Below are 144,179 nucleotides of genomic sequence, written 5' to 3'. Positions count from 1 at the left end.
TGATTTGTCTCTCTCTCTTTTATTTTTCCTTCATTCATTTGAGTTATTTCTTAAATTCCACATATGAGTGAAATTATACAGTATTTGTCTTTGACTGCCTTTTTCGCTTAGCATCATATTCTCTAGCTCTATCCATGTTGTTGCAAATGAGAAGATTTCATCCTTTTTATGGCTGAGTAATATTCCATTGTATATATGTATATATATATATATATATATATATGTATGTATATACATATATATGTATATATGTATATACATATGTATGTATATATGTATATGTATATATATGTATATATATGTATGTGTATATGTATATATATACATGTATATACATGTATATATATACATATATATGTATATACATATATATACATATATATGTGTATATATATATATATGTATATATATGTATATATATACCACATCTTCTTTATCCAACAAGAAACTTTTTATACATTATTGGAAAAAAATTAGTATGGTTCTGAGATTAGAATGGGTTTTATTCACTCCTCATTCATTCCTTTATTTCATAAATATGTATTGAATAAGCTCTAAGTGTCCACCCATGAGCCAGGCCCTGGGGATGCAGCAGTAAAAAGACATTGCTTTCCCCTCATGGGGCTTACATTCTGGTAGAGGATATGGATAATAAACAAATAATAACAAAGCATGGTAGGTACTATTAAGGCTTTGTGTAGCAGTTCTACCTTACCCATTCTGTGATCTTGAGCAAGTTATTAACCTCTCTAAATTACATTTATAAAACAGAGAAAAAGTGTACCTTGCTCACAAATTGTTTTGAGAATTAATTATGAGTTAACTGTATAGAACACAGCAACACTTAACAGAGATTAACTAGTAATATTAATATGAATATCCCAGTGATTTCACACAATTCCAGGTTTTTATATTTTTTATATTAAAAACTGCTACGACTACTGAGGGTTGATGGGGGGTGGGAGGGAGGGGAGAGTGAGTCACAGGCATTGAGGATGGCACCTGTCGGGATGAGCACTGGGTGTTGTACGGAAACCAATTTGACAATAAATTTCATATTAAAAAAAAAAAAACTGCTACAACTAAACTTCCTTTCGGCTCATTCTCTCCTCAACATAAGTCCTTTTTTAATGTAAGTAAAGACTTCCTCTCTCAATTATCTTTTGTCTATATTGTCGGAATTAAGCGCCTTTCATTCCATTTTTGAAAATCTTTTCTTCTACTCCAACAGCTTTCGTGTCTATCTTTGCCAAGTACTTTCCATTTCTCTTTTCTTTTGCTTGTATCCAAAAAAAGAAAAAAAAATCAATGTCCAGGTCTAATGAATGTCCAAACCCAGTTGTCTGTGGAAATTTGAAGACCAAGAGGGTTTGAAAACTGTAGGTCAGTATGTCCTCATCTAGTCTGGAACAATAATGCAAATGTGATACTCTCTAAGAATGAGCTCATAGAAGAGTGGGGCAATGTATTCATTTATAGAAAGGAAATTGCACTCAGGATACCTGCTTTCTAGATCAGTGAATAGATGGCTATCAAGCTAAAGTAAACCTCTTAAAAGTTAATTTTTATGTGTAAGTCAAGCTGTGCAGAATGACCCTGAGATGGAATTAGGTTTATGGGATGGGAACCAAGAAGTGCATTTACAGCTGCTCAGACACAGAAGAAAAACTGCTTCTAGGATCATAACAGGTGAAAAGAATTTCAATCATCCCCACCAGGAGTCAGCAGGGTGCAACAGGAAAACACCTGAACTCTGAACATGGCACCAGGATTTACTAGCTGTGAGGCCTTGGGCAAGTTGGCAAACCATGTTTGTTCATCACCAGTAAGATGGAAAAGATAGTAATATCTACCTTCTGAACTACTGTGAGAATTAGAGAAGGTAAGGATTATGTATAGCATCCTGGATTTAAACATTTATGAGAGCCAGACATGGGTTTTATCATTGACGGAAAAAGAAAGAAGTGTGACTGATTTGGCAGAAACCAGCACAGATAGCTACAGGGGTAAAAATGCAGAGCCTTACTGAAAGATGATTTAAAAAATAAAAGAGAGAGATAGAGAGGGTTTATAACATGGAGATGACATGAATGAAAAGCCCTTACAAATAAGACATGATATAGTTCCTGACAAAGGGAAAATAAAAAGGAATTAAAAGATATTTTAATGAAAGCAGATGCCCCAATGTAAATATTTTAAATATAGATATTAGCTCAACAAATGTTCTTTCCTTTCCTCGTCTCTAGCAAGGTACCTGGAGCAGCAAGAATTTTAAATTTTAAAACCCAAAGAAGTTATGTCCTTAAAAAAATATTTACTTGGTATATGTAAAGTTTTTCAAAAACATTCCAACAATGAGTGAAGCACAGATTTGGAACTGGAGGATATGGATTCAAGTTCAGACTCTGCTATTCACTAGTTGTGTAACCTAAGAGAAGATACACTCTTTCTGAGAATTGGATATGTGATAGTATACTAATATCTATCTTCTACTCCATAAGGCAGTTGTAAGATATGAAATAAAAGTATAGAACGTATGTTAGAAGTGTTTTGTAAACTATAATGTGCTATATCAACAGATACTGGGTACCTGATTGGCTTATATAAATATAAGTTTATAGGGGCGCCTGGGTGGTTCAGTCAGTTGAGCGTCCAACTTTGGCTCAAGTCATGATCTCGCACTTGACAAGTTCGAGCCCTGCATTGGGCTCTGTGCTGACAGCTCAGAGCCTGCTTCTGATTCTGCTTCTGATTCTGTGTCTTCCTCTCTCTCTACCTCTCCCCCACTCATGCTCTATCTTTTTCTGTCTCAAAAATAAAGATAAACATTAAAAAAAATTTTAATATAAATTTATATTTAATAGGAGACTTTTGCTGTGATTGTTGGTGACAAGTTTCAATTAGTAAGAGTGACTTCTTACGCTCACACAAAGAAATGATCCCAAGACCTTGAAACTAATGAGTAAATTACTCCACTCTAGGACTTATTCTGAACTAACAGTTGTTTTCATAAATCATAAGAATGGGGGGCTTTTCAGTGGAAGAAACAACAGAGGAAAAAATCAAGATATTTCACTATATAAGCACTTGAAATTTCTACATATGAAATATAAAATTAAAAGGAAGAAATATTTACAACAAATATGACAAAGGGCTAATATCCTTAATAAATAAAGCACTAATAAAAATAAATGATCAAAACAAGAAGACCTCAAAGAACAATAGGACAAGGACCTTTTATAAATAAGTGAATAAATTCATTTTTTTAATGTTTATTCATTTCTGAGAGAGAAAGAGAGAGCAGGGAAGGGGCAAGGAGAGAGAAAGACACAGAATCCAAAGCAGGCTTCAGGCTCTGAGCCAGAGCACAGAGCCTGATGTGGGGCTCGAACCCATAAACCGTGGGATCATGACCTGAGCTGAAGTCGAATTCTTAACCGACCGAGCCACCCAGGTGCCCCAAATTACTTTTTTTTAAATCAACCTATTTAATCATCAAAGAAATGAAAATTAAAGCCACAATGTGGTATCACGTTTGAACATAACAAAGACTCAAATAATGGTGTGTTGGTATAGGTGAAATGGGAACTTTCACAGGTACCTTGGAAACATAAATTAGTAGAATCTTTTTGGGGAAACAGTGAATAATACATATCAAGAAGTTTAAAAATAGTCAAAGCCTTGGTCCAAAAAGTTCTATTTCTTAATGCAGAGCTAGGTCGTAAAGACTCCCAGAATTTCTTGGTAATTAAAGTATGTAGTAACAAACAATAATTGTTGTAGCCAGCACTCATTTAGTGCTAATTGTTTTCAGTGACTTACTTGTATTTTCCTGTTTATACAGAAGTCCTATTATCTTTTTTTTAAGTTTATTTATTTATTTTGAGAGAGATTGCACACACAAGCAGGGGAGGTGCAGAGAGTGAGGGGGAAAGAGAGAGAGAGAATCCTAAGCAGGCTCCCCACTGCCAGCGTGGAGCCCATGTAGGGCTCAAATTCAGGAACCATAGATCATGATCTGAGCCAAAACAGAGACGTTTAACCAACTGAACCACCCAGGCACCCCCAGAAGCCCTATTATCTTCTTTATCTCAAATGGGTTGAGGCAGAGAAAGATTAAGTAATTTCAAAGGCTACACATTTGGTAAGAGAGGAACTAGGATTTAGTTCACACTTGGGCAATAAATTTCACTCTTTTTTTTAAATGATAAACCACAATGCAAGCATTTGTGACAATAAATGCCAAAGAAATATCATATGTGCCATCTATTTTGTTGGCAAAGACTTTTGTGACTTTCAACAGGAGAATTTCCCTTTCATGGAGAAAACAGTGAATTTCTTTCACAATGAAAGCAGTTTACTTCTCTAAATGGTAATCAGGGAAAATTGTTGGGGAAATAACAGGTAGAGATGGAAATCAATAATGTATGTAAAATTCTTAGAATGGGAACTTGACTTTATTCTGAGGACTCTTAATTACCCAATAGATAATACAACTAGAAATAATTAAATTTTCATGGTCATTATATACTGTATTCTCCTAAGCACCATTTCCTGTCCCCACCCCCAACCAATCCTTTTTACACATTAAATCGAATGGTTAGGTATTCGACCCACAGCCCCAACCTAAACCTTGGAAGTCCCTGTCCTACTCCCCATATGGTACCCCAGCCACTGGTCTTCTCCTTATATATTCATAAGCTGCAGAAGGGAGACCAATCATATGAAATCAGTGTGAACTAAGGGATTTATGAATTGATTAATCATACATCTAAAATCCAAAGTTTACTTGGAATTTAATTTTTTATTCATTGAAAACTTTTCATTAACCTTTATCTTCTTTGAAAATGGAAGCCTTATCTATAAATCAGTGTACTGTTTGAAATCCTTAAAGGAGTACCCAACTTTGGTCAATTCTTTCAAAAAGTGCCATGAAAATACCGGAAAATGCCAAGCAGCAAAGTTGAAATAAAAACCTAACTCTACTCACCCAATTGTTCCTATGTTACCTATTAGAAAGTGTCTTACATGATGTTCAGCACTCACATTTTATGACATTGTTAATAATGAAAATCTTGTGCAAAAAGCATTATAAAAGTATAAAGTGATTTATTTATAAATAAGGTGCTCATTGGATTTATAAAGAAATATTAAAATGGGATCACAAAATTTGATATTTTAACAAATATCTGTGATAAAAATGGGAAAATCCCATTTAAATTCTAGGTTAACTATGAATTAAGCAATTTTTTTTATTTTTCTTGCTTAAAACCTTTCCTTTCTTGGTATATTTTCATATATATTAGCAATATGAAAATGACTTCCTTTTAAAAAAAATACATTAATAAGCAGTGCTGACATTTCTCTGGATTTCACTTAAACTGCCAGAGATTTTTGGCATTTTGCCAAAAGTCTAATTGCAGTGTATGTGGATGCCAAGGAATGACCTTTTTTGCTTCAAAAGAAGTATGTATCTGTGATCACTAAAGTGACATACAAAAATACACTACAGCCTAGATAGAGGGCCTGAGGAATATTTCCAATGTGTCACAATATAGCTAACAGATTTTTCAACATCACAAGCTTACCATACTCCCCTCTACTCTCCTAATTAAATAAGGTACATATGTAAAATGCCTGCACACAATAGCCTCTCAGACATTAGTGCTCTTCTCTCTACATATATCTGGAGGCAGAGAGAAGGACAGGGTGGAAATTGAAAGAGCACTGGATAATCTTGAGTCTCAATATTTGGTAAACACATTCACATCCAGACTTGACTGACATTTGTTTGTGTCATGCTGTTTTTCTTTCCTGCCTATCAGTTTTCCAAGAACTAAATTTTATAACTATTTATTAAAATAAACAACACAAATAATATATACACACATACACTTACATATTTTGGCATAATACATACATATGTGTATGTCTGTACATAGGGATAGATCTTAATCATGGAATAAATATTCCATCAAAGAGACTTTTATGTTCCACAGAGGCAGTTCTCAAATGACTTTCATGGTATCATGTTAAAAACCAGAACACGGTCCATTTTTACAGTAGATTTACTGAATCACAGTTACTAATCAGATTAGCACCGCTTTTATGTCTAACAAATTTTAAAAGTTGGGGGATCATTAGAGAAGCTACATATTATGAGCCTGTAGCCTGCATTGTGCTTTACTTGTTAACCTTTAAAAAAATGGTCTTCAAAAAGTCTCTTCAAGGAATTATTTTTCTTTTTTAAACTATACTTAGAATAGGATACAAATGCATCACCAAAAAATTATTCATTTTTAATGTTAGAACATAAGCATTTTTATTTTAAAAGTTGTTAATCCTTTTTTATATTAATATATTAAACAGCTAATCTCCATTTCTATATACACACTATTTGAGACTAGGACAGCAATGTTACCTGCCGAGTTTCTCAAATTAGCTGTGACAGAAAAAAGATCTTCCAAATATGGACAATGGAAAGCCTGCAAAATCAACCAGACTGACTTATTATAACTCTTAAAGGAAGTAACATAAATCAATATAAAAGATTTTACGTGGATAGAATAAGGCAAGTTTCCATGCCTCTAAATTTCTCATAATTTAAATATAAGAAATATTTAAGTCATTTTGTTTGACTTAAATTAGGCTAAACTGATGTGTTTTATCCAAAAAAAGGCAAAATTTATGTTATCTACTTATGTCATTAAAAGTTGGGAGATCATTAGAGAAGCTACATATTATGAGCATTCACTTGATTGACATTCACTTGACAATGAAAAAACATAGTAGACAAACCAAAAGAAGTCAGTGTTTGATTTGCCAATAACAAAACAAAAGCAAATAGACCTTTTACAAAGGCCTTCCAACATATCATAAAACTAATTAGTTCAAATTTCATTTCCTAATTTCTACAGTCCACACTTTAAAGGATATACCAAGGTCTAGTCAAAACTTGGGAAACCAGAGCAGAAATTTAACATTTTAGAGTTTATTGTACAAATGCCTTGACCCAACACAGTTAATACAGTTTTTCCTTAGAAAACAAAGACCCAAAATAAGCTGTAATTACAGCCTCACTTTTATCAACATACATTTAACTAGTACTCTGAGGTTTCTAATTTTTCCTAATGAATTATTCTAACTACATACCCTACTTTAAAATCTAACTACATACCTTAATTTAAAATCAGTTGCAAAATAAATTATAAATATATAATACATAAATATATAATTTATAAATATATATGTATATGTGATATCATCAAAAGAATAAACTGGACCTTTCTAAAGGAAGTATAATTTGCTTTTAAATCGCTTTGCAACAAATTCCTTTTTCCAGCATAATCTTTGCAGGACTGGAGGAAAGAGGAAGGAAGTTGGATAGTTAATAGAGCGTGTCCATAGATCCCACAAATGAATGATCAATTTTCAAAGGATTCTTAAGTTTCCAGGTGTCTGGTAGATTTCCCCATGGCTTATCTATTAAAATTCTAGATGACAGCAATGACATTCACAGACATGGCTGTGCAATTTGTTTGGGAAACATAGAAGTGACTGAATCCTCATCAAAAAAGCTCTTCAGGGTGGTCCCATGAAAGAATTAAAGGAACTCTGAAGAGACAACTAACAGCCAGTCTTCAAGGAAATGTCCTTTTTCCTAGAATATGAAGATAATAAGATGAGATATCTTGCCTGGATTCTATGAAAGAACTTTATGAGTTTACAATATTCTCTTAAATCTAGAAAAACTTTGAGGGAAGGCATAGAAGAAGGAAATAAATTTCCTAGGCAATGGGATTTAGAAAAGAATTCAGGCTAACAAATTTTCAAGATATCTGAGCAAGATGTTCAATGAAGTAGGATGAGCAAATCAACCAAGTCCAACTGAGAACCCCAGCAGCAAGAAGAAAGTGTGAGATATGATCAGTATGGGAGCAGAGCAAGGTGGGAGGGGGAGGAAGGAACAGCTACAAGCTACAATTTATCATTCACCAAATAACTCAAACAGAGCAAAGAAAACTTCTAGAAAATCTTCAGTCAAAAATCAGGCTAACAAGTCCACACAAAGGAGAAACCAGAAAATCATGATGAATATGGAACTTCATTCAGCTCAAAATAAAATACTCTTGCCACTGAAACTATCCTGGATGTTTTAACTTTATCTTGAGGGTTGAGAAACCACAGAAATTTGCAGGACCTCTGTTATCTTATGATTATTAACATTTCTATTAGTACTAGAGAGTATTTGATCCCCTAAAGAGCTATTGTACTCTTGAGAGAGTTACTTCTCTCAAGAAGTGCTTCCATTTAAATTGAGCCCACCAAAATCTAAGACCATATACCACAACATAAGAAGACCATAAAATAGTTTTCATCATATAATCATAGCTATTCACTAGATTTTTTTTGCCCTTCCTAACATTCTAGGGTATAAATGTCTGCCCATGAATCCTATACAGAATTTGAAAGAGAGAATATATATAATTACTTAGTCTTCAATTTCCTTTAGGTCTTCAGTATGTAGTTGGCAAGAGGATATGATCCTCTTAACAGAAGATTTTCAAATCAACACATAAACCTATTTTGGGGATCTATCTGAACTAAAGCAGTAAAAAGAATTTTGCTAAAAGTGGTTGTTACGGGCTGAATTGCATTACTCCAAAATTTATATATCGAAGTCCTAACCCCGATTACTTCAGACTGTATTTGGAGATAGGGCCTTTAAAGAAGTAGTTAAGGTAAAATGTGGTCATGAGTAGGTGCTAATCCAATATGACTGGTGTCTTTATCAGAAAGAGAGATCAGGACAAAGACAACACACACAGAGTCCGAAGGAGGATCATGTGAGGACATAGACAGAAGGCATCACCTGCAAAGCAAGAAGACAGGCCTCAAAAGGAATCAAATATGCTGACACCTTGATGGTGGACTTCTAGCTTCCAGAAATACGAAACAACAAATTCTGTTGTTTAAACCACCGAGTCTGTGGCATTTTGTTAAGGCAGTCCTAATAAAGTACTACAGTGTTAATGCAAAAAGCCTTAAAATATGATTATTAGACTTGGAAATAGCTAAGTTAGAAGGATGAGTCCTAAATTAAGAACAGAGCTATAAAACCTAATGAAGAGAAAAGCAAGCATAGGCTTCAGTTCCTCTAAGTTCTAGATGGAAGACAATAATCTTGTGTTAGTATTATACTAAACAATGTATAAGTGTTGTGTACTTACTTCATGTCAGACACCACACTAACATTGAAAACAGGTAAAATAGAGTATAGAATCAACCAAATGTTCACATATTCCTTTTCTAAAAGACACAATGTCTGAAAATGGTCAATGGTGTTTTCATAACCAAAAATGGTCTGTTTTGTATCTCCTTAGGCACTATCTCAGAATCATAGTGTATATCAGCTCATTTTTTCCAGTATTCTCTGCACAACATTATATTTAAGCTAATACACCTCTAAAGATATTGTGATCTAATTTTTTTCATTAAAAAATTCTCAAAAGACTACAAATTATTTTGATAATTCATTCCAGTGATTCACAATTCCATGGCGAGAAATTTTTGCTATAGAAATGAGATTTCAAGTTCTTTGAGAATGGAGGTAAAACAGTGAAATGGACAAAGTTTATCTTCAGCATTCCTAGTGCCCTTCCTTCAGCATCCCCCTTGACACCTTTATATAATCCCTGTCCACTTCATGAAGGACTCAAGGGCTCTTGTCCCCCCTTTGCCTCCCCAATCCCCATCCCCATTCCATCCCCATCTAAAACTTCTCTCAGGGGATAATCTCATAAACCCACCTGCCTAATTGAGATATGAAAATATTGAAAAAATACTAAATAAAAACAGTTTTCCCCAAGTACAAGAATCTTTTTCCAAAGACAATTTTCTCTAACTAGAAATTCTAGTCTCCCGCATGCTTTTTAGCTACCATGCGCATTTGAGTTCCAGAGTCCCTAAGTTATAAGTCATTCCTGTGAGAGTGAAGTAAATCAAGAAGGAACTAGTGATCGGGATTGGAAAAGATAGAATGGAAGGGCCAGCAGCAATAAGAGTTGTCTCATTGTCCCCTTCCAGAGATAAAGGAAGCTAAGGAAAAGTAATTGTACTTGGAATTGTACTTCTACTTCTGTAAGGAGGGAAGTTGAGTTATTTTGCTGGTGGTATGTTTTTATGAACATTGCAGTGATCAGAGCCAAGGATATAGAATCTTGAGTTGAGGACATCATTTAGGAAATATCTATTTAGTTCTGTCAAATATGTAAAATAAGGCTACCCAAAGTTTGGTAAATGTAAATCCATAAACTATGCTGCATTTCTGGGACCACAGTGGAAACTGGAGATTGGAGTCAATATTCTGGACTATTAAAGTTCAAACAGCATTCAAACAGAGCATCAGACACAAAATAAATAGCCCTTTAGTATTTGTGCTATCTCCCATAAGGCCAACTGGACATATTTTTACATCTCACTGAAACTCAAGTATATAGAGATCCTGAAAATGTTCGAAGAAGCAAGCAGATGATTGATGGAAATTAGTTGTAAAGTGTCCATTATTATTAATCTCAAGTGGTTAAATGATACTGACTCTTCTCTATTTCATGTATTATGCTTGTTGTTTTATTTTCTTGACTTTAAGATTATTTATAATAACTTTTATAGGATCCAAAATCTTCAATCTTTCTAACTGTCTTATATCCTTTAACTATGAATTGTCCTACCAAAGAATCAGGAACTTGGCCCTCTCGGTGTGTGTGTGTGTGTGTGTGTGTGTGTGTGTGTGTGTGTTTGTGTGTGTGCTGGGGATGGGGTGAGGAGTCTGCTCTTTTGCATTTTCAGAGTACATAAAGTCTTAAATCTGGAGTGTGGAGCAGGGACGGAAGGAAACAAGTCTAGTTGTTGCTAAAGCTAACCTTGCTGCTCTGAACCAAGTTTCACTGAGTAGTGACAGTGTCCATTTCACTATCCTGGGCAGTTATTAAGTTAAAGTGATTATCTAACTTATATTCCTGCTGCCATAATTGGAACCAATTCCCTTTTTCTTTTCTTAATGTAAATTATCATATTATTTATCATTATATTTATCATTATTAAAGTATTACAAAAATATCATCAATAAATTATATTTCTAAGCTTTATGGAAAATGTAAGTAATATAATAATTTGGGGGAATTAGATTCAAATATTTAAAAAAGAGTCCTTTATCTTCTACTTGTATTACTGATGGCCACAAATATTTCTGTTCTTTCCAAACTATCTGAAATAATTTTGATAAGATCTTTTTCTATGACAATTATGATAAATGGACAAGATCTATAATTAAACCACTAAAACTGTACTGATGAAATTTAGATGAAGAAAATAAGATTGTTTTTCAACAAATTGTTGAAAATTGTTTCAAAAATTGTTGCTTGGGGAAAATATTAAAAATATTATGCAAAACAAAAAGCTAAACTGATTTTTAATTAGGTTGATAAATATGTCAAGGATATTTCTGTTTTCCTTTAAGTGAAGTGATGGGTTAAGTCTATTAAAGTAATGCATCTATAATCCCCTTTAATAACTACATGCTAATGATGCTCTTCCAAGTATATGCTTTGTATCTGAAGTCTGTACTTCCATAGGGGCTTTGCTAGAAGAGACATGACAAGGAAAAGGATTTTATACAAGCCTTCTTTTTGAAAGCTGGCAGGTCACTTAAAAGACTCTAGGGTTTCCTCCAAATTGCATCATAGAGTCTGACACCTGTTCTGTCTGAAAAAAAAAAAAAAGTATGGCCCTAGAGGAATAACTAACTAATGGTTGAAGAATGTTAACATTTTCTTTAAAGAAAAAGAGAGGGGGAAAAGCTTTGGCAAGGACATAGTACTTTACATTTGCAAATAGCTTTACAGCATACAAAAATCAAATGAAATAATGGATGTGAGGACACTGAGTTAGGTAGAACAGCTGTTATTTCTATTTTACATAAGGAAATTAAGGCTCAGAGATGTTAAGTGACTTTTCTAACGTCCTCAAACTGTTAAGTAACAGAATCATAATTTGAACCCTTCTTTAAATTCCATGAGCAACACTCTTTTCTCCACCACTCAGACAACTGAATACTAGAATACCAGTGGACAGCTTCCTGGAAATACCATCCAGGTTCAGAATGGCAACTCTTTATATGTTATTAACATACTAAAGATTTCTAAGAGGTATGATTCTTTTTCTCAATTTTCCTAAGATATCAATAAACCTTTTATTTTAAGGAAGCAGCAGAGAAACAGGAATGTTATCTCAACTTTTGATCTCAAGGTGGAAAACTCTAAGACATCTACAGTCATCTTATCAATAAGTCAGACAGAGAGAAGTTGGAGGTGTAATAAACAAAGCAGAAAATCAGTTCCATGCAGTGCTAAACAACTAGCTCAAGGGGTGGAAGAACAGATCCAGGCTGCTGTTCATTGGGCAGCCAGCTCTCTTTCTTCTCAGCTTCCTGGTGTAAGTCTTTGCCTGTAAGCAGTGTTATGAAATAGTGTGATTTTAATCAGCTTTGACTGTACCTTGCTCTAAAGGTTTACTCAGTGCAGTCCTTAGAGGCACATTACCATTCGGCCCCATTCCAGGGAAGTCTGTTCTTCATCAGCTTCAGAAAGACAGCAGTGCTTTTGTCTCACCATTCCAGAGCTACAAGAAGGACCTAAGACACAGATGGCCAGCCATAGACTCGGCCTTGCCAAACTGCAACCCCACTGTAAATAGGCCAGTGTGTAACCCAATTTGGTAGCAATGACTTAGGAGAGGTATGTCAAAATGGCACTGTCTCTAAGACCATTCAATCCCTAGTTACATTTCCCAATAGCAAGCTAGTACAAACCAAAGTCCCAGACTATCAAATGTATTCTGCATAACACAGCATGAATGCTACCTAATGCTACCAATATGTTTGGCTCTTTGCCTTCAGATTTCATAGATTTCTTCAGAATCTCTGAGAACCTTCAGATATATTAATTCATTCATTTAACAAAGTACTAGACACTGGTTATATGGTGATAAACAGTCACAGTTTAAGAGTTGGTTACATTACAATAAATAAAAATGATAAATCACTACACTCATAATGGTTTTTTTTTTTTTAATTTTTTTTTCAACGTTTTTTATTTATTTTTGGGACAGAGAGAGACAGAGCATGAACGGGGGAGGGGCAGAGAGAGAGGGAGACACAGAATCAGAAACAGGCTCCAGGCTCCGAGCCATCAGCCCAGAGCCTGACGCGGGGCTCGAACTCACGGACCGCGAGATCGTGACCTGGTTGAAGTCGGACACTTAACCGACTGCGCCACCCAGGCGCCCCACACTCATAATGGTTTTAATCCAGGTGAGAGATCGCTAATAAATGATTAAATTAGTAGATAAACAGAATGTAATTATAAGGTAAGAAAGATGCCACAAAAGAAAAATAAACAAAGCACTGTAATAGGAAATAACAGTGCCTGGATGGGGAATGATTTTTAGATAGGGTGACCAGAGAAGGATTTTCTGAGGATTAGCTGAATTTTGAAAGGTGAAAAAGAGCTAATCATGTAAAAAAATCACTTTGGAAAGCACTCCAAGTATTGCAGGATCATTGAGCACAACGGTCGAGAAATAATTCTTGAGATGTTTTATGGTGTAACTTGGTTTTTTTTAAGTAGCACAGGGACAGGACCAGTGGGCAGAAAGAGCTGCACTTTTGTTATATAAGCTGGTGCTTATGAGCTTAGTGCTCAAAGGGGAGGGGACATGCAGGGAATGTTAGATCATAATTTTTTTTTTCAAATTTCTACTTGTAAAACTACTTCCAAGATATTTCTCTGATGCTTATCATTCAGTTCAATATTAACTATCAGTGAGATGTACAGGCAGTCAAGAGACCCTTTAAGAATGTGGCAACCAGCATGTATTTGATCCTTTTTGAAACTATGCAGGCTATAGGTCAGCCTTCTGGGCTAAAGATGAACATGTTCTTTGCTACCATGCCTCATCATTTCCCCCTGACTAATATTCAGTCCTTAAATCTTTAAGGTTGTGAAAGGGTGAAGGGCTCATCCTCTTAAACTTTTTCAAACTGGCAGGCACCATAGAGATGTCCCTACTTATGGACCAAAATTGGTCACTCTCTGTCCTTACAAGTAACTATTATGGAAGGCCATTGATGAGAGTGCGGACTGGACATCAGAATGAATTTGTTTCAAGTAGTTAGGACCATCTGTCAGCTGGGTGAAGGAGTCAAGAAGTGACTGTGTTTATCTCAACAAAAGGACAGAATAAAGCAAAAGAGACAACATATTAGGATTAATATTATAATTTTAAAAAAAGAGGTGTGATAAGAAGACTCTTTAGGGTAGAGCACAGTCCACCTCCTGACCAAAAATTTAACCAATCATTAAGTGACAATGTAGGGTCTAAAGGCACCAATTTGGTTATTTATTTCAGCGAGTAATCCTATTATATTTTTATCATAATCTGGAACGTAGACACAAATTACAATTTAATAATGGCACATGTTCCTCCTTGTGCTGCTAAGATATCTAATGCTATTCTACTTTGTATAATTGTTATACTCATTTGAGTTACCTTAGTGTTCAATAATGTAATACTATTTTGAGTCACTGAAGGTCTTTTGTTATTTTATTTTTTTAATGTATATTTATTTTTCAGAGAGAGAGATAGAGAGTGAGTGGGGGAGGGGCAGAGAGAGAGAGGGAGACACAGAATCTGAAGCAGGCTCCAGGCTCTAAGCTGTCAGCAAAGAACTCCACACGGTGCTAAAACTCTCAGGCCACGAGATCATGGCCTAAGCCAAAGTCAGATGCTCAACCAACTGAGCCACCCAGGCACCCTAAGTCATTTAAGGTCTTAATTGTGTAGTTATCAAGGGCTTCCATATGCCTTATGACATCTTCTAAACCTACTGATGTAAGAAAAATAGATGTCAGACTATCATACCAACAGAACAAAGATCTTGTCTGTTGTTGTTTTATATATGGAAGATCAGCTGGACTTGCGATAGGCCTAGCGCTACAGCCATGCATCCGGGCATAACCCATAGTACATTTTCTGATCTAGCTTGGTGGAAGCCATGACCACAAATTTTGCCCACATAACCACTGTGTTCCATTAGGTTCTAGCCATCTAATGTCTGGTTGCCTTGTCCAATCAGTAGTAAACCAATCAGTTGCCTGTAAAATAATGGTGTGGTCACAGGCTTCTGGAGAGAGCTATCTCATTTGATGAGTACTATTGGGCCTTGAAGAAGGGTATGATTTTTCTGTTTCCATCATGAAAGGGCCTTTTGGCTTAGTTGTCCTATTGAGTAAGCCACATATCCACTCCATATTTGATATAACCCTTCCTGGGGGTATTGATGGGAAGGACTACATAGTCAGGGAATTTGTTGTCATAAGCTTACCTGTGGGTTGGCATATTCAGTTAAAATTTTGATAGTTTGAGGATAAAAGCTCAGAGAGTCCCATGTAGCATTTACCATAGGGCAGCAAGAAACATTTACCATAGGCCAGCCCCTCCCCAGCTTGTGCTCCTTCATTCAAAATAAATAAAATAAACTTTAAAAATATATATCAAAATGTATAAAACCATTAAGAAGACTTGTTTGCCTGATGTCTAGCCCTAACAATATCCTAAATACAAGAACCTATTAGCAAGTGGAAGATATATGTCCGAGCAGATGAGGGCATCCCCAAGTGTATTTTCCAATCCAAATATAAGGAACATGGGACCATCCATTATCTCCACAAATTCATAGTTAACCCAGTGGAAGAGGGTACACTCTAACTTTTAAGGAACAATTTTGTTATCCCAGCCATATCGAATTGATCAAGGTGACAGCTAAGTTATACAATTGTTGTGGAGTCCATCCCATTATCCAGCTGTTTAAATAATCATATGTCCATGGCGTCTCTTTTATTATCTGCTAAGGGTAACAAGGAGGAAGATTGTCTATATATGAGCTATTATGGGAATTTCTCTGAAATTTATCTCTAGTTGTCTAGTTTAGGCAAACAAACATTTTTTTGGTTTTTTTTTTAATTTTTTTTAATGTTTATTTATTTTTGAGACAGAGAGAGACAGAGCATGAATGGGGGAGGGTCAGAGAGAGGGAGACACAGAATCTGAAACAGGCTCCAGGCTCTGAGCTGTCAGCACAGAGCCCGACGCGGGGCTCGAACTCATGGACCGCGAGATCATGACCTGAGCTGAAGTCGGCCGCTTAACCAACTGAGCCACCCAGGCACCCCTGGTTTATTTATTTTTGAGAGAGACAGAGACAAGAGCATGACCAGGGGAGTAGAAGAGACAGAGGGAGACACAGAATCCAAAGTAGGCTCCAGGCTCTGAGCTCTCAGCACAGAGCCCAAAGCAGGGCTTGAACTCACAAACTGTGTTATCATGACCTGGGCCAAACTTAAACACTCAAATGACTGAGGCACCCCTAGGCAAACAAACATTTAAAGACAATTAATCAAAACTAGAATCTGGAGCTGCTGGGAAGATGGCAGCATAGGAGGACGCTGGGCTCACCGCACGTCCTGTTGATCACTAAGATTCCACCTACACCTGCCTAAAGGACCCAGAAAACCGCCAGAAGACTAGCAGAACGGAGTCTCCGGAGCCAAGCGCAGACGAGAGGCCCATGGAAGAGGGTAGGAAGGGTGGCGAGGCGGTCAGCGCTACACGGACTGGCGGGAGGGAGCCGGGGCGGAGGGGCGGCTCGCCGGCCAAGCAGAGCCCCCGAGTCTGGCTGGCAAAAGCGGAGGGGCCGGACTGAGTGTGTTCGGACAGCAAGCGGGACTTAACACCTGAAAGGTTATAACTTAACAGCTCTGCTCGGAAAACAGGAGGGCTGGAGGACAACGGGAGGGAGAGTTGTTGAGCCCCGGACGACAGACCTCAGTTTGGCGGGGAACAAAGGCGCTCACCAGCGCCTTCTCCCTCGCCAGTGCCATCTCCCTTGCCCATCCCCTAGCCAAAATCCCAAAGGGAACCAGTTCCTGCCAGGGAACTTGCTTGCACCTCGCAAACACCCAACACTGTGCTTCTGTGGATCCATCCCTCTGGTGGCGGGTCTGATTCCCTCCCGGTGCCACAGGACCCCTCCCGAAGCGGATCTCCCAAGGGAAAAGTGAGCTGAGCCTGCCCCTCCCGCCCCTGTGCACCTTGCCGATCCACCCCAGCTAATACACCAGATCCCCAGCACCACAAGCCTGGCAGTGTGCAAGTAGTCCAGATGGGCCACGCCACCCCACAGTGAATCCCGCCCCTAGGAGAGGGGAAGAGAAGGCACACACCAGTCTGACTGCGGCCCCGCCCACCAATGCAAGTTATTCAAGACAGCACAGGGGAAGTGCCCCGAAGTCCAGAACCACTCAAGGGACTATCCAAAATGACGAAACGGAAGAATTCCCCTCAGAAAAATGTCCAGGAAATAACAACAGCTAACGAACTGATCAAAAACGATTTAAACAATAAAACAGAAAGTGAATTTAGAATAATAGTCATAAAATTAATCGCTGGGCTTGAAAACAGTATAAAGGACAGCAGAGAATCTATTGCTACAGAGATTAAGGGACTGAGGAACAGCCAGGAGGAGCTAAAAAATGCTATCGATGAACTGCAAAATAAAATGGAGACAACCACGGCTCGGATTGAAGGGGCAGAGGAGAGAATAGGTAACTAGAAGATAAAGTTATGGAAAAAGAAGAAGGTGAGAAAAAGAGAGATTAAAAAAATCCAGGAGTATGAGGGGAAAATTAGAGAACTAAGTGATGCACTAAAGAAAAATAATCTATGCATAATTGGTATCCGAGAAGAGGAAGAGAGAAGGAAAGGTGCTGAAGGTGTACTTGAACAAATCATAGCTGAGAACTTCCCTGAACTGGGGAAGGAAAAACTCATTGAAATCCAAGAGGCACAGAGAACTCCCTTCAGTCGTAACTTGAATCGATCTTCTGCATGACATATAGTGAAACTGGCAAAATACAAGGATAAAGAGAAAATTCTGAAAGCAGCCACGGATAAACGTGCTCTAACATATAAAGGGAGACCTATAAGACTCGTGACCGATCTCTCTACTGAAACTTGGCAGGCCAGAAAGGAATGGCAGGAGATCTTCAATGTGATGAACAGAAAAAAATGCAGCCGCGAATCCTTTATCCAGCAAGCCTGTCATTTAGAATAGAAGGAGAGATAAAGGTCTTCCCAAACAAACAAAAACTGAAGGAATTCGTCACCACTAAACCAGCCCTACAAGAGATCCTAAGGGGGATCCTGTGAGACAAAGTACCAGAGACATCACTACAAGCATGAAACCTACAGATGTCACAATGAATCTAAACTCATATCTTTCTATAATAACACTGAACGTAAATGGACTAAATGCGCCAACCAAAAGACATAGGGTATCAGAATGGATAAAAAAAGAAAAAAGACCCATCTATTTGTTGTCTACAAGAGACACATTTTAGACCTGAGGACACCTTCAGATTGAGAGAGAGGGGATGAACTTTTTATCATGCTACCAGAAGTCAAAAGAAAGCTGGAGTAGCCATACTTATATCAGACAAACTAGACTTTAAAGGCTGTAACAAGAGATGAAGAAGGGCATTATATAATAATCACAGGGTCTATCCATCAGGAAGAGCTAACAATTATAAATGTCTATGCGCCTAATACGGGAGCCCCCAAATATATAAAACAATTACTCACAAACATAAGCAACCTTATTGATAAGAATGTGGTAATTGCAGGGGACTTTAACACTCCACTTACAGAAATGGACAGATCATCTAGACGCATGGTTAATAAAGAAACAAGGGCCCTGAATGATACATTGGATCAGGTGGACTTGACAGATATATTTAGAACTCTGCATCCCAAAGCAACAGAATATACTTTCTTCTCGAGTGCACATGGAACATTCTCCAAGATAGATCACATACTGGGTCACAAAACAGCCCTTCATAAGTATACAAGAATTGAGACCATACGATGCGTACTTTTGGACCACAATGCAATGAAGCTTGAAATCAACCACAGGAAAAAGTCTGGAAAACTTCCAAAAGCATGGAGGTTAAAGAACACCCTACTAAAGAATGAATGGGTCAACCAGGCAATTAGAGAAGAAATTAAAAAATATATGGAAACAAACGAAAATGAAAAGACAACAATCCAAACGCTTTGGGATGCAGTGAAGGCAGTCCTGAGAGGAAAATACATTGCAATCCAGGCCTATCTCAAGAAACAAGAAATATCCCAAATACAAAATCTAACAGCACACCTAAAGGAAATAGAAGCAGAACAGCAAAGGCAGCCTAAACCCAGCAGAAGAAGAGAAATAATAAAGATAAGAGCAGAAATAATATAGAATCTAAAAAAACTGTAGAGCCAATCAATGAAACCAAGAGTTGGTTGTTTGAAAAAATAAACAAAATTGACAAACCTCTAGCCAGGCTTCTCAAAAAGAAAAGGAAGATGACCCAAATAGATAAAATCATGAATGAAAATGGAATTATTACAACCAATCCCTCAGAAATACAAGCAATTATCAGGGAATACTATGAAAAATTATATGCCAATAAACTGGACAACCTGGAAGAAATGGGCAAATTCCTAAACACCCACACCCTTCCAAAACTCAATCAGAAGGAAATAGAAAGTTTGAACAGACCCATAACCAGCGAAGAAATTGAATCAGTTATCAAAAATCTCCCAACAATTAAGAGTCCAGGACCAGATGGCTTCTCTGGGGAATTCTACCAGACATTTAAAGCAGAGATAATACCTATCCTTCTCAAGCTATTCCAAAAAATAGAAAGGGAAGGAAAACTTCCAGACTCATTCTATGAAGCCAGTATTACTTTGATTCCTAAACCAGACAGAGACCCAGTAAAAAAAGAGAACTACAGGCCAATATCCCTGATGAATATGGATGCAAAAATTCTCAATAAGATACTAGCAAATCGAATTCAACAGCATATAAAAAGAATTATTCACCATGATCAAGTGGGATTCATTCCTGGGATGCAGGGCTGGTTCAACATTCGCAAATCAATCAACGTGATACATCACATTAATAAAAGAAAAGATAAGAACCATATGATCCTGTCAATCGATGCAGAAAAGGCATTTGACAAAATTCAGCAACCTTTCTTAATAAAACCCTCGAGAAAGTAAAAATTCGGGATAGAAGGAACATACTTAAACATCATAAAAGCCATTTATGAAAAGCCCACAGCTAACATCATCCTCAATGGGGAAAAACTGAGAGCTTTTTCCCTGAGATCAGGAACACAAAGGGATGTCCACTCTCACTGCTGTTGTTTAACACAGTGTTGGAAGTTCTAGCATCAGCAATCAGACAACAAAAGGGAATCAAAGGCATCAAAATTGGCAAAGATGAAGGCAAGCTTTCACTTTTTGCAGATGACATGATAGTATACATGGAAAATCCGATAGACTCCACCAAAAGTCTGCTAGAACTGATACATGAATTCAGCAAAGTTGCAGGATACAAAATCAATGTACAGAAATCAGTTGCATTCTTATACACTAACAATGAAGCAACAGAAAGACAAATAAAGACACTGATCCCATTCACAATTGCACCAAGAAGCATAAAATACCTAGGAATAAAAATAAACAAAGATGTACAAGATCTGTATGCTGAAAACTATAGAAAGCTTATGAAGGAAATTGAAGAAGATATAAAGAAATGGAAAAACATTCCGTGCTCATGGGTTGGAAGAATAAATATTGTTAAAATATCAATACTACCCAAAGCTATCTACACATTCAATGCAATCCCAACCAAAATTGCACCAGCATTCTTCTTGAAACTAGAACAAGCCATCCTAAAATTCATATGGAACCACAAAGGCCCCGAATAGCCAAAGTAATTTTGAAGACCAAAGCAGGAGGCATCACAATCCCAGACTTTAGCCTCTACTACAAAGCTGTAACCATCAAGACAGCATGGTATGGGCACAAAAACAGACACATAGACCAATGGAATAGAATAGAAACCCCAGACTAGACCCACAAACATATGGCCAACTAATCTTTGACAAAGCAGGAAAGAACATCCAATGGAAAAAAGACAGTCTCTTTAACAAATGGTGCTGGGAGAACTGGACAGCAACATGCAGAAGGTTGAAACTAGACCACTTTCTCACACCATTCACAAAAATAAACTCAAAATGGATAAAGGACCTGAATGTGAGACAGGAAACCATCAAAACCCTAGAGGAGAAAGCAAGAAAAGACCTCTCTGACCTCAGCTGCAGCAATTTCTTACTTGACACATCCCCAAAGGCAAGGGAATTAAAAGCAACAATGAACTATTGGGACCTCATGAAGATAAAAAGCTTCTGCACAGCAAAGGAAACAACCAACAAAACTAAAAGGCAACCGATGGAATGGGAAAAGATATTTGCAAATGACATATCAGACAAAGGGCTAGTATCCAAAATCTATAAAGAGCTCACCAAACTCCACACCCAGAAAACAAATAATCCAGTGAAGAAATGGGCAGAAAACATGAATAGACACTTCTCTAAAGAAGACATCCGGATGGCCAACAGGCACATGAAAAGATGCTCAACATCGCTCCTCATCAGGGAAATACAAATCAAAACCACACTCAGGTATCACCTCACGCCAGTCAGAGTGGCCAAAATGAACAAATCAGGAGACTATAGACGCTGGAAAGGATGTGGAGAAACGGGAACCCTCTTGCACTGTTGGTGGGAATGCAAACTGGTGCAGCCACTCTGGAAAACAGTGTGGAGGTTCCTCAAAAAATTAAAAATAGACCTACCCTATGACCCAGCAGTAGCACTGCTAGGAATTTACCCAAGGGATACAGGAGTACTGATGCATAGGGGCACTTGTACCCCAATGTTTATAGCAGCACTCTCAACAATAGCCAAATTGTGTAAAAAGCCTAAATGTCCATCAACTGATGAATGGATAAAGAAATTGTGGTTTATATACACAATGGAGTACTACATGGCAATGAGAAAGAATGAAATATGGCCCTTTGTAGCAACGTGGATGGAACTGGAGAGTGTGATGCTAAGTGAAATAAGCCATACAGAGAAAGACAGATACCATATGTTTTCACTCTTATGCGAATCCTGAGAAACTTAACAGAAACCCATGGGGGAAGGGAAGGAAAAAAAAAAAAGAAAGAAAAGAGGTTAGAGTGGGAGAGAGAGCCAAAGCATAAGAGACTCTTAAAAACTGAGAACAAACTGAGGGCTTGGGGGGGTGGGAGGGAGGGGAGGGTAGGTGATGGGCATTGAAGAGGGCATCTTTTGGGATGAGCACTGGGTGTTGTATGGAAACTAATTTGACAATAAATTTCATACAGTAAAAAATAAAAAACATTTTAAAAAATGTCAAAACTACCCAAAGCAATCTACATATTCAATGCAATCCCTATCAAAATAACACCAGCATTCTTCACATTCTTCACAGAGGTAGAACAAACAATCCTGAAATTTGTATGGAACCAAAAAGACCTTAAATAGCCAAAGCAATCCCGAAAAAGAAAATCAAAGCTGGAGGCATCATAATTCCAGACTCCAAGCTGTGTTACAAAGCTGTAATCATCAAGATAGTATGGCACTGGCACAAAAACAGACACTCAGATCAATGGAACAGAAAAGAGAATCCAGAAATGGACCCACAAACATTGCCAACTAATATTTGACAAAGCAGGAAAGAATATCCAATGGAATGGAATAAAGACAGTCTCTTCAGCAAATGGTGTTGGGAAAACCGGACAGTGACATGCCAAAGAATAAACCTAGACCACTTTCTTACACCATACACACAAAAAAACTCAAAATGGATGAAAGACCTCAACGTAAGACAGGAAGCCATCAAAATCCTACAGGAGAAAGCAGGAAACCCTCTTTGACCTTGGCCACAGCAACATCTTACTCAACATGTCTCCAAAGGCAAGAGAAGCAAAAGCAAAAATGAACTATTGGGACCTCATCAAGATAAAAAAGCTTCTGTAAGGCAAAGGAAACAATCAGCAAAACTAAAAAGCAACTGACAGAATGGGAGAAGATATTTTCAAATGACTAATCAGATAAAGAGCTAGTATCCAAAATCTATAAAGAACTTATCAAACTCAACATCAAAAAAATAATAATCCAGTGAAGAAATGGGCAAAAGACATGAATAGACACTTCTCCAAGGAAGACATCTAGATGGCTAACAGACACATGAAAAAATGCTCAACATCACTCATCATCAGAGAAATACAAATCAAAACCACAATGAGATACCACCTCACACCTGTCAGAATGGCTAACATTAACAACTCAGGCAATGACAGATGCTGGCAAGGATGCAGAGAAAGAGGAATCTTTTTGCATTACTGGTGGAAATGCAAATTGGTGTACCCACTCTGGAAAATAGTATGAAGTTCCTCAAAAAATTAAAATAGAACTACCCTATGATCCAGCAATTGCGCTACTAGGTATTTATCCAAAAGATATAGATGTGCTGTTTCAAAGGGGCACACACACCCCCATGTTTATAGCAGCACTTTCGACAATAGTCAAAGTATTGAAAAAGCCCAAATGTCCATTGATGGATGAATGGATATAGAAGATGTGGTATATATACACAAGAGAGTATTACTTGGCAATCTAAAGGAATGAAATCTTGCCATTTGCAACAATGTGGATGGAACTAGAGGGTGTTATGCTAAGCAAAATTAGTCAGAGAAAGACAAATATGACTTCACTCATATGTGGAATTTAAGATACAAAACAAATGAACAGAAGGGAAGGGAAACAAAAATAATATAAAAACAGGGAGGGGGACAAACATAAGAGACTCTTAAATATAGAGAACAAATTGAGGGTTGCTGGAGAGATTATGGGTGGAGGGATGGGCTAAATGCGCAAGAGGAATTAAGGAGGACACTCATTAGCATGAGCACTTGGTGTTATATGTAGGGATTAATCACTGGATTCTACTCCAAAAATTATATGCTAACTAACTTGGATACAAATTAAAAAAATAAAAAGTAAAAAAATTTTTTAAAAAGGAAAAAAATTCTGTTTTATGAATCTACTTGAAGATGAAACACATTTTGCAAGAACATCAGAACAGTAACTATAAATGACAAACTCAGAAATGGACATAGTTAACAGTCTGATATGAGGATCCATTATAATGAAATTGACAAAGAAATCCAGTTATTTCTGTGACACACATTTCAATAATTCAAATAATCACCTTTTACCAGGATATACTAAAACTTCAGGAATTTCATATATTTCCTAGAATAATTAGAACATTTATCCATACAATACAACATAAGGCCTATCATTATTGGCTTGACAGTGCTTTCCAAGTAATTTAACATAGCAAACAAACAAGCCTAACTAGTCAAAAAGACTTTATTTACCATTTAAATATTGGGAAGTTTGTTAAAAATCTCAGAAAGTTTTAAAGCATGTGCCTAAATAGGATTACAGATCATTATAAATTTAATATTTATATTTAACAAATGTGGCAATAAGGGGTTCTACAGGAAGCTATATAGTTGTTAGCAAAACTTCACTCCTTTAACACTGAGAAGATTTAACTTTCTTAAGTAATCAAAGACCTGATAAAGACAAAACAGGAGCTTTGGCTTTCTGGGCAGATAAAGAAAAAAAAACTTTGTTTATATTTTCTTATCGAAAGCAGACCAACAATCCAAGAAAACTTTGTCTTTTTAAGAAAGAGAAAAGCAGAATTTCAGTCTTATACAAGTATATATTTAAAATTCATTCATTTCAAGCTCAGTCCTGACCACACATAAAACTCTTTTCCAAAGATTTCCCCTCACAAACCTTCTACAATTTTCTTTTTCTTTCTGATTTTGTCCGAAGCCTTTTCTCTCTAAACAACCAGTCTCAGGAAAAAATTATCGTCTTTTACTCACAATAAAATATATTGCTATTCTTTATATGTTTCTCATATATCTCCTATTTTCCTACATACAGATTCTTTCCTTATTTTCATCAGTCTTAATTACATCGAGCAGAATTTTAACTCTTAGAAACCTTAGTTCCAGAAAAATTAAATAGTAACTAATTGTGAAGTATTACACAAGAATTCTTTAGATCTGAAATACATTAATACATTCCACAATTTCTTTAAAAAAAACAAAAACAAAAAACAAAACATGTTTTTCCATAGTACAATCTTTCAATAAAGCATACTTACCAACAGACCCAAGTATCTTCAGTTTCTCCATGATAAGAAGTCAGAGTAGATAAACCTACATTCAGGAATCAGTGTTTTAGTATTTTATCTTATTTGGAAAAGACTTATATATCAAATGAATTCAATCCATTTAATTTGACCAAACTTCAAAGTTTCAGGTTACCAAAAATTTCAAAAGTTATTTAAAAGTTTTACTAATAAAGATACCTGGGTGATTCAGTCAGTTAAGCATCTGACTCTTGATTTCAGTTAAGGTCATAATCTCACAGTTCGTGGGATAGAGCCCCGCACTGTCAGCACTGAGCCTGCTTGGGATTTTCTCTCCCTCTCTCTCTGCTCCTCCCCCACTTGTTCTCTCTCTCTCTCTCTCTCTCTTTCTCCCTCCCTCCCTCCCTCCCTCCTCCCTCTCTCTGTCTTTCAAAATAAATAAAATAAACTTTAAAGTTTTACCAATAAACATTTTTATTTATTCAACTTATTTGTTCTCGACAATTACCCATGAAAACTCTTATGAGACAAAATTAACCAATCATTTAAGTCATCTTTTTGCTGACAAATTGCAACAGAGATACCATAAGCGTATTTGATCTTTAGTAAACATTGGTAGAATAAAAGTTATATTTAATGCTGATACGTCTGAAGGTATGTCTACCTTAATTAAACTAAAAAACTTAAATTACTTTAAATACTGAATATGTTGCAGCTGGGTCCACTAAAATTCAATTTATTCTCCACTGTCAATTTTTACTTGGAGCACCTGTGGGGGAAATGAAGTGGGCAGTTTAAGTCCAAGGGAACCTTTGGGCCCCTTCGTGTTAAGGAGGTGGTCCAACAGCTTGGGGTGCCCTTTGCTCTTTGATAGAGTAGGAGAAACAGGAACCAATGGTGCCAGAGGCATGGAGGATAGTATAGGAGGTGGTTATGCAAGCCGAACCCATGGTGATGCAGAAACAGGAGGAGCGGCAGGTGGGAGCAGAAGAGTTGAGGTGCCACCACAAGGCTGAACACAGATAAAAGCCCAGAGGGCAGAGAAAGAAAACTCCCAGTCCTAAAGCTGGTCAGCTCAGACAGATGAACAGACACACAGTTTCCTTCCACCAACAAAAAGTGAAAATAGGTAGTCTATATTGGGCCAGAGAAGACAGGGACCTCCCCAAACAAAAGGAATTTCAGCAACTTCTTTGGAATATTCCTTCAAGTCCCTGTCCCAAGATAGACTAACCAGACTATTGGCTCCAATTATCATAGCCATTAACTCGGGTAATGAACGAAGAAGAAAACCCCACATACAACAAGTGCCCGGCAACATTCATCCAGTCCTCTCAAAATATATTCCAGATTTGACACACAAGAGAAGCCAACATTGAAGAGACGAGTGACTCAGGAAAAACATAGACAGGCATGTATAGGATCTTGGCAGCAACCAGCTTACAGGAGAGCTGCATACCCTGAGGGTTGGGTTTCTATCTTTTATAGCCCAATAGCTTGGGGTGCTTTTTCTCTAAATACAAACTGACGCCAGTGTGCTAAAAGAGAGCTCAAGAGGGAATATTTTGAGATCAAGGAAGCTGATCCCAAGGCTGATTCCTACAAAACGAGGAGAGTACATTAACTAACTAGGAGTCCATTACCAAAAATTCCCTTCAGCTTCTGAATGGCATCCCATCAGGAATACTGCTGAAGGTTCCTGAGGTTCAGAATGGCAGGAGGCATCCCTCTTTCTTGAACACTCTGACACCTTTGTACTACCTCCCTTTGCTTCCCCATTGCATTCCAGATTACAATAGGTGTTGGTGGATGAACTGAAATGCCAAAGAAATTGGGGCTGCCTCTTTCCATTTTGGAGTAATTGGTACATTTGGTAACCAATAATAATACCGTTTGTAAGCCTGTAGATCTAGTATTAATGAATGGGGTAGAGAGTCTGGCCTTTGTTAAGAAGGGGCAGCTATTTTATATCATATTAAGCCACATGTCTAAGCTAGAAGTACTTTCAATCTGAGAGCAGGACCAAGAACACCAAATCACCCGTGGGTAAGAACAAATGAAAAACAATGAAAAAAATGAAAGTATGGAACTCCTATCTAATTCAGGCACCTTTCTTGTGAGTTTTGTCCATGATCCAGTCCCAAAGGAGTACACCAAATTGGATGAGTGCCCCAACTTGGTAATAGCTCCAACCAGTCCCTTTCAGGAAGTTCACAGTCAGATGTATCTTGGATTTTTGCTCACCAAGAGATCACACAGGGTTATTTAGAAGGAAGGCTTACATAGGAGTCTTCAGATCCATAACTGTCCTAATAACATGCATGGTCATCCCATGCCCTAGGAGAATACAAGTATTAAAAGAACAGGTAAAAAGAAGGATTTCCTGATTTCTGAGCTCAACACCATTATGGCCAAGGTACTGGTGTCCAGCTGGGTGGCAGGAGTTTGTCCCTCCCCATAGTGTAGTCACAGGCAAGAGATTCCGGAGCACTCAGGAGAGACACATTTTGAAGGGTCATACTATTCAGGATATCCTCAAAAAAGAAAAAGAAGAGGTAAGAAACAAAGACTGGCAGTAAAGAAGACTTACCAAGTCTCATTGACACTCTTGAATTCACTCCATTGTCCCGGTCCAGGCCACCAAAAATGTTGCAAGATTGTTGAGCACAATGGTCAAGGAAGAATTCTTGGTATGTTTTATAATGCAACTTAGTAAGTTTATTTAAGTAGCATGGAGACCCATAGGCAGAAAGAGCTGCACTTTTGCTGTATGAAACTGGTGATTATACGCTTAGTGCTCAAAGGAGAGGAGAGATGCATGGAGTATTAGATCATAAACATTTTCTTAGAATTTATACTCCTAAAACTACTTTCACAAGATTTCTCTGGTGTTTATCATTCAGCCTGATATTAACTATCAGTGAGATGTACAGACAGTTATGAGACCCTTTAAAACTGTAGCAACTAACATGTTTTTTATCTTTATTGAAATGATGCAGGCTATAAGTCAGCCTTCTAGGCTAAAGGTGAACATTTTTCTGCTTCTAGCCCACACCACAAGCAGATGACCTGAGTTTTTACAACACCTAAAGACCTGAAAGGAGACCATAGTGGATAGAGTATAAGCAAAGAGAAGAACATTGAGATTAGAAAGGCTAAGTATCATAGGATAGAACATGTAAGATCTGTAGTCCATGACACAAAGTTTTGATTTTATTTATAAATACAATGTAAAACCAGTTAAGTGCTTTAAGCTAAGAACTAACATAAACCTACTTACATTTCTAAAAGCATTGACTCTCACTAATATGTGGAAATCAATTGGAAAGAGATAAGACAAAAAGAAAAACAGTTGGATGCTATTGCTATTTATACATGAAATGATGATGTACTGCCTAAGAAAATGGCAGCAGAGATGCAGAAATGTAAACTGATTCAAGATATATTTTGGCAATTACACATACTAGATTCAGCTAACATAAAAACTCTTAGTATGAAACTATTTTTAGAGAAAATAGTATGTTTTATAACTCCTTGTCCCTGTTTGTTATCCACGGATAACATATCTACCACCTTACTATACCTTATATCTCCAAGTTGTTTCCCAATTTTTATCTGACAACAACAGCCATATGCCAGGTGTATGCTAAGAACTTTACATACACAATATCATTTAATTTCATTTAACAATTATCACATTTGGCAGATGTGAAAACTGAAGCAAAGAAAGGCAATAAAATTTGCCTATCTTCACATAATTAATAAACTGAGCTGGGAAACTCAATTGACCAAAATTTATTTTCTTCCAGAAGTTTACACCTGAGACAACCAATATTTATAGTGTAATATATCTTGTATTAAAAAAAGTAAACTCATGTGGTAATAATGAAAAAAGTCTGGCGATGTATATAGATATAGATATAGATATAGATATAGATATAGATATAGATATAGATGATATAGATGATATAGATGATATAGATGATATAGATGATATAGATATATAGATATAGATATAGATATGGATACAGATAGATGATATAGATATAGATATAGATATAGATATAGATATAGATAGATATAGATAGATATAGGTAGATAGATACACACACACACATACACATACACACACACACTAGAGGGTTAGTTGCAATTATCTCAGGGGATAGAACTATAAATGATTTTCTTTTCCTTCTTAAGAATTATTTATATTTTCCACGATAAACAGGCATCACTTTTATAATCAGGAAAAATGTCCTTTTAAAAATAATAGCAATAACAAAATGCTACCACTGTTGGTACTGATAATAATAATAAATAACAGTATGTAACTAACAGTATAGAAACATACCTTATGTATATTAATTCATTTATCATCATATAACCTTATGAGGATTAGTACTATTTTTTATTTATCTTTTACAGATGAGGAAACTGAGGTATAGAGTAACTTGCCCACATTTACACATCTAGAAAGTGATGAGGCAGATATTTTAACCCAATCAGTCATGCTACAGTCTTATTCTCTTAATCATTATGCTACATATACTATAAATAACATAGTCTATTGTTATATACAAAGCTCTCACTAGTTAGAATTAAGGTTTTTTGTGTGTTTATTTAAAAATCAAAATGGGAAATAGTCTAACTCATATTATTTGGCTAGCCAAGTAGAGTTTCTCTTCTGTGACTGCAGTAGTTTAAAAGCCATTCACAGTTACCATGTGCTCAAATAATTTTTTTTTTTTAATTTTTTTTTTTTTCAACATTTTTAATTTATTTTGGGACAGAGAGAGACAGAGCATGAACGGGGGAGGGGCAGAGAGAGAGGGAGACACAGAATCGGAAACAGGCTCCAGGCTCCGAGCCATCAGCCCAGAGCCTGACGCGGGGCTCGAACTCACGGACCGTGAGATCGTGACCTGGCTGAAGTCGGACGCTTAACCGACTGCGCCACCCAGGCGCCCCTCAAATAATTTTTGTAAAATTAATTAAAGGCTAAAAGTTCTTTACAAATGCAAACTATTATTATTATCCACAGTACTCAAAAGACTATACTATGTCACTTAGCATCATCACTACGTATGAATTTAAAGACTGTGCTTCAGGAAAAATGTTTTTGCAGTTAATGTCACTTGCTATATCTTTAATTTTTTTCACTTAAAGTTTATTTATTTTGAGAGAGAGAGAGCAAGCAGGGGATGGACAGAGAGTGAGAGAGAATCCCAAACAGGCTCCACACAGTCAGCACAGAGCCCAATGAAGGGCTCAAACTCACAAACCATAAGATCATGACCTGTGCTGAAACCAAGAGTCAGATGCTTAACTGACTAAACCACACAGGTGCCCCTAGATTTTTAATTTTTATTTGCCCTTATACAATACGAAAGTTTTAGGCATACCATTCCACTAGTATTAATAGTATTAACCAAATTTTACATATATGAATTCCTTATCACAGCATACAAAAGCTGATCTTTACATAGTAATTAATCTGTGCTGGAAGGGTCCTAAGCAATTTATATAGATTAACTCATATTAATCCTGTGAATAAATACTACCACTATCCCATTTTATAAATGGTAAACTAAAGCAAAGGGAAGTCAAGGAGTTCCCCAAGATCACACAGCTGGTAAGTAGTGAAGCTGAAATTAAAAACCAAGCAACCTGGACTAAAAGTCAGAGCTCCCATGTTTATGCTTAGCACAGTAGTATATGTAGTACTTAATTTCCAAGGCCCTTGGGTTAGAAAAAATATATTGCTGGAAAATCAAATAAGACCTAAACAGATGAAGAGATATCCCTTATTCACAGGTCCAAAGATTCAATATTAAGATGTAAACTCTCCTCAAATTGATCTATATTTCAACACAATTTCAATAAAAGTCTCAGCAAGACTTTCTTGTAGAAATTAACAAGCTAATTCTAAATTGCATATAAAAATGTTAAAGACTTAAAAAATGTTAAAGACCTATAATAGTCAAACAATTCTATGAAAAAAATGATAAGAAAGTTCAATAATTTATACTACTTATTTCAAGAATTATTACAAAACTCTATAATCAAAACAGTATGGTGTTGGCATAAATATTAAACAAATACATCAATGGAAATGAATACAATCCCAGAAATAAATCCACACAGAAATAGAAAACTGATTTTTGACAAAGGTGCAAAGAAAATGTAGTGGAGAAAATAAGCCTTTCCAATAAATCGTGATGGAATTACTGCATATCCATAAAAAAAAAATGAATGTGGATCCACATCTTGCAATAAAAAAAAAACTAAAAATGGATGATAGATCTAAATGAAAAATCTAAAACTATAAAACCTCTAGAACAAACATAGGAGAAAATCTCTGGACCTTGGATTAGACCAAAGGTCAGCAAACTTTTTCTTTAAAGGGCCAGAGAGTAAATATTTTAAGCTCGGGATCAAGAGGAAAAAAAATAAGAATATTGTATAGGTACTTATATGGCAAGAAAGAAAACAAATTTCCATAAAATTTTGAAGAAATTCAAAATAGAATCATGATAACTGAGTGCAATCATTGTGGTACATGTCCACAACATGGTTGTCAATATGAATAATGGAATTTGTGGTGGAGGGATAATATTTCACTTAATTGGACCCCAAGTTAGTGTTTTCTAACATCAAAACTGATTTCAGAATGATATCAATAAAACTGCCAAAGTAAGTACATCCACAAGTTTGCCTCTCCATAAAAGCAACCAAAAAATGCCCCCCAAAAAATTGTCAAAATTAACTTTTTTAGAACTCTGGAAATTAACAAAAGGCTTGTAGCAATCCAGGAAGCATTTAATCAAAAAAAAAAAAAAAAACTAAATCTCAATAAGAAATTGAGGTTTGTTTTAACTTGCATTAGTCCCATACCCTATCCCAGATAGACTTGAAAAAAAATTCATAGCTCACATTCTCGGTTCCAGAGGGAGTACAACAAAATTCATCTCAAAGAATTATTCATTGACCTATCTGGTGGTTCCCTGGAAGATTCCACTTAAAATACCTGCATTTATTGATCTCACTTGAACTTGTCCAGTACCAAATGTCTCTTTCTGGGAAGCATTTGTCAAATGCTTAATATCACACATACCTGAGGTGATGGATAACAGTTGGAGCAAACAATATACTAATCAAAAAGTTTAAAAGGAAAACTTGAGAAATGAAATGTCCATATGTGCTTTGAAAAAAAGATCTGACATATTCCCAGGCATGTAGAAGGCCATATGCCTGCCCAGGGCTATAAGTATGCTAAGGAAAAGACCTAAAAATGCCCCATTCTCTCACTTCTAACTGACCTTAAGTCTCTGTACAAGTAGGAAATGAAGGGTAAGGCAGTGTTGTAAACTTCTTGGCTGAGAGTTGAAAACATGTCTCAAAAAGCATTCATAGTCCCTTGGAAAATACTGGGAAACCTAATGGTTCCAGATATTTAAGGAAATTTCTGTTTAATAGTTAGCTGACCACTCAGCTAACAAATGAAGACTTCAGTGGATTCACACAAAAAAGATACAAAGTTAGGTCAGAAAAGCCACTTAACAAACAAACAAACAACTACCACCACCACCACCACAACAAAAAACTACTACTACTACAAGGAACAGTAACCCTAAATTCTAGTGATGGGACAGAATCTAATTTCCAGAGCACTACATTATATTATTTGAAATGTCCGGTTTTTCAACAAAAAATTTTTCAACAAAAAGTTACAAGACACGTGAAAACACAGAAAGAATTAGAAGAACTCAGGAAAAAGTTATCAACATAAACTGTCCCTGAGGAAGCCAGACATTGGACATACTAGCCAAGGACTTTAAATCAGCTATTTTGAATATGCTGAAAGAGCTAAGAAAAATATATTTAAATAAATAAAGTAGCAAATTACGTACATTCAAATAGAAGATATCAATAAAGAAATATAATTATAAAAAGGAATCAAACTGATTCTAGAGTTGAAAAGTAAATAACTTAAATGAAAACTTTACTGGAAGAACTCAACAGCAGATTTGAGCAGGCAGAAACAACAATTAGCAAACTTAAAGCTGGTCCATTAATATTATCCAGTCTGAAGGACAGAAATAAAAAATAATCAAGAAAAATGAATAGAACCTCAAAGACATGTGAAACACCATCACATATGCCAACATACACATTATTGTAGGGGGAAAGAGAGAGAAGAGTAGAAAGAATATATGAAGAAATGATGGTCAAAAACTTCCAAAAATTGTTGAAAAACATTTATATGTACAATCAGGAAGCTGAACAAATTTTAAATAGGATAAGAATTAAAGATATCCACACTTATACAAATCATAATAAAACTGTTGAAAGCAGAAGACAAAAACAGAATCTTGAAAACAGTCAAAGAGAAGAGACTCATCACATCATCACATACAAGGGAGTCTCAATAAGATTAACAGCTGATTTCTCATCAGAAATCATGGCGGCCAGAAGGCATTAGGATAACATTCAACTAGTGAAAGAAAAAAAAACCTGTCAATCAAAAAGTTTAAATCAGGCAAAATTATCCTCCAAAAATGAAGGAGATAACACTAAACCTGTTCTTTTTTTTTTATGTTTTTATTTTATTTTTGAGAGAGAGACAGAGCACAAGTGGAGGAGAGGCAGAGAGAGGGAGACACAGAATCCAAAGCAGGCTCCAGGCTCTGAGATGTCAGCACAGAGCCAAGGCAGGGCTCAAACCCACAGACCATGAGATTATGACCTGAGCCAAAGTCGGACACTTAACCAACTGAGCCACCCAGGCACCCCTAAACCTGTTCTTTTTTTTTTCTGTTTTTCTTTTTTTTTTAAATGTCTATTTTGGGCACCTGAGTGGCTCAGTCAATTGAGCATCTGACTTAGGTCAGGTCATGATCTCATGGTTTGTGAGTTCAAGCCCCCCATCAGGCTCACGGCTGTCAGTGTAGAGCCCTCTTTGGATCCCCGGTCTCTTTCTCTCTCTGCCCCTTCCCCACTTGTGCTCTCTCAAAAATAAATAATACATTAAAAAAAATTAATGTCTATTTTGTAAAATGAAGAAGAAATTAGGATATTCCCAGATAAACAAAATCTAAGAAAATGTGTTACAAGCAGAACTGCCTTACAAGAAATACTAAAAGGAGTATTTCAGGCTGAAATGAAAGGATACTAGATTTTGGCTCTGGTCATAATATCATGATTCATCAGTTTAAGCCCCCCCATCAGTCTCCATGCTGATGGTGTAGAACCTGCTTGGGTTTCTCTCTCTCTCCCTCTTTCTCTGACTTTCCCCTACTCATGTTCAATCTCTCTCTCTCTCTCTCTCTCTTTCTCTCTTTCTCTCCCTCAAAATAAATAAATAAACTTTTTTAAAAAGATTAAAAATATATACACTGAAAATTTATAAGAGAATTAAAACATGTAGAAATATCCATTTAACACAAAAGGTAGCATTAATGGAGGGACTGAGGGGGAAAAAAAGAAATATGAGAAACAAATAGTGAATTGAAAGTATAAATTTTACCTTAGCAATAATTACATTATATGTAAATGGATGAAGTTCTCCATTTAAGTCAGAAAATCGCAGACTTGGTTTTAAAAACATGATCTAACTATACACTGACTACATAACAGTTTAAATTCAAAGACAAAAATATGTTAATAGTAAAAGTCATCAAAAGAAAATTAGAGAGTCTACACTAATATTAGACAAATTAGACTTTAAGACTAGTATTGATACTAGAATCAAAGAAAGACATTTATAATGATAAAAGGGTGAATCATCAAAATGATATAACAATTATATATATCTGTATATGTATATGTAATAAACATCCTAAATTACATTAAAAAAAAACTGCCAGAAGTGAAAGAAGAAATAGACAATTCAACAATTGTTGGAGGCTTCAATATCTCACTTTCAATAATGGATAGAACTACTACACAGGAAATCAGCAAAGAAATCACAGGTTCCACAACAACTTAAGCCAACTAGATCTGACAGGTATCTACAGAACAACAGCAGAATACACATTCTTCAATGCACATGGAACATCTTCTATTATAGATCATATGCTAGGCTGTATAACAAGTCTCGATAAATCTTGAAAGATTGAAATCAAACAAAGCATACTTGACAATGACAAAAGTTTGAGAGGAAAACACATAGAGAAGAAAATGTGAGAAATTTACAAATATATGGAAATTAAACAGTACACTCTTTATTTTTATTTTTATTTTAGAGTGAGAGAGAGAGCATATGAGTGGGGGAGAGGGGCAAAGGGAAAGAGAGAATCTTAAGCAGGCTCCATGCTCAGTGCAGAGCCCAATGCAGGGCCTGATCCCACAACACTGGGTTCATGACCTGAGCTCAAATCAAGAGTTGGATACTGAACCAACTGAACAACCCAGGCACCCTCTAAACAGTGTGCTCTTAAGCAATGCATCAAGGAAAAAAATCATAAGGCAAATTTAAATATAGTTTGAGATGAGAGAAAATGAAGAAACAGCATGCCAAAATCTATGGAATGTAGGAATAGCAGTATTCAGAAGTAAATTTATACCTGTGCATGCTTATATTTTTTTAAAAACCTCAAATCAATAACCTAATAATGATTACAGCTAAAATAATGAAATAGAAAATAGAAAAATAAACAGTAGGAGCACCTGGGTGGCTCAGTTGGTTGTGTCTGACTTTGGCTCAGGTCATGATCTCATGGTTGGTGAGTCCAAGCCCTGCATCACACTCTGTGCTGACAGCTCAGAGTCTGGAGCCTGCTTTGGTTTCTGTGTCTCCCTCTCTCTCTGCCCCTCCCCTGCTCATGCTGTCTCTCTCTCTCTCTCAAAAATAAACTGAAAAAAAAATAATAACAATAACACAGTAAATCAATGGAACCTAAAGTTGGTTCTATGAAAAGATAAACAATTGACAGACCTTTAACAAAGGAAAAAAGAGAAGAAAACTCAAACTACTAAAATTATGAATAAAAGGAGAAACATTCCTATTAACCACACAGAAATATAAAGGATTACTAGGGAGTATAATGAACAATTTTATGCCAACAAATTAGATAAATAAAATGGAAAAATTCCTAGAAAGACACAAACTGCCAAAATTAACTCAAGAAGAAATTAAAAATCTGAATGCACTTATAACAAGTAAAGAGATTTAGTTAGTACTCAAAAAGCTTCCCACAAAACATTCCACTAATATCTATAGTCATCAGAAAGAGAAATTAAGAAAACAATCCCATTTACAATTGCATCAGAAAGAATGAAATACCTAGGAATTAATTCAAGCAATGAGATGAAAGACCTACACACTGAAAACAATAAGACACTGAGGAAAAAAACTGAAGATGGCATAAGTAAATGGAAAGATATTCCATGCATATGGAATAGAAGAACTGTTAAAGTGTCCATACTACCTAAAGCAGACCGGTTTGAAGGCAATCTCTATCAGAATTCCAAAGGTATTTTTCACAGAGCTAGAACAAATAATTCTAAAATTTGTATGGAACCACAAAAGGTAACAAATAGCCAAAGCAATCTTGAGAAAGAACAAAACTGAAGGTATCACACTTCTTGATTTTAAACTATACTACAAAGCCATAGTAATCAAAACAGTATGGTGTTGGCATAAAAAGAGACACACAAATCAATGTAACAGAATAGAGAGCTCAGAATCAAACCAACACATATATAGGCAATTAATTTGCAACCAAGGAACCAAGAACAAGCAACAGAGAAAGGACAGTCTCTTCAATAAATGGTGCTGGGAAAACTGGACAGCAACATGCAAAAGAATGAAACTAAACTATCTTACATCATACACAAAAATTAACTCAAAATGGATTAAAGACTTGAATGTAAGACCTGAAACCATAAAATTGCTAGAAAAAAATACAGGCGGTAAACTCCTTGACATTGGCCTTAGTGATATTTTTTGTGAATCTGATTCCAAAGGCAAGGGAAACAAGCAAAAATACACAAATGGAATTACATCACACAAAAAGTTTCTGCACATAAAAGAGACCATTATCAAAACCAAAAGGCAAACTACTGAATGGGAGATTTTTGCAAATCATATATCTGACAAGGATATAATATTGAAAATATATAAAGAACTCACACAACTCAACAACAACCAACAACCTGATTAAAAAATGGGCAGAAAAGCTGAATAGACATTTTTCCAGAGTGGACATACAGATAGCTAACAGACACATGACAAAATCTTCAACATCACTAATTATTAAGGAAATGAAAATCAAAACCACAAAGAAATATTACCTCACACCAGATAGAATAACTATTATCAAAAAGACAAGAAATAATAAGGGTTAGAGAAGATGTAGAGAAAGGGAACCCTTGTACACTGTTGATAGGAATGTAAATTGGTACAGCCAATATGGAAAACAGTATGGAGATTCCTTGAAAAAATTAATACTAGAACTATCGTATGATCTAGCTCTTCTACTTCTGGGTATTTATACAAAGAATTAAAAATGCCAATCCAAAAAGAGATATGTATCCCTATACTCAATGCAGCATTATTTATAATAGCCAAGGGTTGGAAACAAACTAAATGCCCATCAATAAATTAGTGGAAAAAGATGTGGAATATAGAATGGAATACTATTCAGCCACACACATACAAAAAAATCATTTATGACAACATGGATGGACCTTGAAGGTGTTATGCTAAGTTAAATAAGACAGATGGAGAAAGACAACATGATTTCACTCATATATGAAATCTAAATAAGCACAAAAAACAAAAGAATAAATAAAACAAAACAAAATCAAACTCATACATACAGAAAACAGAATGGGAGTTACCAACGTGGAAGAGGGGAGGAAGAGTGGGTGAAATGAAAGAAGGGGGTCAACTGTATGGTGATGGATGATAACTAAACTTTTAGTGGTGATTCCTTTGTCTCATATATGTATGTCAAATTATAATGTACACCTGAAACATAATGTTATATAACAATTTTACCTCAATATATAAAAAAGAAAAGAAAAAATCTATTAGAATAAATGAGTTTAGCAAGGTTGCAGGATACAAGTTCAATAAAAATCAGTTATAACCTGGCAATGAACAATCTGAAAATGAAATGAAGAAAACAAATTCATTTGCAAAAGCATCAAAAAATACCAAAATATTTAGGCATATTTTTTTAATTAATTTATTTATTTTGAAAGAGGGAGAGCACTTGCATGTGTTAGAGAGGGAGGGGCAGAGAGAGAAAGGGAAAGAGAGAATCCCAAGCAGGCTCTGTGCTGTCAGCATAGAGCCTGACCTGGGGCTTGATCTCACCCACAGTGAGATCATGACCTGAGCCAAAACCAAGAGTTGGGTGCTTAACCGACTGAGCCATCCAGGCACCCCTAGATATAATTCAACATAAGAAGTATAAGAATTATACTTAAAAGAAATTGAAGAAATAAATATGTGGCAGATACACATCCTGTGTTCATTGAATGGAGCATTTAATATTGTTAAAATACCAATACTTCCCAAATTGATCCAGAGATTCAACGCAATCACTTTTAAAATTCCAATTGCCTTTTCTTTCATAGAAATACAGAGCTGATCCTTGAAAAAGAAGGGCAAAGTTGGGAGATTCACACTTTTTTATTTCAAATTCTACTACAAAGCTGCAGTAATCAAGACAGTGTGATACTGGTATAAAGACAGATATATAGATCAAAGGAATAGAGTTGATATTCCACAAGTAAACACATGCACTTTTAGATAGAGGAACCAAGATCATTCAATGGGGAAAGAATAATCTCTTCAGCAAATGGTGCTGGGACAACTGGATATCAACATGCAAAAACATTAATTTGATCCCATACCTCACACCATACACAAAATTAGCTAAAAATGAATCAAAGACCTAAATCTAAAAAGTGAAACTATAAAACTCTTAAAAGAAAACATAAGTTTAAGTCTTAATGACCTTGGATCAAGCATGGTTTCTTATCTATGACACCAAAAATACAAGCAAAGAAAAAAACATTACATGTCTTCTTCAAAATTAAAAACTAGTATGTATCAAAGAATAATGAAAGACATCCACAGAATGGGAAGTGAAAGTGAAGAGACATCCACAGAATGGGAGAAAATATTGTAAGTCATATATCTGATAAAGGTCTAATATCCAGAATATATAAAGAACACTTACAACTCAACAATAAAAAGACAACCCAATTTAAAAATAGGAAAAAATTTTCAACAGATATTTTTTCAAAGAAGATACACAGTGACCAACAAGCACATGAAAAGATGCTAAACACCATTACTCATTAAGGAAATGCAAATCAAAACCACAATGAGATACCACTTCACACACACTAGAATGGCTATATTAAAAAAAATTATTAGTGAGGATGTGGAGAAGTTGAAGCCCTCAAATACTGCTGATGGAATTGTAAAATGGTACAGCTGTTGTTCAATCAGTTTGACATCTCTAAAAAAGTTAAACATAGAATTATATAACCCGGTGTATTCATTTCCTAGGGCTTCCAAAACAAATTACCATAAGCTGGATGACTTAAAACAATAGAAATTTATTCCTTTACAGATCCGAAGCCTAAAAATTCTAAATTAGTGTGTGATTTCAGACCACACCCCTTCCAAAGATTCTAGAGAAGAATCCTTCCTTGTCTTTTCTAGCTTCTGGTAGTTGCCAGCAATCCCTAGCTTTCTTGGCTTGGAGTTGCATCACTTCAATTTCTACTTCTGTCTTCACATGGCTGTCTTCTCTCTGTGTATGTCTGTCTCTCTGTCCAAATTTGTCTCTTCTTATAAGGACATCCATCACTGGATTAGATTTCATCTGAACCCAGTATGACTTCATCTTAATTTGATTATATCTACAAAGATCCTAATTTGAAATACAGTCATATCACAGGTCCTAAAGGTTAGGACTACAACACATCTTTGGGGAAGATACAATTTAACCCACAATACTCAGAAATTCCACTATAAAGTATATACCCAAAAAACATTAATAACAGATGCTCAAACAATGTCTTGTGCATGAGCACTCCCAAGAGTATTATTCATAATAGCAGAACATGGAAACAATCCAAATATCCATCAACTAATAAGAGAATAAATAAATGTGGTATATACATACAATGGAAAGCTATTCAACCAGGAAAAGGAATGAAGTACTGAAATAGGATATCCCTGGATAAATCTTGAAAACATTATGTTAAGTGAAAGAAGCCAGACACAAATGGCCATATATATATGATTTCATTTATATGAAATGTTCAGAATAAGCAATTCCATAGAGACAGAAAGTAAGTAGTGGTTGCAGGGGATGGGGGAAGGGGAAAATTAGTAACTACTAATGGTTATGAGGTTCTTTTGGTTCTGATGTAAGTGTTGTGGAACTGGATAATAGTTGTACAACACTGTGAAAATACTAAAAATGATTGAAGTGGATACTTTAAAATGATGAATTTTCTGATATGTGGATATCTCAATATAAAAAATAAATTTTAAAAAATATTTGCAAATGTGCAACTGTTAATGCTCATCTATAATGAGATTTTATAGATTTTTACCTTTGAAAATGTCTTTCACACAGGTACTACAAACTACTGATATCAATCCATAATTATCTGATTTTAATTGAGTATATTTATCATTATACATTTGCAACATAGTCCAAAATATGCTGCTGGAAAAAAAAATGTCTGCTACAAATTTGTGTAGGAAAAAAGATCTCATTTCTTTTTTTAACTTTCAAAATAGAGAAAGTATATAAAATAGCTTAACATTACTTGTGATTCAAACAAAAATCAAGATGACTTTGCCTTGGTACAAGTTACATAAGTGCTGTTTTCCTTGTAATTTTAGGTTGAACTCATTAATACATTTTATTAAGTTGCAGCAAAAGCCAACTTCGAAAGCTACTTGGTGCTTGATAATAGTAATTCAAAGACATTCTTCTCTTTCAGAAAAATTTCAATCTTGGCTCTGGACTCAAAAAAATCACAATAAAACATTACCACTGCTAAATCATTGAATTGTTATGTGAAAGAACAAACGAGGATATTTCACTTCTGTTTCTGACAAAAATTCACAGAACTCATGATGGTTAAGTCCACAAGAGTGAATGAACTCCACTGTTAACCCTACTGGTTCAATAACAAATGACAGATTGAAATATTTCTTGCAAAGTACCACTGAATAACCAAATAAACATCTTTTTTTTTTCAAAAGCTTTGTTAATTTGTTCAACAAAATCTTTCCTGCTTCACACATATTTTTACTACTATCAGTTGTAATATATTTTAGCAGATATCATCTTCAGGTTGTACTATATTAGCATTTTCATAACTTATTTAAAAATATTCTCACCTGTAGCTGTTCCATACAGACTATTCATAGGGCTAATACTTTATCATTTCAAACTTGGTATTTAATCTTGGAATAAGTAAAAACAATTGAGAAATATTAATAACATTTTCAACTCATCAAGAGTCAAGGAAAACCACTTGAAATAATTTGCCTTCTTTTTTAACTGACTACTGATGTTACTATTAATATCCTCAAATCTTTGAGAAATTGCTTTTGCCAAAAGATTAATAATCTGAAATGTTTTCTCTAGACACACTTTTTCTTCAACTGCTACAAACATGATTTAATTAATTCAGCATCAGAAATCCTTGCTTGGCTAACAAATGGGCCACTCAAAAGCTGACTCTGGTTGCAGCTTCATTTTTTGTTTTTGGAATGAAATTTTGCCAGGATGAGATATTCCACATTGAATTTTCTAATTTTTTCTGTTTCTTTCCTATGAGTCGGGAATATTGTGATAGTCTGATAATGTCCATGTATTTTTCATTCTTTCAGCAGAGGTATGGTGTCACTGCATAATAAATACAATGCTTTACCATCTGGTTTGTTAAGAAAATAATCTAAACTCCATTGTGCTTTATAAGCATGATATTCAAAGTCTGCTTTTCCCTTCTTTTCTTGTTATGACATGATGGGAATGCACTGGAAATTAAAATGAAATATAATGTAATTGTACGGTGATGTATGGTACACAAAATGCTGTCAAATTATAACTGCATCGCTGCAATTTATAGTTCACTGAGCAGCAGAAGTCAATGAGATCACCACATATGGTCTCTGTAACAACTACTCCATTCTTCTATCGTAGAGCAGAAGCAGCCATAGACAATGTGTAAATGAATAAGTGTAGCTATGCTTCGATAAAAGTTATGGACACTAAAATGCGAATTTCCTATCATACTCATACATCAAGATATATTATTATTTTGACTTTTTCAACCATTTAAAAATGTAAAAACTGCACCTGGCTGGCTCACTCAGTAAGTATGCAACACTTGACCTCAAGATTGTGAGTTTGAGCCCATGATAGGCATTGAGTTAACTTAAAATGTAAAAATCATTCTTACCCACACAAATGAGTACAAGTAAAATTTGAAATCTTAATAAGGTTTGTGGATTCTGTCAATGTCAGTATCTTTGTTGCAATATTAAATTGTATCCTTTTTACCATCCTTCTTCCCATCCGGAGAAATTAGGGAAAGTGTTCATGGATACCTTGCTACATTTTGTTACAATCGCACATGAATCTACATTTACCTCAAAAATTTCAATTAAAATAATTGAAATAACACAAAAACAATCAGCAGGCCAGATTTGGACTCCAGGTCACAGTTGGCTGATTCCTGGGTTAGGCTAAAATTTCTTAAAGATAAAACAAAAAGGACAATTCTTTAAAAAATAAATTGACCGCTAAAAATAAATAAATTGACTAATTGTACTTCATCAAAATTAAAAATTTCTACTCTTTAAAAGACTCTGATAAGGAGAGGAAGATGGCAAAATAGGAGGAGCCCTAGGCTCATCTTGTCCCACCAACACAACTAGATAACTATCAAATCATCCTAAGTACCGCCAAAATCAACCTGAAAACTGACAGAACTCCACAACTGAAAGGAGAGAAGAGACCACATTGAAGGTAGGAAGTGTGGAGACATGGTTTAGGGGATAAATGGATCACAGGTGCTGCAGAGGGGAGGGAGCCATGGTCACAGAGAAGGGCAAGAGAGAGAGGAGCATACAGGGGAACACAGGAGGACATTTTCCAAAGCCATTGGCTTGGAAAATAAAAGGGGCTGAATTTTGTGGGTTCTTGCAACCAGCAGGGCTTAAAGCCTGGAGTTTTAAAGGTCATCAGGCTTGGCTGGGATATAGCCTGGAGGGTACTTCCCTGCTTCTGGAGAGAAGACAGGTAAACAACCTGAGCTGGGGGGGGGGGGGGGGGGGGGGTGGTTCACAGTGTGGGAACAGCATCAGAAGAATTTCTGAGGCACACACAGGGGAGATTAGTAGCTCTACTCTGAGCATGTCCCTGAGAGGCAGCATTCATGAAGACACCTCTGCAGGAACAAAGGAGTGGCTGGCAACATTTCAGCCCTCACCTCTCAGCACAAACATAGAACCACCCAAATGAAGCAGCACAGCACTGACATGGGCTGACTAACTTGCTGCTTAGATCAAACCCCACAACCCTACACTCTGGCAGGACTGCCCTTCTCAGTCATGCTTGCCTCAGTCCCAACGTGGTCAGCCCCTTCCTGAGTAGACCAGCACAAACTCCTGCCCACACCACATCTCTTAACCAGAGAGTTCTGCAGGACCTCAGTTCTGGTGGAGCTGGTGTCAGGTCTCATTTCACAGGCAGACCAGAGCATACCTAGTTAAAACTTGCCACATTCAGGCCAGGGACCAAACACTTCCCACAACAGGCAAAGAGAGCCTCTACAGATAATTGGCCTGAAGGACAGAGCAGCCAAAACACAAGAGCAGAGTGCATACAGCTCACACCAGAGACATTCCTTGAAGCGCCATGCCCTGGGCACTATATGACCTCTTCTTCATAAGGCCATTACTTTCAGGAGGAGGAGACATGCAGAGACTTAGACAAAATGCCAAGATGGAGGAATTTATACCAAATGTAAGAACAAGACAAGGCCATGGCCAGAGATCTAAGCAAAACAAATATAAGTAACATGCCTGATGGAGAATTTAAAGCAAACATCATAAGGATACTCACCAGGCTTGAGAAAAGAATAAAAGAAATCATTGAGACCTTTACCAGAGAGATAAAAGAGTTAAAAAAAGAATCAATCAGATGGAGAATGCAATGAACAAGTTCGGAAACAAGCTTCAAGCAATGAACAGCAGGCTGGAAAAAGCAGAAGAATGAAGCAAGGGCAACAAAGGCAAAAATAAACTATTGGGACTACATGAAGGAAAGAAAGAAAGAAAGAGAGAGAGAGAGAGGGAGGGAGGGAGGAAGGAAGGAAGGAAGGGAAAGGAAGGAAGAAAGAAAAGAGAAAGAGAAAGTGAGAAATGAAGGAAGGAAGGAAGGAAGGAAGGAAGGAAGGAAGGAAGGAAGGAAGGAAGAAAAATGGAGAGGGAGGGAGGGAGGAAGGGAGGGAGGAAGGAAGGAAGGAAGGAGCATACAGTCTGAAAGAAAAAGGTAAGACTGTCTTAATTTGCAAAAGAAATTACTGTGTACATAGAAAATGTTAAGAAATCTATGAAGAAAAAACGACTAGAATTAAGTGAATTTAGCAAGTTTATAGGATACAAGATCAATACGAAAAAAATCAGTGTATTTGTATATATCTTAGCATGAACAATTGGAGAAATTGAGAAAATAATATCATTTGCATTAGCATGAAAAATTAAATATGTACATTGAAATTACAAAATATTACTGAGCAAAAATGAAGATCCACACAATGAGAAAATATTAGGAAACTCAATAGGGTTAAGATATAAGATATAAATCATCCCTGGGGTGCCTAGGTGGCTCAGTCAGTTAAGCGTCCGACTTCGGCTCAGGTCATGATCTCACAGTTCGTGGGTTCGAGCCCTGCGATGGGCTCTGTGCTGACAGCTAGGAGCCTGGAACCTGCTTCTGATTCTGTGTCTCCCTCTCTCTCTGCCCCTCACCTGCTCACGCCCTGTCTCTCAAAAATAAATAAATGTAAAAATAAGATATAAATCATCCCTCCCTAAATTGATCCAAAGATTCAATGCAATCCTAATTAAACCCCAGGAGGCTTCTTTAGAAAGGCTGACAGGTTAATTATAATATTTATATGGAACATCAAAAGACCTAGAATAGTGAAAACAGTTTTGAAGAAGGACAAAGTTGTAGAACTTACACTACTTATTCCAATACTTACAGCTTATTTCAATACTTATAGCTACAGTTATCAGAACATTATGAATTGACCTTAGGACAACAAATAGAACAGGCTAAACCAGTGGCTATGGGCATATGTATGTATGTATGTATATGATGTATATGTATATGTATATATATACATATACGTATATGTACGTGTGTGTGTGCATATATATATATATATATATATGCACACACACACAGTCAATTCATTATTTATAAGGGTGCTAAGATAATTCAATGGGGAAAGGACAGTCTTTTCAACAAATTTTGCTGGAACAACTAGAAAGCGATATGGAAAAAAATTAAATTCAATCCTTACCTCATACCACACATAAGAATCACCCAAAATGGCTCACAGAATTAAAGTGAAGATTATAGAGCTTCTAGAAGAAAACACAGGAGAAAATCTTTGAGACTTTGGAGTAGCAAATATTGACTTGCTTTTGCCCAAAAAAAAAAAAAAAAATGTGAATGGATATGAAGGGGCAGATTTAAGTGCCAGGGTATGATATAACATGTTCCTTTTCTCATGTAATCATGAAAGCATCTGTCAAAATGCAAAGTGCAGAGATCCTTTGTGGATGCATAGCATGAGTGAGACTTAAACCTTTGTTATGTTAAACCACTGATATTCGGGCATTCTTTGCTACTGAAGCATATTCTAGACCAGTCAGTAATAAATGTTTTGGTTATACAGTTCATATGCTATTTTTCTTAGAAATGTAAGATCTTATTGGCACTTTTAATCTAGAAATATGGCAAATCATCAGTTGAGAACTTCAATCAAGCATGATATTGGAGGTAAGACCTCAATAAAGAAAAATGCTGTTAAAGGTGACTTGGGAAAAGAAAAAAAAAAAAATAGAAAAGTATTATTAAAAGAACACCAAGAGAAAAGTATGAAATCATTTCTAATAAACCACTGCTCTAGATTTTAAATCTCCATACTTTTATTCTACATAAAGATGACTCTGTACCAATAGCTGAGTTCTGTTTTCTAACTAAATCTTACCAAGATTACAAAGAAATGAAGACACCATTGCAACCAACTGGCTCAGGGACTAATGAAATAGCTGGACTTCATGCTGGACTTTAATTCCAAATATTACAATGATACACTCATTTTGTCCATTCATTGTCTTTGTAGGTAGCAAATAGATCAATGTTTTTGACTCTGACACTTCTCTTTTTTAACTGACAAATGGAAGTTAGAAATGGTATGCCAACATTTCACCATGGAGCTATCAATTTCTTTCCTGGAGTCTGATCCACACACATTCCAAAAGATTAACACACAAAATTTAATCCAAGCATTTCTTCCTTTTCTCAAAATGCACAAGTTGAGTCCATTTTACAACAATCGGGATCATCCAATTTTGCATGTGGAGTTTGTTAAGTGCTACGCCAAAAGAAAAGTCAACCTGATGGGAAGAAAAAAAGCTGTGTTCCTCTATGACCATGGCCAGTAGATTGCATTCAGTTAACTTCTTTCAGGCATAATCCATCATTGACAGAGCCAATTTGTTAACACATGTTCTCTGCTGAATTAGGCCATAGCCCTGTTGCCCTGCATACCATTATATCCATAGACATGCCAAATAATACTCCTTTTTCAGTCGGGCAACCTTAATTAAAAATCCCTCAATGACACTTATAAACTGTTTACCTCACCATATCTGTTGGTTAGATCTGTTTATAACCACTCAAAGAACATTTCTGAACACTCAGTAATCACAATATTGGGGCTTTTTACAAAGTAACAAGACCTCTCTTATAGTACAATAACTATACAGTAAGTTCATCACAAAAATGCATTTCCCTTACATGTATAAATAACCTTATACCTTAATATTTTCATGATCTATTAATTTCCTATCCAGCCTATGGACACAGCATTAAAAAAAATCAATTCTCAAAACAATTATTCAACTGGAACCAACATTTTTTGTCCTTGCCATTAAAATTCTTTGTTTCATACCAAAATATTCCCCTTTACTGGATACCTGGCTAGAAATGGGGAAAACTAAAAGATTGTTCAAGTCCTAATAAGCAAAGACTTACAACTCATAAATTAGAAATCAAAGGACTAATTTTGCTGTTCATCTTTACACAGATCTTTTTATATTTTAAAAATATTTGTATGAATAAAAAGAAAGAGTCACCATGGTATTTCAGCATGATGTTATGAGGAGATATCACAATTCAGAATATTTGCAGTCCATCAAATGAAATCTTACACAGCATACATTATTAAACTCCTATCAGTGTCATAAACATTATAGGATTCCTGGCTTGTTAGCTTATGGAGGTTGTGATAACCAAAGCATTTCATGGTGTTTTAAACTAGAGTACATTGCCAAGAAATCTGTTTCTCCCCACTATCCCTGCCTATTATTAAACTGGGCCATCCAAAATCCTTTCGGGGTCAACACAAGTTGAAATTCAAATCATTAGTTTCCTTTGTCATGGAGTATTATCCTAAGCATAAAACACTAAAAAGAGATATACATCATTTCCTTTGTGTTCTCTTTTACGAGTCTTTTGTTCAGAGATCAGCAAAGATCTATACAGACATCAAACATACCTTAAGTATTTACAGTGTTCCAATTATCATGCTACAGTCTAAGGTTGCAAAAGTGATTAAGGCACAGTCCTGGTCTCAAGTTGCTTACAGTCTAATAAAGAAAACATCCTTTAATTACACAAAAATGGAGGCATTTTTGTGGTGTTATTGTATTAACTTTCTGATATATAAGTGTAAGTTTGGTAGTTAGCCAGACCATGTTAAATAAAATCTAACTATAAAAGTGTTCAATGGTACATTATACATGGCAAACAAAACATTTTTATTTTGTATATTTTATTTTGTTTACCTAAAGCCCATTTAGAAAATTTTCTTGGGTTTTTTTTTTTATAAGCCAATTTTTATTTTTTTTAAAAGACTGGCAAAGATCTGTAAATATCCACAATTATCTTTTTGCCAGGTCTTAAACAATTCATGCTCCGGCAGGATTGGATCATCTGCTTCACCCAAGTCCCAGAAAACAGGGCTTGACAAGTGTGAGTGGGTTCTCTGAAGGTCTACTCACAGGACACCATTAGCGGAACACACAGTCAAGGAACATTTTAGGTACTACCAGCCTTCTAACGTTTTTTTTTATTTTTTTTTATTTTTATTTTATTTTTTTTTTTTTTATTTATTTTTTTGGGACAGAGAGAGAGACAGAGCATGAACGGGGAGGGGCAGAGAGAGAGGGAGACACAGAAGCGGAAACAGGCTCCAGGCTCTGAGCCATCAGCCCAGAGCCCGACGCGGGGCTCGAACTCACGGACCGCGAGATCGTGACCTGGCTGAAGTCGGACGCTTAACCGACTGCGCCACCCAGGCGCCCCCAGCCTTCTATCAATGGGTATAGGCCACATTTTCTTCTGAGATAGCCTCACCTTATCTTCATTTATAGGCTAATATCATATTCAAGCCAGATTAACTAAGAGTCACTTGATCTATATATAACAAGCATAATACTTTTTATAGTGTATCAACAGCTTTCCTCTTTTATATACCACAAAACATCATAAATTATCTATCTTCTTTGAAATTGGGTGAGGAGATTAGGATTGTGGCAGCATTAAAATAAGTAGAAATAAAAATTAGTAATCACTTAGACCACAACATAGAATTTTCAAGTCAATCTTTTCAAGTCAATGAGGATAAGAAATAGTCTTGAAAGCAGGCTTTGTAGGAGAGAAAAGGATTTTCTAAATTCCTTGAGGTCCCTGTTTAACAAATGAAAATGCATATCTGACTCCATCACAGATTTTTCTATAAAAGAAGTCTATCCACTCTCACCACTTATATTCAACATAGTACTGAAAGTCCTAGCCTCAATAATTAGATGACAAAAAGATATAAAAGGCATCCAAATTGGTAAGGAAGAAGTAAAGCTTTCAAATTTGCAAATGATATGATACTACATATAAAAAAACCCTAAAGCAACAAAAAAACTCCTAGAAATGATCGATGAATTCAGTAAATTTGCTAGATACAAAATCAATGTACAGATATCTGTGGCATTCCTATATATAAATATTGAAGCAGCAGAAAGTGAAATTAAGAAAACAATCTCCCTTAAAATAAAGAAAACAATCACATTTACAATTGTACCAAAAAGAACAAAATACCTAGGAAAAAACTTTAACCAAAGAGGTGAAAACCTCTTTTTCAGGTGTACTATAAAAACTATAAAATATCAATGAAATAAATTCAAGACAATGCAAAGAAATGGAAAGATATCTTCATGGATTGGAAGAATAAATATTGTGAAAATGTCTATACTACCCAAAGCAATCTACAGATTTAATGCAATCTGTGTCAAAATACCAACAGCATTTTTCACAAAACTAGAAAAAACAATCCTAAAATTTGTATAGAACCACAAAAGACCTCAAATAGTCAAAGCAATCTTGAAAAAAGAAGAACAAAACTAGAGGTATCACAATTCCAGACTTCAAGCCATATTTTTAAAGTTATAATAATCAAAACACTATGGTACTGGCATAAAAATAGACATGTAGATCAATAGAACAGAATAGAAAATCCAGAAATAAACCCACAGTTATATGGTCAATTAATCTTTGACAAAGGAGGAAAGAATATGCAATGGGAAAAAAATAGTCTCTTCAACAAATAGTGTTGGGAAAACTAGACTGCTACATGCAAAACAATGAAACCACACCACTTCGTTACACCATTCACAAAAATAAAGTCAAAATGGATTAAAGAGCTAAATGTGTGACCTGAAACCATAAAAATCCCATAGAAGAGCACAGGCAGTACTTTCTCTGACACTGGCCATAGGAACATTTATCTATATAAGTCTCCTCAAGGGAAAACAAAAACAAAAGCAAACTCTTGGGACTACATCAAAATAAAAAGCTTCTTCATAGTGAAGAAAACAACAAAACTAAAAGGCAACCTACTGAATGGGAGAAAATATTTGCAAATGACATATCCAGTATAGGGTTAGTATCCAAAATATATAAAGAACTAATACAACTCCCCAGAAAAACAAATAATCCAATTAAAAATGGTCAGAGAACATGAATAGACATCTCTCCAAAGAAGACATACAAATAGCTAAAAGACACATGAGAAGGTGCTCAACATTACTCATCATCAGGTAAACACAAATCAAAACTGCAATGAAGTATCACCTCACACCTGTCAGAATGGCTAAAATCAAAACCACAAGAAACAACAAGTGTTTGATGAGGATGTGGAGAAAAAGGAACCCTCTTACACTGTTGGTGGGAATGCAAACAGATGCAGCCACTGTGGAAAACAGTATGGAGATTCCTTAAAAAAATTAAAAATAGAACTACCCTAAAATCCAGTCATTGCACTACTGGATATTTACCTAAAACACGAAAACACTAATTCCGGGGCACCTGGGTGGCTCAGTCAGTTAAGCGTCCAACTTTGGCTTAGGTCATGATCTCATGGTTCATGAGTTCAAGCCCCATGGTGGGCTCTGCGCTGACAGCTCAGTCTAGAGTCTCTCTCTCTGTCTCTCTCTCTCTCTCTGTCTCTCTCTCTCTCTCTCTCAAAAATAAAATTAAAACATTAAAAAAAACACTAATTCAAAGGGATACATGCACCCTGATGCTTATTGCAGTGTTATTTACAATAGCCAAATTATGGAAGTAGCCCACAGGTCCGTCGATATATGAATGGATAAGGAAGATATGGTACACACACATGCACACACACACACTGGAATACTATTCAGCCATAAAAAAAGAATGAAATCTTGCTATTTGTAATGACATGGATGGAGCTAGAGAATATAATGCTAAGCGAAATAAGTCAGAGAAAGACAAATATCATATGATTTCACTCATATGTGGAATTTAAAAATCAAACAAGCAAAAGGAAAATAAAAAAGAGAGAGGTGTGCCTCAGTTGGTTAAGCGTGGGACTCTTGATTTTGGCTCAGGTCATGATCTCACAGTCGTGAAATCTGGGCCCACGTCCAGCTCGATGCTGGGCAGGGAGCCTACTTAAGATTCTCTCCCTCTCCCTCTGCCCCTCCCCAGCACGTGTGTTCTCTCTCTCTCTCTCTCTCTCTCTCTCTCTCTCTCCAAAAAAAAAAAAAAAAAAAAAAAAACACCCAAAAAACAGAGAGAGAGACAAAGCAAGAAACACACTCTTATCTATGGAAAACAAACCAATAGTTACCAGAGGGGAGGTACATGAAGGGATGGGTTAAATAGGTTTGAGGATTAAGGAATGCACTTGTGGTGATAACCACCAGGTGATGTATGGAATTGCTGAATCACTATATTGTACTCCTGAAATATAACACTGTATGTTAACTAATTGGAATTAAAATAAACACTTACAATTGTTAAAATCCTAAATTCTATGTTATGTATATTATGTAACAATAAAAAATGTAGTAACTATTAAGTATTAAAACAATGCTTCATATGGTGTTTTGTAACAATGCACCCTACAAATAAAGTCTCCAAGGGATACATGCTGTATACATTACAGATCTTAGTTACTGATGTGAATTTCCAACAGAAACAGATGAATCTGTTAATGGGAATACAAGTAAAACAGCTAAAATATTGAAAATAAAGATCAATAATTATCTCCTCATCAGAAGCCTTAACAATTTACAGACTGGATTGAGGGCAGTGTACATTTTGTTCTTACTTAGATGTACACTGAATAAGAAGAGATAAAAATATGTTGTAACAGAATTTGAAATAGCTAAAGAATGATACCTTTTAAAGATATGCTAGTTTCACAACTAAATATTTTTAAAAGTCACTATGTTTATTCTGTAATAAGTACCTCAACAAGTAAATATTAAAATATATATCTGAAAGTAAATATGAAATAATATGGTGAATACAAGCAAGTTAGAACACTAAGTCCTCTAAAGAGTTAAAATAAGCTGTAGTCTGTGAGCGGTCACCCTCTAGAACTGTGTCTTCATAAATTTGAATCATTTATAGAGTGTTTTTGATGATAGGCAATTCTTTGTTGAAAGTTAAGTGCTCTTTTATATGAATAAATAAAGAAGGCTTTGGTTTGAACTAATACATTATTTTGACAAATGTTTATTGGAAACCCAATTATGGGTTCATAAATCAGGGTTCATTGTGGCCCATCAGGTGAGCTCACCAATGCCACCAGATGTCATGGCACATACCGATAGGATAATTAAAACAAGTCCATGGAATGCTGTCCTTCTCCTACACAATGACAGTAGGGAAGACAGAGGAAGAAATAGCTTATTATCTTTAAATTACTAAAAATGCTTTTGCAAGATGTCATAACCATACCTTAAAGGAAAAAGAAACACATTTCTTTCTATTTACTGCTGGATTAAAATAACAAGGTCAAGAATGATACATGATCTCTCAGACAGTTGATTCCTCATAATAAAAAGGGGAAAAATTCATCTGCATATATCCCCTGTCTGAACTATGTCCTTAGAAGAACTGTTCTTTTTTTATTTTTATTCTTCCCTTCCTTATCTTCCATCCCCTTTTTAAATAAGTTCTTTCCAGAAGAAGTGAGTCTTATTAATAAGGCCTAGTGTACTGGGGCCAATATAGCACAATTCAGCAATATATTGTATGGATCTGAGTTGTATGAAAAATTCTATGATAAAAGCTTACATTCTTCATTGCCAAAAAAGAAAACAGTCGACAAGAAAATTCTGGCAAAACCACAAACTCATTGCAACTGAAAATTGGAAAGACTCTTAACTCTAAAGACTTGTCAATGTCCCTCTATAGGCCAAATGTACCAACCATGAAAAGGTAGGGGAATGCGGTATGTAATGAAAGCACAATTTGTGTATTGTAACCAAGAGTAAGAAATTTTCTTGACATTAGACTGTCTAAACCTAGTGAAAGATGTAGAAAAATCAGATCTGAGTGATTAGCATGATAAATAAAATAAAATCTAAGAATTCTGCCTCTTAATAATACAAATTTGTTATAATTATCTTTAACCATTTTAAATCTTTCCTTGTTATAAGTGTTTTAATGACTCGGTTTTATTTTCTATGTAGGTATTTTTTCCTTTATAGAAAGAACAACACATACAATAAAAGATATTTGAGTATATTCTGTGATGGAAACAGAAATTTTATGCTTTCTCATACAATACAGCTAAAAAGGGCTTCCGCCCTTTTTGTTCACACACCACGACTTAGCAGTACAAAACGAAGGATCTCTGCTTGTCACAGATTGCTAGACAGGCCTCTGCATAATTCATCCCAAACAATTGCCAAGTAATGCAGGCCAACACATCAGAGTTCTGCCACTAGACTAGCCAGACAGCTCCACATGAAGTGCCAGCTGAGTCAGGCCACAAATACAGAGCTCTGCCATTACTATGTAACTGCACTGCTCAAGCCCGCTGGCTTGGCTATTGCTGATAATATAAACAAGAGGGTAAAGGACAACTGAAAATGCAAGCTGTTAAGCCACTCCAATCTTAAACCCAAGAAATTGTGTCACCAAGACTGACTTTTAAAAAGTCAATGTCTAGGGGTGCCTGGGTGGCTCAGTCGGTTAGGCGTCCGACTTCAACTCAGGTCACGATCTCACGGTCTGTGAGTTCGAGCCCCCTGTCGGGCTCTGGGCTGATGGCTCAGAGCCTGGAGCCTGCTTCCGATTCTGTGTCTCCCTCTCTCTCTGCCCCTCCCCCATTCATGCTCTGTCTCTCTCTGTCTCAAAAAATAAATAAACGTTAAAAAATTTTTAAAAAAATAAAAAAAATAAAAAGCCAATGTCTAAATATAACTGTTATTTGTGAAAGACAAAAAAATGTCACCATCGTGTCACAGGAAAAATATTTAGAAAGAACGGAACTGGGAGCTGGGTCTCCAAGCACCCTTGATTTCAAACTATCTGGACAGTTTCGTATAAAGAAGAGCTCTATTTAAACGGGTGCCTAAACAGCCCTGAATTCTCATAATGAATTAAGAGACTTTCTTATTGGCTTGAGTTGAATGAATCTTCATAATGTCAGGTTAGTGGACAGTTGTCAAGAGCAACAGACCACTATGAAAGCAGCATAGCAGCACAAAGAGCCCCACTGACTCATTCCCAAACTGGACAGGATTATTAAAAAGCAAGCAACTAAAGCCTCTGGAAATGGTCCTGTGGGTAAACAGCAAATGAAGAAAAACATCTTTTTTTCTTCTATAAAAACATCTTTTATCTTTCAATAAAACCTAAGAAATTTCTTAGGTGATACGTGACAGTCTGTGGCATTTGAATGAAGACCACTTCTTCCACCCCACACCCAGCACAGTGAGGCAGACACTTCATTCAAGACTGCTGCGGCAGGGAACTCCTCCCTCTGTCCCCTGTTCTCTCCCAGGGAGAGAGAGCTTTCTTTCTGGAAGCTAGCAAGATTTCAGTGCTTCTCATCTTGCACCTGGCTGCCCATTGCTGGGGACAAGTCCCAGGCAAGTACATTCAAGATGTGGGAGCTCTCTTCTTTCACCCAACTCCCACTTGGGGAACTGAGGCTCCTACGGTGGTATGTCACCCAAACAGAACCTGTCATTGTCCCCACTCCCAGCTCCAGAGCCCTGACCCACAGATTTTGCCTAGGGGAGAAGCAGCCATAAAACAGAGAGTTCCTGATATTTTCACAAAGCAATTGACTTCATCTGCAATAGAGCTTTGGAGAAGTTTAACCTAAGAGCACTCTTGAGAACAGTAACCTGGGTGGCTCAGTCAGTTGAGCGACTCTGGCTTAGGTAATGATCTCACAGTTTGTGAGTTCAAGCTCACAGAGCTGTCAGCACAGAGCCCTCTTCGGATCCCTCTCTCTCTACCTCTCCCTTGCTTGTGCTCTCTCAAAAATAAATAAAACCTAAAAAAAAAAGAAAGGAAAGAAAGAAAGAAAGAAAGAAAGAAAGAAAGAAAGAAAGAAAGAAAGAAAGAAAGAAAGAAAGAAAGAAAGAAAGAAAGAAAGAAAGAAAGAAAGAAAGAAAAGGACAGTGGAGGCTATGGTAAAAGGCCATTGGGAGGAGACTTGTGTATGTAAAGAAGAAAAGGCCTAGACTGTGGCCTGGCTAGTAATTTAGAGAACTGGGGAAGGAGAGAGCCTTCCTGGGGTCAGGACAAATATCACCCTGATCTCAGAAATGATTCTGTCCAAAGAGCCACAGTCTGATTGGATTCATTTGTGGATGAATTTATGCCCCAGGATATTTTTGTAAAAAAAAAAAAAGAGTAACAGGCAGCAAGTACGGGAGTTTTAGAAGCTGAGTACAGTCAGGGAAAGAGTGGAAAAGAGCCCTACCACTGCTGCTGTCATCCCAAAGTGACGGTGGGCACACCTAAAGCTGTGCCTCCCTGAGGAGCAACATCAGATTCATAACCTTGGGGGGTGAGGAGGTGGGTGGGGAAAGCAGGGAATAGATTTCACTAAAATGATCCAGCCAATCACTAAACAAATAAATAGGCAAGTAACAATAACAAGCCCCAGAATGAGGGGAACAGTGCCCAGGGTTACTACAATATATTGTCTAAAAAGGCCATAAAATTACCGTATCAATAATGCCAATAAAAATTAAGAAGTATGCAAAGAAATAGAAAAGTATGACCCATACCTCAGAAAAAATAAAAGCAGGCAACAGAAACTTCTTGTGAAAGCAACCAGAGGTCTGATATAACAGAAAAACATTTCAAAATAGCCATTATAATTAGGTTCACAGAACTAAAGAAAACCATGTTTTAAGAAGTAAAGGAAGGTATATTGACAATATTGTACCAAAAAGAAAATATCAAAAAAGAGATAAAAATGACTTAGGCATGAGTGGCTCAGTTGGTTAAGCAACTGTCTCTTGATTTTGGCTCAGGTCATGATCACACAGTTCATGGGTTCGAGCCCCATGTCGGGCTCTTTTCTGACAGCATGGAGCCTGCTTGAGATTCTCTCTCTCCTTCTCTCTCTGCCCCTCCCTCACTCATGTGTCCTCTCTCTCTCTCTCTCTCTCTCTCTCTCTCTCTCTCAAAACAGATAAGTAAATAAATAAGTTTTTAAAAATTACTTTTAAAAAAGAACCAAATGGAAATCTGGAGTTAAAAATGCAATATCTGAAATAAAAATTTACAAGAAGGGGATCAATGGTAGATTTGAGCTGTCAAAAGAAGGAACTGGTAAACTTGAAGATAGATTGATGGAGATTATGTGAACTAAAGAACAGAAGAGGAAAAAGAATGAAGAAAAATAAACAGCCTCAGAGAAATGTGAGACACCACTAAGCACAACAACATACAGATAAAGGCAGTACCTGGAAAGAAGAAAGGAAAAATCCATGATCAAGTGAATTTTTCCCAGGAATTCAAGATTGGTTTAGCATTGAAAATCAACTAACGCAGTACATTATATCAATAGAACAAAAAACAAAAGTCATCAATAATCATCTCAATCACAAAAGCATCTCAAGAGATTTTGAAAAAACTCATCACCCCTTCATGATTAAAAAAACATTAAATAAACCAGGCATAGAAGGGGATTTCTTCCATTTCATAAAGGGCATCTATGAAAAACCCACAGCTAACATTATAATTTATGGTGAAAGACTGAAAGCTTTCCTTCTAAGATGAGGAACAACACAAAGATGTCTGTTCTCACCACTTCTCTTCAACACTGTACTGGAAATTCTAGCCAAGGGAGTTAAATATGAAAAAGAAACAAAAGACATCCAGATAGGAAGGGAACAAGTAAAACTATCTCTACTTGCAGGTGATATGCCCTTGTATAATTGAAAATCCTAAGGTCCCATTAAAAAGTTATTAGAACCAATAAATGAGTTTAACAAGTTTGTAGGACATAAGATCAAGACACAAAAACAGTAGTATTTCTATACATTGGCAACAATCTGAAAATGAAATCAAGAAAATCATTTCATTCACAATAGCAACAAGAAGAATAAAATACTTAGGAATAATTTGATAAAAAGCAGTGTAAAATTTATACTCTGAAAAGTATAAAACACTGTTGAAAGAAATTAAAGAAGATCTAAATAAATGGAAAAACATCTCACATTCATGTACTGGAAGATTTAACTCTGTTAAGATAGTATTAGTTTCCAACTAATCTATAGATTTAACACATTCCCTATTAGAATCCCAGCCAACTTCTTTGTATAAATTAACAAACTGATTCTAAAATTTATATGGAATTGCAAAGGATCAGAATAGCCAAAACAATTCTGAAAAAGAAGAAAAAACTAGGGGCGCCTGGGCAGCTCAGTCAGTTAAGCGTCCAACTCTTGATTTCAGATCAGGTCATGATCTCACAGTTTGTGGGATAGAGCTTGCTTGGGATTCTATCTCCCACTGTCTGTCTGTCTCTGTCTCTCTCTCTCTCTGTCTCTCTCTCTCTGCCCCTCTCCAACTTGCACGTGCGTGCATGTGCTCACTCTCTGCTCCCCTCCCTCTCAAAATAAAAAATAAATAAAAGAAGAAGAAAAAACTAAAAGGACTCATACTTTCCAATTTCAAAATTTACTACAAAGCAAAAGTAATCACCACAGCATGGTTCTGGCACAAAGACAGACACATAGAGCAAAAGAATAGAATTAAGAGTCCAGAAATAACCCCCTTACTTCTGTGGTCAATTGATTTTCAACAAAGGTGTCAAGACCAGTCAGTTGGGGAAAGAACAGTCTTTTCATGATCTCTGAGTTGCAAATGATTCTTAGATATTATGTCAAAATTATGAATAGCAAAAGAAATAATTGATAAATTACACTTCATCAAAATGAAAACTTTTGTGTTTCAAAGGATGCCATCAAGAAAGTGAAAAAGCAACCCCTGAGTGGGAGCAAATATTTGTAAATCATATATTTGATAAGGGACTTGAATCTAGAATATATAAAGAACCTTTACAAGTCAGTAATAAAAAGACAAATAACCCAACTAAAAAGATGAGCAAAGGTTCTGAATAGACATTTCCCCAAAGAAGATATACAAATGGCCAATAAAAACCTGATGCTAATATCATCCTCAATGGGGAAAAACTGAGAGCTTTCCCCTTAAGGTCAGGAACAAGACAGGGACGTCCACTCTCGCCACTGTTATTCAACATAGTATTGGAAGTCCTAGCCTCAGCAATCAGACAACACAAAGAAATAAAAAGCATCAAAAACGACAGGGAGGGGGCGCCTGGGTGGCGCAGTCGGTTGAGCGTCCGACTTCAGCCAGGTCACGATCTCACGGTCCGTGAGTTCGAGCCCCGCGTCAGGCTCTGGGCTGATGGCTCGGAGCCTGGAGCCTGTTTCCGATTCTGTGTCTCCCTCTCTCTCTGCCCCTCCCCCGTTCATGCTCTGTCTCTCTCTGTCGCAAAAATAAATAAAAAACGTTGAAAAAAAAATTAAAAAAAAAAAAAAAACGACAGGGAGGAAGTCAAACTTTCACTCTTTGCAGATGACATGAAATTCTATGTGGAAAACCCAAAAGATTCCACCGAAAAACTGCTAGAACCGATTCATGAATTCAGCAAAGTTGTAGGATATAAAATCAGTGCACAGAAACAGTTGCATTCCTATACACCAACAATGAAGCCACAGAAAGAGAAATCAAGGTATCAATCCCATTTACAATTGCACCAAAACCCATAAAACACCTAGGAATAAATCTAACCAAAGAGGTGAAACATCTATACACTGAAAACTATAGAAAGCTTATGAAAGAAACTGAAGAGAACACAAAAAAATGGAAAAATGTTCCATGCTCCCGGATTGGAAGAACAAACATTATTAAAATGTCAATACTATCCAAAGCAATCTACATTTTCAATTCAATCCCTATCAAAATAACTCCAGCATTCTTCACAGACCTAAAACAAGTAATCCTAAAATTTGTATGAATCAGAAAAGACTCCTAAACGCCAAAGCAATCTTGAAAAAGAAAACCAAAGCTGGGGGCATCACAATCCCAGACTTCAAGCTGTATTACAAATCTGTAATCATCAAGACAGTATGGTACTGGCATAAAAACAGACACTCAGATCAATGGAACAGAACAGAGAACCCAGAAATGGACCCACAAACATATGGCCAACTAATCTTTGACAAAGCAGGAAAGATTATCCAATGGAATAAAGACAGTCTCTTCTTCAGCAAGTGGTGCTGGGAAAACTGGACAGCGACATGCAGAAGAATGAACCTGGACCACTTTCTTACCCCATACACAAAAATAAACTCAAAATGGATGAAAGACCTCAATGTAAGGCAGGAAGTCATCAAAATCCTCGAGGAGAAAGCAGGAAAAAACCTCTTTGACCTCGGCCACAGCAACTTCTTACTCAACACGTCTCCAGAGGCAAGGGAAACAAAAGCAAAAATGAACTACTGGGACCTCATCAAAATAAAAAGCTTCTGCACAGTGAAGGAAACAAGCAGCAAAACTAAAAGGCAACTGCCAGAATGGGAGAAGATATTTGCAAATGACATATCCAGATAAAGGGTTAGTATCCAAAATCTATAAAGAACTTATCAAACTCAACACCCAAAGAACAAACAATCCAGTGAAGTAATGGACAAAAGACATGAATAGACACTTCTCCAAAGAAGACATCCAGATGGCCAACCGACACATGAAATATACTCAACATCATTCATCATCAGGGAGATACAAATTAAAACCACAATGAGATACCACCTCACACCTGTCAGAATGGCTAACATTAACAACTCAGGCAACAACAGATGCTGACGAGGATGCAGAGAAAGAGGATCTCTTTTGCACTGCTGGTGGGAATGCAAGCTGGTGCAGCCACTCTGGAAAACAGTATGGAGGTTCCTCAAAAAACTAAAAATAGAACTACCCTACGACCCGGCAATTGTACTACTAGGCATTTACCCAAGGAACACAGGTGTGCTGTTGGCCAATAGTAAGTTTATGAAAAGATGCCTAACATCATTAGTCATCAGGGAAATACAAATCAAACCACGAGATACCATTTCTTACCACTAGGTGTTTAGAATAAAAGATTCAGATAACAAGTGTTGGTGAAGAGGTGGAGGAATTGGAACCCTCATACACTACTGATAGCAATGTAGAATGGTGTAGCTACTCTGCTAAAGAGTGGCAGTACTTCAAACAATTAAACATAGAGTTACCATATGACCCAGCAATTCCCCTTGTAGGTATATTCTCAAGAAAAATGAAAACATGTCTACACAGAAACTTGTACAAATGTTCATAGCAACATTATTTATAATATCCAAATAGTGAAAACAACCCAAATGTCCATTAAGGAACAGCCAGATAAACAAAATGTGGTATATTCATACAATGGAATATTATTCTGCATAAAAAGAAGAAATGAAGTACTAGCACATGCTACAACATAAACCTTGAAAATAATATGTTAAGTGAAAGAAGCTAGTCACTAAAGACCAGATACTATATAATTCATTCATATGAAAATCCAGAATAGGGAAATCTATAGACAGAATGTAGATTAATGGTTGCCTCAGGCTGGGAGTTGAGGAAGGGAAGATGGAAGAGGAGGGTTATATTAGTGTTCTCCAGAGACACAAATCAATAGAATGTGTGTATATAAAGAAGGAGATTTATTTTAAGGAATTGATTTATACAATTATGGAGGCTGGTGAGTTCAAAATCTGCAGGGTGGCCAATAGGCTGAGACCCAGGATAAACTGATGATGTAGTTCAAGTGTAAAGACCAAAAGTCCTTCCTGCTTTGAGTAAATCAGTCTTTTATTCTATTCAGGCCTTGAAACGGATTGGATGAGGTTCAAAGTCCATCTATTTAAGTATTAATCTCATCCAAAAACACCTTCATAGAAACATCCATAATAATGTTTCACCACATTTCTGGGCACTGTGGCCCAGCCAAGTTGACACACAAATTAACCATCACAAGATTAATAGATAAAGGTACAGGGTTTATTTCTGAGATGATGAAAATGTTCTAAAATTGACTGTGGTAATGGTTGAACATGTCTGTAAATACACTAAAAAACACTGAACTATACAATTTAATAGGTGAAATGTATGTGAATTACACTTCAATAAAGCTATTTTTTTTTTCAAAAGGACAAACTACCACTTAATACCACCACTACCACTAATCTTCATATCCTTGGAAAATGCAAACAAATTATTTTACCCATAATTCTCACTTTACATATACAGAAACTGAGACTTAGAGACATTAAATGATTCATCAGGGTCACATAGGTAATAATGTCAAAGCAGGGAATCAAACTCAAGTCTTTGGGCTTTCAAATCAAAATTTCTGCAATGCAATGAAAAGCAATCGCTGTTTCAATCTAAGAAAGAGGCCTACTCAGAAAGATGTCTATGTCTACAGCCATGATCTATCAAAAATTATTTTTTAAACTAATAACAGCAGTACTAAAGGCAGCTTTCAAGTTCTGTACTAGGCCAGGCAAACAAAAAATATAACAGCCCTACAGACTACATCTTTTGATTTTTCTCTAATCCTTGTCTACTATCAAAGGAAGTATCTAGGAGAAAAAAATTACAAATTCCATATACTGTGTGGATCTTTATGTTTTGTGAATTCATGTTTAGTATAAACTTAATCTACTAAGTTTAGTATCTTTAAAAAGTACTTCGATCTCGCTTTCGTAAAATAAAAGGTGGGTCTTAAAACAATACCTCTTAAGTGTGGCATTATCTCCATAACAAACTAAACCTATTATCAAAATGTAGTCTCTTTGGGAAACCACAAATAGTTCCTTTTAACCTCAAAGGCTACTAGGTGTATGTGCAAATGCCCACTTAAAGAAGTCCAACTTTTAATTTATCATGATCACTAAATGGGCTTCATCCAGAGTTAGAGCTGCATTATACATTTCTGACCCCCGCAATCATAAGGACAAGCTTTGATTTATATTACAATTGAGAATGAGCCTCAAGATATTGTACAGGAAATTAATGTTTGGCTTGGGTATTCTCATGGCTTATAGCAATATTGTAGTTGATGGCATAAACCAGGGAACCTATTAAGCAGCACATCCAATTTGTCCATGGTTCCATTGCCCTCTAGTGGCGATTTTACAACTAGTTATTAACGGTAGCCTTTGAAAGTCAGCAAGTGCTTCTCAAAGCGTGTAAGCAGATCAACATCATCAGCAACATCCAGGAACTTCTTAGACATACAAATTTCAAGCCCTACCTAAGATCTAGTGAAAAGAAACTCTGTGGATGGTACCCAACAATCTGTTTCAATGTACCCTCCAGGCAATTCTGATGCACAGTAACTTTTGGGAACCACTCACTAGTTTAAGGGAAGCATTTTATTCAATTTGAAGTAAATGTGAATACAGATAGGTGCATGTGATGGTTAGTTCTGTGTGTCAACTTGACTGGACTAAGGGATGTCCAAATAGCTATTAAATAAAACATTATTCTTGGTGGTTTGTGACGGTATTTCTTAAAGAGATTAGCATTTGAGTTGGTGAATTGAGTAAAGCAAAAGTCCTCCCCAACATGAATGGGTATCATCTACTGGGTCTAAACAGAACAAAAAGGCAGAGGAAAGGCAAATTTGCTCTCTCTCTACTTGAGCTAAGACATCCATCTTTTCCTGCCCTCAGAATATTGGCATTTCTGGTTTTAAGATTTCAGACTCAGATGAATAATTACACCATTAGCCCCCCAATTCTCAGGCTTTCAGCCTTAGACTGAATTACACCACTGGCTTTCATGATTCTCCAGCTTGCAGACAGAGATCATGGGAGTTTTCAGCCTCCTTAACCATATGAGCCAATTCCTATAATAAATCTCCTCTTGTATGTATGTATGTATGTATGTATGTATGTATGTATGTATCTATCTATCTATCTATCTATCTATCTATCTATCTATCTCCTATTGGTCCTTTCTCTGAAGAAACCTAATACAGTAAATATAAGTGTTCTTTTATAAGAGTATTGCTCATAATTATTCCTATGCTTTTTCTGAATTTTGAAAGGTCTTTTATATGCACAGAATACTCTAAGAAAAGCTTACATTCATTTGGGGAGATTTAAAAGTGCTAAAAAGCCATGACTAACTGATACAGAAAACCATAGGATAAAATGAATAAAAGTAAATTCATTTTAAGACCTTGCTGACTAACCAAAACATCTGACCAGGATCTACCTATTTGTTACTTGTCTATAAATCAGAGAGAAAATGTTTGTTCAATGAACTAAATATTAAATCCAGGTTTGGGTGGGGAATTTAATAGCCAAGCTCTTTAATGGATGTATATTATTTTCTACCCACTTTTCCATTACATAAATTGCTACTTCCCATTACATATATTGTTAATTGAATCATTCAAACTATCAGAGACAGTACCTCAGCCACATCCCGAGCTAAGGCCAAAAACTATGTAAGGCAGACTTTTTAAAAATTATATTTTGAATAAATATTTCAATAATTTTTAAATCATGTATAACTTAGTGTCAGCTCTAGGCTGCTAATGGTCACTTACTCTGTTCATCAGATAAAGATGGTGTGGTTCTACAAAAAGCAAAATAGACTTGAGGTAAAAAGTATATATATATATGAGATTTGATCTATGTGACCTTTGGTAAGTTTCCTAAACTCTATAAGTCATGGTTTCCCAGCTAAAGAGTAGTGGGAAAAAATGATATCTATATTACTGAGGTTTTGTGAGGGTCAAGTACATAAGACTAAAGGAAGATTAAATGTTAAAAGAAACTTATACATCACGTTTAAGCAAATATCCCAGAAAGAATGGCATATATTACAGAGTATTAAAATTGTTATTGATTAATAAAAAGATGGCCGTATCTCCTGCACAAAACCCTTACAAATAACCACTATAAACTCTGCACAAAATATAGAAAAAAACTAACTGAAAGCACTTGAGGGAAAAAAAGCAAGCAGACATTGAAGAAGGGGTCAACATTTACAAGAAAGAATGGCACTGAGCAAGGATAGACCCCAGTCAACACACTGAGTACACAAACACAGAAAACCTGCAGTCTTAGTGGTTAAAGCCTAGAAGACAGAGTATGGAGTGACCACAGCAGCTGAAAAGTGAGGGTGAAAATCCTAGGGAAAGAGAGAGCCAATAGAAAGTAAGCCTTACTCCATATATTAAATAGTCTTCCTAATTCTCTGACTGACTCTGAACAATATATAGAAGGGCAAAATCCAATCAGCACAATGAAGGCTAAGCAAATAAAGACCATTCAGAGTTTGAAGTTCAGGTTAGCTGTCTGCTGAAAGAAAAAAAAAATATTCTTCTGAAAAACAAACATGATCAAGGGAGGTCTAAAATACATCATTCATAACATCCAGGACACACAAAAAAATTAGTAGACCTATGAGAAAACAGGAAAATATGACCTGTACTCAAGAGCAAAGGCAATCAATGGAGACCACACCTGAGATGACTCAGATACTGAAATTAACACACAAGGATTTTAAAGCATCTATTACAGTTATGGTCAAGGATATAAAGGAAACATGCTCATAGTAATACAAAATCTTAGCAGAGAAATAGAAACCATAAAAAATGAAAATTCTAGAACATAAACATAAAATCTCTGAAATTTTTTAAAAATCCATTGGATGGGAGTGCCTGGTGGCTCACTTTGTTAAGAATCCAACTTCAGCTCTGATCATCATCTCATGGTTTGTGAGTTTGAGCCCCACATCAGGCTCTCTACTGTCAACACAGAGCCCATTTCTGATCCTCTGTCCCCCTCGCTCTCTGCCCCTCCCCCCTCACATGCTGGCTCTCTCTTTTTCTCTTTCAAAAATAAATACAAACATTTTTTAAAAATTCATTGGATGAACTTAACAGTAGATATAAGATGAAGGAAGAAGTCAATGAACTTGAAAACAAATCCAGTAAGAACAGAAAACATAAATTGGAAAAAAAATGAACAGAGCTTCTCAGAAATCTGTGGGATAACATCAATAAGTCTAACACATGTGTCAATGGAGTCCAAGAAGAGAAGTAAAATGATAGAAAGAATATGTGAAGAATAATGACTGGAAACTTTCTAAATATGGGAAAAGACTAAAATTTACAGGTTCAAGAAGCACAGAGAGCCCCAATTAGGATAAATACAAAGAAAAACTACACCCATAAACACAGTAGTCAAACTACTGCAAACAAAACACTAAAGGTAAAATCTAAAAACATCCAGAGAAAAACAACCAATTACATATAGGGGATATAATTTGAATAACTAACTTCTCATCAGAAACAATGGAGGCCAGAAATTAGCAAAATAATCTTTAAAATGCATAAGGGGAAAAGAAAACTGTCAACCCAGAACTCTGTACCCAGAAAAAATATAAGAACAAAGGAATAATAAAGACATGTTGAGATAAGGGGTGCCTGTGTGGCTCAGTTGGTTAAGCCTCCAACTCCTGATTTCCACTCAGGTCATGATCTTATAGTTTATGAGCTCGAGCCCTGTATTGGGCTCCACACTGTATTCTCAGTCTCTCAAAATAAATAAATAAACTTAAAAAAAAAAAAAAAAGACACGTTCAGATCAAAGAAAACAATTCATCATCGACAAACCTAAACTACAGAAAATGCTAAAAGATGTTCTCTAGGCTGAAGGGAAATGATAACACATGAATATTCAAATCACCAGAAAGGAATAAAGAGCACTTTCTGTTTATCCCTCAAAGTCTGTCTTTTAAAATGACTCAAAGATTCTGATTAAAGTGCTACTAAATGGGCCTAACTTCTTTTCCCAACTTCACTTTCTCAAACATACAGGCATACATAGCACCAAACATGCAGGGATGGGGAAATATTCAATAAGTGGTATTCACATATACAAGGATTAGGTGCCCAAAGTAAACTGTAGATTCTCTAGTTCCTGCAAGGTTTTTCCACACTGCCTATCTTTCTCAATGGAGATACTGAGTTTATATACTCTATAAATATAACCACTTTTGTTAGTCAATATTTTGTTTCACTTACTATAAAATGAAAACTGCAAACATTAAACATTCTGAAAGATAACTCATCAGTTTCTATAAATGCTTCAGTATATAACCTTTTCAAGGAACAGAACTCTATTATACACTTGTTTTGTACCCCGAACAATACCTAACACAATGCTTGGCAGAGTGAGTGTTTAACATTTACTTCTGGTTTTCAAATAGCTTTGATAGTTGAAATGTGTTGTATCCAGTTAAGTTTAATCTCATCCCAAAAGTTATACGGTAGTTTTACATTAATTTAGAAGACTAGGGATGCCCAGATGGCTCAGTTTGTTGAGTGTTCGACTTTGGGTCAGGTCATGAGTTTAAGCTGCGTGTTGGGCTCTGTGCTGACAGCCCAGAGCCTGGAGCCCACTTTGAGTTCTGTGTCTCCCTCTCTCTCTGTCCCTCCCCTGCACGCTCTCTCACACTCTCTCTCTCTCAAAAATAAATTTAAAAAATTTTTAAGTTATAAGACTAAATGTGGAAATGGAAATTTTTTCTCCTGGTATTAGAGAAGGCTATTGTTTGAGGACTCATTCATTAACAGCTGACCCAAGGAAAAGAAAAGGTAAGAAACTGAAAAAGAAAAGAGAATCTGATGGAAAAAGTTTGATTATTTCCAGAAGTTCAACATAATCTTATTGTCCTATTTACTCCTAGGACCAAAATTTACTTCTTACTGTAAGGAGTAATGCAAAAAACTATTAATATATGATTTGGTTAAAGTCCTTTCCTTATTTTTTAATCAGGCTATTTTAGTTTTGTTATTGTTGAGCTGTAGTTCCTCCTCCATTCTGGATATTAATCCCTTATCAGATACAGACATTTCCCTGAAGAAGATATACAAATGGCTAACAGGTATATAAAAAGATGTTCAACATCACTAATAGAGAAGTGCAAATCAACACTATAATGAGATTATCACCTCACACCTATTAGCATAGCCACTATCAAAAATAGAAAAAATTGAAAATGTTGGTGAGGACGTGAAGAAACTGGAAGAAACCCTAGTATACTATTAGTAGAACTATAAAATGGTGCAGCCAGCCACTATCAAAAAATGGTATGGAGACTCTTCAAAAGATTAAAAATAGAGTTTACTATATGATCCAGCAATCCCACTTCTGGGTATACATCCAAAAGAGATGAAAGCAGGATCTTGGAGAAATATTTGCAAACCCATGTTCACAATGGCATTATTCACAATACCCAAGAGATGGAAGCAACCCAGTGATGGATAAACAGAGAAAATGTGGCATACGCATACAACAAAACATTACTCAGCCTTTAAAAAGAAAGAAATCCTGTCACACGGCACAACAAACAACATGCTACGTAAAATGTACCAGTCACAAAAAAGACAAAAACTCTGAGATTCCCCTTGTATGAGGTATCTAAAGTAGATACCTGTTTCAAATTTATAGAAACAGAGGGGCGCCTGGGTGGCTCAGTCGGTTAAGCGTCCGACTTCGGCTCAGGTCATGACCTCACAGTTTGTGAGTTCAAGCCCCGCGTCAGGCTCTGTGCTGACACCTCAGAGCCTGGAGCCTGTTTCAGATTCTGTGTCTCCCTCTCTCTCTGCCCCTCCCCTGCTCATGCTCTGTCTCGGTCTCAAAAATAAATAAACATTAAAAATTTTTTTTTTTTTAATTTATAGAAACTGAATATAGAACTATAGTTTCCAGAGGCTGGAGAGAGGAAAATGGGAAGTTGTTCAATGAGAAAAGAGTCTCAGTTTTACAACACAAAAAAGTTATAGAGATGCACAAGGTGAATGCTAGTTAACACGATTAAACTGTGTATTTAACAATGGTAAACTTTATGTTTTGCTTTTTTCTTCTTTCTTTCCATTCCCTTTCCCTCTACCCAATCTGTCCCAAATTCAAAATATATGCACTGAATCAACAAAATAGAGGAAGGAAAAATGAGCATTCTGTTCTTCTCCTCCCTTTGAGTTCTCCACAACAAGCATTAGTTTTGGTTCAGAAACAGTGAGGGGAAAATTGGAGGGAAGTTCAATTCCAGGCTTCTGATTTGGGGGAACCAGAACATTTCTTCCAATTCAGGTCAAGTTGGCAACTCTACCAGGCAATAGGGAAACGTATCTGAGTACTCAAGATCTTTAAAGCCCAATGAGAAATTAATTTAAATAATAAAATATTACAATACTCTCTCATATTCATAGTTAATATACCAAAACTGATCTCAAAATAAAGGAAAGAAAGAAAAAGAGAGAGAGGGATGGAAGAAAGAGGGTACGAAGGAAGGGGGGCAGGAAGGAGGCAAAAATAAGAAACAACACATACATATGACATTTTCTTTACTAACCAATGAAACAAAAAATAAAAAAACATATCTCGTAAATGAATAGCTATTCCATTAGAAAATACTTCATTCTACAATCTCTTTCAGCTGCTATTCCATCAATTTCATCAGGTTTTGTTTCTTCATTTCTGTTTGGATGCAAAGTCCCATAATAAACAATAAGAAAAATAATTCCAAGGACCAGACTAAGAGCTATAGTGATACTGATAGGTATACAATAGTCTGAATTAAAAATAGAGACTGGGCAAACCCAAAACCCAATCAATATCCCCACTGTGACCAGTACCCTTACAATATAATAACAGAACATTGGATATTTGGTGTTCTGTCCCTTAATATTAAAAAATGTAAAGGTAAGTATGAATCCAACAACAACTCTGTATAAGAATTCCATACTTATAGAAGCACAAAACTGAGTTTGCTTTTTAAATGCCCACAATATCCCTAAAAACCAAAGAAATAACAACAGAAATAATGCAATCTTAACATTTATGAATAAAAGAAGTACAACACTCAGCATCCAAGATAATAATGTAAACAATTTGTAAAAGAGGTATGTGAGTTTAGGACAGAATCCATTAAGGAGATTTTTATCAGGCAAGGATTTTCTTAAAGCTACTTGATAATCAACAGTCGACCAAGAAATAGCACAGCAAGAAACCATGATGGCAGCATCTACAAAACAAAAAATAAAAACATATATTGTTATAGGAATAATAGTAGCAATATCAAATTACTATATGCCATACATGCTTTATCTGTATATACGCATGCCCACAAACATGTCAGGTACCTTATATATTCATTTCATCTAATCTTTGAAGTAGATATTAATATTCCCATATTACATATGAAAGAATTGATGCTTAGAGAATATACATATTACTTGACTCAAGTCACACAGCTAGCAAGTTGCAGAGATCTGAAGCTAAATCTGCCTGAGGGTTCCAAAGTTGGTTTACTTAAATGCTACATTAGACTGCTTTATAAAATTTTAAATAAATTCACTGCACAAATCTTATTGAGCAACTTATATAATGAAAACTGCACACTCTAGAAGTTCTCTAAGAGACTACAGTTACAGTCCTAGTCTTTCCAGTCTTTTTGGCTTTGACCTTGGACATATACCTAATTCTCCAAGAGACAGCAAGATGGGGGATGGGGGTAGGAAGGGAAAGAGGAAAAGAGGGATGTTAAACAGAAAATTTAATGTCAGTATAAGGTATCAACAAGCTTAATTTCCATTTCTATAAGACGAAGCAAATATATTCTAAAACTTACAAATTTCTATAGGTTTGACATCTTTGTCCCATTTTTTTCCCCCAACAAGTAACAGAAGAGTAAGTTCATTACTACTGTAAAAAGGTATGCCATTAGCCCCATTGCCAAAGCTGGGAACTTTAACAGAACTGAAAGCAAAGACATTAGACAATTAGAATTTAAAGCAGACTACAGAATGCTATTCCTTCCCATTTAGCCTCATTGGAGGTCTATATATTATGATAAAAAGGCAGACTTAAAATAAACTGACCTATTAAAGAGGATTATGATTATAAATGCCTTTGTCTACCCTCCTGGTTTTACCATATTCCACTCTGGACCACACAATTAGCTGAACTTTTTTTTTTCTTCTTTAATTCAAACATATTTTAATTAAAGCATCTCTTTCCCCTAAATTTTGTTTTTTTCTAATTAGTTTTATCTTCTACCAAATACATATATATAACAATTGAACAAATAAACAAAAACAAATTAATACACATATATAACTTAAAAGTCAGTAAGTACTATAGAACTTATAAGAAAAATACCCTGTTCTACCCCCCTCCTCACTTCTCAGTCGCAACCCCCAGAAGAAATCACTATCAATTTCTAGTTTTCCTTCTGACACTTATTGCCATATTTGCAAGTAAAACACACCTATTCTATTTCATAATTTATCTGCTTTAGACAGTGCTTACTGATTTCCTATTTGGAAAGAGGAAAATTTAGCACATACACACATATATGCACATGCTCCTTGCATTTTCCTCTCCCTCCATCTGCCCAACGGAGTAACATCACAATTTTTGGTAAAAGTCTATATTCGGTGTTTATCTTACTATAACTACATAAGTAGAGCTTTTTTTTTTTTTTTTTTTTACTGCTCAGCCAAGTATTACATTCATTTTATTTTCTTTCCTTTAAAACTGCCCATTGCTCCTTTACTTGTCTAGTTTTTTATAACTTTATTAATATTTCTTAGGAAAATCTTCAAATTAATTAATAAAACTCCCCTATGGGGGCGCCTGGGTGGCTCAGTCGGTTAAGCTTCCAACTTCGGCTCAGGTCATGATCTCATGGTCCATGAGTTCGAGCCCCGCGTCGGGCTCTGTGCTGACAGCTCAGAGGCTGGAGCCTGTTTCAGATTCTGTGTCTCCCTCTCTCTGACCCTCCCCCGTTCATGCTCTGTCTCTCTCTGTCTCAAAAATAAATAAACGTTAAAAAAATTTTTTTTAAAAACTCCCCTATATATATCTATCAGTTCTTATTTTTTTAAGAATATAATCCTCCTGGTCTAAGGTGGTTGTTCCCAAGGTTTGTTTCCTGCCTTCCATGAACTTCCCTTCACTTCTCTTCGGTGTTGACTTCTGTTTCCTGTTCTCATGTTTCTTTCTCGCTTTATTCCCATGTTTTTACCAAGCATTCTCCAGATATTCCTGAGAGAAGCTGCATCTAAGCAAAAATTTTTAAGACCATGTATGCCTCAAAATGTCTTTACTCTACCTTCAAATTTGATACACAGTTTTGCTAGAAATAGAATTGAGTGTTTAAAAATGTTTTCCATTAAAATTCTAAAGTCATTGCTCTATAAGCTCTAATTTCAAGTACTAGGGTTAAGAATTTCAATGCCATTCAGTTTCTCTATCCTTAAGTAATCTTTTTTTTTTCTCTCAAATCTTACAGAAAGTTATCTTTATTCTTGCTACTCTGAATGTTATAATGATGGGCTTGGTATGCCCATTGTTATTCATGCTTTCAATCTAATAACCCACATCCTTCAGTGATATGCTATTTTATTCTTCGGTGGTTTCACTACAAATCACAATATGCATATCAAATATATCAAAGTTATAAGTTAATGCTCTACCTCAGAGGTGGATTTACAACAATGGTAATGAAGCTTAAATTTCAGGGACTCACACTTGCCCAGGTTCCTTCCAAGCCTAGCAAAGCCCTAGCGATGTGTTCACTTTGTCATATATTTTTATAAGATTCAGGAAAATAAAACATTGTAATTGAAGTTGATTAAAATCCCTGTCTCTACCCCTACTTACTCTCTCTTACATTTTCCCTTGCTGTATTGAAGTAGTTGTGGGTCATTCTGGAGATCTGGCTAAAGGGAAACTGAGTTGAGAATACATTAAGTGTAGGTCTGAGGGCCATGTTTATGAGATCTGTTTCAATAATTAAGATGAGTAAGTGACAGAGCTAGAATTCTGTTTGCCTGATTTTAACACTTCACTAGATTGCCATCAACAGGCCTTTGACTATGTAACAGGAAGGCATGATGATCTTGCCTCATCCAGTAGACGTTATTAGTTTGACACTACTTCCCATTTCTTCCTAATCTATATGCTCGAACATATTTTTCTTGTAATTTAGCTAATGTAACACTATATTATACTCTACCCAAACTGAATTCCTTGTCTTTGCCAAACCATGTCTTTGCCTATGTATTTCTCTCAGTCTGAAATGCCCTTGCCCAATTACACATACACAGATCCTTATTAATTTCTTTTTGATTTGACATTATTGACACCGGTGAAGAAAACCTAAGACTCTCAATATTTACTGAGACATCAACAATAAACTAATGTTGTCAATTCACACAATATTTAAAATTAGTTACTTCATCTAAAAAAACTGTATATACTCTGATATTATAGCACATTATTGACAAAATTGCCAGGGTTTTTCCCAAATTTAACAATCAAAAAAATATGCATATTATTAATAATCTGTGACATTGAATGAAGCTTTTCTAAGTTAAAATAAAAAACAAATTTCAATCAACTATGCTAAAAATCGGATTGAAATTTTCTACTCTCTCCATAAATATTATAAAATGATTATCAAATCAAGTCAGTCAGAGAGTACATGCCAAAAAATTTAGAAGAGTATCAAAATAATAAAAACATATTACTTTTTTCTCTCGTGAAATTTATAGTATTTGTCACCTTTCTTACATCTGTAATTTACTACAATTTATTTTATTTTTTAAAAATGTTTACTTTCGGGGCGCCTGGGTGGCTCAGTCGTTGAGCCGCAGACTTCGGCTCAGGTCATGATCTCGCGGTCCGTGAGTTCGAGCCCCGCGTCAGGCTCTGTGCTGACAGCTCAGAGCCTGGAGCCTGTTTCAGATTCTGTGTCTCCCTCTCTCTCTGACCCTCCCCCGTTCATGCTCTGTCTCTCTCTGTCTCAAAAATAAATAAACGTTAAAAAAATTTTTTAAATGTTTACTTTCATACCTTTTATGGACTGAACTGTGGTCCTCCAAAATTCATATAGTGAAGCCCTAACCCTCAGTGTGACTCTGTTTTGAGATAGTGCCTTAAAGAGGTAATGAAGGTTAAATGAGGTCACATGGGCATGGCTCAAATCTGATAGGACTAGTGTCCCTATAAGAAGAAGAAGAGACACCAGAGAACTTTCTCCACACACAGAGGAAAGGCCATGTGAGGACACAGCAAGAAGGTGGCCATCTGCAACCCAAAGACAGAGCCCTTACCAGAAACCAACCCAAATGACACCTTGATCTTAGACTTCCTGTCTCCCGAACTATAAAAAATATATATTTCTGATGGTTAAGCTGTGAAATTCTATTATGGAAGCCTACACAGACTAACACAATACCTAATTTGTTTACATATTACATTCTTTTTCTTAAATAGGGTCTTTCTAAATGTTTTAGTTTTACACTTCAAAAAACCCAGATCTACCTTTGCTTTACCTTTTTTCTGGACTACACAAGGAATTTAAAACACTTTAACTCCATTATCTTTTACTGGACTTACACATTTTTGCTGTTTTATACTTTCATTCTATCTTTTTCTTAACCACATGGTATTATTTTCCTTTTATACAATCTTAATGTAGATTTACCCACATATTTACTATTTTCTTTCCTCTTTATTCCTTCTTGCATTTCAGAACACCTCCATTCTGTATGAAATACATTCTTTGGAATTTCCTTTAGTGGGGATATGTTAAGGTATGAATTTCTTTCTACTTAGTTGCTTGTGAGATAAAGGGCTTCCTGAATCTGTAGGTAAGTGACTCTCATCAGTTCTGAAATTTTTTCAGCCATTAACTTCTCAAATACTGCCTGTGTTCCATTCTTTCTCTCTCCTTCCCAGACTCTGTTCAGATGTATATTAGACCTTCTCATCTCTTCTTCCATGTCTCTTAATATCTCTTACATATTTCCCATCTCTTTGTCTCCATAAACTATAATCTGGATAATTTCTTCTGATCTAGCTTTGACTCACTAATTGTCGATACAGTTGTGTCTTATCTACTAAGTTTTCAATTCTTAAAATTTTTAATTCCCAAAAATTCTGCTCTTTTGTCAAATACACAATTCATTTTTTTTTAATTTTTTTAATGTTTATTTATTTTTGAGAGAGACAGAGACAGAACATGAACAGGGGAGGGACAGAGAGAGAGGGACAGGGAGCCTGAAGCAGGCTCCAGGATCTGAGCTGTCATCACAGAGCCTGACATGGGGCTCAAACCCACAGAGTGGGAGATCATGACCTGAGCTGAAGTCAGACGCTTAACCGACTGAGCTACCCAGGCACCCCTACACAATTCATTTTTTATAGCTTCCTATTCCATATTTTCAAGTTCATCATTTACCTCTTTCAACATAATAGGATGTATGTCATACTTGGCAACCATTAATTTCCAATATCTAAAGCCTTACTACATACATTTTTTTCTATTTCTGCTGATTCTTACTCATGATGCCTTATTCCTTCTAGTGCTATAAATTATTGTAAAACATTCATTCTCCTTGGAAAACTGTGAAAATTATTTGAGGCCTAAGAGAAAGTGAATTCCTCCAGGGAGGATTTATACTTGTTTGTGCTAGACAGGGTCACTATCAGTCTGGGACCACTTTAACCTATATTCATAGGTTATAGGCTTTTATTGGTTTGTTTTGGGGTTTTTTTTTTTGTCTTGTTTTGTTTTTTGGACTAACCAAAGGTGAGAATTTTGATTGCACAATTGTTACAGTGTTATGTTTACCTTCTCTACTCGGCGCCAGGCAATATTCCTTGCTGTCTCTTCAAAGTAGAGAGGGAGGTAAGTAACTTCACACTTTTATCTTGAGGAGGGTACCTTTTGGAGTACCATTTTTACAGATTAGAATTTTCTACCAGATGTCCTTCCCTTGTGAGGACTCTGAGTTTTGTCTTCAGTCTTCCACACACTGGAAGCTATTGAAACTGAATCTATTATTTATAGGTTTGGTTAAAACCTCCAGGTATGCCTTCAAAGTCTTACTTAACCCTGCTGTGTTCCCACTTTCACATATTTTGGCTTGTTGTATCAGATTGTTTTATGGCTTTAGGAAGGCTTTTGAAAACATTTATCCAATTGTTTTACATATTTTCAGAGAGAGGATTAATTCAAGTAATTTTGCCTTTCAGTGGCAGGGTTTATTTAAATAATCTGAGTTTTCCATCTGCTTTCCATCTTCTAAACATTTGTTGATATTTCTAATCTGCTATTCTACTCTGCATTCTCTTTGTCCTTGTGGGTGTATATTGTTTTTACTCCTTTACTCTCCTTTTTAGTATAATTTCAGGAAAGTGCAAAGATAAAGAATATGTTCAGTCTTCTGAAGTACTTCTATATATAACCTGATTATTTTTTACATTTTGAATTATTCTTCCTGATTGTCAAAACAATATGTGATTTCTGCAGAAAATTTTTAAATTCAGAAAAGTATAAAGAAGATGAAATAAAATCACTCATAATCCTACTACCCAGAAGCAGCCACAGTTAACATTTTTGCATATTTTCTTCCAGACATTTTTATATAATGATTTCTTTGTATCCTTAAAAGTATGCTGATAGAAAATTTCATACTGCTTTTTGCCTAAATTTTATTTTAGAATTACTTTCTTGTCATCAAAAGTTATCTGTAAGTACTATTTCTAGTGGCTATATCATTTTTTATACTAACAGTCTACAATAAGTTATTTACTAATTCCACTGTTAGCCAATTAGGTTTCTCATTTTTTGCTATTTTTTACTAACACCTCAACTTCTTACTTCATGAAGAAACTAAAGGATGAGGATAAACAGGAAGCCTGGGAGAATGAACGGATCTCATGGGTGACTCTACCACAGAGAGAACTCCAGGGAAGATGATAATCTGTTCCTCTGAGATGAATCCATGTCTGCACAGAACAATAGTCATTACTGAAAACTGGGTCTATTATTTAGCAAGTAGGTTTTTTTAATATCTAAATTAAATACCTAAAAAGGTTTTTTTTAATGGAAATACCAAATTCTGGAAATTCCCAGAATTTACCCTATGAATAAACTTCACACATGCAAAATGATGGCTACATAAGATTACTCATTGTAATTTTACAATAGTAAAATATTAGAAACAACCTAAATTAACGTAAATGTGGGACTTGTTAAATAACTCATTGTACATCCATAATTTGTAATCTTATACAGATAATAAAAATGAATGAGGGAGCTCTTTCTGTACAGATATGGATAGATTTCCAACACATACTGTTAAGTTCAAAAAGCAAAGACAGTTTTTATGTTTACCATTTCTGTAAAAGAAACACAAGGAAAAAAGGATATAGGCTTTTTAAAATTTTTTCTGAAAGAATCATCAAAAAATTGACAATAATAGTTTCCTTTCTGGGCAGACGAAAAGAAGGAATGGGAATAAGGGAGAGAGAGACTATGTCTTCATATACTTTTTGATACTTCCACAATGTACTTCTTTTCCAAAAAAATGAATAATTCTAAAAAGAAAAATGTAAGAAAAATTCTAAAACCTGCCAAAGAGCTGTGTAGTTGACACAAGATCTCAGTGTATTCATTTAACACAGGGTGTGAGGAAAGACTTACACTGAGTGAAATTTGCTTGACCATGCTCCAGAAGGGTGTAGAGCTGCAAAACAAGTTGTGGGCAGCCTTCCAGGTAGGTCTCAAATAGCCTGAGCATGCTCAAGTCAGTCATTCTATCTATAACTTCTTTATGCTGATCAATTTGTTCTTCCATGAAGTTATCAGTTTTGCTGCTGTATTTGAAAGCCACATGATAACCTTTTTTCAAGGCAAACCAATACCTGTAAAAACAAACATTTATCTCCAGTAATATATTCTTTATAAGTGTATGCTAATATACATAATAATTTTGGAAAAGGTAACATGTTTAAGTATAGAATTATCATACAAACTTTGTCTACTACAAAATTTCTTTCAATTCTGAATATTTCATAGTGGCTGTATTGAGATTCAGACTCCATAAACTTTAATCGCATGTTCGATTTGTAGGTGTATGCTAGCACACATGTTAAGCATACATGATCTCAATTCATCTTCACAGTAATTATAGGAAATGAGTAGGTATTATTCCATTTCACAGATGAGAAAACTATGGCTGAGAATGTTAGAGTGATTCACTGAAAGTTATGCAGAGCGTAAGAGGCAGACATAGACTCCAAACGTAGATCTTAAGATTCCTAGTCTTAACCACTACTTTCTGAAAGACAAATTGCAATTTTCAATTCATGCGATTTATCTTAAATACAAGACAGATACATGGTTTTATGATAATGTCAAGGTTGAAGATAAGACTGAACCTAGCAAACAATTACTCAATATCTGCAAAGTGCTAGCCTCTTTGACCACTACCACCCTAGAAAATATGTAATGTCTCAAAGACTTTTAAAACATTCTTGCTCAAGCTCCTCTTTTTAAAGAATTTTAAAATGAACATGATTTTTCACCATGCAAGTAAAACTAATAACAAAACATATCGAGACACTTATTTAGAAGAAATTTGGAGCCAGCAACAAGGCAACCAGGATTCTAGCCCAAAGCTTATCAAAACTCTTTATCTATTCCTCAGTTTCCTCATATATAAAATAAGGGCAGTGATATATACCTTCTTTCAACCTGCCTCTTCTGTCAATTTTTCCCATTTCAGTAAATGGTACCAACATTTACCATGCTGCTCAGACCAAAAACATGGAAATAATTTCTAACTCCTTTCTTTTTCTCACAACCTAAAAAAAATTCCTCACCAGGTTCTCTTGGTTCTTGGTTCTAACTTCAAATATATCCAAATCTAAACACATCATCACTTCCACCGCTTCAATCCTAGTTTAAACAGCCAACATCTCCAGTCTATATTACTTCAATAGTTTCATAACTGGGCCTTCTGATTCTATTGCTCCCAATGCATTCTACTCCATAGACAGCATCTAGGTTGAACCTGTTAAACATAGTTCTGATGTCACTCTGTTCAAAATGTTCCAATGATTTCCATCAAACTTAGAAAAAAAACAAAGTCTTACCACTTTCTACATAGCCCTTCATAATCTGCCTCACATGCATTACTCCCGCTACCTTTCCATCATATTTTTCTCACACTTTTGGTATTCTCTTCTTGCTATTTTTTCCAATTTAAAGGCTTTATCTTTGCTACCCGCCTCTGCCTGGAACTCTTCTGGGTAAGATGTGGCAGACGCTGCCCCAGGAAGCTCTACACACGTGTGGCACCATCTCCTGTGAACACCCATGGGAGGTCACGCCCGATCTCTACTTCTACAGAGATCTTGAGGAAACTGGAAAAAAGAAGCAGGCTACTGCTGAAAAGGATGTGACCAAAGAGAAATTTTAGGGTGAATGGACTGCTCCAGCTCCTGAGTTCACTGCCACTCAACCTGAAGTCGCAAAATGGTCTCAAAAAACTCAGGTGCCCTCAGTACCTATTTAGCAATTCCCTATGGAAGACTGGAGTTCTCAGCCTGCCACTGAAGGCTGGTGTGCAGCTCCCACTGGTCTGGCCACTGAATGGGAGGAACAATCACTGAGTGGTCTTAAGCTGCTCTCCCACAAACTCTTACAACAGAAATAAGGCTGACCAAAAAAAAAAAAAAAAAAAAAAAAAAAAAAAAAAAAAAGTTCCTTAAAAACCAAAAATGTTTAAAAAACAGAAAATTTACAAATTTACTCCTTAACTTCATTCAGGTCTCTACTCAAATGCTACTTCCTCATAGAAGTCTTTCCAGGTCACACCATCTAAAGTAGTAGTACTCCCCATCATACTCTCTTTATCCTGTGGTGGTGTTTTTTTACCACCATTTGACATATTATTTTTATCTTTACCTCCTCACAAAAATGAAATCTACATGAGCAGGGACTTTGTTTTATTTATTGCTATATCCTAATCAACTAGAACAGCTGGTGCATAGTAGGTTCCCAGAAAATATTTACTCAATGAATGAATAACTGAAAGCTCATGACATTTTTCCCATAAAGATAAAGAGACAGTAGATAGGAAAGAACTTTGAAAAGCTGGAAGTAACACACAAATATAAGATATTGCTATTGTAAACAAGATGTATGCATATATGGATATACAAAGATTCATTATGTGGCCAACAGCAGTATATTTTTACCATTACAGTTTTAAATACTACGGTCTATTATATTCAGTGTGGGCTAGATGCCAGGTTTACAAAAATGACGAAGGTGTGATCTCCCTCTTCAATGACCTTGCAGCCTAAGTAAGTAATCACTATATCAGTAATCACATAAAATGTAAATGGATTAAACGCTCCAATTAAAAGAGAATGTTGGAGCACCTAGGTGGCTCAGTCGGTTAAGCATCCGACTTCAGCTCAGGTCGTGATCTCGCGGTCCATGAGTTCGAGCCCCGCGTCGGGCTCCGTGCTGACAGCTCAGAACCTGGAGCCTTCTTCTGATTCTGTGTCTCCCTCTCTCTCTGACCCTCCCCCGATTCATGCTGTCTCTCTCTGTCTCAAAAATAAATAAACGTTAAAAAAAATTAAAAGAGAATGTCAAGGCACTTGGGTGGCTCAGTAGGTTAAGTGTCCTACTCGTGATCTCAGCTCAGGTCATAATCTCAGCTCAGGTCATAATCAAACGTGGGTTTGAGCCCCATTGATGGCACAGAGCCTGCTTGAGATTGTGTCTTTCTCTCTCTCTCTGCCCCTCACTACTCACTCTCTCCCTCCCTCTCTCAAATTTAATAAACTTTAAAAATTTTAATTAATAAGTAAAAGATATTGTCAAACTGGATAAAAAATAAAGATTCACCTTAGGTGATTTGGAATAGAAACTCTTTTTTTTTATATGAAATTTATTGTCAAATTAGTTTCCATACAACACCCATCCCAAAAGATGCCCTCTTCAAGGCCCATCACCTACCCTCCCCTCCCTCCCACCCCCCATCAACCCTCAGTTTGTTCTCAGTTTTTAAGAGTCTCTTATGCTTTGGCTCTCTCTCCCACTCTAACCTATTTTTTTTTCCTTCCCCTCCCCCATGGGTTTCTGTTAAGTTTCTCAGGATCCGCATAAGAGTGAAAACATATGGTATCTGTCTTTCTCTCTATGGCTTATTTCACTTAGCATCACATTCTCCAGTTCCATCCACGTTGCTACAAAGGGCCATATTACATTCTTTCTCATTGCCACGTAGTACTCCATTGTGTATATAAACCACAATTTCTTTATCCATTCATCAGTTGATGGACATTTAGCCGCTTTCCATAATTTGGCTATTGTTGAGAGTGCTGCTATAAACATTGGGGTACAAGTGCCCCTATGCATCAGTACTCCTGTATCTCTTGGGTAAATTCCTAGCAGTGCTACTGCTGGGTCATAGGGTAGGTCTATTTTTAATTTTGTGAGGAACCTCCACACTGTTTTCCAGAGTGGCTTCACCAATTTGCATTCCCACCAACAGTGCAAGAGGGTTCCTGTTTCTCCACATCCTCTCCAGCATCTTTAGTCTCCTGATTTGTTCATTTTGGCCACTCTGACTGGCATGAGGTGATATCTGAGTGTGGTTTTGATTTGTATTTCTCTGATGAGGAGCGATGTTGAGCATCTTTTTATGTGCCTGTTGGCTATCTGGATGTCTTCTTTAGGGAAGTGCCTATTCGTGTCTTCTGCCAATTATTTCACTGGATTATTTGTTTTTTCGGGTGTGGAGTTTGGTGAGTTCTTTATAGATTTTGGATAGCCCTTTGTCCGATATGTCATTTGCAAATACATTTTCCCATTCTGTAGGTTGCCCTTTAGTTTTGTTGGTTGTTTCCTCTGCAGTGCAGAAGCTTTTTATCTTCATGAGGTCCCAATAGTTCATTTTTGCTTTTAATTCCCTTGCCTTTGGGGATGTGTCAAGTAAGAAATTGCTGCGGCTGAGGTCAGAGAGGTCTTTTCCTGCTTTCTCCTCTAGTGTTTTGATGGTTTCCTGTCTCACATTCAAGTCCTTTATCCATTTTGAGTTAATTTTTGTGAATGGTGTAAGAAAGTGGTCTAGTTTCATTCTTCTGCATGTTGCTGTCCAGTTCTCCCAGCACCATTTGTTAAAGAGACTGTCTTTTTTCCATTGGACATTCTTTCCTGCTTTGTCAAAGATTAGTTGGCCATACTTTTGTGGGTCTAGTCCTGGGGTTTCTATTCTATTCCATTGATCTATGTAGACACTCTTTTTTAATAAATTTTTTTAGTGTTTATTTTAGAGAGAGAGAGAGAGACATAGCACAAGCGGGGGAGGGGCAGAGAGAGAGGGTGACACAGAATCTGAAGCAGGCTCTGGGCTCTGAGCTGTCAGCACAGAGCCCGACACGGGGCTCAAACTCACAAGCCATGAGATCATGACCTGAGCCGAAGTCAGACGCTTAACTGACTGAGCCACACAGCCACCCCACAATAGACACTCTTTAAACATAAATATACAGATAGTTTAAAAGAAAATTAGAAAAAAGTAGTTGGTAGGGTTATATTAATATCTCAGACAAAAGAGACCTCAGATCAAGGATTATTACCAGGGAAAAAGAGGGTCATGTCAAAACGATGTAAGAATAAATTATTCATGAAGACATCTGTGTGTACCTAATATTGGAGCTTTAAATACCTGAAGCAAAAATTATCAAAAATAAAGGGAGAAAAAGACAAATTCATAATCTTAGTTGAGGATTTTAACATGCATCTCTCAGTAACTGAAAGAAAAAGGCCAAAAGAAAAAATCAATAAGCATACTGAAGATTTTAATAACACTATCAGCCTAAACGCCCTAATTTACATGCATAGAACACTGCACCCAACAATAGCAAATTATAAATTCGTTTCAAATGCACATGGACTATTCACCAAGTTAGACTATATGCTGAGCCTTAGAAGAAGTCTCAATAAATTTGAGAAGGCTGAATCATACAAAGTATGATTAAATGAGAGATCATCAACAATAAAATATCTAGGAAAATCCCCAAATATTTAGAGTTTGAGGTAAAAGATCCAGAACCTAAAGTTTCATAAATATTGCAACGTAGGAAATTTGAACATTACTAAAGGACATGTCTCTAAAGACTTTCAGATAGAAAATAAATAAGAAAGAGGGTTCAACTATTTAATGACCATTTGAGAAACTCTATAAAGAAGGGTGTAGGGATCTGTGGGAAGGAAGAGACTCATCACCCACTGTATTCTGTTTTATACAATTTGAACTTTTTTTTACAATGTATTCAAAAGGAGCAAAAATAAATTCCATATTCTAAATAATTCAAATGTCTTTCATGTATCTATCAAAGGGAAAGTCTCCTTTGACAAAGAAAAAGGTTTTATCACAAATCATACATAAAATGGAAATGCGAAAGGGTCATCTAATTTATATTCTGAAAAGTGAAACATTTTTTTCCACAGACCCCTGAGCAGTAACAGCATACTTACTAACAACAGGCACTTATATCTAATAAATAATTCATGTTGATATTCCTTGTCTTTCATCTACCAACACAAACTCAATTTAGCTATCCTATAAGGAAATGAATCCATAATTCAGTATGTCTCAATTTTTTCTCTACTTAGTCTGGACAAACCCTGGGATAATTTGCCCATTTTTACTGTTTTAATTTTTGCTTATTTCTATTTGTCTCAGTATTCTGCCACTTCTTACACTAACTAAAACGCAAAGAAAAAGAAAAACAAAAAGAAGGAAGAGTTTTTGTTTATCTAGCTGGTAGGCATTTTTCACTAAGAGCCAATCTAATTCAACTTTTTCTTTTCTTCTTTTGTTTAATTCTTTGAGCAGGCAAAATACATAATTCAAAAATCAAAAAATACAAAAAGTTATTCACTGAAAAAACTTCTTCCCACTCCTATGGCCCAACTACCCAGTTTTTACCCTCTCCTATGACCACAAGAATTCACTGTTACTGGTTTCAGGCATACCTTTCTAGAGTTTGTTAATGTATATGCAAGCAAAAACAAGCATATAAGCCTTTCACCACCTTCTTTTACACAGATTGTATCATATCATACTTACTGCCTGCACCTTGTCTTTTCACTTAAAAATATATCTTAGAGGCACCTGGGTGGCTCAGTAGGTTGAGCATCCAACTTTGGCTCAGGTCATGAACGCATAGGTCATGGGTTTGAGCCTCGCGTCGGGCTGTGTGATAATGGCTTAAAGCCTGGAGCCTGCTTCCGATTCTGTGTCTCCCTCTCTTTCTGCCCCTCCCCTGCTCACACTCTGTCTCTCTCTCTCTCTCTCTCTTACTCTCTCTCTCAAAAATAAACATCAAAAAAATTAAAAAATATATATACATATATACATATACACATACACACATGTATATCTTAGTCTTCAACAAATGGTGCTGGGAAAACTGGACAGCAACATGCAAAAGAATGAAACTGGACCACTTTGACACACCACACACAAAAATAAATTCAAAATGGATGAAAGACCTAAATGTGAGACCAGAAACCATCAAAATTCTAGGTGGTAACCTCTTTGACATCAGCCATAGCAACTTCTTTCTAGATATGTCTCCATAGGCAAGGGCAACAAAAGCAAAAATAAACTATTGAGCCCTCATTAAAATAAAAAAAAGCTTCTGCACAGTAAAGAAACCAATCAACAAAACTAAAAGGCAACCTACAGAATGGGAGAAGATATTTGCAAATGACATATCTGATAATCAAAACATATAAAGAACTTATCAAACTCAACATGCCAAAAAACAAATAATCCAGTTAAAAAATGGGCAGAAGACACGAAAAAACATTTTTTCCAAAGAAAATGTACAGATGGCTAACAGACACATGAAAAGATGCTCCACATCACTCATCATCAGGAAAATACAAATCAAAACCACAATGAGATACCACCTCACACCTGTCAGAATGGCTCACATTAACAACTCAGGCAAGAACAGATGTTGGTGAGGATGCAGAGAAAGAGGATCTCTTTTGCGCTGCTGGTGGGAAGGCAAACTGGTGCGGCCACTCTGGAAAACAGTATGGAGGTTCCTCAAAAAGTTAAAAATGGAACTACCCTATGATCCATTAGTTGCACTACTAGGTATTTACCCAAATGATACAAAATACTGATTTGAAGGGATACATGCACCCCAATGTTTATAGCAGCATTATTAACAACAGCCAAATAATGGAAAGAGCCCAAAGGTCCACTGACTGATGAATGGATAAAAAAAAAATGTGGTGTGTGCCTGGGGTGCAACACACACAGACACACACACACACACAATGGGATATTACAAAGCCACAAAAAGAATGAAAACTTGCCATTTTCAATGACATGGATGGAGAGTATTACACTTACCTAGAGAGTATTATGCTAAGTGAAATGAGTTAGAGAAAGACAAATATCATATGATTTCACTCATGTAGAATTTAAAAAACAAAACAAATAAACATATGAGGGGAAAAAAAGAGAGGCAAACCAAGAAACAAACTATTAACTATAGGGAACAAACTGATGGCTACTGGAGGCAAGGTGGGAGGGGGGGCATGGGTTAAATACGTGCTGGGTATTAAGGAGGGCACTTGTAATGAGCACCAAGTGATGTAGGTAAGTGATTAGTCACTAAATTCTACACCTGAAACTAGTATTACACTGTATGTTAACTAGATGGAATTTAAATAAAAACTCAGAAAAAAATACATCTTGGAGATCTTTTCATTTCAGTACATAAAGTACTTAACATTCTTTGTAATAGCTATGAAGTACCCCATTGCCTTGGATATACCATAAACTCTCCCAACAGACATTTATTGAAACTGTTTCTATTATTCGCCTTTTACAAAAAAAAAAAAAAAGCTATGACTGAAGATTGTGTTCATATGTGTCATTTTACATGTATGCAAGTATGATAAATTCCCAGAAGAGGAACGTCTGGCCAAAAGGTATATATATACATTTGAAATATAATCAAATTGCCTTCACAGGGATTGTACCAATCCATCCTCCCATCAATGAAATATAAGAGTACCTGTTTTCCCATGCCTTTCCCAGAGAGTATATTATCACTTGGATTTTTGCCAATCTGGTAAGTGACAAACATCTCAGTGAACTTTTAGTTGGCATTTTTTAAATTATGAACAAGGCACAGCATCTTTCACATAATTTAAAAGCCACCTGCATTTCCTTTTTTTATGAAGTATCTTATTCTTTTCTGATTTTTCTATTGGAAATTCCCATTTTATACAGGCAACATAATGGCAATAAATTCATATCTTTCAGTACTCACTCTAAATGTCAATGGACTAAATGCTCCAATCAAAAGACACAGGATAACAGAATGTATAAGAAAACAAGATCCATCTATATGCTGTTTATAAGAGACCCATTTTAAACCTAAACAAACCTGCAGATTGAATGTAAGGGGATGGAGAACAATCTATCATGCTAATGGTTGCCAAAAGAAAGCTGGAGTAGCAACACTTATATCAGACAACCTAGATTTTTAAATAAATATTGTAACAAGAGATGAAAAAGGGCATTATATCATAATTAAGGGGTCTATCAAGAGGATCTAACAACTATAAACATTTATGCTCCAAACATGAAAGTTCCCAAATATATAAATCAATTAATCACAAACATACAGAAACTCGTTAATAATACTATAATAGTAGGGAAATTCAACACCCTACTCACAGTAATGGACAGATCATCTAAACAGAAAATCAACAAGGAAACAATGGCTTTGAATGACTGGACTGGATGGATTTAACAGATATATACAGAACATTTCATCCTAAAGCTGCAGAATACATAGTCTTCTCCAGTGCACATGGAACATTCTCCACAACAGATCATATACTAGGACACAAATCAGCCCTCAAAAGTACAAAAAGATCAAGATCATACTGTGCATATTTTCAGACCACAATGCTATGAAACTCAAAATCAACCACAAGAAAAAATCTGTAAAGATAACAAATACTTGGAGACTAAAGAACATCCTACTAAAGAATGAATGGGCTAAGACGTTAAAGAGGAAATTAAAAGTACATGGAAGCCAATGAATATGATAACACCACAGCCCAAAACCTCTGGGACACAGCAAAGGCAGTCATAAGAGGGAAGTGTATAGCAATCGAGGCCCTCCTAAAGAAGGAAGAATGATCTCACACACACAACCTAACCTTACACCTTAAAGAGCTGGAAAAAGAACAGCAAATAAACCCCAAAACCAACAGAAGACAGGAAATACTAAAGATTAGAGCAGAAATTGATGCTAGTGAAACCAAAAAAGCAGTAGAACAGATTAATGAAACCAGGAGCTGATTCTTTGAAAGAACTAACAAAATTGATAAACCCCTAGCCGGTTTGATAAAAAAAAAAAAAAAAAAAAAAAAAAAAAGGGAAATGACCCGAATAAATAAAATAAAAAATGAAAGAGGAGAGATCACAACCAACACTGCAGAAACACAATAAGAGAATATTAAGAGTAATTATATGCCAATAAATTTAGCAATCTGGAGGAAATGGACAAATTCCTAGAAACATATATATTACCAAAACTGAAACAGGAAGAAATAGAGAATTTGAACAGACCAATAACCAGCAAAGAAACTGAATTAGTAATCAAAATCTCCCAAAAAACAAGAGTCCAGGGCTGGATGGCTTTTCACGGGAATTCTACCAAACATTTAAACAAGACTTAACTCCTATTCTTTTGAAGCTCTTCCAAAAAATAATGGAAGGAATATAATAATGGAAGGATAATAATGGAAGGAAAACTTCCAAACTCATTCTACACGGCCAGAATTAACTTAGTCCCAAAACCAGACAAAGACCCCCACTGAAAAGGAGAACTACAGACCAATTTCCCTGATGAACATGGATGCAAAAATTCCCAACAAGATACTAGCCAACCAGATCCTACAATGTATTAAAAGAATTATTCACCATGATCAAGTGGGATTTACAGCTGGGATGCAGGGCTGATTCAATACCCACAAAACAATCAATATGATACATCACATCAATAAAATAAAGGACATGTACCACATGATCCTCTCAATAGATGCAGACAAAGCACTTGACAAAATACAGCATCCTTTCCTAATAAAAACCCTCAAGAAAGTAGGGATAAAATTATCATACCTCAAGATCATGAAAGTCATATATGAAAAACCCACTGCTAATATCATCTTCAATGGGGAAAAACTGAGGGCCTTCCCCTTAAGGTCAGGAACATAACAGGAATGTCAACTCTCGCCACTTATTCAACATAGTATTGGAAGTCCTAGCCTCAGCAATCAGACAACACAAAGGAATAAAAGTCATCAAAAATGACAAGGAGGAAGTCAAACTTTCACCCTTTGCAGACAACATGAAACTCTATGTGGAAAACCCAAAAGATTCCACCAAAAAACTGCTAGAACTGATGCATGAATTCAGCAAACTTGCAGGATATAAAATCAATGCACAGAAATTGATTGCATTTCTATACACCAATAATGAAGCAGCAGAAAGGGAAATCAAGGAATTGATCCCATTTACAAGTGCACCAAAGACCATAAAATACCAAGGAATAAACCTAACCAAAAAGGTGAAAAACCTATAAATTGAAAACTATAGAAAGTTTATGAAAGAAACTGAAGAGGACACAAAAAAATGGAAAAAGATTCCATGCTCCTGGATAGGAAGAACAAACGTCATTAAAATGTCAAAACTAGTTTCCGATTCTGTGTCTCCCTCTCTCTCTCTGCCCCTCCCCCGTTCATGCTCTGTCTCTCTCTGTCCCAAAAATAAATAAAAAACGTTGAAAAAAAAAAAAAATTAAAATGTCAAAACTACCCAAAGCAATCTACATATTCAATGCAATCCCTATCAACACCAGCATTCTTCACATTCTTCACAGAGCTAGAACAATCCAGAAATTTGTATGGAAACACAAAAGACCTTGAATAGCCAAAGCAATCCTGAAAAAGAAAATCAAAGCTGGAGGCATCATAATTCCATACATCAAGCTTATCACAAAGCTGTAATCATCAAGATAGTATGGTACTGGCACAAAAACAGACACTCAGATCAATGGAACAGAACAGAGAACCCAGAAATGGACCCACAAACGTATGGCCAACTAATCTTTGACAAAGCAGGAAAGAATATCCAATGGAATAAAGACAGTCTCTTCAGCAAGTGGTGCTGGGAAAACTGGACAGCGACATGCAGAAAAATGAACCTGGACCACTTTCTTACACATAAAATAAAACACAAAAATAAACATACACAAAAATAAACTCAAATGGATGAAAGACCTAAATGTAAGACAGGAAGCCATCAAAATCCTCAAGGAGAAAGCAGGCAAAAACCTCTTTGACCTCGGCCACAGCAACTTCTTACTCAACACATCTCCAGAGGCAAGGGAAACAAAAGCAAAAATGAACTACTGGGACCTCATCAAAATAAAAAGCTTCTGCACAGTGAAGGAAACAAGCAGCAAAACTAAAAGGCAACTGACGGAATGGGAAAGGATACTGGCAAACAACATATCAGATAAAGGGTTAGTATCCAAAATCTATAAAGAACTTCTCAAACTCAACACTCAAAAAAAAAAAAAAAAGATCCAGTGAAGAAATGGGCAAAAGACATGAATAGACACTTCTCCAAAGAAGACATCCAGATGGCCAACCAACACATGAAAAATACTCAACATCATTCATCATCAGGGAAATACAAATTAAAACTACAATGAGATACCACCTCACACCTGTCAGAATAGCTAACATAACAACTCAGGTAACAACAGATGTTGGCGAGGATGTGGAAAATGAAGATCTCTTTTGCACTGCTGGTAGGAATGCAAACTGATCTAGCCACTCTAGAAAACAATATGGAAGGGGCGCCTGGGTGGCGCAGTCGGTTAAGCGTCCGACTTCAGCCAGGTCACGATCTCGCGGTCCGTGAGTTCGAGCCCCGCGTCGGGCTCTGGGCCGATGGCTCGGAGCCTGGAGCCTGTTTCCGATTCTGTGTCTCCCTCTCTCTCTGCCCCTCCCCCGTTCATGCTCTGTCTCTCTCTGTCCCAAAATAAATAAAAAAAAAGTTGAAAAAAAAAATTAAAAAAAAAAAAAAAAAGAAAACAATATGGAAGTCCCTCAAAAAACTAAAAATAGAACTACCCTACAACCCAGCAATTGCACTACTAGGTATTTATCCAAGGGATACAGGCGTGCTGTTTCAAGAGGCACATGCATCCCAATGTTTATAACAGTGCTATCGACAATAGCCAAAGTAAGGAAAGAGCCCAAATGTCCACTGACGAATGAATGGATAAAGAAGATGTGGCGCATATATATATATATATATATATATATATATATATACACACACACACACACACACACACACATATACATATAGTGGAGTATTACTCAGCAATCAAAAAGAATGAAATCTTGCCATTTGCAACTATGTGCAGTTAGTCAGAGAAAGACAAATACCATATGACTTCGTTCACATGAGGACTTTAAGAGACAAAATAGATGAACGTAAGGGAAGGGAAGGAAAAATAATATAAAAACAGGAGGGGGACAAAACATAAGAGACTCTTATATATAGAGAACAAACAGAGGGTTGCTGGAGGGATTATGGGCTAAATGGGTAAGGGGCATCAAGGAATGTACTCCTGAAATCATTATTGCACTATATGCTAACTTGGATGTAATTTTTAAAAATGAAAAAAATGAATAAAAAAAAGAAAATTCCCGGGGCGCCTGGGTGGCGCAGTCGGTTAAGCGTCCGACTTCAGCCAGGTCACGATCTCGCGGTCCGTGAGTTCGAGCCCCGCGTCAGGCTCCGGGCTGATGGCTCGGAGCCTGGAGCCTGTTTCCGATTCTGTGTCTCCCTCTCTCTCTGCCCCTCCCCCGTTCATGCTCTGTCTCTCTCTGTCCCCCCCAAAAAAAATAAATAAAAAAAAAAAAGAAAAAAAAAAAAAAGAAAATTCCCATTTTCTTATTCTATTTCTATTATATTTTTCTTTTACTTTTTACTTCACAAGCTCTTTAAATATTAGAAGACTAGGACGCCTGGGTGGCTCAGTTGGTTGAGCGACTGACTTTGGCTCAGGTCATGATCTCACAGTGTGTGAGTTTGAGCCCTGCATTGGGCTCTGTGCTGACATCTCACAGCCTGGAGCCTGCTTCAGATTCTGTGTCTCCCTCTCTCTGCCTCTTTCCCACTCATGTTCTGTCTCTGTCTCTCAAAAATGAATAAACGTTAAAAAAAATTTTTTTTAAATATTAGAAGACTAGCCCTTTGTCTGTTATAAGCTGCAAATATTTTTCTTCCCTGTTAATGTTGCCTTTTCTTTTTGCTTTGCTTTTGTTTTTGCTGACTTGGGGAATTTATGTTTTTGCTTATTGACATGCATTTTTATAGGTCAAACCTATAATTTTATGGCTTATGGGTGAGTTATGGTTAGAAAGTTCTGACTCCAAGGCTATAAAGAAATTCTCCCATGTTTTCTTATAGCACTTTTTTTTTTTTGCTTTTTTACATTAACTATTTATTCAATTGGAATCTATCCTGGTGTTTGATAACTTACCTAGAATATAATCCACAACATGCAATCTTAAATTATCCCTACTCTAAAGTTAATCAAAACTTTACTGTTCTAATGCTGCATATACTTGCTATTGTTTCCTCTTCTAGTCTGGTATATTTCTACAATCTGTGGTCTTTACATGGCATACAGACAAAAACACCTCTTTTCTTATCCTTGTGGTTTGGATTTGGAGGGGTAGGGAGTAGTGCTACCCTGGAAACAAAAGTCTTCCAATATATCCTTTCATATGTTCTTCTGTCTAGCAGGAATTAGAACACATATTTTCTCACATAAAAGACTAGGAGGCTGAAGACATAAACTGCAACATTTTAAAATTCTCCCAATACCCACCTGTATGTTTCTATCAAGCTACTTCTAAAGAGTTCACCTTTATCACTGAACAAGCTAAACCCTTTTCAAGACCATGTGCCATCCTAGGTTATGAGCTAAGCCTGACTTTTATATGAAGGTCCAGTCTAATTATAATTCACATATGCTTTTTTCCCCCAAATGGCTACCCAGTTCTCCCAACACACCTAACAACAAAGCAAGAAATCATTAAGAATGTAGAATTTCTATGTGATACTATCAACTACATTTACTAAATTTCATTTATAGAATACTACAACTAACAACAACAGAACACATATGTTTCAAGTACACATGAAATCATAACGATGGACCATATGTAGGACAGTAAAACAAACCAAAATAAATTTCAAAAGATTGAAATGTCAAAAGTATGTTAGCTAATAATGGAATTAATTAGAAATCAATATTAAAATATCTACAGAACACCTGAATACCTGAAAAATTATTTAAATACAGCCTAACATTTGGGTAAAAGATGAAGTCACATGGAAAGCAAACAGTTTTTGAACTGATTGATAATAAAAGCGCAAACTATCAAAATGTCTGGAAAACAGCTAATTCAAAGGTTTGGAAAATCTTTATAGCTTAAATACTTTTATTAGAAAAAAGAAAGGGTTAATAGTAATGATATAGGTTTTCACAGAAATGAACTACAAAAAGAGGGGGAAAAAAGCCCTAAACACATAGAAAGAAGACAACAATAAAGATAAAAGCAAAAATCAATAAAATAAGTGAGAGACAAACATAGAAAAAACAAAGTCAAAATCTGGTTCTTTAAAAAGACATTAGACACTGATAAATTTCAAACAAGACTGCTGTGGGGTGGGGAGAGGTAAAGAACACAAAATGCCAATATCAGGAATAGAAAAGGTGACAGCACTAAAGAGTCTATAGAGAGCAAAACTACAATAAGGGAATATTAGGAGCAAGTTTACACCAATAAACTGAACAACTCTGATGAAATAGAAAAATTTCCTGAAAAACACAACTTACTAACACTGACAAACGATCAAACAGAAAATCTGAATAAATCTAATTGTTCTAAAAAATCTACACACATTAACTCCATCCAATACATTTTTTCTAACATTTATGGAAGAAATAGCACCAGTCTTATACTAACTCCTTCAGAAAATAAACAAAGAAGGAACACTTTCCAACTTGGGTTATGAGGCTAGCATAAAACTATCTACAACCTGCCAGTGAGGGGTCCTGATTGGCTCAGTTAAACATCTCCTGATTTTGGCTTAGGTCAGGAGATCCAGCCCTGAGTCCAGCTCTGCACTGACAGTGTGGAACCTGCTTAGAATTCTCTCTCTCCCCCTCTCTCTGCCCCTCCCATCCTCCTTCCCTCCCTCCCTCTCTCTAAGTAAATAAACATTTTTTTAACTAAATAACAAAAAATAAAACCCGCCAATGACATTAAAGGAAAATTGTAGGGCGACTGGGGGCTCAGTCACTTAAGTATCTGACTCATGATTTTTGGCTCAGGTCATGATCTCACAGTTGTAAGATCAAGTCCAGAATCAGATTCTCTCTCACCCTCCTCCCTCTGCCCCACTTGCACACATGTGCACATTCTCCCTCCCCCCCCCCCCCACCAAAAAAGGAAAAGAAAATTGTAAAACAATTTGTTGTAAAACAAATATCCCTTATGAGCATGGACACAAAAATGCTTGATGAAATATTTGCAAATGAAATTCAGCAATGTATTTAAAAAGTCAAGATCGATTAGGGTCTGTCCCAGGAATGCAAAGTTGGTTTAATAGCCTTAAATCAATCAATGAAAAATGAATTAATGAAAAACCATATGATCTCAACAGGTACAAAAAAATATTTGACAAAATTAAACATCAATCCACAAAAATAAATCTCTCAAGATTATTAAAAGAGAATGAAATCTCTTTAATCTGATAAAGGGCAGCTATGAAAACCTTACAGCTAACACCAAACTTAACAGCAAAACATTCAACACTTTATCCCTGAGATCAGAAACAAACCAAGAATGTCACTGTCATCACTTCTATTCAATATTTTACTGGAAGACCTAGACAGAGAATGATGCAATACAAAAGATAAATAAAAGGAATAAGCATTTTTAAAAAGGAAATCAAACTACTCCTATTTGTAAATGACATGATGATTAACACAGAAAATACCAAGAAACCAAACAAACAAAAAATTGACTATGTGAGTTCAGCAAGTTCTCGGGAGATTAAGTTAAAAAAAAGATCAGTTGTCTTTCTACTCAGTGGAAACAAATAATTGAAAAATGACATTTTAAAGACAATGCCAATTATAATAGCTGGAAAACTGATTCAAATTTATGTAGAAATACAAAGGCCCTAAAATAGACAAAACAATTTTGAAAAAAAACATAATGAATATATGACTTCAAGACCCAACTATATGTTGTCTAGAAGAAACCCAGTTTTGACATAAAGACACATACAAATTGAAAGTAAAGATATGTCAAGAGAATGAGAAGACATGCTAAAGATTGGGAGAAAATAACTGTAAAAGACATATGATAAACAACTGTTATTCAAAATATATAAAGAACTCTTAAAGCTCAACAATAAAAAAATGACCTGATTAAAAAAATGGGCAAAAACCTGAATAGATACCTCACCTGAGAAGATACATAGATAGCAAGCAAGCATATGAAAACATGCTCCATATCATATGTTATTAGGTAAATGCAAGTTAAAATGAGGTACCACCACCCACCTATTAGAACGGCCAAAATCCAGAATACTGACATCAAATACTGGCAAGAATGTGGAGCAATACAAACTTTCAATCACTGCTGGTGGGAACAGAAAATGGTACAGCCACTTTGGGAAATAGTCTGGCATTTTCTTACCAAATTAAACATACTTAGAGCACCTGGGTGGCTCAGTCAGTTGAGCGTCTGACTCTTGATCTCAGCTAAGGTCATGATCTCACAGTTTTTGAGTTTAAGCCCCATGTCAGGCTCTGCACTGATGACATGGAACCTGCATAGGATTTTGTCTCTTCCTCTCTCTGCCCCTCCCCCACTCATTTTTTTCTCTCTCTCAAAATAAATAAACTTTAAACACACACACACACACATACTCTGTTAAAAAAAAAAAAAAAACTTACTCTTACCATATGATCCAGCAATACATACCAGTTCCTTGGTATGTATCAAATTAGTGAAGATTTATGTCCACACAAAGCCTATACATGAATACTCACAGTAACTTTATTCATAATTCCCAAAACTTGGAAACAACTAAGATATCCTTCCTTGGCTAAATGGATAAATAATCTGTGATACATTCAGACAAAGGAATATCATTTAGTGCTAAAAGAAATGAAGAGATACAAAAGAATGTTAAATGCCTATTGCTAAGGGAAGGAAGCCAATCTGAAAGGCTACATACTTCATGATTCTAACTGTATAGTGTTCTGGGAAAGAACTGGAAGACAGTAAATAGATCAGTAGTTGCCAGGGGTTAGGGAGGCAGTAGGGATGACAGAGCCCAGAGGATTTTTAGGGCAGTGAAACTATTACATATGATACTACATGGTGGATACGTGTCATTATACATTTGTCAAAACCCACAGAATGTACAACACCAAGAATAAACTCCAGTGTAAACTATGGACTTTGGGTGATGATAATGTGTTAATGTAAGTCATCAATTGTAACAAATGTAACATTCTGGTAAGGACTGTTGCTAGTATAGAAAGCTGTTGATGGGGGATTAGGGGATATATGAGAACTTTACTGTCTACTCAATTTTTCTTTGGACCTAAAACTGCTCTAAAAAAATAAAGTCTACTCTAAAGGAGTGAAAAGCATATGACATAAAGGAGTATTATAAAGCTACAGTAATCAAGACAATATGGTTTCTTTCGAAACGGCATGCTTCCCTATGTAAAAAATTCCTAAAAAAAATTCCTAAGGAGTCTACAAAAGAGTTACTGTAACTAGTAAATGTCTACCAAAAAAGCTATTAGAACTAATAAGTGACCCTATCAAAGTCATAGGATAGAAGATCATTATAAAAAACACGAATGAAGGATAAAAATCATGATCATCTCAAGAGATGCAGAAAAACATCCAACAAAGCACAACATCCATTCATGATAAAAACTCTAACAAATTGGGCTTGGAGGGAACATACCTCAACATAATAAAAACCATGTATGACAAACCCAAAGCCAATATCATACTCATTGGTGAAAACCTGTGAGCTTTCATCTAAGATTAGGAACAAGACAAGATGTCCACTCTCATTACTTTTATTCAACATATTACTAGAAGTCCTAGCCACAGCAAAAAAGGAAGTAAAAGGCATCCAGATTGGTAAGAAAAAAGTTAAACTGTCACTATTTGTAGATGACATGATACTATATATAAAAATCCTAAAGACTCCACCAAAAAACTATTCAAATTAATAAATGAATTCAGTAAAGTTGCAGGATACAAAATCAACATACAGAAATGTGCTGTGTTTCTACACACAAACAACTAACTGGCAGAAAGAAAGAAAAATCCCATTTACAAATGCATCAAAAAGAATAAAATACCTAGTGGGGGTGCCTGGGTGGCTCAGTCGGTTGAGCATCCGACTTCAGCTCAGGTCATGATCTCACAGTTTGTGAGTTCAAGCCCCACGTTGGGCTCTGTGCTGACAGCTCAGAGCCTGGAGCCTGCTTTGGATTCTGTGTCTCCCTCTCTCTGCCCCTTCCCTGCTCATGCTCTGTCTCTCTCTGTCTCTCAAAAATGAATAAACGTTAAAAAAAATTAAAAAAGAATAAAATACCTAGGAATAAATTTAGCCAAGGAAGTGAATTTAACCTGTACACTAAAAACTGTAAGACACTGAAGAAAACACAAGTGAGAAAATATACCATGCTTGTGGATTGGAAAAACAAATATTGTTAAAATGTTCATATTACTCTAGTAATCTAAAGATCCGACACAAAATACCCTATCAAAATACCAACAGTACTTTTCACAAAACTAAAATGAATAATCCTAAAATTGTATGGAAACACAAAAGATCCTGAAAAACCAAAGCAATCTTAAGAAAGAACAAAGCTGGAGGTGTCATAATCCCAGATCTCAAACTATACTGCAAAACTATAGTAATCAAAATAGTATGGTATTGGGGCACCCGGATGGCTCTGTCGGGTAAGCCTCTGAGTTCAGCTCAGGTCATGATCTCATAGTTCATGAGTTTAAGCCCCACGTCAGGCTCTCTGTTGTCAGCACAGAGCCTGTTTTCAGATCCTCTGCCCCCCTCTCTCTCTGCCTTTATCCCGCTCATGCTTTCTCTCTCAAAAATAAACATTTTTAAAAAATACAGTATGGTATTGGCACCAAAAAAAAAAAAAAAAGACACATAAATCGACGAATAGAATAATGTCCAGCAATAAACCCATGCTTGTATGTCAATTAATCCACAAAAATTAAGCAAGAATATACAATGGGAAAAAGACAGTCTCCTTAATAAATGGTGCTGTGAAAACTGTACAGCTACAAGCAAAAGAATGAAACCGGACCACTTTTTAACACAACAATAAACTCAAAATGGTTTAAAGACCCAAATGTAATACCTAAAACCATAAAACTTTTAAAGGAAAACACAAGGAGTAAACTCTTGACATCAGCCTTAGCCACATTTTTCTGGATCTGTCTCCACAGGCAAGGGAAACAAAAGCAAAAATAAACTACTGGGACTGCATCAAACTAAAAAGATTTTACTAAACAAAGGAAACCATCAACAACAAAAAAAAAGGTAACTTTTCATATTTGCAAATGATATATCTGACAAGGGGTTAATACTCAAAATATGTAAAGAACTCATACAACTCAACGCCAAAAACCCACAATGATCTGATAAAAAAATCCGCAGACAACCTGAAGAGATATCTTCTTCCAAAAAAGACATACAGACACATGAAAACATGCTCGACATTACCAATTATCAGGGAAATCAAATCGAAACCCACAATGAGATATCACCTCACACCAATCAGAATGGCTAGTATCAAAAAGACATAAAATAAGTGTTGGCAAGGAGGTAGAGAAAAGCAAACACTCATGCATTATTGGTGGGAATATACATTGGTACATCCACTATGGAAAATAACATAGTTTCCTCAAAAAGTTAAAAATAGAAATCCTATACAATCCAATAATTTCACTTCCACATTTACCCCCCCACAAATACTAATTCAAAAAGATATATGCACTCCTATATGTACTTCAGCATAATTTACAATAACCAAGATACGGAAGCAACCAAAGTATCTATCAATAGATGAATGGATAAGGATGATGTAGTATATTCACAACAGAGTATTTTTTTAATGTTTATTTATTTTGAGAGAGAGTGCATGTGCACATGTGCAGAAGTGGGGAAGGGGCAGAGAGGGAGAGAGAGAATACCAAGCAGGCTCCATGCTTTCAGTGCAGAGCCCAACACAGGGCTTGATCTCACAAACCGTGAGTCATGACCTAAGGCAAAATCAGGAGTCTGGCAGTTAACCGACTGAACCACCCAGGCACTCCCACAATGGAGTATTACTCAGCCATAAAGGAATGAGCTCTTGCTCATTCTGCAACAACATGGATGGACCCTGAAGGCATTATGCTGAGTGAAATAAGTCAGAGAAAGACAAATATCATATGATTTCACTTATCTGTGGAATCTAAAAATCAAAACAAGACAAACAGAAACAAACTCATAAATACAGACTGGCAGTTACCAGAAGCAGGGAATGAGAGGATAAGCAAAATAGGTGAAGGGGAGTAAGAGGTACAAACCTCCAGTTATAAAATAAATGAGGATAAAAAGTACAGCATAGGATATGTAGTCAATAATATAATAACTTTGTGTGGTGACAGATGGTAACCACACTTATCCTGGTGAGCATTTTGTAACATATGTAATAGTTGAATTACTGTGTTGTACATCTGAAACTAATATATAAACTATACTTCAGTTTTTTAAAATCCATTTAAAAAATAAAAACTATACTTTTATATATCAGCAATAAAGAATTAGAAATTAAAATTAAAAATAAATAGCACTTATAATAGCATCCAAAAAAATGAAATACTTAGGGATAACTATAACAAAACATATATAAGACCTATACATTAAGGACACCTGGTGGCTCAGACCGTTGAGTGTTAGACTCTTGATTTCTACTCAGGTCATGATTTCGTGGTTCATGAGATCAAGCCCTACATAGGGCTCTGCACCGACAGTGCAGAATCTGCTTGAGATTCTCTCCCTCCCTCTCTCTCTGCTCCCCCACCTCTTGCACATGCTCTTTCTCTTTCTCTCTCAAAATAAATAAATAAACTTTAAAAAAAGACCTATACGTGAAAAAACCACAAAACTTTGTTTAAGGAAATTTTCAAAAGTCTAAATGGACAGAAAAACCTTGTTCATGGACTAGAAGACTAAATGACTCAAAACTCTTAAGATACCTTTTATATATGTATATGTGCATCTTATCATATGTAAAATTATACCCATATATAAAATAGCTTATACCTTAATAAGCTGATTTGTTTAAAAACTGATCAGTATATTTATTGTTGACACAGACTTTCCTGGAACAGAGTCGTATACCAGTTATGCATTACCTAAGTAAGACCAAGGAACCTCAAGCTAAGAATTTAAATGTAGATCCCATCTGATAGACCTTTTAGGCATCTCCTAAGAATAAACTCAAAGCCTCTACAGAGGGCTTGGTGAAGGCCCCACAAATAATTTTTTCAAGAGCAATGACCAGAACATGATCATTGACACCAGGTACACAGGAAAACAAGGCAATATGAGTACTCGATAGCAGAAGCAGAACCAGTTGGAACAAACCTGAAAAGGCTTCAGACATTGCAATTATAAATGAAACAACTAAGGAAATTATAAAAAGTGACATAGCAGACTTGAAAAGAACCAAATAGAGTTTCCAAATATAAAAATTATAATAGTCAAAATTTGAAACTCAGTGGTTGGATGTAATAACATTTTGCCCACAGCAAAAGAAAGTACTAGTGAAATTTTTTAAAGAGTTATGAAAAAAATTCACAGAATGTACCACAGTCAGAAAATAAAAATTGAAAACATCTAACATGTAACACTCACGTTAGATAGTGTGAGGTCTAATTTATATTTTCTTGGAATCCCAGAAGGAAATGTGGCAAAACTTTAGAAAAGACTGGCATTTAATTTCTGAATAGCAACAATGGAAACCCAAGAAAATATAATATGCAGAGACAAAATAACTACTCACTAGATTTCTAGAGCCACTAAAATATCTCTCAAGATAGATGGTTATTAAAATAGCCCAAATTCAAAATCTAACTGTAACAAAACAATTAATCCTATCATCTTAATATTTGTCTTTAATTTTTCTCTTTACCTAGAATATATATATTGCTTTTAACATAATTAAATTCCTTAATATAATAATGAAAATGTCAGATGAAATTAGACATACGGAAAATCACAGAATTCTCAGGACTACTTGGATACTAGTTTCTTTAACTATAAAATAAGGTGTTTTTTTGTTTTGTTTTGTTTTTTTTTTCACAAGTATGCCACGTTTTTTTTTTTTGTTTTTTTTGTTTTTTTTACATTTTTTATTTATTTTTGGGACAGAGAGAGACAGAGCATGAACGGGGGAGGGGCAGAGAGAGAGGGAGACACAGAATCGGAAACAGACTCCAGGCTCCGAGCCATCAGCCCAGAGCCTGACGCGGGGCTCAAACTCACGGACCGCGAGATCGTGACCTGGCTGAAGTCGGACGCTTAACCGACTGCGCCATCCAGGCGCCCCTAAAATAAGGTTTTGAACAAGATGATTCTTAAGGTTGTTTTTAGTTCTGCACATAGCTACTGCATTATTGCAGTAAAAATTTCATTTAGTTAAATCAGTGGCATAAGTAACTTGAAAAATTAAGTGCTCTATCAGAGTTGCAACTGATAATCTATATTTACATTATCAGGCTTGGAATATAAAATAGAAGATAAAAGATTCACAAGGCACAGAAAAGAGTCATTTCCCTCCTATATTAAGTGAATACATATCAGAAAAAATAACTTAATTAGGTAAATTAAAACATTCTATTAATGAATCTGGAAAATTCTAACAGTACAGCAATGACTCATATAAGCACTGATACTAAGGAGCAAGTAACCTTTGTGCTACATGCAAATAGGGGATCTTTGTACATTTCACTACCCAAACACAGAAACATAGTTTTTATTTGGATGAAGGAAAAATAGTGTTAATGATCAAAAGTGTATGCTCACCTTGTAAAAACTCCTCCTTGCAAGCAATGAAGTAGAAGAAAACAATGCTGACTTTCTTGGCCTGCTTTTTTTAAATCAGCCTTGAACCAAGAATAACTAAAACACTGAACCACAAGTGTTCCAAAGAACATAAAGCTTACTGTTAAAATACCAAAAACATATTGTCCTTCATGGAAAAACCTGACAGACACCCAGATGTCCACAATTAAATCAGTTATATAGATTACAATGCCAAGAACTGACATCATAAAATTCAATTTAGTGTATTTCATTATGAATCACTAGAGCTCTTGGTTAGCTACTTTTTTCTCTCTCACACACACACAAAGAACAAATATTTGTGTCCATTAGGATAGCAATGAATTTTAGTTTCTGTTCCCTGAATTTATTCAGAAGAAAGAATAAATATTATGAGATTGGAACACTAAAACTAAAGTGACTAATTTTAATTTTCTTTTCTAAACCTCCTATCCAGATCCAATGTTAAAAGTCTTCATTCAGTTTTCTCAATGATCTTCATTACAGATGACAACACCTAAAATGAAAGATACATAAAAGATTCTAAAAATCTTGAGTATAATATTAGTCCATGACTTTATCAAACATGTACTTTTTCTAAAAACAACATATCACCACTACATACAGTTCTTATAATAGCTTTGGTAAAGTAAAGCCTCAGAAATAAACTTATTAGTTGACAACTTCCTGTCAGACTACTTACCTTTTAAAAACCATAACCTACTAACAAAAATATTTATCACTTGTCTATCTAAAGCGGCAAAAAACTAGAAATGATCTAAATGTGGCAACATAAGGAACTGGTAAATAATGGTAGATTCACAAAATGCAACATTACACAACTACCAAAAAATATTTAACAAAGGTGCGACAGCTGTGAAAATTTTTAATCTGGTTCTTAAATTTTATTTTAATTCATTAGTTAACACACAGTGTTATATTAGTTTCAGGTGTACAATATAGTGATTCAACTATTCTGTACATCACCCAGTGCTCATCACCACAAATTCACTTCTTAATCCCCCATCATCTAGTTTACCCATCCCCCCACCCACCTCCCCTCTGGTAACAATCAGTTTGTTCTCTATAGTTAACTTTATATGGTTTCGATTCAGCAATTCTACCTAAGAATCAAGCCTAGAAAAATAGTCACAAATGTGTACAAAGATATGTGCTCTTTGCAAAACCTGTTTTTAGAACAGCAAAAAGTTGAAAACTATTTAGATGACAAGAGACCTAGTTCAGTAAGTTAATTTACCTCCATAGCAAAGAATATACTATGCAACTTTTAAAAAGAATGAAGCAGCTCTGTATAAATTGACTTCAGAAGATCTCCAAGATATGTTAAGCAAAAAAAGCAAGTGCCAGAAGGAAAAATATAGCATTTATGGTTTTCAATTATATATGGAGAAAGTAAGGAAGTTGGGAGTAGAAAGTAAATGCAATTTCAATCCTGTAATTAATTACTCTTTTATATTGTTGGAGTTTTTTACAAGAGACATGTACTCATGTATTACTTATATAATCTCTTAAAATAAAAATAATAGTAAATTATACTTTTTAAAGAATTTGAATGACTGGAAAAAATGTTTATGCTACTAATGTTAGCTAACATTTACTTAGCCCTATGTGTCAGGCATTAAACTAAATCTTATACAAGATTTAGATGTAAGATTAAACTTGATGTAAGATTAATTCTTACATCAAATTTAGGAGATAGGTACTACTATTATGACCCCTATTTTATAAATGTGGGCTGAATGCAATCCACAGACAAAATCTGTCTGACTTGAAAGATGCTCCCACATTTCGTGGGGTGTGTGTGTCTGGGCCCTTTGTATCGGCCCGTGGTGCTCTCTGGTAAAGGCATGGAATTGGTGGCTGCAGCCTCTAGGCTGGGTAGAAGCAGGGGACTTAAACCAGACCCAGAGCCAGAGCCAGTACAGTGGTAGCAAATGGATTGACCATTACTGCTGCAGGATTTGCAGGCTGTTATAATTTTGTAAGCCATAAACCATATGGAGCCTAAAGCAAAACAAGCTTTTCAAAGTCTACCAAAATCTGCCTTCAGTGGTCACTATTACAGAGGTGGGTTTGAACCCGAAATGACAAAATGAGAAGCAGCACTAATAGCAGGAGTAAGCTAAAAAAAAATAATAATAATAATAATAATAAAATAAAAATAAAAAATAAGTAGTAGGCATAAGCTCTACTGCCAATAAAGGAAAAATAAGAGATGCTCATCAACGAATTACGATTTTAAATCACCTAGACAAGAGAGGATCTCCTTACAGCAGCCAAAATCAATGAAGCTAAAGATTTACTACAAGGTCAAGCTAAAAAATGAAGTAAATATGCAATGATTTTTTTTTAATTTTAGAGAGACAGAGAGAGAGAGAGAGAGAGAGTTGGGGAGAGGGGCAGAGAGATAGAGAGAGAGAATCCCAAGCAGGCTCCACGTTCAGCATGGAGCCTGATGCGGGGCTTGATCCTGGGATCATGACCTGAGCCAAAATCAAGAGTCAGACACTCAACAAACTAAGCCACCCAGGTGCTGCATGGGCAATGAATTTTAAGTTCTTATTAGTTTATGTTTAAGAGTGCCAGCTTTTTATAATGTTTCAAAGCTACAAAAAAAAAGGAAAAAGAAAAAAAGTTTGAGTCAACAGGGTTTTTTTAAAATTTTCCTAAGTAATTGCCAATATTTCATATAAAAATCCAGATTTTTCACGGCTATCAAAAAACTGAAAGAACTGCTACAATAGGCTAATATTCCTTCATTAGTAGTGGATGCCTCCTACTAATGGGGGCATGCTCTCTCAAGTTCACCACAGTAGCAAGCCACCTAACTTCAGTCATCTCAGCAGCTGGGTCTCAATGCTAATACAGCTACCTACTAGCTGTGTGTCCTTAAACATGTTCTTTTACCTGCCTATGCCTTATTTTCTTTCACCTGAAATATGGAAATAATAATGGCATATACCTCACAGGGTTGTTGTGAAAACTAAGAAAGGTAATATGTATAATACACATAAACCTCTAGCACTTGGCATACAGTTAGAGCTCAATAAATGTTAAGTTACCATCATTACCTTGCCTGCCTCCCTGATCTCTATAAGCATCTGAGTTTGCCATCTTTGACTTCACTTTCAAGAATGTTAAGTAAAAATAAATACTGTGGCATGTTCTTATGTTGAAGTACTAACCACCAGTGTGACTGTATTTAGAGATAGGCCTCTCAGGAGGTAATTAAGTTTAAAAGGAATAATAAGGACCGAGCCCTAATCCAATAGGACTGATGCCCTTATAAAACAAAGTGACAGAGGTGCCTGGGTGGCTCAGTTGGTTGAACATCCGACTTTAGCCCAGATCATGATCTCGCATTCATGGGTTCAAGCCCCATGTGCTGACACAGCCTGGAGCCTGCTTCAGATTCTGTGTCTTCCTGTCTCTCTGCCCCTCCCCCTGCTCGCACTCTGTCTCTGTCTCTCAAAAAATAAAATAAAACGTTAAATTTTTTTTTCAATGAAGTGACAACACAGACCTATCTCCCCCACACACCCTCCTCCCATACACTCACATGAGGACACAGCAAGAAGGCAGTCATCTGCAACCAACAAAAAGAGGACTCACAAGAAACCAACCCTGCCGGCAGCATGATATTGGACTTCTGGACTCCAGAACTATAAACAATTAATTTCTGTTGTTTAAGCCACATAGTCTGTGGTATTCTGTTATGGCAGCCTGAATAGACTAACACCTGATATGCTCTATAAAGAACATTTATTACTTTAAAAACCAGGAGGGGGCAATGTTACTAAAAATACACACAACCCAATACTTACAGTGTTCTCGTTATTTTACCACGTATAAGTATTTTGTTTAAAAGTCTTCAAAATTATATGAAAAGGTATTTCACTCTTCTTACAGAAAAAAAAAAAAAAAAGCTCGCTATTACTACTTTTCCTGTCAAGAATGCTGTGGCCAACAGGATAGAAAAAAATAATTTTAAAATCTGAGTTTTCCCTATCCAGCAGGCCATGAATTTCCCTGCAGTATGCTTCTTATTTTAAAATGAAAGACATCATGCCCAACATAAGCATGGAGGTTAGGAGGATGAGATTTAATAAGAAGTTTCTGTTCAATTGAATTAAATACTTACTTAGAACCTACCATGTGCTATTTTAGGCTTTTGGGATATATCAAATGACAAAAGAGACAAAAATTCCTGCCCTTGTGGAACTTACATCCTAGCAGAGGAAGACAATCAATTAACAATAAAAACAGTAAGTGAATGAAATATTATACTGGAAGGTGATAAGTATTATGGAAAAAAATACAACTCTAGGAGTTGAGAGTAGAGATAGTCTCATCATGAGTTGAAATTTTATTTTTTTTAATTTTTTTAATATTTACTTATTTTTGATAGAACACAAGGTGGGGGGGAAGAGAAGAGAGAGGGAGACACAGAATCTGAAGTAGGTGCCAGGCTCTGAGCTGTCAGCACAGAGCCTGATGAGGGGCTCAAACCCACAGACCATGAGATCATGACCTGAGCTGAAGTCGGTCCCCCAACTGACTAAGCCACCGGGTGCCCCCCATTATGAGTTGCAATTTTAACTAGAATAGTCAGGACAGGCCTCTCTGAGGAGGTAGGCAAATGAGTAATGAAATTAGTTATGTCTATATCATGTAGAAAAGTTTTCCAGGTGAAAAGAACAGCTAGTTTGAAAATCTAATGTACTAGATTTCAAATACATCCTCCAGAAACAAAAGCTCCACCAAAAATTGGCAAATTCCTTACCATGGTCATACTGGATGTGTTCAATGTGCATCCAAACCCTGTTCTAATATCATTCTAAAAAATATAGTATTTTTGTAAGTTTTTATTTAAATTCTAGTTAATATATAGTATATAATATCAGTTTCAGGAGAATTTAGTGATTCATCACTTACATGTAACACCCAGTGCTCATCACAAGTGCCCTCCTTAATACTGATTACTCATTTGGCCCATCCCCCGCCCACCTCCCCTCCAGCAACTCTTAGTTTGTTCTCTATCATTAAGAGTCTCTAATGGTTTGCCTCCCTCTTTTTTTTCTCCCTGCCCCTATGTGCATCTGTTTTGTTTCTTAAATTTCACATGAGTGAAATCATATGGTATTTGTCTTTCTCTCACTGACTTATTTTGCTAGACATAATACACTCTAGCTCCAACCACATCACTGCAAATGGCAAGATTTCATTCTTTTCGATGGCTGAGTAATGTTCCATTGTATAGATATACACATCTTCTTTATCCATTCATCAGTCAATAGATCTTTGGGCTCTTTCCATAATTTGGCTATTGTTGATAATGCTGCTGTGAACATCGGGGTGCATGTGCCCCTTCCAATCAGTATTTTTGTATCCGTTTTGGGTAAATACCTAGTAGTGCAATTGTTGGGTCATAGAGTAGTCCTATTTTTAATTTTAAAAATGAAATTTGTTAAGCTTCACTACCTAGGGAAAAGAATATCACATATATAATGGAAGAACAGATAATAGTAACAATAGCTACCACTGCTGAGGGTTTACTATGTGTGAAGTATTTTTAGACAAATTTTATTTAATACTCACAAATCTCTATGAGAAGGGTATTATTGGCCAGAATTCTGAGGCTTGTGAGTTATCTCTAATGAGTAAACTGACTTTAATGTAGATAATTTCCTTAACGTTACAGACCTAAGCACTCCATGGGTACATTTCTTAATCACTATCCCCACAAAGATAGTTTCCTTTACCTGGCCTGGCTATGGAAATCACTTGCAATTCTGAAACAAATTTTACAAAATGGCAAAAATAATTTCTAAGTTATTGGCAAAACATCAGACTCAATAGACTGATCTGACATGGCAACTTCTATATTCCTAACTTAGTCAGGCAGAACATAATGCCAACTGGAAAGAAAACTACATAGCAAGGAAATAAACATAGCAGCTCTCATAAAGAGGCTCTCCAGCTCCTTCAATGACCACATAGTTGTATAAATTATATAAAGGATGGTTCCTATCTATCCCTACAGTATAATCACTGTTCCATTTATCACCTTAGGACAAATAATACCACCTACAAAATTTGACTTCATAGAGAATTTGTGATACTTGCTGACTTAATAGGACAGTTTCAATCCAATTTCAGTCAAAGGTCAACCCAGCTATGTGGCTAACTGGCTGCCAGCCAAAATAAATAACCTTTGCCCACTGTGTGGGATCTCTTTGCAATAATCCAGACATCTGAAGAAATAAAAACTAGCAAACTTTCGTTTGGTAACCAAATTCAATACATATAAAATACAGACTTACTTGCCAAGTATAAAAAGCTGTCTTTAACTCAAAGTCCCTTCTGGAAAATCTTCATCCTTGGCATCTTTTATTTCTTCTTCACTGAAAATAAGTGTCATTAAAGGGTATGTAAACCTTTAAGATCGAATACTAAAATGAAACTGAAATCATCTGTTAGTCATATTATGGGATTTCCTCATCTAGTGATAACAGAGTTTATGTCACTGGAACTAACAGTACACCCTTTCATAACTATCACTTTGGGAGAAGGAATCACATGGCCCCTTTTATAAGTTAACTAGGTTACAAGGTTTTACTGTATTCAAAATTTAAGTTTCAAGAAAACACAATTTGCTTCCCAGCATATCCAAGTAGATGACAAGTGTATGAAAAGGAAGGAGAGAGATTGTTCAATTTGAAGCACTCTGATAAATTTACGAAGTATTTTTAACTTAGTACCACCTACCTTTTTCAAACTATATACCTTCTCAAACCCTATGCCCCAAGAACATGTGATTATTGGTTTCTCTTCCCCAAATAAATACTACAGTTCTTCTATTTCCAAGCCTTTTCTCAACATTATTTACTGTTTAGAATACCCTTCCTACCTCCATCTACCTGATCAAGTTCTATCAGTCCTTTAAGAATCAGTTCAAAGCCCTACCACCTTTAAGCTTTCCCAGATCTTCCCAGTTAATTTGATTCTCCCCTTCCCCCTTGCAATCCCACCACTTCAACTATACTTCGCTAGGATTTACCCACACATGCTTTAAAATAAGATAATGTATGTCTCCTTCCTAGTTATAAACCTCTAGAAAGCCAACTAACATTTTTAACACCCCCCCATGTCTACAACAATACGCTGCACATTGCAGGCAGATGATAAATGATTGTAAATAAATTAACTGAACAGAATATAAAATCTTTCATCTTATTTCTTGAAGGGCTTTAACTTCAAGTCACATTTCTAAACATATCCACAAAGACAATTTTGTATCAGCAGCTTAGAACTCTTCTGAGCTCAACACATATAACCAACTGTCTATATATTTCTTTACCAGAATATCCCATAATCATCCTAATTTCAGTTGTCCAAACCAAGTTCACTACCCAATCTCTGTTCCTCCTCTTCTGCTGGTGTCTAATGTCTCAAATCAAGTCACTCAACCTTTATATTATTTGTTGGGTCCATTCTCTGCCAAATGAAGAGCTTGGCAACGGATTAAAAGAACTTGAGATGGAACCCACAAAGGAAATTCTAACTTAAAACAAAAAGTCGAGGGATAGAAGAAGGGAGCTGCCCACAAGTCCCAGAAATTATTGTTCCACCATTTTCTCAAAGGTTGGCTGACTTCCCAGCTCAGGGATTTTAAAAAAGGAAAATGGAAGTAGCTTCCTGACTGAATACCCATTAAGTGATGGCTACAAATAAATAAAATTGGGAAGTTGAAAATGCCTGATGTGGGGAATTTTTATAATTCTTCCAAACATTTTTTTTAAAGGGCATATTGCCAGCCTTCCTATTACAAAGGGGATAATTTACACACTTATTTCAGCAAAGGTTTTTGAAACACTTTTCCATTAAAAGTACATCTTTGAGACACAAGGCAAAGAAAATGTTATACATGATACAGGTGTGTCTTTCAAGAAATCTGGAATTGTAAACTAATGATTTGCAAAATAAATATTGTACAAGTTAATAGCAGTCTTTTCTTCAGAAATACCCGCAAAAAAAAAAAAAAGTTAAACTGTGTTTCCTAAATTTTAGAACCACAAGCATCTACTGTCAATTTCTCATTTGTTTTGAAAAAGAAGTGGGCTGGGACAGTGGAGATGATCTAGATCGCTTTTGAGGTAGGGCTTACATACGATTGCCGTAACTCAATGAAACTGATCATAGGATCTGTGCATTTCCTTTTAGGTAACTTGTAACTAGATTTTTTTTTTTTTTTTAATAGGTAGCAGTGGTTAATACTGCGATAGTTAGTGCTGAACAGCTTAGAAATGGACTCCTTATAGAGAAAATAATTCCCTTAGGTCTTAGGCACACAACTCCTCAAGGCCGACCGAGGTGTCTGGGCAGGAACACGGCCCGCGGAGGGAGGGACAAGCTCCTTGAACGTGACCAGATGGGGGCAAAGCAGCAGACGCTGAGTGGGGGTTCATAGCTGACACCTGGGCAAGTCTCCAAATCTCCGTTTTTCATTTGTAAAGCGGCCATAAAAATAGCGCCTACGTCTTAATGTTGTGAGGGTTAAATAGTGTCTAGAGAAAGCACTCAGCATAGCAGTAAGGACTAAGTAAATATTAGCTGCCGCTATTATGAAAGATTCACAAGCTCCTTCTCCCTCACACACACACTCACACACCGCCATGGCCTAAAAACGAGGTGCCAGTGTTTTGTAACCAACCCCACACCTGCCTGCCCTTTGCTCCACTACGAGACCTCCTGGGTTAAAACGTCTCTCGACCACTGAGATGAACTCGCCTGTCCGGACACAAATCCCTGTGAAGGCACCAGGCTCTGTGACAGGCGACAGCGCCCGACGAGCCGGAACCCAACCCGGCCTCAAGACGCCTCGAGCCACGCGCCTTCGCTCGCCCGCCCTCCCGCCGGTGCCCGCGCAGCCCGGGAGGCGTCCTTTGACCTCTGGCCCCGCCCCCAGCACAGCTGAGCTCTCCTCCCGTCTGGCGAGCGCGGCGTCAGCTGACTGCCGGCCCCGCCCAGAGCCCAGTCACCAGTTCCGCGCTCTGGTCTCCGCGCGTCGGCGGGTGGCGGAAACCGAGATGTCGACTATCCTGCAGCGCATCGAGCGGCTGTCCAGCAGGGTGGTGCGCGTTCTGGGCTGTAACCCGGGACCCATGACCCTGCAGGGCACCAACACCTACTTGGTAGGGATCGGCAGCAGGTAAACGTCCCTCTTCCTCTCCGACAAACACCCGGGCCTGCGGGACACACGGAACTGGGGTTGCGACAACTGCTCGCCGGAGACGGAGAGGCTGTGAGCCGGCACCCTGGAGCTCGGTGACCTGCCCGGGCCAGGCTGCCCCACTCAGGACCACCGTCAGACGCCCCGATTCCAGCCATCCCCTAAATCACTGTAGTACCGGGTGGTAGCCCCTCTAACTGACAAATAGCCGATGGGGGAGAAATAATGGGGGAGGGGGAACCTTCCTGTTTTTGAAACCCCACTTACTTTGCATTCAATGTCAGAGTGAGTGTATTTAAGATGTTGAGAAATTAGGATCGCCTAGAGTTAGTAATCCAGAAAAGCGTTTACTTTGCTCACCTTCTGCCTTTGACCTAGTGTTTTGCTCAGAGTGTAACTTGCCCTTCACGAAAGTAGATTTCTTGTGCTGAGACCTTTTTCTTAATTCAGCAGCAGAGGGCAGGATTTTCTTGCTTGCAAATTGCTCAAGTCTAGAGTCCCCCCCCACCCCCCTCCCCCGCCCAGCTCTTGGGAAAGAGGAGCCCACTAACAGATTCTGGATTTTGTTACTATTGTGTGGCCTCATTTAAGTTATTTTGTTGGTGGAATAACCTATCTGTATTTCTAAGATTTTTCTCTTATTCAGCTGCATTGTTTTAGCGTAATTCTGCAGAAGTGGGGAGGTGTACTGCACAAATGTGCATTGAACAGTTTTTGTAGGCTTTGTCTTTAGTATATATCCTATGTAATACAAAATAAAAATAAGATAACAGTTCTCCTTGAACCTAGAATTTAATCGTATATTTCAAGATGTGGTTTCCAAAAACAGTTTAGTAAGAATAATTGGAGTCTTCGTTTGAGGTGTCTGCTGTATTTGCTCAATGTTAGATGGAGCAGGATGAAAGGAAGTGGAAGTATTAAAGTCAGGAAAACAAAACTTAAGGAATCGGAAATGCTAAAGTCAGGAAAACAAAACTTAAGTTCAGAGTAACAAGGTAGGATCAAGTAGATACAAAAGCTTTGCTTTGGGCTGCCTCCAGAACTAGAAGGATAGAAAATTCAGCAGAAAACATACCTCAGAGCTAGGATAGAGTCTGTCTTGGCTGGGACTCCCTCACCCCAGGAAGTCCCTAGGCATTTCTTCTCTCTTCAGCATGTCATCTTAAACTAGTTCCCACATCAGTACCATGATAAAATGGAATATAGTCAGAATTACCCTGAGAAGTCTCTTAGGAGGCACTAAGTTGGAGGTCGTGTACTATCTAACAATGAGTTCAGTGCAGCCCGCTTTTCTTCCAGCAATGAAGCAGATGGCTGGTTCTGTTTGAAAACCAGATGACGAAGTTGGCTTGCATTTAGGGGCCATGTTGTATGAAAAATACATACTGTATCTTTAAACACTGGAATCACTTTCACTGTAGGAGAGTGCTTGTGGTAAAAGGGACATAGAGAACCTGGAAGTGACTAAGGGAAACTTTCACAGTCTCCCACTTTATACTGCTTATGTTACCACTCACGTCAACTCATGGGGTGAAATGGCCAGTGGAATCACTCATATATGACATATATATGACCAATTCATACAGTGGAGCTAGAATAACGTGCAGATGATGTTACTCTACTGTATAAAGTAGAAGTCAGGTGGCAAGAGATGAATATTAATTTGGTACAAATAAGAGATCAGATATTGGTATCCACTTGTTCTGCACAAAACAGTTCTAAGATCACAGGTGGTGCTTATATCACCAAACCTAATGGCATTTCTCCATTCCTATCTTATTTGGATTCAGTACCTTTTGACACTATTGACCATTCCCTCGATTTACTAACACCACAGTCTCCTGGTTTCCTCTTACCTCTCTAGCTATTATTTCTCAATCTTCTTTATAGAATCAGCCTCTTTACCAGATCTTTAAGTGTGTGAGTTCCTCAGGATATAATCGGAGTTTCTCTTCTGTTCTCATGCTATATTCTCCATCTAGGGGATCTTGTCTACTTCCTTGGCTTCACGTATTATCTATCCATTAATAGCTCCTAACGTTATAGCTCCAGTTTAGGTAAAATACAAACTTGATCTTCAGACTAGGATATCCAGCTCCTTTTCTTAAATCTCTACTTGGATGACACAGCCACTTGAAACTCAGTGTTTCACAAGCTGAACTCCTGTGCTTTCCACCAAACCTGGTCCTCTTCCAGTCATCCATATCTTGGTAAACAGAACCATCCCCATATTTGATCAGTGCAAATGCTTAGCACCCTTCCTGCCACTTCTCAGCTTCCTGCACACACTTCCATGCCATTTGGAGGATCTCTCCATGTCCACTTCTGTCACCCAGACTGCGCCAGTATGACTCTTGCTTACGCTTCTAGAAAGCCTAACTGGCTTCTCTGGAACTGTTTTTGTCCTTCTTTAATCCATTCTCCCCCATGTGGCAGGAATAGTATTTTCAAAATTAAAATTAGAAGGTCTTGCATTTGTGGCTTCCACTTGTCTCATCAACCTCATCTACAACCCTTCTCCCATCCCAGCCAGATGGGTTGTATTCATTCTGCCCCCTGACTTTCATGCAGGTTTTCCTCTAAGTCTCCCACTTATCCCTCTCCTCTTTACCAAGCTATCTTCACTCGTGCTGTAGAGTTCAGGATGAACTCTTCCAAAATATTTCTTCAAAGAAGCTGTCCCTGGCCCCTTAGACTATGTTAGGTTGACATAATGCACTGTGTTAGCATTCTATGCTTTTCATGGTCCGTGTCTTAGTGGGAAAAAAAAAATGATTTTTTTTTCTTTTTATTTTTTTGTTTTTTGTTTTCAAATTTATTGTCAAATTAGTTTCCATACAACACCCAGTGCTCATCCCAAAAGGTGCCGTCCCACCCCCCCTCCCTCCCACCCCCCATCAGCCCTCAGTTTGTTCTCAGTTTTTAAGAGTCTCTTATGCTTTGGCTCTCTCCCACTCTAACCTATTTTTGTTTGTTTGTTTGTTTGTTTTTTCCCCTCCCCCATGGGTTTCTGTTAAGTTTCTCAGGATCCACATAAGAGTGAAAACATATGGTATCTGTCTTTCTCTCTATGGCTTATTTCACTTAGCATCACACTCTCCAGTTCCATCCACGTTGCTACAAAGGGCCATATTTCATTCTTTCTCATTGCCACGTAGTACTCCATTGTGTATATAAACCACAATTTCTTTATCCATTCATCAGTTGATGGACATTTAGCCGCTTTCCATAATTTGGCTATTGTTGAGAGTGCTGCTATAAACATTGGGGTACAAGTGCCCCTATGCATCAGTACTCCTGTATCCCTTGGGTAAATTCCTAGCAGTGCTACTGCTGGGTCATAGGGTAGGTCTATTTTTAATTTTCTGAGGAACCTCCACACTGTTTTCCAGAGTGGCTGCACCAATTTGCATTCCCACCAACAGTGCAAGAGGGTTCCCGTTTCTCCATATCCTCGCCAGCATCTATAGTCTCCTGATTTGTTCATTTTGGCCACTCTGACTGGCGTGAGGTGATATCTGAATGTGGTTTCGATTTATATTTCCCTGATGAGGAGCGACGTTGAGCATCTTTTCATGTGCCTGTTGGTCATCTGGATGTCTTCTTTAGAGAAGTGTTTGTTCATGTTTTCTGCCCATTTCTTCACTGGATTATTTGTTTTTTGGGTGTGGAGTTTGGTGAGCTCTTTATAGGTTTTGGATACTAGCCCTTTGTCCGATATGTCATTTGCAAATATCTTTTCCCATTCCATCGGTTGCCTTTTAGTTTTGTTGGTTGTTTCCTTTGCTGTGCAGAAGCTTTTTATCTTCATGAGGTCCCAATAGTTCATTGTTGCTTTTAATTCCCTTGCCTTTGGGGATGTGTCAAGTAAGAAATTGCTATGACTGAGGTCAGAGAGGTCTTTTCCTGCTTTCTCCTCTAGGGTTTTGATGGTTTCCTGTCTCACATTCAGGTCCTTTATCCATTTTGAGTTTATTTTTGTGAATGGTGTGAGAAAGTGGTCTAGTTTCAACCTTCTGCATGTTGCTGTCCAGTTCTCCCAGCACCATTTGTTAAAGAGACTTTTTTCCATTGGATGTTCTTTCCTGCTTTGTCAAAGATTAGTTGGCCATACGTCTGTGGGTCTAGTTCTGGGATATCTATTCTATTCCATTGGTCTATGTGTCTGTTTTTGTGCCAATACCATGCTGTCTTGATGATTACAGCTTTGTAGTAGAGGCTAAAGTCTGGAATTGTGATGCCTCCTGCTTTGGTCTTCTTCAAAATTACTTTGGCCTTTTGTGGTTCCATATGAATTTTAGGATTGCTTGTTCTAGTTTCGAGAAGAATGCTGGCGCAATTTTGATTGGGATTGCATTGAATGTGTAGATAGCTTTGGGTAGTATTGACATTTTGACAATATTTATTCTTCCAATCCATGAGCACGGAATGTTTTTCCATTTCTTTATATCTTCTTCAATTTCCTTCATAAGCTTTCTATAGTTTTCAGCATACAGATCTTGTACATGTTTGGTTAGATTTATTCCTAGGTATTTTATGCTTTTTGGTGCAATTGTGAATGGGATCAGTTTCTTTCTTTGTCTTTCTGTTGCTTCATTATTAGTGTATAATAATGCAACTGATTTCTGTACATTGATTTTGTATCCTGTGACTTTGCTGAATTCATGTATCAGTTCTAGCAGACTTTTGGTGGAGTCTATCGGATTTTCCATGTATACTATCATGTCATCTGCAAAAAGTGAAAGCTTGACTTCATCTTTCCCAATTTTGATGCCTTTGATTCCCTTTTGTTGTCTGATTGCTGATGCTAGCACTTCCAACACTATGTTAAACAACAGCGGTGAGAGTGGATATCCCTGTCATGTTCCTGATCTCAGGGAAAAAGCTCTCAGTTTTTCCCCATTGAGGATGATGTTAGCTGTGGCCTTTTCATAAATAGCTTTTATGATGTTTAAGTATGTTCCTTCTATCCTGACTTTCTCGAGGGTTTTTATTAAGAAATGTTGCTGAATTTTGTCAAATGCCTTTTCTCCATCGATTGATAGGATCATATGGTTCTTATCTTTTCTTTTATTAATGTGATGTATCACGTTGATTGATTTGCGAATGTTGAACCAGCCCTGCATCCCAGGAATGAATCCCACTTGATCATGGTGAATAATTCTTTTTATATGCTGTTGAATTCGATTTGTTAGTATCTTATTGAGAATTTTTGCATCCATATTCATCAGGGATATTGGCCTGTAGTTCTCTTTTTTTACTGGGTCTCTGTCTGGTTTAGGAATCAAAGTAATACTGGCTTCATAGAATGAGTCTGGAAGTTTTCCTTCCCTTTCTATTTTTTGGAAAACCTTGAGAAGGATAGGTATTATCTCTGCTTTAAACGTCTGGTAGAATTCCCCTGGGAAGCCATCTGGTCCTGGACTCTTATTTGTTGGGAGATTTTTGATGACTGATTCAATTTCTTCACTGGTTATGGGTCTGTTCAAGCTTTCTGTTTCCTCCTGATTGAGTTTTGGAAGCGTGTGGGTGTTTAGGAATTTGTCCATTTCTTCCAGGTTGTCCAGTTTGTTGGCATATAATTTTTCATAGTATTCCCTGATAATTGTTTGTATCTCTGAGGGATTGGTTGTAATAATTCCATTTTCATTCATGATTTTATCTATTTGGGTCATCTCCCTTTTCTTTTTGAGAAGCCTGGCTAGAGGTTTATCAATTTTGTTTATTTTTTTCCAAAAAACCAACTCTTGGTTTCATTGATTGGCTCTACAGTTTTTTTAGATTCTATATTGTTTATTTCTGCTCTGATCTTTATTATTTCTCTTCTTCTGCTGGGTTTAGGCTGTCTTTGCTGTTCTGCTTCTATTTCCTTTAGGTGTGCTGTTAGATTTTGTATTTGGGTTTTTTCTTGTTTCTTGAGATAGGCCTGGATTGCAATGTATTTTCCTCTCAGGACTGCCTTCGCTGCATCCCAAAGCATTTGGATTGTTGTCTTTTCATTTTCGTTTGTTTCCATATATTTTTTAATTTCTTCTCTAATTGCCTGGTTGACCCATTCATTCTTTAGTAGGGTGTTCTTTAACCTCCATGCTTTTGGAGGTTTTCCAGACTTTTTCCTGAGGTTGATTTCAAGCTTCATAGCATTGTGGTCTGAAAGTATGCATCGTATGGTCTCAATTCTTGTATACTTATGAAGGGCTGTTTTGTGACCCAGTATGTGATCTATCTTGGAGAATGTTCCATGTGCACTCGAGAAGAAAGTATATTCTGTTGCTTTTGGGTGCAGAGTTCTAAATATATCTGTCAAGTCCATCTGATCCAATGTATCATTCAGGGCCCTTGTTTCTTTATTGACCGTGCATCTAGATGATCTATCCATTTCTGTAAGTGGAGTGTTAAAGCCCCCCTGCAGTTACCACATTCTTACCAATAAGGTTGCTTATGTTTGTGAGTAATTGTTTTATATATTTGGGGGCTCCCGTATTTGGCGCATAGACATTTATAGTTGTTAGCTCTTCCTGATGGATAGACCCTGTAATTATTATCTAATGCCCTGCTACATGCCTTGTTACAGCCTTTAATTTAAAGTCTAGTTTGTCTGCTATAAGTATGGCTACTCCAGCTTTCTTTTGACTTCCAGTAGCATGATAAATAGTTCTCCATCCCCTCACTTTCAATCTGAAGGTGTCCTCAGGTCTAAAATGAGTCTCTTGTAGACCCAGCAAATAGATGGGTCTTGTTTTTTTATCCATTCTGATACCCTATGTCTTTTGGTTGGTGCATTTAGTCCATTTACGTTCAGTGTTATTATAGAAACATATGGGTTTAGAGTCATTGTGATGTCTGTAGGTTTCATGCTTGTAGTGATGTCTCTGGTACTTTGTCTCACAGGATCTCCCTTAGGATCTCTTGTAGGGCTGGTTTAGTGGTGACGAATTCCTTCAGTTTTTGTTTGTTTGGGAAGACCTTTATCTCTCCTTCTATTCTACATGACAGACTTGCTGGATAGAGGATTCTCGGCTGCATATTTTTTCTGTTCATCACATTGAAGATTTCCTGCCATTCCTTTGTGGCCTGCCAAGTTTCAGTAGAGAGATCGGTCACGAGTCTTATAGGTCTCCCTTTATATGTTAGTGCACGTTTATCCCTAGCTGCTTTCAGAATTTTCTCTTTATCCTTGTATTTTGCCAGTTTCACTATGATATGTCATGCAGAAGATCGATTCAAGTTACGTCTGAAGGGAGTTCTCTGTGCCTCTTGGATTTCAATGCCTTTTTCCTTCCCCAGATCAGGGAAGTTCTCAGCTATTATTTCTTAAAGTACACCTTCAGCAACTTTCCCTCTCTCTTCCTCCTCTGGAATACCAATTATGCGTAGATTATTTCTCTTTAGTGCATCACTTAGTTCTCTAATTTTCCCCTCATACTCCTGGATTTTCTTATCTCTCTTTTTCTCAGCTTCCTCTTTTTCCATAATTTTATCTTCTAGTTCACCTATTCTCTCCTCTGCCTTGTCAATCCAAGCCGTGGTCATCTCCCATTTTATTTTGCAGTTCATTGATAGCATTTTTTAGTTCCTCCTGACCGTTCCTTAGTCCCTTGATCTCTGTAGCAATAGATTCTCTGCTGTCCTCTATACTGTTTTCAAGCCCAGCAATTAATTTTATGACTATTATTCTAAATTCACTTTCTGTTATATTGTTTAAATAATTTTTGATCAGTTCATTAGCTGTTGTTATTTCCTGGACATTTTTTTGAGGGGAATTCTTCTGTTTCATCATTTTGGATAGTCCCTGGAGCGGTGCGGGACTGCGGGGCACTTCCCCTGTGCTGTCTTAAATAACTCGCGTTGGTGGGCAGGGCCGCAGTCAGACCTGATGTCTGCCCCCAGCCCACCGCTGGGGCCACAGTCAGACTGGTGTGTGCCTTCTCTTCCCCTCTCCTAGGGGCGGGATTCACTGTGGGGTGGTGTGGCCCATCTGGGCTACTTGCACACTGCCAGGCTTGCAGTGCTGGGGATCTGGCGTATTAGCTGGGGTGGATTGGCAAGGTGCACAAGGCCCGGAGGGGTAGGCTCAGCTCGCTTTTCCTTCAGAGATCCGCTTCGGGAGGGGCCCTGCGGCACTGGAAGGGAGTCAGACCCGCTGGAGGGATGTCCACAGAAGCACAGAGTTGGGTGTTTGCGCGGTGCAGGCAAGTTCCCTTTGGGATTTTGGCTGGGGGATGGGCGAGGGACATGGCGCTGGCCAGCGCCTTTGTTCCCCACCAAACTGAGCTCTGTCCTCCCGGGGCTCAGCAACTCTCCCTCCCGTTGTCCTCCAGCCCTCCTGTTCTCCGAGCAGAGCTGTTAACTTATAACCTTCCAGGTGTTAAGTCCCGCTTGCTGTCCGAACACACTCAGTCCGGCCCCTCCGCTTTTGCCAGCCAGACTCGGGGGCTCTGCTTGGCCGGTGGGCTGCCCCTCCGCCCCGGCTCCCTCCCGCCAGTCCGTGTAGCGCTGACCGCCTCTCCACCCTTCCTACCCTCTTCCGTGGACCTCTCGTCTGCACTTGGCTCTGGAGACTCCATTCTGCTAGTCTTCTGGTGGTTTTCTGGGTTATTTAGGCAGGTGTAGGTGGAATCTAAGTGATCAGCAGGACGCGATGAGCCCAGCATCCTCTACGCCGCCATCTTTCCTCCAAAAAATGAATTTTTGTGTAAGAAGCTTCATGTCTTTCCTCACTTCCACTCCCCACCAAACTAAGTGCAATGAAGGCTTACTCATCACTGTATCTCCAAGCACCTCACACAGAGCTTTGTACATAGTACAGTAAATATTTGCTGAATGAATGAATGAGGGTTCTCTAGGTTTTCTCTTCATTTTCAGTACTATGATTCAAAGATTTCTGAGTAACTGCAGTTGTAGCTGGTATTCTTCATTCTCATTAGCCCGTGTATGCCAAATAAATTTCCCTAAAGCATTACTAACCATCCTGTGATGCCCCAGTACACAGGTATTCGGTAAACATTTGAATGGACAAATAACAGCCAGATTTCTGACAAGTGTTTCCGTGTTCCTCCTCTGCTCAAGAATCTCCAAAAGCTGGGGCGCCTGGGTGGCTCAGTCGGTTGAGCGTCCGACTTCGGCTCAGGTCATGATCTCATGGTTCATGGGGTTCAAGCCCCGCGTCAGGCTCTGTGCTGACAGCTCGGATCCTGGAGCCTACTTTGGATTCTGTGTCTCCCTCTCTCTCCCTGCCCCTCTCCCACTCATGCTCTGTGTCTCTCTCTCTCTCTCAAAAATAACTAAACATGTTATTTTTTTTAAAATAATATTTATTTAAAAAAAAAAAAATCTCCAAAAGCTGCAAGTTTAACCTTTACTATCAAAATTGTAACTCCCTTGATGGCAAATAGTGTATCTTTTAATAGGAAAAGGTAGTCTAATGTAGCAACTAGAGTTAAGACTCTGTACCTAAATCTGGATCCTAGCTTATGACTTTGGACAAGACAGTTGACTCTCTTAAGCTTCAGATTCCTTATTTGTGCCATGGGAGTTGAATAGTACCCACCTCAAAGGGTATTCCTCATATCCAAAGAAAATGTGCATTGCAGTTAGAAAGGTCTGGATTCAATTATATTCTCTGCTAGAGTTTGTGACTCTGAGCAAGTTACTATATTACTTATATGTCTAACTTGTCAAGGCCTCAGTTTCTTCATCTATATAATGAGAGAAGAATCTCAGGATTGTTTTGATAATTAAATAAGATAAAAATAAAGCTACTGCCTCCAACAAACATTTATTCCCTAGTACTTGCCACTATCTAGGTGCCAGCAAAGCCAGACAAGGTTTCTGTCCTCAGGGAGCTTAAATTTGTAGGTTGTGGGAGGGTATGGAGATAGGCAATAAATAAATAAACATGTAAGTATATAATGTGTCACATGGTAATAGGTGCTATGGAGAAAAAGCAAGGGAAGATGGCTGGAATGTCATCAAAATTCACCCTGGCCCAAACCAGATTTATCTCACATTTGTTCCCTCCAGTGTTTACAGTCCTGGTTAATGACATACCAGTCATCTCACCTAGAAACCACAGAATCGTCAACTCTTTCCTTTCCCTTCCGACTCCAGTTGTTTAAAAAAAAAATCCTGTTGAGGTGCCCGGGTGGCTCAGCTGGTTAAATGTCCAACTGTTGATTTCAGCTCAGGCCACAATCTCATGGTCGTAAGAGCAAGCACAAGTTGGGCTCTGCACTGAACATGAAGTCTGCTTAAGATTCTCTGCCTCTCTCTTTGCCCCTCCCCACCACATGCACCCACAGGTGTGCGTGCACGCTCACTGTCTCCCTCAAAAAAAAAAAAAAAAAATCCTGCTGATTGTGTCAATGTTTTTTAACCATCTCCTCCTTACATTTCCACTGCCTACAGGACCTCATAATGCATTCTTGGGCCAATATAACCATCTAGTTTCCCTGTCTCCAGAAGGGACAGTTATAATACTATGTACTTGTGAAGTATGGCCACTGCTCCATGGAACTTAAGGTGTAGATAAAAGGCTGTGGACCACAAGGCCATTCATGCCCCCCCCCCACACACACACACAGAAACACCCCAATCCTGCAAGCAGACTGTTTTTATTGGGTCTCTGGGAATACGGTTAGGGAAACAAGCCACCCAATATAAAATAGCCATACGGTTTCTTCCTGTCATTTACCCCATATTAATGTTCTGTAGAATGCTGAACTGTTTATCTGTCAACTGTTACTATTTGTTTTCATAGCTCTTCCCACCCTCCACTAGTATAAACAGGATTTTTTGTCTTGTAAGAAAGGCATGGCATATAGTAGATAATTCATACAGTTATTATATTAATGAATGACTCAGACTTTTCATTAAGACTAATCTTCTCTCCCCCAATATGAATTAGGGAGGTGTTACTGTGAAGCAGCATGAATTAAGAAGTTTGTGAGCTGGTTCTTTAGTTCAGGAAAACCTCACAGAGAAAGAACGTCATCCCATAAAATAGTGAGGAAGGGCAAACAAAGTATAAGGAAGGTTCAGAACCACAAAGCTGAAAAATATAACAGGGTTGTCTAAGTCAAGAAATAAAGCAACTCAGACATTTCCCCATGCTTCCCTCCTACCTTCATTTTTATGTGGAAGGGAACCAATGTAAAACTTGAGTGTAAGTTTTTATGTAGTGCAGAAGACGAGGTTTCTTTAGGAATATCATTGAATCTAATTCTTCCATATCTATGAGACATTTGAGGATGTCATAAAAGATCTCAAAGAGTGGATAGGAGCACCTGGATGGATCAGTCAGTTAAGCCTCCAACTTCGGCTCAGGTCATGATCTCATAGTTCATGAGTTCCAGCCCCCCATCGGGCTCTCTGCTGTCAGCGCAAAGTCTGTTTTGGATCCTCTGTCCCCCTCTCTCTGCCCCTCCCCTGCTCATGCTGTCTCCCTCTCTCAAAAATAAACATTAAAGAGAGAGTGCATAAAAGCACATTCTGGAGTCAGAATATCTGGGTTTGAATGCTGGTTTGGCCATTTATTTGCAGAGTAACCTTGGGCAAGTTACTTAATTTCTGGATATAATAATGAAATACCTATTTTTAAAACATTTTCTTAATGTTTATTTTTGAGAGAGAGACAGACAGACAGTGTGAACAGGAGAGGGGCAGAGAGAGGGAGAGACGTAGAAATGGAAGTGGGCTCCAGGCTCCATGCTGTCAGCACAGAGCCCCATGCAAGGCTCAAACTCACAAACTGTGAGATAATCAACTGCCGAAGTCAGAGGCTTAACTTACTGAGCCACCCAGGCACCCCATGAAATACCTATTTTAAATAGTTTTATGGGAGTGAGGGGGCCTGGGTGGCTTAGTCGGGTAAGCATCCAGTTTCGCCTCAGGTCATGATCTCATGGTTTGTGGGTTCAAGCCCCACATTGGGCCCTGTACCGACAGCTCAAAGCCTGGAGCCTTCTTCAGATACTGTGTCTCCCTTTTCCCTTTGCCCTTCCCCCTGCTTGTTTGTGCGCACTCTCTCCCTCTCTCTCTCTCTCTCTTTCTCTCTGTCTCTCTCAAAAATAAACATTAAAAAAAATAGTCTCATAAGGAACATAATTGTTAAAATATGTAAAGTCCTTAGAACAATGCCATATTTAAGTGCTTTGTAAGTATTCAATATTATTGTGCCTTGAACTTGCCAAGTTCAGACTCACATTTAACTATAGGTTTTGTTTTGTTTTGTTTTGTTTTTTGTTTCTTCTTGAAAGAGAGAGCATGCACACACAGGCTCTGGAGAGAGGCAGAGGGAGAGAGAGAATCCCAAGCAGGCTCCACAGTCAGCACAGAGCCCGACATGGGGCTTGATCCCACAACCCTGAGATCATGACCTGAGCCGGAATCAAGAGTCAGACGCTCAACCGACTGAGCCACCCAGGCGCCCCTATAAGTTTTTTTCAAAGAACTTTTCTTACAGTGAGATTACTGTGGTTAAGGCAAAGTATCCTTTAGTTGGTTTTTGAGGAGGTTGAAAGCCAAGCAATTTATGTAGTTTCTTAAATGTAATATGAATTATCTATCTGAGACATATGCTGATACTCTCTGTTCCAGTTGTGTGATTATCTTCCATTTAATTTTCAGGAGAATCCTCATTGACACTGGAGAACCAGCAATTCCAGAATATATCAACTGTTTAAAGCAGGCTCTGACTGAATTTAATACAACAATCCAGGAAATCGTAGTGACTCACTGGCACCGTGATCATACCGGGGGCATAGGAGATATTTGTAAAAGCATCAGTAATGGTAAACAGAAAGCATTAATTGAGCTCATTGAGGAAAAGTACGTTTTCAGAATAATTTATTTCAGTTACACAACTATGTAAGCTAGTTGGTCATTTACTGAATACCTTATATATTTATGTCATACTTTTAGAAGTTAATATACTTTAATACTGCCCCAATGTTAACAAAAGAGGAGAGGGAAAGTCCTGTTTTCTACTTCAGATCTCTTATCCCGCTTATTTTAACCCTTTGCCCAGTGATGAAGGTCGGTTTTAATTTTGTCTGTGTGACAGTTACTACTTCAGATCCAATAACTAACCAGTATTGAGCATTTACTGTGTGCCAGGCACTGTGCTAAACGCGTTACAGGCAGCTGCTGTTTTTGTCCACATTCTAAACCTGGTCTCAGGTCCTCCGTAACTTTAAGGCACTTACTGCAGTACACTGAAATGCTGGTAAAAGATCATTGCACTGATAATTCTCTGTACCTGAAACCCATTCAGAACTGACACTTTACTGTTTCTCTCTTTATTCCCCCATCTCGCCATCACACACAGATTCATTCATTCCTTCCTTTAACAAATATCCAAGCGACCACTATATCCAGACACTGTTCTTGTCACAAGGGATATAGCAGTGAACACCACAAAGGCTCTGCTGTCCTGAAGCCTGCGTTCTAGTAGGGAAGGTAAATGATAAATACATAATAAGTCAGATGGCGATAGGTGCCATGAAGAAAAAAGTAAAGCTAAGTAAAGTAAAAGGGGAAAGAAGCCAAAGTGGCGGAAGGGCAGTGGTTTGTATCAAGAGTGGACAGGGAGGGGGTGTAAGCTATACAGTATGGCTGGCTGGCTGGCGTGTCTGAACAGACAAGAAGGCATTGCAAGAGCAGAGATACTGGAATTGGGGTGTGCTTGGCAAGTTCAAGACACATGAAGGAAGAAGGTCAGGAGCATTCATTCACAAAAGGAATGCACATCTGCATTCAACTCATGTTTTAAATATTTTTAAGTGTCGTCTTTTTTGGGCTTGAGATTACATTTGGGACACCAAGATATTTTCAGCCAGAGCACCCAATATCACCAGGCCCATTATTAAAAAACGCTCCAACCTTTGTTACCTTCTTAGCTCTTTTTTTTTTTTCCTGATGTTTTATTATTTATTTTTGAGAGAGAGAGACAGAGTGTGAGTGGGGGAGGAGCAGAGAGAGAAGGAGACACAGAATCCAAAGCAGGTTCCAGGCTCTGAGCTGTCAGCACAGAGCCCCATGCGGGGCTTAAACTTACGGTGAGATCATGACCTGAGCCAAAGTCAGACACTTAACTGACTGAGCCACACAGTCTCCCCCTCTTACCTCCTTTCTTACAATCCTAGAGGACCGTATGCCATAGGAAATCATTATCTTTCAGTGTCACTTTTCCTCACCTTTCTCTTATCTATCTACCAATTAAATTTTGTGAATTAAAAATCAATGCTGAAGATTCTTGACTAGCTTTGGCCAACTCTTTTAGCATGAGGGTCAGTTTGAAATTTTTTAATGTTTATGGCCTACTGTTTCATAAATCAACTTCATTGAACTTGAATTTATATACATAAAGTGTACCCATTTTAAAAGTATAGTTTGGGGGCGCCTGGGTGGCGCAGTCGGTTAAGCGTCCGACTTCAGCCAGGTCACGATCTCGCGGTCTGTGAGTTCGAGCCCCGCGTCAGGCTCTGGACTGATGGCTCGGAGCCTGGAGCCTGTTTCCGATTCTGTGTCTCCCTCTCTCTCTGCCCCTCCCCCGTTCATGCTCTGTCTCTCTCTGTCCCAAAAATAAATAAAAAACAGTGAAAAAAAAATTTATAAAAAAAAAAAAAAAGTATAGTTTGATAAACACCTTTGTGACCAATCCAGTCAAGATAAAGAACACTCTCATGCCCCTAAAGAGAGGTCCCCTGGTGCCTCTCTGCAGTGATTCTCCCTCTAGCAGCCACTAATCTGCTTTATTTCACTATAGATTAGTTTTGCCTGTTTAATATGTCACATAATGGGGGGTGCCTGGGTGGCTCAGTCTGTTGAGTGTCTGACTTTGGCTCAGGTCATGATCTCGTAGTTCGCAAGTTCAAGACCCACATCGGGCTTGCTGCTGTCAGCATAGACCCGCTTTGGATCCTCTGTCCTCCTCTCTCTGCCCCTCCCCTGCTTTTGCTCTCTCTCTCTCTCTCTCAAAAATAAATAAGCATTAAAAAAATGTTTTTAATAAATAAAATGTCACATGATAGAAGCATACAGAATCACTCTCTGGCTTCTTTCACACAGCGTCTTGTTTTTGAGATTCACCTAGGTTTCATATATCAGTAGTGTGTTCCTTATTGCCTAGTGGTAATCCATGGTGGGACTATACCATGATTTGTTTATCCATTCACCTGCCAATGGACATTTGACCTATTTCTTTAAATTAAAAATTAAAAGTTTTGGGTTCCATATAAAATAATGAATATTTGTATAATAGATTACCTATTAGGTTGATTTAAAGAAAATTGAGAAGGGGCACCTAGGTGGCTCAGTCAGTTACGCATCAGACTCTTGATCTCAGGTCATGATGTCAGGGTCGTGAGTTCAAGCCCCAAAATAAAGAAAAAAATTTGACACTGCTCTATAGCCACTAAAATTTTAATATTTTGAGAAGTAACTTGTTGACTTTCATTCTGAACTTTATTGAAGCTAGACCAACTGTATACAGACCTTGAGTTGCTCAGCACTAAAATCATACAGAGGTACCTTTCAGAATCTCCCCGCAAGAGTCCCATGTATTTCTTCATTCTCTAAATCCTTAATTACTGGCATTCTTGTTCCATTTTATTTTATTACTTTCTTTGTTCCGTATCATTTTACTATTTTTGTAAACTATCAGATGGCAGAAATTTTTCAACTGCTTTATGATGCTAACAACCTGTGGTTTTACAGGCCACACCTAAATTATGAATGCCATTTATAAGACTTCTGTGACCAGGTGCCTGGGTGGCTCAGTTGGTTAAATGTCTTACTTCGGCTTAAGTCATGATCTCATGTGCGTTTGTGGGTTTGAGCCCCACATCAGGCTCTGGGCTGACAGTTTGGAGCCTGGAGCCTGCTTTGGATTCTGTGTCTTTCTCTCTGCCCCTCCCCTGCTTGCTCTCTCTCTCAAAAATAAACATTTAAAAATTTTAAGAAAAAAAAAAAGACTTCCGTGAGAAGATACAGTAACTTCGAAGCATCCTGCTTTCAAACATTTAATATACAATCAGTGTATAATTTAGGAACTCCCAGTAGCTGGCAGGAAACCAGAATTTTACTAGACATGAGAACTATATAGCCCCAGGCTGCCCCAATATTTTGGTTTATTTTTAAGTAAATCTTACAGAATATATTTTGTAATCTGATAGCTGTTATTTTGCAGCTAAAGCTGGGTCTTTGCCGTTTCTTTCCCATCCCAGTCTTAAGAGTCAAATGTTTGCTTCTATGCCATTCAATTAGAATGTATTCTCATTGGAAGGTATTATAAACAATATCGCTTGTATCAGCTTCAGTAATTAGCATTAACAATGATATTATAAACCATTATTCAAACCTTAACAAATGACTGAGGGTTTCCCCCTGTTAAAATAATTACATGATTGAGACAGAAAGTAGGTAAGTGGTTGCCAGGGGCTGGAAGAAGGAGAGAATAGGGAGTGACTACAGTTGGGTAAAGGGTTTCTTTGAGGGATTTTGAAAACATTACAAAATTAGATAGTGGAGATAGTTATACAGCTTTTTTTTTTTTTTTTTTTTTTTTTTTAGTTTATTTATTTTGAGTGAGAGGGAGAGAGAAAGAATCCTAAGCAGGCTCCACACTATCAGTGCAGAACCAGATGCGGGGCTCAAAGCCACCAACTGTGTGAGATCATGACCTGAACTGAAACCAAGAGTCAGATGCTTAACCAACTTAGCCACCCAGGCACCCCTGGATATACTTTAAGGACACTGAACTATATACTTTAAAAGGATGAATTTTATACTATTGAATTATCTGTCAATAAGCTTTTATTAAATACAATTATTATTATATGATTGCTTTCAGCATGCCCTTCTCCATCCTGCCTATATAGATTGTTAATTTGAGGAGGACATGTGTTTTCATATTTGCACATAACTTTAAAAACTAACACAAAGTTATTGTATGTCATTTGTTTTATAATTTTGAGATAACGGTGAGTTTTTTGGAAGGATTGTGTACCAAAGGTCTCATAACCAGAAGAAATGTAATACCTCTACTTCTCTACTGAAAGACAAAATTATACAGATTAAAAATAAACACATACCAAAAAACCTCCCCATCTCACTCCAGAATGAAGACAGCCTTATTATGTAATGCCAGTTCCCAGAATAGCATATTATTTTTTGCTTCAGCCTCCAAGATACAAAATAGTGGAGTTTGGGGCTGGAGAGGGAAGGTCTGGTCCCAGTTGTTTTATTTTTATTACATTTGCTGTATTTCTATCTCTTTTCTCTTCCATTCTAGCCTGATTTCTGTGCCTTGTCAGTGTTTCCCTGAATGTCTTCTTCTCCATGTTGTCCACTGCTGTCACCTTAGTTCTGACACCTAGTCATCCCCTCCTGGTCTTTCTGATCTCTTCCCCTCCATTGTCCCACCTAGAGCTGCCATATTGATCAACGGGTTAACATTATTTCATTTTCTTTCCAAAGAGTGTACAGTGGCCACATACGGTAAAGTTTAAATTCCTCTATTCTGTGAAAGGCAATATAAGGCCCTCCATGGTCTGAGCGCATCTAATCCCACTTTATCTCCGCTTCTCAGCCAGTGTTTTGCATTAGACAGGTTGGTAGACGCACGTGGTCATCTCTGTGCTTTTCCAGATGCTGTTCCCCTTACCTATAAGTCCTTCTCAGTACCTTTTCCCGAATTACTCATCCTTTACGCCACGCTTCAAGTTATATCAAGTCTATGAATTTTTTTCCTAATTGTTTCTTCTTTCTCTTAACTAGCATTGCATTTATGAGCTGAATTGTCCACGTAGTATTCATTAAATGAGACCAAGGATAGTTCTTTAATTATTTCTGGTTTGTAAATTTTATGTCCCCAACTGTGACAGTTTTTAAGCATCTGGATGTCATGGTGCTTCTATTCACTGTGTATAGTATACCGGTTAGATAATTCACACTCAGCTATTGATTGGTTAATTGATTTTCTTAACGTCAGTGAGAGGTCTAGTATGGGTTAAATTTATTTTAACAATTTCATATCTTAGCCCCGGGTTTGAGGCTTCCGTTCAACATTCACAGAAAGAACACTGTGCTCTCATCCTTTTATTATTAAGTACTGCCATGACTTCTTCTACTCTATGTTAAGACCTAGATAGAAAGAAAATTCTCAGGTACTGCATTACTGCCTCTTCAACACCCATCTTTTTTTTTTTTTTTTTTTTTAATTTTTTTTTTCAACGTTTTTTATTTATTTTTGGGACAGAGAGAGACAGAGCATGAACAGGGGAGGGGCAGAGAGAGAGGGAGACGCAGAATCGGAAACAGGCTCCAGGCTCCGAGCCATCAGCCCAGAGCCTGACGCGGGGCTCGAACTCACGGACCGCGAGATCGTGACCTGGCTGAAGTCGGACGCTTAACCGACTGCGCCACCCAGGCGCCCCTCAACACCCATCTTGATAGCAAAACTAGCTGAGATTATGAAGAACTACTTTCAAACTTTTGTATAAAATAAGGGTGACTAGAAAATCTCAAGGGCGTTTATGTAGACCTAGAAGCACATGAAACAATAAAAAGCTCTTTTGTTGGGATAGAAAAAATACTATTCCAGAGATAACGCTGCTATAACCCATCCCATTTCCTCTTGTCTCTGTCTTAATGTTAGTATTTTTTGCCGTCATGCACAGTGTTAGGCTCTATGAAAGCTGATCTCTTAAAAGGCTGAATTGTCATTGAAAGTATGACTTAATCTATTTTACATGTTTTGTTACTAGACACTGCATATTGCATTAAAAAACTCCCACGGAACCCTCCAAGAGAAGAAATTATAGGAGATGGAAAGCAACAATATGTTTATCTGCAAGATGGAGACATGATTAAAACTGAGGGTGCCACTCTCAGGTCAGTAAACATCCTTTAGCCAGGGAAGCGGGGAGGAGGTGATGTATGTCTTATGAAAAGTAAATAGGGGGAGATTTCTGCATATTTGCTTATAAGAGTGAAGAGTATCTCAAGAAGGATATAAAAGATCTGATAACATTGGTTACTCTGGGAAGAAAAACCAGTTGCTTGAGAAATAGGGGAAGAGACTTTTCACTCTATCTACCCTTTTAAAATTAATTTGTTTGAATTATAGGATTACCGTTTTTTAATAAGATTTAAATTAAAAAAATAGATCAGCATTTCCTGCCAGGGTGGTTTAGAGCTCTCAGTCAAATTAAGGACCTTCTCATGCTGTCAGTTCCAAAAGATGATCCGTACCTAAAGTAAATACATTTTAGGCCAGACCCATAATCTCCCATAACCTAAGTGAGATTGAGGAGTTGTTTCAAACTCAGTAGTTTAAAAAACGAACTACTGATGGTCCCCCATGATCGACTTGCTTTCCGACTTCAGAACACCTATTGCTCTCAGCACATAAGATTTTAATTTTTCTTCTAAGATGAAAGCTGGCTCTACTTCACCTTTATCGCTCCCCCTTTCCCCACCCACCACATCTAATGAGGTTAGTTTTTACCTTAAAAATATTTGTCTATTCTGTCCCCTTTTCTTCGTGTCCACCACCACTGCTTCTTGCTTAATATTTCTGTCTCCAGGCTCCCCTTTTCAATCTACCCTTCACACCCCATGTCACTTGAAACCCTGAATAACTCTCACTGCATACAAAATCATGTTTATTCTCCTCACCATGTCACTGTCTGGCCCCAAACCACTTTCCTGGCCTGAGTTCTACCATTTCCTTGTAAACACAATTAACCGTATCCAAATATTCCAACTTCGGTTCACGTGTTACTTACCCAGGCAGAATTAACTGCTCCTTCCTCTAACTTTCATATAACTTGTATTTTATTATAGTAATTATTGAGTTGTCTTGCAATTTTTGTGTGTGTGAGTAGGTATTTCCTTAAACGGTAATAAACCCCTTAGGCTCGCAGTGTTAATGACAGTTGCTGTAGTAAACCAATCCCGAAACGTATGATGGTTCATACATGAATTAAGTTTTCTTCCCAGTCACATAAAGTCCACAAAAGCTTCCTGATCATCCAGTGCCCCCCGCCCCTGCAAATAACGTTTCGGATACCTTTCATCTTACGACTCCACCATCCTCAGTAGATGGTTTTCAAGGTCACCTTGTTCACCTCGGTCAATCCATCGGGTTGTAGAGAAGGAGCATGGAAGGGATCTTTCATGGGAGGCTTTCGCAAACCAGACCTTTTGTTGCACTGGCTGTAAATTCAGTCATGGTGGGCCACTGCTGACTGCAGGGAGGCTGGAAAAATGGAGTTTAAATTCATGCCCAGGAAAAAGAAGAAAGGTTTGATGATAAGCTGGCTGTTCTCTGACACAAGGCAGATACCAGATTCATCTTCAGATCCTCAGTCCCTGGCACACAGAAGGCACGGAATATTTACCAACACAGAGTAAATACCTACAAAGAGGGAAATAGATGAACAGATGAATGAGAAAGAGAAGATGAAGAACTGGGTATCCGTGCCCTCTTTCAAACCAGTGTTCCCTTTTTCCTACTATGCCATTGATTTATAAATTTAATTCATAAACCATAAATTTACGGGCAATTTTCTAAAAATGCTCTTGTTGGAAATACGGTAGTATCTCCTATAATTTGTTCATGATACCTAAGGATAATAAACATTACATTACTACTTCTTCAGGGAGTATTCTCAGCAATGATGAATTTCCCCCATCACACAGTAAGGGTCTGTCTCAAAGGCTTGGGAACCACGGTACTGGTTTATTGGTTATTACAGAATCATGGATATTAGACTTATACCTAATTTGCAGATTGAGAACATTTGGTCCCAGGTAATTAATTACCACCCATCTGCCACGAACAGACCATATCTTTTTAAGCTTTTATTAAAGTATACAAAAAGAAAAGTGTACATATCATCAGTGTGCAACATGGTGAATTATTACAAACTGGACAAACCATGTGAGGAGCACTGGATCAAGTGATGACAGTATCAGTGCCCTAAAGCCTCTCATGTGCGTGCTTCGTGTCACTGCCTCCCCCTCACTTGAATGTGATCTTAGATTCATGGGGTGAATTGATGCCAAAGCCCTCGATATTATCTGAATTGCATTTAATTTTTCACTGAATTCTGATTAAGATGAATTATGGGAATCTATTTTAAGATTGGGGAGGTAAATGAAAAGAATCAAAAAAAGTAGACACACTTTTTAAAAATGACTTAGTAAATAACCTTTTCACAAAAATCTAATTATACTAGAGTTTGATTCTCTTTTTTTTTTAATGTTTATTTATTTTTGAGAGAGAGAGAGGCAGAGCACAAGTGGGGAAGGAGCAGACAGAGGGAGACACAGAATCGGAAGCAGGCTCCAGGCTCTGAGCTGTCAGCACAGAGCCTGACACGGGGCTCGAACTCACAGACTGTGAGATCATGACCTGAGCTGAAGTCGGACGCTCAACCGACTGAGCCACCCAGGCGCCCCAAATTATACTAGAATTTGAATAAAACATTTAGTTTACTGATGACATGGTTTCCAATTTCCATCTTTAATAAAGTTAGTAAAACCCAGTTGTTTTAAATGTTAACGAGAAGATTCGTTAAGCAAAAGTTCCATAAACAGAAGATTAAAATCTACTTAAGTCCTCAAGTACTTCATGTCCAGTTGATGTGGTCTACTTGCCAATTTGGGGGGAGAAATACAATAGAGATAGAGACAATACCCACCAAGAACCCTTTAGTGAAAAAGAAGAAAGCAGGTGTTTCAGTAGGATTTGATTCTGAATATAACCTTCAAGAATTTTCTAGTGACCTAAATTCAATTTCTCAAAGACAAGTCAGTCTGACAGCTTTTGTTACCTGTTCTAAATCTTCTAAGAGAGCCGTCCTTATAAAGTCTGCTGTGTCACACAAGTGGCAGAACTAGATAAATGTGGCACCTGATGAATGGGAAGGCCACAGCTGCAGTCCCTCTGATCTGTGGCAAAGCACCTCTGATGTCATCTCCTTTCCTCCCCCTGCCTATGTGAAGTGAATTTTAATACCGTTTTTATGCAGATTAAAGCATTTGCTGCCCAGGTGACTGGAGAACTGGAATTTCTGATCCCCTAATTTAAGAAATCTCATTGCCTTGGTTATCAAAGAAAACCATTACTGAGTTCAGGAGTAGGGAACGGGAGGAAAAAAGAAAGGACGCATTGCAAGCACAGTGACAGATAAGACAGTCCGCAGACTCTGAAAAAGAGTGCTTCTCCTGATCAATTTTTGTAGATTAAAAAAAAAAAAAAATGATTGGGGTTCTGTTTGTAAATGCATTGGATGTGTGATCGTTCATAAGATTGTCCATAAGATATCAGACAACCCACACATGTTTATAGCTATGAAAATACGCCTCCCGGAATTATTTTCATGTAACACTGAACCAGACAAAAGAGATGTCTCCGTATCACGTTTTACTTTCCCTGCCCCAGACCTGGAGCCAGCCATGTCTTCAAGAACCCTGACTTCATTAAGTGGGAAATGGTATTTAGAAACAAAGAACTAAGTGTGAGGTGTGCTCATTACTACCGGAGTATCATTACTTCTGGGCCTTTCATGGAGCTAGAAAAAAAAAAAAAAAAAGAATTCATAATGATTCCTCAGTTCAGATGAGAAACAACCCAAAACCTTAATTCCCTCATTCATATATATTTCTTCCTTATCCCACAGTAAAAACCTTGCTTCTCAACATCAATTTACTTACTCGTTTATACTATGATACAATAAACACAAAATAATCTCAGAAACACGGTAACCTTCACACTGCCAAAAATAAACCTATTAAGCCAAGTTCAAAATCCTTCCAGTTCTTTTAATCTTGGGATATATTCTATTAAGGATGTATAATCTTAGTACTTAAAAGTTACTGGAGTTAATATTAGTATGGCTGTTATCTGGTGCATAGTAAGATTGGCTTCTTTCTGTATTCAATGTTAACGTTTTCTTTCACCTTTTATTTAGTTTCATGTTTAGAATATATCAGCTTAAAATTTAAAACCAATAAAAAGTTACTATCAGAGACTTCTTGCTTGTATCTTTGTTCCCTACATCGTACCTGCCTACCCCTATAAGGCAACTATATTCATTCATTTTTTTATTTATCCTTCTTTTCTTTTTACAAAAATAAGGAAATAGATACATTTTCATTTCCCTAACTTTCTATACAAAAGAGCAATTGTCAACACTCTTGCACACTTTGTTTTTAAGAGAAAAGCATCTGTTAGCCTTTAATGAACCTCCCTCCACATGGCTTCAAGCTACCAGGACACAGCACACAGCCCCTCCCCCCCCCCCCACACCCTTAATCTTCTGCTCAGCTCTCCCACTGTCATTGTGTCTTCAAGGTGACAGGCTGTCTGGGGAATTTTCCCTTCCCCAAAACTTTGTAGTACCCCGATCACACCACGCCAGTGATAGGAGCAGCTCCAGTCTTATTCTTGGCAGCATGTACCCGTGTCTGGCCACTGGCCACAGTCCACGGTTTATCAAGGTTGACGGTTGGGCAGAAGCCCCGGTTCCTCTGTCGTGATGCCTCATATCAACTTTCCCAAAGCAAGCTGGATGATACTTGTCAAAGTCGGTCCCATGGTGATGCATGCCACCAGCATTATCCCGGCCTTCTGGGCGCTTCCATGCTTACTGATGGGGCTGTGGCTGTGGCTCCCGTGGCCCTGAAATTTCCAGGTCTTCCTCAGTCTGGATGGCTGTGTGGAAAAGGTGCTTGGTGATAAGGCCAAATGGAGACGAGGCAGGGGGAGAGCTTACCCAACCGTGAGGGGTCTGTAGGTGGAGGGAGGTCAAGGATCTGCTTCGTGGCACATTCAGCAAAGTTGATGTTAGGGGCTGGCCCAGGGCCACGCGCTCTCATCAGGGCAGTGCGAGGTGCCGAGTACAGCTGCCTGTGTGTCTCCGGGGTCCAAACGCCAGGCCAGACATGCACCCGCAGGCTCCCAGAACCATACCAGCCACCTTGTCCTGAGGCCCACCGCGCATGGCCTGAAAGACCGGGGTGCGACACCAAGTAGACTTCGCAGCCTGCACCAGCAACAAAGCAAAGGCGTGAAAAGAACCACGCTTTGCTCTCTCTTTTTTTTTTTTATCACTTGACCGTATATCCTGTGGATTACTCCATATCAGTTCATAGAGAGTTTCATCATTTTTTTTGATGGCTGCTGCATATATTCCATTGTGTGGATGTACCACAATGTGACCACAGTGTCCTATGGATGGGTATGGGGTTGTTCCTAATACTTTGTTTTTATAAATAGTGTGATGAATAACTTGTATATATTTTTTGTTTTTGTGAAGGTGTATCTTCAGGGTAAACTTCTAGCAGTGGGAGCGATGGGTCAAAGGGTTATGTAATTTTGCTAGAAAATGCCAAATTCCCTTCATTGTGGGCTTTACCGTTTTGCTCTCCCACCAGCAACTCACAAAAGTGCTTTTTTCTCATAGTCTTGCCATAAAGTATATTGTAAGATAAACATATGCAAAGGAAATTGAAAAAAAATTGTTTTTAAATAATAAAAGCACTGTCTTTGAGTAGTGCAATGATTGTGAATTGTTGTCTCCTTTAAGTATTTTCCTTTCTCTTTTCAAAATTTGTTGTAATCAGTGCATGCTTATTATTGAGAAAAAGGTGGGAAAGTATTGAGTTTGCACTTCAGAATGCGAAATTTGATTTAAAGGAGAGAATTTTCTGGTGATAATTTTCAATGGGCCACAAGAAAAAAAGGACTTTTTTTTTGTTTTTTGGTTTTTTTCCCAAGGTGCCTGGGTGGCTCAGCTGGTTAAGCCTCCAACTTCGGCTCAGCTCACAGTCTCGTGGTTCATGAGTTCAAGCCCCACATTGGACTCTGTGCAGACAGCTCAGAGCCTGGAGCTGCTTCAGATTCTGTATCTCCCTCTCTCTCTGCCCCTTCCCCACTCGTGCTCGCTCGTGCACGCACTCTCGCGCGTGCTCTCTCTCTCGCTCCCTCTCAAAAATAAAAACATTTATAAAAAAATTTTAAAGGAGCTTTCTAACAGGTTAACATCATTTATTTGTGTCTTACTGAGATGAGGACAGAGAATAATTTACTTCTCAAAGTTTCTTCTAAGCCTAAGAGTCTATAATTGTTACTGTTTCTTCTTTGTCTTTTAACTAGAGTTATACACACACCTGGCCACACTGATGATCATATGGCTCTACTTTTAGAAGAGGAAAATGCTCTCTTTTCTGGAGATTGCATCCTAGGAGAAGGAACAACTATATTTGAGGACCTTTATGATTATATGAACTCCCTAAAAGAACTGTTGAAAGTCAAAGCTGATATTATATATCCAGGTGGGTAGTTTCTTACATGTAGCGATCCACTTGTGTGACATGATGGAGAAGGTTCATTTTGGTTTGTCTGTATGTGTATTTATGTTTTCAGGGCTTGAAGAGATAGACAGTGCTTCTTTAAATCACCGCCCCCCCCCCCAGGTCTTATCAAGCCATGCAATTAAACAGGCTGAGAGTAATATTAATAACTTTTTATAAAGATATAAGGGTTATTTTTTAATATCTACACAGCTATTAATAGAACTGTTAAACAAAGGAAATAAACTTACATTTTCATTCCACAAACTGTCTTCACTTCTGTCAATTTGATTTCTGTTGTAGACTGCATTTTAGCAGTGAACTCTGAGCTCTAGTCTTTAACTCACACTATTGAAATATCAGTAGCTTCCATGTCAACTGTAAAATTGTGTATTCATTTCACTTCTCCAGAAAAAGAAGCCTGTTTTAGTATCTCAGCTGTCACTGCATTGCTCTTCAATATGAACCTCCCTTTTATCCTAAAAGTGAAGAAAGATATAGGACTGGACAAGAGGGCCCAGAAGGAAAAAGAAACGAGGTTACCTAATTGTTTAAGTCCTTCCAACTTGTTCCTAACCAGAGAGCCATGGAGAGACTTGTAATTACAGTGTCTTCAATCCCCTTATATTCTTTCATGAGTTTCTACTGCTGAGGGGATAGGAAACATAGTGGAGCTGGGCATTTGGATTTATTATGACCTAAGAGGAATGGAAGCTGACAGCTGTTTTTAAAGAGAAGAGAGCACATGTTTGATGTACTCACATTGGAGTAAAACTAACGAGAGGCTGCCTTGGTAAAGGTTCTTAGAGTATTAGTGACTCCAGTGAACTGGCCTACTGGCATAGCAGGAACTTAAAATACGTTCTGTAACCATAGCTACTATATATTAAGGCCTGCTACCTCTCAGGTACTGTGCAGGGACCTTTCCAGTGTTGTCCTCACAAAAACCCAGTGAAGCAGGTCGTGGGATCTTCATTGCACTGAAGAAACAAGCTCAGGGATTCAGACTTTTGATGGCCACGCAACTAGTAAGTGATAGTCAATATTCCAACCAAAGCCCATGCTCTGTATATGGTAACAGGTTAGTCTGCTGAATTTGTTCTCAAATATTTTAAACATCCCTCTTGCAGACTTGGGTCATACATAATTTGCACTATCTGAAAGAGCAACTAAATTTCAATATGACTTAGGGGCACCTGGGTGGCTCATTCAGGTAAGCATCTGGCTCTTGGTTTCATCTCAGTTCGAGCCCCACGTCAAGCTCTGCACCAATAGCATGGAGCCGGCTTGGATTCTCTGCCCTCCCCCCACTTGTGCTCTCTCTTTCTCAAAATAAATAAATGTTTAAAAAAAAAAAAAAAAAAACTTTAAAAACTTAAAAAAAACTTTTACTATAACTTTTTTTTTTTTTTTAATTTTTTAATATATGAAATTTACTGTCAAATTGGTTTCCATACAACACCCAGTGCTCATCCCAAAAGGTGCCCTCCTCAATACCCATCACCCACCCTGCCCTCCCTCCCACCCCCCATCAACCCTCAGTTTGTTCTCAGTTTTTAACAGTCTCTTATGCTTTGGCTCTCTCCCACTCTAACCTCTTTTTTTTTTTTTTTTCCCTTCCCCTCCCCCATGGGTTTCTGTTACGTTTCTCAGGATCCACATAAGAGTGAAACCATATGGTATCTGTCTTTCTCTGTATGGCTTATTTCACTTAGCATCACACTCTCCAGTTCCATCCACGTTGCTACAAAAGGCCATATTTCATTTTTTCTCATTGCCACGTAGTATTCCATTGTGTATATAAACCACAATTTCTTTATCCATTCATCAGTTGATGGACATTTAGGCTCTTTCCATAATTTGGCTATTGTTGAGAGTGCTGCTATAAACATTGGGGTACAAGTGCCCCTATGCATCAGTACTCCTGTATCCCTTGGATAAATTCCTAGCAGTGCTATTGCTGGGTCATAGGGAACTTTTACTATAACTTAATCGGGGTTGTCAGCATTTCTGAATGACTAGACTATACATAAGATGCTTAAAGTTTTACTGTGGTTCTTGTGAATTTTTAATAGATCTTGGTCATTTACATGAAGCTACTTTTTACATTCCTCCTTTCAATCTTTTGTAAGTGTGGCATGGTGGGTAAGAGCACAGAGTAATTAAAAGCTCACAAGTCAGAACCCCAGCACCGTCCCCTCCTCACTGTTGAAATTGTGGGCAAATTATTTACCCTCCTTACACTCCCACTTCTGTTATAAAGAAGGTATGATAAGAGTGCCTACCTCATCAGACTCTTACAACAATAATATATAGAGGGTGGGTGATGGGCATTGAGGAGGGCACCTTTTGGGATGAGCACTGGGTGTTGTATGGAAACCAATTTGACAATAAATTTCATATTCAAAAAACACAATAATATGTATTATGCATTTAGAGCAGTGCCTGGCAGATAATGAGCACACTATAAATAGTACCTATCCTTACTCATGTGCTTATTGTTTTTGTTGTTAATTTTTTTTTAAGTATATAGTAACATTTCATGCAGATTTTATCTGATATAATACTCTGGTTTTGGCATTGTATGTAATTTTTAAATCTCTTACACCTGTATCATTTTCCACAAATTCATATTTGGAACACTTAGTATGCTTTTTCAATACATCATATGCATTATTTTTAAACAGACTGAATTAATTTCAGTTGTACTTAGTGTTTTTTATCTGTTTGAAATAAATATTATAATTCTAATTCAGGACACGGCCCAGTAATCCATAATGCCGAAGATAAAATTCTGGAATACATTTCTCACAGAAATATGCGAGAACAGCAGATTCTTACATTACTTCATGATAATTTTGAAAAATCATTTACAGCAATGGAGCTGGTAAAAAACATTTACAAGGTAATTTTCATTTATCTTATTTTTACATAGCAACAGTTTTATTAGAATACTCTACACAGGGGTACCTGGGTGGCTCAGTCGGTTAAAGCATCAGACTCTTGATTTCAGCTCAGGTCATGATCTCACAGTTCGTGAGTTCAAGCTCCGCATCAGGCTCTGAGCTGACAGAGCAGAGCCTGCCTGGGATTCTCTGTCTCTCTCTCCCTCTGCCCCTCCCTGCTTTCACTTTCTCTCTCTCTCAAAAATAAATAAATAGATTTAAAAAAAAAAAAAAAAAAAGAAGAATCTATGTAATAGAACACATATGGTAGACTTATCACATCCCAGAACAGAATAAGCCTGTTAATTTTATAAGTAGTGCGGTTGTATAAATTTGAGATCAACAATCTCAACTTTCTAGAACACAGAAGTTAAACAAAAATGGACACGAGAAACCAAACAAACCATTCTGAACTATCATTAAACCTTATGTACTTCATTCTGTAGGAGAGACCATTACCAACAGCCTATAGCGATTTATGTATTATTGTATCCCTCTTGATTGTCGGTGTCCTAGTCTGTAGCAAGTGAGAAGGGTTATCTGCTAGAGACATACTGGGATAGCAGGGAGAAGTAGCAATGCCTAACAAGGAAGAAGAAGGAGAAAGTACATGTAACAGAACATGAGTAAATAACTTATGTATATAGAGAAAAGAAACCCTCGCGTCAGTGACCTCTGAGCATATCATATATAACTACTACCACAACCTGTATAGCCATAAGATACATGGGAGTATAAAGATGAGCTTGAAAAGTACCTGGGCCCAGTTATAATTAGTAAAGAACTGTAACGTTCCATAGGCCTAAGTTATCAAGACAATCACATCGTACTCAGTGTGCTTTGTTTTAAAAAGGAGGGATGAGTGGTTAAAATGGCTAAAGATAAAAAGTGCCACTGGCAAAGCGGTAATATAAATTTTCTTTCTCTGAGAGAGGGGGAGAGAATGCTTATGCATGAGTAAGGGAGGGGTAGAGGGAGAGCGAGACAGAGAATCCTAAGCAGGCTCCACATGTGGAACCCAACTCAGGGCTCAATCCCACGGCCATGAGATCAGGACCTGAACCGAAATCAAGAGTCGTATGCTTAACCGCCTGAGCCACCCAGGAGCCCCTGGTAACATAAATATTTAAATTCTGTGAAAGAGTTCATTTCCTCATAATACTAGAGTATAGCCACTCTAGACTATACATTGGTACACTGGGGTTTTCTCTCCTAACTTAAGTATAGACAGCAGAACTCTTATAACCCTCCCAGATGAGTCATTAAGCAGTTTCCCATACCCTAAAAAATGCTGGTTCTGCATTCAGAGGTATGTTCAGAGGTATACTCACTGTATATGTGTGTCAAGTACCTGTTGCATACAGAATAGTACTAGGTATTACACAGAGATGTATTCAGTCAACATTTACTAGGTACCTGTGCCACACAATGGACGAGATACAGAGTTACACAGATGATTAGAGATCCCTGCCCTCAGAGGACTCATAGTTTAGTGAAGACAGACACGTTCAACAGATAGTTGTAATACTAACTCTATCATTTTTTGAACACATTATTATGTGCTAGATGCTGTACTCCTTGTTTCACACTTACAAACGTAATTTGAGGTCCTTAATTCATATACCTCGAATTCTCAATACATGAAGATACTATTATTCCAATTTAATAGACTTAAAAAACAAAAAACTGGGGCGCCTGAGCGGCTCAGTCAGTTAAGCATCTTAGGCTCAGTTAAGCAACTTAGTCAGTTAAGCAACTTAGTTAGGCTCAGGTCATGATTTCATGGTTCATGGATTCAAGTCCCGTGTCGGGCTCTGCGCTGACAGCTTGCTCAGAGCCTGGAACCTGCTTCAGATTCTGTGTCTCCTTCCCTCTGTGCCCCTCCCCCACCACACTCTGTCTCTCTCTGTCTCTCAAAAATAAATAAATGTTGGGGCGCCTGGGCGGCTCAGTCGGTTAAGCGTCCGACTTCGGCTCAGGTCATGATCTCACAGTCCGTGAGTTCGAGCCCCGCGTCGGGCTCTGTGCTGACAGCTCAGAGCCTCGATCCTGTTTCAGTCTGTGTCTCCCTCTCTCTCTGACCCTCCCCCGTTCATGCTCTGTCTCTCCCTGTCTCAAAAATAAATTTTAAAAAATGTTAAAAAAATAAAATTAAATAAATAAATAAATAAATGTTAAAAAAAAATTTTTTTTTTAAACTGACTCAGAAAGTTTGAGTTAAGTAACTTCCAAAGGTACACCACTAGCAGATGTCACATACTCAAAAGTGAGATGTCAGATACTATTCATATCTTGCTTTTTCTATCATACCAGGCTTCCTCCAAGACCTCTATATAGTATATCAGAGCATTAAAGAAAGAAGAATAAATTATATCTGATGGAAGATGCAGGGTATTAAGGCTTGCCTGGAAAAGCTTTAAAATTTTAATCATTTCATTGAGTCTTAAAGAAAGAATAAGCATTTCCCAAGCCAGAGTATAGGAGAAAAGAACCCATTCTAGACAGAAGGAAAAACATGCCCTGGGAGTAATAAACCAGCATTGTGTACATTTGAAAACCCACAAAGAAACTGCATATGACTGGAGCACACAATACATATAGGGATGGGCAGGAAAGGAATCCCAGGGAATGAGGCAGAAAGGCAAGGATGATCAGATCATGGAAGCTTTCACCACCATGCTAAAAAGTTGGGCTTTAGCCAATAAACCTGGGCATAGCCACTCAAGGATCTTGGGAGAGGAGTCACATAATCAGATCTTGAAGATCACAATGCTGGGGGCACCTGGGTGGATCAGTTGGTTGCGCATCCAACTTCCACTCAGGTCATGATCTTGCAGTTTGTGGGTTCGAGCCCTGCATTGGGCTCTGTGCTGACAGCTTAGAGCCTGGAGCCTGCTTAGGATTCTTTGTCTCCCTCTCTCTCTGCCCCTCCCCTTCTCTCTCTCTCTCTCTCTCTCTCTCTTTCTAAAAACTAAATATTTAAAAAAAATTAGAAGATCACAATGGCAGATATGGTAAATGGAGCTTAAGGGAGAGTTGGGGGTTAGAAGTTTATATTTGGGAACATTAATATCTGATACTGCTGTGCCAAGTTGGTTGTGTAAGAAGTGAGTCAACAATACAACTCATTGTTGCATGAATGCTTAGGGGCGCCTGGGTGGCTCAGTCAGTTGAGCATCTGACTTCAGCTCAGGTCATGATCTTGCAGTTCATGAGTCCATGCAGAGCTCACTTTGGATCCTCTGTACCCCTCTTTCATTGCCCCCCCCCAAAAAAAATTAAATAAACTTTTTTTTTTTTAATGTGTGTTTTTGTTTTTTTTTTTTAATTTTTTTTTTTTCAACGTTTTTTATTTATTTTTGGGACAGAGAGAGACAGAGCATGAACGGGGGAGGGGCAGAGAGAGAGGGAGACACAGAATCGGAAACAGGCTCCAGGCTCCGAGCCATCAGCCCAGAGCCTGACGCGGGGCTCGAACTCACGGACCGCGAGATCGTGACCTGGCTGAAGTCGGACGCTTAACCGACTGCGCCACCCAGGCGCCCCTAATGTGTGTTTTAAGAGAAGTCTAAGGAAATTTTCAGGATGAAAACTAAATGATGGGAGATGTAGTATAACCAATGGAAACATACAAAGATACTATCATGTAACCTAATAAATAAACCATAGGGCCAATGGATCTGTGGCATCATCAAAACTATCTAGAATAATTTTTATAGTTATTTATTTATTCATTCATTCATAAAATGTGGAGTTCCTACTCTGTGCCATTATGCTAAGCACTGGGTATTCAGTGATGAACAAAACTGACACTATTAACTGTCTGGACTGTTCAGTCTATTTGATCTACAGGTACATAGATAGAAATACAGTGGCCTAAAGCAAGACATGTACAAGGTGAAATCATTTTGATTATTCCTCTATAAAAATGTATTTAAGTTAAAATTTTCCCCGTTTGATGCATTTTTTCTTCAATAGTTTCAAAACGATTAACTTCTTCTTTTTTAAAAAGCAAATATTTTCTTTCACTCTTGTCTTTCTTTTTAGACTGTTCCTGAGCATTTATATAAGATGGCTGAACATAATGTCTTGCTTCATTTGATAAAATTAGAAAAAGAAGGAAAAATCTGTAAGTATACTTCCAAACTTCACTTCTTTTATTACCAGCATCTAAAATATTTTCTTACAAGCCCTTCCTTGAACGTCACTGTAAGATGGAGAAACGCACTAGGAAGGGTTAATAGTGAAAGGCCAGTGGACCACAAGTTGGAACCTAAAGTTCCCACAGGAATTAGAATTTTGCTTAGGGGTTGCAGTTCTTACCCACCAGAACTATAATCAAAGGCGTGTAATGGAAAGATAGTTTCTCCTCTCCCAACCACAAGACCACAAAGAATTTCACATGTAGAAGGCTTGGGAACAGCCAAGTGTTTTAGCAGTAGTAAAGGTAGTAACACAAAGATATTAAAGCAGTCAATCTGTCTTTCCTAGTTTTAGGTTAATTCATCAAATTAATCTTTCTAGAAGTTTAATCCTTAAAATCAAGAAGCTTAAAGCTTGAATTTTGTGTAGAAGCCTCAACAATGCTTTTATATGTCCAAAAATAAAAAAAATACCCACTTTATATTGAGCAATAAAATTATTTTAGGAATGAATGCTTTTACTAGCCACAAAATAACTTAAAATCCATTAAATTTGCTTATCTGTTGTTAAATTTTTACTCTCTAATTTTCTTTCCACAGTTAGCAACATGGATCCTGACAAGAAATGGAAAGCTAATCTTTAGTTGCAGATTAATGAAAGCTTGTGTTGGTTTGTTTTTAGAGAATGGTGTGATTTTCTTAACTATTAATTATTTATACGAAAGACAGAGTATAGAACATTGAAAATAACCCTAGATATACTTTAAAATATTGTCATATTTTCTTCTAAAATAAATATTACATTTTACATGTTACTTATCTAACCTGAGTCGTATAACATTTTGTCAAAAATTCAGAATCCAACAATTTATCCATGTTCAACAGATTCAATAAAATGGCTACTTTAAAAATAATAGAATTTGTGTAATTTAAAACTGAATATTATTCTTGGAGATTAGTTATCTATTACAAATGGCCAAAAATACTATTTTCTCCAGCTGCTGCAGTTAACAGCACAGATTTCTACATAATCCTTCTTTACGTCTGTAGATAACAGCTTTGTTTTCATGCTTCTATCGGTTATGATTTTATTTTAGTTCTATAGCCCTGTATCTTGTCTATTTTCTTATAATGGTATCCCACAATAATTTATGAACATCAACATTGGCATAATGCCAATTAAAGTCATTATATAATAATTATTTCTGTAGTCCATTACTACAACCAACATACTTTTTCGAGTTTAGTTTTTAGTATGTAGTCATCAGCATATATATGAATTATATACCAAAAGTTGTTTTTTTAATTAATTAGAGGATTTATAAGACAGGGCATTTTTTATATAAGTAGTGTTCTTGAATAGGGGTTAGGTTCTCAGGGCAGCTCTCCAGTGCTTATTTAACCCACAAGGTTGCCAAACTACAATACTAAAATGAGCTCAGAATCCTGAGAAATGGCCCTTTTAAAATTCTTTCCTAAAGGTAAGACTACAAAATTTTTTTAAGCTTTTTTTGATATCCTCACCTCTTTCTGCTCCTTTTCCCAAGGTCCCCAGCATGTTCATACTATTCTAAACACTTATTCTCATGCTTTAGAGACCTATTGTGTTCCTGAAACCATTTCACATTACAAAATAACTGTGAACTCAACAATAACAAAAATAAACAACTCCATTCAAAAATGGGCAAAGGACTTAAATAGACATTTCTCCAAAGAAGATATACAAATGGCCAA

The 144,179-nt window shown here is 37.1% G+C and overlaps 2 protein-coding genes and 1 pseudogene across 3 annotated transcripts; 2 read left to right on the top strand and 1 right to left on the bottom strand.

Moving 5' to 3' along the window:
- Positions 1 to 68,872: 68,872 nt before the first annotated feature.
- On the bottom strand, positions 68,873 to 109,690 carry XKR9 (XK related 9). Of its 2 annotated transcripts, XM_058699799.1 has the most exons (5): positions 109,482 to 109,690; positions 107,085 to 107,165; positions 100,723 to 101,257; positions 77,046 to 77,266; positions 68,873 to 69,569 (listed from the first exon to the last, which is right to left on the bottom strand). In XM_058699799.1, exons 3-5 carry the CDS (start codon positions 100,992 to 100,994, stop codon positions 68,941 to 68,943), a joined length of 1,122 nt encoding a protein of 373 aa, XP_058555782.1. In that variant the 5' UTR covers positions 100,995 to 101,257; positions 107,085 to 107,165; positions 109,482 to 109,690; the 3' UTR covers positions 68,873 to 68,940. The 2 variants fall into 2 exon arrangements, with proteins under 2 accessions (XP_058555782.1, XP_058555781.1); XM_058699798.1 differs by lacking the exon at positions 109,482 to 109,690 and having other exon boundaries at positions 107,085 to 107,199.
- Positions 101,965 to 103,087, top strand: LOC131494513 (mitochondrial import inner membrane translocase subunit TIM14-like; annotated as a pseudogene).
- Positions 109,691 to 109,787: 97 nt separating the features above from the next.
- LACTB2 (lactamase beta 2) lies at positions 109,788 to 143,260 on the top strand. The gene is made up of 7 exons (XM_058699796.1): positions 109,788 to 109,972; positions 122,621 to 122,784; positions 128,761 to 128,887; positions 135,162 to 135,340; positions 138,115 to 138,263; positions 142,351 to 142,432; positions 143,046 to 143,260. The coding sequence occupies exons 1-7, from the start codon at positions 109,851 to 109,853 to the stop codon at positions 143,087 to 143,089; spliced, it is 867 nt and encodes a 288-aa protein (XP_058555779.1). The 5' UTR covers positions 109,788 to 109,850; the 3' UTR covers positions 143,090 to 143,260.
- Positions 143,261 to 144,179: the final 919 nt, after the last annotated feature.

This window comes from Neofelis nebulosa, chromosome 14 (genome assembly GCF_028018385.1).
Source record: "Neofelis nebulosa isolate mNeoNeb1 chromosome 14, mNeoNeb1.pri, whole genome shotgun sequence".
Taxonomy (NCBI): Eukaryota; Metazoa; Chordata; class Mammalia; order Carnivora; family Felidae; genus Neofelis; species Neofelis nebulosa.
Note: the sequence above shows the minus strand (reverse complement) of the source record. Positions and strands in the feature narration are given on the sequence as shown.

What these genes read in the sequence shown, in the direction of transcription:
- XKR9 (XM_058699799.1), bottom strand. Translation starts at nt 100,994, where the DNA reads ATGAAATACACTAAATTGAATTTTATGATGTCAGTTCTTGGCATTGTA. An exon ending in CAAGGAGGAGTTTTTACAAG is followed by an intron (nt 77,267 to 100,722) that starts GTGAGCATACAC and finishes TTGTTTTTACAG; the next exon opens with GTATTGGTTTGCCTTGAAAA. An exon ending in TCAAGCAAATTTCACTCAGT is followed by an intron (nt 69,570 to 77,045) that starts GTAAGTCTTTCC and finishes TTTGTTTTGTAG; the next exon opens with ATGCTGCCATCATGGTTTCT.
- LACTB2 (XM_058699796.1), top strand. Translation starts at nt 109,851, where the DNA reads ATGTCGACTATCCTGCAGCGCATCGAGCGGCTGTCCAGCAGGGTGGTG. An exon ending in TGGTAAAAAACATTTACAAG is followed by an intron (nt 138,264 to 142,350) that starts GTAATTTTCATT and finishes CTTTCTTTTTAG; the next exon opens with ACTGTTCCTGAGCATTTATA. An exon ending in AGAAAAAGAAGGAAAAATCT is followed by an intron (nt 142,433 to 143,045) that starts GTAAGTATACTT and finishes TTCTTTCCACAG; the next exon opens with TTAGCAACATGGATCCTGAC.